The sequence below is a fragment of the Cervus canadensis genome, chromosome 25 (assembly GCF_019320065.1).
Source record: "Cervus canadensis isolate Bull #8, Minnesota chromosome 25, ASM1932006v1, whole genome shotgun sequence".
Taxonomy (NCBI): domain Eukaryota; kingdom Metazoa; phylum Chordata; class Mammalia; order Artiodactyla; family Cervidae; genus Cervus; species Cervus canadensis.
In genome coordinates, this window is record NC_057410.1 from 23,830,856 (window position 1) to 23,975,034 (window position 144,179).

Below are 144,179 nucleotides of genomic sequence, written 5' to 3' on the forward strand. Positions count from 1 at the left end.
TTCCAGATGCTAATTCTGCTCTTCTTGGGCAGCTCTCTGGAAAGAATGGCCCCCACTATTGGTTCCCACTCTGGACCCCAGTCTGTGTCTCAGCCTGGTCCACTCACGGGGTGGTCTCAGGATCACTCACTTCACCTTATACAAAACTGTATTGGTCAGAAAGCGGGGCCAAATTCAGACAGGCTTAACAATTCCTTATATATTTTTCAAAGTGCTTTTGTTCCATGTTTCATTTTCTGCTATACATGGCAATAAATATTTGTTGCTTTGGTCTGTACAAAAAGTCTGTGAGAAGGTAAGACAGATGTTATCTAAATGGACAAACAATAAATACAGAGAACTATCTTGTTCTGAGTTCCCCAGACAATAGCAAACATGCCTGAAAAGCTCAGGTCTTTTGATTCATGGTCCAAAATCTATACCATATTGCCACCTTTCAAGTTGTCACTTCAATACATTAAGTACCAAGAATCAACGTACAGGAGTCCCACAATTAGCCTGCATGCCATAGCTTTCTAAGAGAATGTGAAAAGTCCCAGCAACTCATATGTAGAAAGCTATTTATTACCTACAGAAAACACCAAAAAAAAAAAAAAAGGAAAAAGAGGAAAAAAAAAAAAGAAAATAAACAAAAGGTGGTCTTCCCCCCCAAAGGCAGGCAGTATGAAAAAGGCAGGACATCTAGTTGCTGGAGTGGAAACAGTAACATTCAGTTAACAATGGAATATTTAAAAAAAATAGTTTTCTTTTCAAATTGTAACCTGTGGTAACACATAGAAAAATGTACTAAACAAGCTTGATATAAAACAGAGTAAAATTTTCAAATAAGCCCAGGGAGAAAGCACAATGTTGGAAAGGATGAGGTACAAGGGAAGAGGAGAAAAGATCTCATACAAAACTACCTATTAACAATACAGAAAAAAGTATAAAATGTTCCTATTTTGGAACTTAGGTACAAAATGACACTGGCATTGGATCGTTTCACTATCTAGCCTGAGGAGCGCTCAAAAGGTGGGGGAGATGCTACAAGGAACAAAAAGAATAGCAGTTTTTCAATCTCAAGTTGATCAGTCCAAATTCCACCCGTTTTCCAGTTGAAAATCTTGCCTTCCTCTGTAACCTCTACCCCAAGCCGAAATTCGTCCAGGCCTCAAAATACTCTGTTAGGAAGTCCACAAACACCCTACACATAGGGGCTGGGATCTGTGTGTGCTGGAGCTAAATTTGGAAAATGGTAATAAATCTACAGGCTAAAATGGTGAACACATTCAGCCTTAAAAAAAAAAAAAAAAAAATCCCTGTGAAATATATATATATATATTAAATTCTCTGTGGTTAGAAACATATTTAAACTAGCTAGCCACAGACCAAACTAGACCTGCATTCATCCAAAGCTGGAATTTTATGCTAAAGACTGAGGTCCTTCTTCTTCTTGGTCAGAAGTAGGTAGCAGTAAAAGTGGCGCCTTTGTTGCTCCACTAAACCACTCCCTGGGTGGGTCTTCCCCATATCATGTGTTGTGAGCACATGCAAACCACTGCTTTTAAGGAAGGGACTGCCTGGGACTTTGGGGTCCACCCAGGGCTCACATGTGGTGCCTCAGGAGGGGAAGAAGCTACAGATAATAAAACAGCCTTGTACAGAAGCAGACGGACTTCACAAGGGGCATGTAAAAAGGACAAGTCCTGGAGGACAGCCTTATGCAAGTGCCCCAAAGTCCAGTTTACAGTCACTATCCTGGTGACACGTTTTGAAAATCCTGTGTGTATGTATGTGTGCGTGTATATGCTGGTGGTTTTCATCCCTACGTTTTTACCCACATCCATTCCTACCTCTTAGTAAGGCCTAACAACAAGAGTTTATACGAAACCAAGAGTCCTTCCAAGCTTCTCTCAGGCCCCTAATTAAGAGACTGAGTGAGGCTGGAGCCCTTTGAAAACAAGATGGCAGAACTGAAGAAGTGAAAAGCAGTCTCTCTCTTCAGATTAGGGATGTCCCTCACCCCTTTCACAGCACCAAAGTTTCTTTGCAAAAATAGTATCTGAGATACAAAAGGAAAGGCAGATGTGCTTGTGAGTGCATCTCTCCAGGGCCTGGTCCAGGATCAAGGACTTTACAAGAAGAGAGGGTTGGGAGCAGCTGTCTCCAAGGTCTCTGGCTGTAGACAACAAAGAGCTGGTCCCCCACAAGTCCATGTCTGCTAACTGAGATGGTCTTCACAAGAGCTTTCGGTGGAGGATTTCCCAGACCATCCGCTTCCGGAAGTAGGGCATGTGTTGCTGTAGGGACACAGAGATACCTTTATTTTAATTTCCTGCATGCAGACCTAACACTCCTTTCCTTCTTGAGGTTTTCGCCTAAAACAGTCTCAGCTGCATTTTTGGTCTTTCAAATTGCTCATTCTTCATTATGCGTGATTTTTTTTTTTCCCCGATTACTATCGCTATTGCTACTTTTCATTGTTGTAAACCTAGAAGTTTAATAAGGCATCACCAGGAATCCCCAGGCTATCCTCAAATGTCTCCAAGAATTTTGAGAATGGTGTCTAAATTCAACAAAGTCCTCTGTGTTGAACTTTTAAGAGGATATGAGATCTGAGACTTGAAAATCAAAACTCACTTTGCCCCAAAAGAGTTAAATGAACTTCAAGAGTCAGCTCAACCCAAGGGCTGCGGTGGAGAATCTAGTAAAGTCATTACTTTAAAAAGAAGCAAGGGGTTAAGTGGAGGACACCAAATGAACTATAATCTCCAGTCTTAATTCACTCTGGTCTCTAAAGGACCACGTGGACAGAAATTAACGATCACAAACTTTAAGGAAGACTGATCAGCTGCATAAAGTGAGGGGAAAAGGGCAGCATAACAAACTAGACTAGATCAAGGTGTGGCCTGTTCCAAAACGTCACTGCTACCAAATAAAGGGAGACTGAGGAAACCTGCTCTGTTCCCAGTTCTCTGCTTCTTACAGGATTTGAGGAAGACGGCGTATATGACCAGAGAAGGCCCTCTTATTGACCGGGATTCCTTAACTACAATATATGATGTATGGTGACCCAGGATGTGGCCTATCATTATCCTTCCTTTTCCTACGACGTGGCACAGGTAGCAACCACCCCGGGTTATGAGCCACAGACTGAAGTAGAGCCCCCTAAGTGGAGCAAATGGAGAGAAAAACATCCACCAGGCAGCCTGGAGACAGGGTGGTCACACAGCTCCCTCCCGAAGGCTTGGCTTACCTGTGTGAAGTTGATTGGTCTGTCTTTGGTAATGCAGTCAGCATATTTGCAGGCAAACATGCCACAGTCGCTTCCATTCATCTGCTGTGGAATTTCCTGAAAGGCAAAAAATAACAAAAAGGTGACATCTTTCCAAGCTTCCTTCCTTCTTATTCAATTATAAATAAGAACCAAAGGATATAAATTTTCCAAGTTTCCCTGAATTCTGAAGAGATGGTCCTGGTCCCCCTCTCAGAACAACACAGGCTCAGAGAGCAAAAAATTCAGTGTCTCAGTCCAGCCTGTGTACTTCATTTTTATCACATAGGAGACTGTCTGAGATTTCTATGACACCCAAGGGTGTAAAAGCTGTTCCTCCCACAAGGGCCAAGCAGTCTGCAAACATTTTCTCCCACAGATGAAAGTTTAGCAAAATAGCTGGGCATTTAGAAAACCTAGTTCTTCATAGGAAATACATTACTGATTTTCCCACAGAGAGCTAACTCTACCTTATCTTCCCTGGCTGAGGTCAGGCCAGACACTTAGAAAGACGCCAGGGCCCAAGCAGTATACTCCTTTTCTAACCAATACTCTAATCTCAGGATTTCCATCTCATCAAGATGAAACATACCTGGCTTTTCTTGCTGAAGAGCTGCCAGCCATTGGTGTCAAACTCTTTTCTTTTCTTGTCAATGCTTTCTTGCTTCAGATATTGCCTAAGGTATTGGGAGAGAATGAAATGAACTTGGGGAGCTGCCACTGCAAGAATGGGGCTGACAATCCTCAGGAAGAATTTTCTTCTGCCATGTCTAAGGAAAGCAATATATATTGCTGGATAGGGAATCTTTAGAACTCCCACAATTCATGCCCACTTTGTCAGCTCCAGAGAAGCAAGACCTCTGCCTTCAATACCCAGGGTCCTTCTTTCTACTGTCCCCACTGAGGAACGAGTTTTGATCTTTTCTTTGGTTTCTACGGTCCTTTAAGAATTCAGTCTAATGGAAGGAAGGAAAATGTTTCTCTAGCAATGCTGAGGTATATATTTATTTACAGTCTTGATTCTTCTGTATAAAAATTCAAGCCAAATCGATCAATCCACCTCATGGAACCCACCCTCTCCTGGCCACAGATGTTTTGGAAAGAGAAACAGGTGGAATGTAAAGAGATTTGCATTCTGGTTTCCAGTTGAGCCAGTAACTAGTAGGACCTGAGCAAATCAAAGTCTTGGTTTCTTCAATAGAAAAATTAGGAGGTTGGGGTAGATGACTTCTAAGTAGTTTCTATATCTATATGTCTATATCCACTCTTTATTGTCATGCACTGGGACAGTAATTATGCCCATCAGGATGTATTTTTGGTATTATTATGTTATTATTAAACTTTACTTAGATGGAAAATACCCATCTTAATCAATATAAAGATTTCCTTTATTAACCACTCCATTGAAGGTATCAGAGAATTGAGTTCAACAGCTAGAAAAACAACATACATCCAACACTGAACTCTTAGTCTTCAACTCCCTACTTACAAGAGGATTCTGCAGGCTTCATTGTTTATCCCACCCATAGAGTCATAATAGGTAATATTCTTCTTTCTAAAGTCCACAACCTGGGAATAAAAAAAAAATCTGTGTGTTTACAAACTGAAGAAAATCTCAGCTTTTCCCTTCCCTGGAACTTAGAACCTTCTGCCAGATTTCCTATGAAATCATGACAAGTGTGATGGATACTTAGCATTATACCATGCTTCATCTGCAGAGGAAAGAAGAACAGGGTGACTGTTTACTCAGAACTACGCTGGGGGCTGACTGACTAAGTGGCCCAGTAATTGCCCTGAAACCTTTTTCTAGTTTCCAGGGTCCCCATTTGCAACAGAGGCAACAGTGAAGACACAATGTGCTCTTCAGAGATTGTAAATTAAGTGAGATCATTTCCACCCATTTTCAGAAAGATGGTAAAAGATTCTAGGTTTTGTTTCTTGGAGAATTTCCTTTTAATGCTTTTCAAATATAATTCAAAACAGGCTGTAACTTGTATACTTTTATTAATATATTAAGCTAATATATCCATGTTCTCAGAGTCATGTTTGTGTTACTTGCTCAGTCATGTCTGACTCTTTGCAGCCCCATAGACTGTAGCCTGCCAGGCTCCACTGTCCATGGAATTCTCTAGGCAAGAATACTGGAGTGTGTAGCCATTCCCTTCTCTAGGGGATCTTCCTTACCCAGGGATCGAACCTGGGTCTCCCGCATTGCAGGCAGATTCCTTACTGTCTGAACTACCAGGGAAGCAATAATAAATTATCAAGTAAGAAAGGCAAATCATGATTAGGCAGAAAATAAAATAATAGTCACAGAATCTGAGTTGGCGGCATCATTAAGAAGTCACTTTTTCTCCCCATGTATTCCTTGCCTTTAGGTTGCTTTGACTATCACTCCATTTTTAAGTATTTCCAGAAAAGGAAATTTCATAGCTTTTTTCAAAGTCTAAGTATCTCCCATTCTTGACACAGAGTTTGTTAATCTATCCAATTTTTAGATAATTAAATGCTACTCTTTCAATCATCTATGTAGAACTAGTATTCACTGCTCTCTGTGTATTCTATTATATAGACTTCTTTTTTTTCCCATTTATTTTTATTAGTTGGAAGCTAATTACTTTACAATATTGTAGTGGTTTTTGCCATACATTGACATGAATCAGCCATGGATTTACATGTGTTCCCCATCCCGATCCCCCCTCCCGCACCCACCTCCATCCCATCCCTCTGGGTCTTCCCAGTGCACCAGCCCTGAGCACTTGTTTCATGCATCCAACCTGGGCTGGTGTATATAGACTTCTTTTAAATTTTATCAGTAATAAAAGAGGCACTCACAGCAAGACACCAGTGCACTCCTAGGTGAATAGGCACCAAAAGAATGTCAACAGAAAAGACATCCACTTTCTTTGTCCAACGTTTCACTGCTTGATAACCAGCCGTTTTTAACTTAGTGAAAAAAAAGGTATTAAATGCATGTACACTCGGCAATCCCTTCTCTTTACTTCGCTCCATCAGCATATTCATGTAGAAATTGATGATCTGTGGAAAGAAAGTATATGTATTAAAACAGATACTCCAGCCTTTCAAAACAGTTGTGTTGTAAGAAGGAAACACAGCTGCTATACTGCACAGCATAGGCTAGTTCCCTAATCAATTCAGTTATGACCTCAACACCCAACAGCCTAATATCCCTATATCAAATTCTGACTAGATAAGAGGGGGGCTGAGGTGGTTATAAACAGTGAAAACATAAAAGGCTGATATATACATATATGGTTCAGGATACATATGGGAAGATGTTGGCCAGACCTGTAGAAGGCTGAAGATTAGGTTAAAAAAAAAACTGGAAAATGAGGAGGAAGAAGTACTACAAGAGGAGAGTCAGAGAAAAGGAAAGAAAGGAGCATATGCAGGTACATATTACAAGCAGGAGTTCAGCAAGGTACACATTAGCAGTTCCTTTAGTCTGCTGGGACTGTGCAAGCAATTAAACTCTGAGCTCAGAGTCTAGTGTTAATAAAAATTAAGATTAGTAGTTCAATCCTTCTATATAGGTCTCCTGATTTTGCACAAAGATAGAAAACTCTGCTCCATGACTAAAGACTGTTTTTTCAGCCTAACAAGTTACTTAGCAGAAGCAAACTGTTTTGGTTTCAAGTAGAACTGAGTGACAGAATAAACCATCAACTATATTGAAATATCATCTCTAAACTTGTAGTAGCTTGGAAACAACACCTTTATCCAGGCAGACATGGATATACTATAACCTACGTTATGTAAGACCTGAAAGTAAAACCACAAACATGAAAAGTCAAGTTTTCTCCCAGAATCTATAAGGTTAGCTGCCTCATATTTGTTGATTCCACTTATTTCTTCAATATCAAGTATGAATGAAAGAAATTAAAATGCTTGACATGGGAGATATGTTAATGAAACGATGTGTTCTGTAATAGTGACTACGTTGTCCACAGTTCCTTTAGGTCTAGGACTCCTTGGTACTAAAGCCTCAAAGTTACTGTGCCGGAAGTTACTGCATACTTATTTTATGTGGCCAGCTGAGGTCAGGCCAGTGTCTGTCAACTGCAAGGAATGAATGGGCTAACTGATTCAAAGCTTGGAAATATGACTAAGAAAACAGGCACATTTTTCAGAATGCTTTTTGGGGAATGGGAAAACACCCCCGTCCTTTGACAAATATTTACACACTAAGATGCCAGAGCAGTGAGCTACTGCCCAACAGTAGGCAACTACATACTGGGTAGGCAGAAAGGAACACAGCCAGGAACACACCGGAGCGTGGTCTAGACTAGAGAAAGGGCCTATAGATGAGGATGCCTAGGCAGCTGCAGGGAAACCACATTCACCAAGAAGCAGCACTCTGAGGGTGGTGGTAAGGAAAGTCAGGACTGAAGAAAGACACTGTTCTTCCTGCATCTCTGAAGACAGAGCAATAGGCTCAGGTTGTGGTTGATTCTCTCCCTAGTGTGATGCCCAACAGGTAACTAGAGCTCAGTTATATAAAACAATGATAATGAATTAGGACACAATTAGGATTGTAGCTTTCGCCAATCCAGGTTTTTAATCTCACTCTATCCTTGAGGTTAATGGTGCTAAAGGATGCTTGTAGGCTTGTGAAGGCAGCCAGGAATGCATGAGGACCTACCTGCTCAGCAAGTACAGATTTCTTGGCTATAATCTACATCCTCTGGTAAGAGAAAATTAGCAAAAAGGGATTGATTCCTCTGGTATTCTATCCCATGACATTACCCATGCCATGAGGCTAAACCCTTCAATTCAAGGGGTGAAGCAAATAGGCAGACAACCTGTCAATCACTATAAGCCAAACCCTCCATGGGGGCAGACAAGTTAAATATTGCAACAGGCAATAAGGACTTAAGATGGAGTTGGAAGGAACCAGAGAGATAAAGACAGCCAAGCACATGAAAGCCACAGAGATATATCTCCCCCAGGTGCCCATCAGAGGGGTGTATCTGGGATCATTACCCTGAAGTGAAAAGGGTGACATAAATGAGCATCATGCTACATATGACTATCCTATTTTTCAGGGGGAAAGAGTGCCAGAAACCAATTAAGTTTAGCTGGGCCTACACAGCCTGAGTTGTCTGGTTTCTTATGTTATTTTGACAGAGTGGTCCTATAAAGTTAAAGACCAAGCCAGCTGAACAGGAACAGAGACCTAGAGATCAGGGCACCACACTGAGAACCCCTCTTCTCTGCTTTAGTTCTCCCTCCCACCAAGGTTTCTCCACCGTGAGGGAAATGGCCTCCTCCAAAGTCAGCTCATTACTTAGCTCTAGGAAGTGATCTGGGCTCTTTTTCATTTGCCCTGCATCCTAGGAGGAGGGGGCTTGGTGGCCTCACAGTTCCCTCCCATTAGCTGAGGATGTGTAATCTGACATCTGAAGCAGAATTTAGAACCAAGTTTCTCTCCTCAATTTTTCAGCTATTACTCAGTCCAAATAAGGAAAACTGCCATTGTTCAGCCAAGACACAATCACACCAAAAAAAAAAAGCTAGAAGTTAGAACAACAAAAAGAATCCTACACATTATCTCACAGAGGAGGGCTAAAGATGAATGAAAAAGAAATGAGAGGAGATCAGGGTCTAAGATGAAAGAAAAGCAATGATGGTCAGAGCAGTTGCTTGTATTTTGTGATGGCAAGGGTCCCTGCCCTCCTATAGTAGAGTCTTTCTGTACATGTGACTCTCTTAGCTCCAGAAGATCTTGAATTCCCTTTGGAATTGGGGACGAAGAGTAACATGTCTGTTTGTCTGTGCCTACTGTTTGTCTTGCACTCACCACTCTTTTGGGGGCCCACACTTGCCTCTGCGTGCTGCAGTCCCTGGTGCCTAAAGAACTGCCTTTCCTGCTGCCTTCACAGCCTTGGCCCTGAGCATCTACTCCTCTATGCAATCCTGTTTGGGGGTGGAGCCATTGTTTATGGTGTCTTGTTCCTTTGTGATTTTATGTGAAGAGCTGCCAGGCTAAGTTGAAAAAAGTGTTTCTTTAAAAGAAAAGTCTACAATGTTTTCAAACTGAGGACTCAATCCCTTGCCTGTATGTTACCACAATGACACAAATGACCACTGCTATTTGTATCCTCCTTCTCAAGCAGTAAACCAGCCAAACTATTGTTTTCTCATGCATTTAGAAGTAAAATACATCACTAACAGTAAAGTCTAACTTTTAACCCTTCCCAATTTCACACACTGAACCCTTATAACAGACTTTGGGGAAAAAGTATTCTAAAAGTCCTGAGCATGACAATGTTCTGAAGCAGAGATCAAGATAACTTTTAGAAAAAAAAAAGGCTGTTTTCCTACTTGATCTCTCCAGACTTTCCCCTCTACCTCCTCATTCTTATTTTTAAATTAGACTTAACCTTGTCAACCACAAAACCCAAAAGACTAACTAAGCAACAACCTCTGAATGTTATAAATCAGGTCACTCACTCCTAAGACCTAACCTAATACTACTATAGAAACCAAGATAGCAGACTTCAGGGAAGCTGAGTTACAGCATCCCTCACTGTGCCCAGGACTTTTCTCAGACGCAAATTAGAGTAACAAACGATTAGAATTACTGCAGAAGTTTTAGAAAAAGACAAGCAGCATCTATTTTTATGGAGTCATGACAACTGTAATTACTATTCTCCCTGTGACCTGACATAAATCCCTAGTTTATCAAAAGGACTAGTTCTATTAAGAAACACTTTAAAGAGGTAATCTATAATGATGTGGAATCATCCAATGAGTCATGTTAGAAAGACTACACTGTAACTTCCACTCTGATCATTAGCATATGGGAGACTCCATCATATTAACTTAACTAATTTATTTCATCTTGTCTAATTTTCTTCCCTTCTGACTCAATCAGTTTTTATTTCCTAAGAAAACTCTATTTCCTGTGCTAGGTTTGTCTAGTTGAGTTTAATGTTTTATAAGCTGCTGCTTCTCTTACTGAGCATCACTTAGATTTAACATCTCCTTGGAAGCAATTAATAATTGAGACAGAGGTGCTGAAATCTTCAACATTCATACTTACGTATGAATTTGTCTCTTTCCCCTTCCAGCTTTTTCAGTTTTTAGTTCACGTATTTTGAAGTTCTGCTATTAGGTGCACACATATTTACGTTGTTACTCCTTTTGATGAATTTCCCCCTTTACCATTATGAAATGTCTATCATTAGTAATATTCCTTGCTCTGAAATCTACCAGTGTGGTATTAATATAATTACTTAACCTTTCCTTTCTTTACTGTTTGTATGGTATATTTTTTCCACCCTTTTACTTTTAACCTCTATGTGCCTTCACATTTAAAATGTTTTCTGTAGATGTATTTTTATATCTAATCTGTAATTTCTGCCTTTTAACTGGATGCTTATACTGTCCAGTATAGTAGCCATTAGCCAAATGTAACTCTTGAGCACTTGAAATTTGACTAATTCAAATTGTGTTGTAAGTGTAAATGCGTTCTAAGTGTAAAATGCATATATTTTAGAGAAGGCAAAATATACCATTAATAATATTTTAATATGTATTACATGCCAAAATAAACATATTTTAGATTTACTGGGTTAAATAAAATATATTATAAAAATTAGTTTTACTTCTTTTCCTTTTTTTAAATGTGACTATTAGAAAACTTTAAATTACATATATGGGTTACATTATATTTCTACTGGGTATGCTGAGTTTGGCCCTTCACATTGAATGCACTGAGATTGTTGCTGTTTAGTCACTAAGTCACGTCCAGCTCTTTGTGATCCCAGGGACTACAGTCCACCAGGCTCCTCTATCCATGGGACCTCCTAGGCAAGAATACCAGAGTGGGTTGCTATGCCCTCCTCCACGGGATGTTCCAGACCCAGGGATTGAACTTGAGTCTCCTGCAATGACAGGCAGATTCCTTACCACTAAGCAATCAGAGTATTGACATGGTTGGTTTAAAATCTATCATCATGTTCTTTTTTTTCTATGTGTCTCATCTGTTCTTTGTATCCTTTCTCTGCCTTCCTTTGGATTGAGTATCTTTTAATTGCATCTTATCTCCATTACCAGCTTCTTAAAATACCTCTTTGTTTTTTACTGATTGCTTTAGGATTTATCAGAGAAGGCAATGGCACCCCACTCCAGTACTCTTGCCTGGAAAATCCCACGGACGGAGGAGCCTGGTAGGCTGCACTCCATGGGGTTGCTAAGAGTCGGACACGACTGAGCAACTTCACTTTCACTTTTCACTTTCATGCATTGGAGAAGGAAATGGCAACACACTCCAGTGTTCTTGCCTGGAGAATCCCAAGGACAGAGGAGCCTAGTGGGCTGCCGTCTATGGGGTCGCAGAGTCGGACACGACTGAAGCGACTTAGCAGCTAGGATTTATGTCTGTAACTTATTGTAGTCCATCTTCATAAAACATTATGCAACTTCATACATTGTGCAGGAATCTTAGACAAGTACATACTTTCATTTTCCCCCTCTTTTGTGTTATGATTATCACATATTTTGCTTTAACATGTTATAAACCCTACATTATTGTTTTTTTTATTTGACTAGTCCATTGTCTTCCAGAGATAATAAAGGATGACAGCATTTCCACTGCTCTTCATTCCGTGTAGACTGAAACTTTCAACTCAAATTTTTCCTCTGCCTAAAAAATATCCTTTAATATTTCTTAAAGAAGAAGTCTGCTGGTGATGAATTCTTCAGCATTTGCTTGTTTAAAAAAGTATAGCCTTATTTCTTCAAAGATTTATTTGCTGGTATAGAATTTAGGTTGATGGTTTTCTTTTTTCTTCAGTATTTTAAAGATGTAGCTACACTGTCCTCTGGCCTACATGGTTTCTGACAGATCTTTGTTCCTCTGTATATAATATGTCTTTTCTGCTTTTTTCATTATTTTTCTCTTTATTAATGGTCTTTAGCAATTTGAATACTATACATTTCAGTATGGTATTTCTCTTACTTGGGGTATGCTGAATTTCTTGAATCTGTCAGTATGCTTCCAAATCTGGAAAATCTTCCATCATTATTTATTTAAATATTTTTTTCTGTTTAAACAGAATGTTTAACAATGTTAAACATTGTTTTCTGTACCACTTACACTCCATCTTCCTGTCTGGGACTTCAATTACATGCTTAGACTTGATACTGTCCCTGAGCTCACTAAGCTCCAGTCATCTTTTTTCAGCCTTTTTTCTATTTCACTTGGATGGTTTATACTGCTCTATTTTCAAGGTTACTAATTTTTCCTTCCACAGTATCTAAACTGTTAATCTCATTTCATGTATTTTTAATATCAGATACTGTATTTTTCACCTCTGGAAATTCAATTTGGATCTTTTTTTATATTCTCCATTTTTCTCCTCATAATGTCCACTTTCCTCTACTTACCTGAACATGTGGAATATTATTTACGGTATCTGTTTTAATATCTTTGTTGGCTAATCTTAACATATTTTTCTTTTCTGGGTATTTCTATAGTGATTGTTTTTTTTCCTTTGTTATATTTTTCTTCTATTTCATGCCTGGGAATTTTTAATTAGATGCTAGACTTTGTGAATTTCAATGTTGTTGGGTTCTGTTGTTACCAGAATTTGTTGTATTTCTTTAAATATTGTTGGGTTTTGTTCTGTGATACAGTTAAGTTACTTGGATCAGTTACAAGCTTTTAAGACTTGTATTTAAGTTTGTTACCATGGGTCCAGAGCAGCCTTTACTCTAGGGCCTGCCTTTCTGGCCCCACTCTTGACGCAATGCCCTTTTGAGGACTCGCTATTCAATGCCCCACAACTCTTCTACTCCAGCTGCTTGGGACATAAACTATTCTTGGCACCCCTGTTAGCTCTCATGCTTGTTATGATTCCTTCTTTCTGGTGGTTCTTTCCACAGCCACTGGTGGTTTCTTGCCATATATGTATAGATCAGCACTCAGCCAGATTCCAGGGAGGCCCTCTGCACATCTCTGGAGCTTTCTCTTTGTTCAGCAACTTCCCCACCAGTATTTATCTCACAAACCGTAGCCGCTTTGGCCTCAATGAAAAATGTCTCCTCCCTCAGCAAGACTGCCAGGCACGGCCAGGTTTTTACCAGCTCTCTCCCTCTAACACACCACCCCAGTAAGCTGTGGGAATCACAGGTTCATGCTTTTCATTTCCATCCTCTCAGGAATCACTGTTATTCAGTGTCTGAAAATTGCTGCTTCAGGTGTTTTTTTTTTCTTTTTTTTTTGCTTCAGGTGTTTTATCTACTTTTCTATTTGAGAGAATAAATCTGATCTACTTTATTCTATCATGATCAGAAGATGTCAAATTTATAAAACAACTATTGCTTTATAAAACAACTATTAGGCCCTCTAAGAGCAGAATTAGCAGGCCATAAAGAGAAACACAAAGCCTAAAGTAGCCCTCACTTCAGGATCATTAACCTAAAATCTTAGAGTTGGATTCCATAAGTTATTCAACTCTATCTTCAGGAAATAATACACAATTTCTACTGTTTGTTACTTCAATTGACATTTACTTAAAAATACTTCCTTTTGTTTCTTAATTGTGACTTTCAATCTACTTTTGCAACTAATTCCTCCTCTCTTTAACCCTGTCTTCCTTCCCTTAATTATTTTTATCACTAGTCACCAGACCTGGTATAGAAATCTCCATCTACATGTTCTCACCTTTCCAGCCTCATTTTGTAATTCTTTACAAGGCAGCCAGTTCCCACATTCCAATTTTGAGAAGCTTCATTTTCTTACAGTGAGGTACAATGTTAATCCTTTCATTAGTCCTTTGAATTTGTATAGAATTTAGCTATTCATTTATATATAAATCCATTCTTGCAAATATGTTGGAAAGCTTACTCCAAGAACAGGCACTGTGGCCTACTCTTCTTTTAGAAAAACGACCTGAGAAAGAGTAGCCTAATGGCTATTTGTACATATCTCAAATATAGGACTTCTTGATTTTATTTTCCTTATAAGCTAAATCTGATCCCTTTCATTTCTAGGATCTTATATTCTTTGTCTATAAAATGTCAATCACCTTTCTTGGGAGAAAATTTTAATGAAGTCTATAAAACTGACATGAGAAACAAAAATAAAAGAAAGGCTACTAATGAAAATATCTATTTGAGGGAAGGAGAACAGGATTGAAGAGAGAGCAAATTATTTGCAAAATATTGAGGGTTCACAATTGAGAAATAATTAAGTATTTCAAAATGAGTATGAATACTTAAGGATATCTACTAATTCCCCTTCAGAATGTTATCAGCTTTTTAAGGACAGTGACTCTGAAAGTGCGAGAAGTATGGTACGTTGAAAATGATGCTTTTTTTAAAACAGTTATTAAAGTACTTATTAAAACAGTTTTCATCATCATCATGGACATGTGAAGTGGCACCTGCTTTCAAATTTAACATTATTCTCAAATGAACTGGCACCTGTTTTCAAAGTTAACATTATTCTTAACTCAGAAGACAAGGACTCCTTACAAAAGTTATGGGTAAATGTGGTAGAGATAAAGTAGACAAGGAATCTTTCCTTCCCCTTTTCTCTCCTAAATAATGTAATTTCCATTAACTCTGCTTGCTAAAAATCCTCTGATGATCCCAAGGAATGGAAAATATGTCCTGATGAATGTTGCCTCTGTAAGGGAGCTCACAGAGGTAACTACCACAGTACATACAGCAAGAACTCAGCTCATGTCCTGCTCACTGCTGCCCCCTAGAAGTTTTTGGATAATTTACAACCAAGAAGCTGCAATCCAAATAGAATAACTGGGTCTTCCCCATTTAAAAGCAGCAGGGAAAAATTGGCAAGAGACCTCACATTAATATCTTCAAAGAAAAATACTTAATTGGTGGATACTTCTGACTGTTCTTGATTTTCATTTTGCTCTTTGATTTGGTGAGCTCTTTTTTTTCCTGTTATTGTGACCCAATGTTCTAATATCACTATTCTGGGCCACAAGAAGCAAGAGCTGTTTCCCGTAAAGCAAGATGGTATCTCAAACCATGCCTTCTTTACTATTCTTGGTCAAAGATATTATTCAAGGAGTGATGAACTTCTGAAATTTTATCTTATAAACTCACCAAAGGCAAAGAGAATGTTCAACAAATCCCACAGAAAATCAACCTACTGGACATGACATATGGCTCTAAAATTCTCTATATCTAATCCCGAAACAGGATCCAACTTAAGATTCTAAGGCAGTATGATATAACAGATAAGACCCAATGCTTGAGTCTGAATCCTGGCTTGCTATTACAAAGTCATGTAACTTTGCAAGTTTCTTAATCTTTTTATGTCTTATTTCTTCATCTATTAAATGGAGATGATAAAACTATAGCATCCATCTCCAAGAGCTGTGGTGACTATGGCATGAGCAGAACACATAAAATACTTAGATTACATAAGGTAAATGTCCAACAGACGTTGGCCAAACACTAGTATTTGGAAGGTCATAAACGTACAAGGCCAGGATACTGGTATCTAAGGTATTTGGTTTTTGTTCAGTTGCTAAGTCAGGTCTGACTCTTTTGTGACCCCATGGACTGTGGCCTGCCAGTACATGGGAATTCCAAGGCAAGAATACTGGAGTGGATTGTCATTTTCTTCTCCAGGGGATCTTCCTGACCCAGGGATTGAACCCATATCTCCTGCATTAGCAGAAGGATTCTTTACTGCTGAGTCACTTGGGAAGCCCCCTAGAATATCTAGTGCTTACTATATTGAGTATCTAAAAAGTTTCCATAGCGATGAAACTTGAGTACACCCAAGATTTTAGGCAGGAATGCTCCGAGTAAGGAGGCAGGTACTTAGGGAAAAACCCCAACCCAGTTCTCTTCTTTTGCTGTGAAAATATCCTTGTGAAATAAAACAGGCTCCTATAGGTTTAGGAATAGGAAAGATCAGTTTGAAGATTCCAAAGCAACTAATCTACATAAAATAATTAGAACACTTGGGAGCCAAGACCCATAACACTTTTTAACTCAACACCTCAAATATTTAATAAAACTTCTTCAATGTCAGTTTAAAAAATATTATGTACAAATGTAGGCTATTTTAGAAAGCTTACCACTAATAACCTAAGGGACCTAAATACAGAGAAAGGGTAACAGAAATGGATTTCTATATGGAAATCCCGAAGTATTTCTTCATGTGCTGTAACATCGTCAGCTATTAAATACTTGCTTAACAAAAGATGTGAACTGCATGGCAAGTGGCTTAAAGACAGTAAAAATACCAATGAGTAAATGTCCTCTCTATCAGTATCTAAATTGTCAATACATAAAAAGGTAAATCAGCTTAATGTTAGTTCCCAGACATTAAGGTACATAAAAAAAAAAATCACCTGAGATGTTTGTTTAAAATATGTATCTCTACCACACTGCTTCATACTTAGGCAGGAAAATGGAAAAAGCTATGACAGCTGATTCTGAAGCAGGTCATCAAGGACCACACTTTGAGAAACAGTGAAATAATGTCTTTAGTCTGCACTTGATGTTCACTTTCTATTTGAATATAAAAACAAGTGTGAGATTACCTCATCATTGAGCCAGTTAAGGTGATTTAGAGTTTGAATATCTTTGCGTGTAATGGTCAAGCGGAATGCTTCACTCAGAACTTCATCCTGGTTCCCATTACGAAATACATTCTTTATTTCTTTCTCCATTTCCTAGGGAACCAAGAAGTGTCAGAAATTAGGCATACATGGCCTTGGACATACCAATTTCTCATCAAGCCCCGTGCAATTCCCCACACTTAAATCAACTACTCCTAACATTTTGGTTTCTATTCCTTCCAGTAATCTCCTGATTACTTCCTTCCATCCTAGCTCTTCCTCCCTTCTCTTTTTCAGCACATTTCAGACCCTTATTTCATATTATTTCTTGTGTCTGAAGTAACTTTCTGCTATCAAATTTCCTAAGCCTATGAAAAGACCTAATTATATATCTTCAGTCCAATTTCCTGAGAAACAGAATCTTTCTCGAAGGTAATAAGGAAGTGATGTCTTTTAGACACATTTTCCCAGAAAAATTTGTGGTTTTTTTTAGTGTAAAAATGTAGAATTCAGCACAACTATAGTATTAATAAATGTGTTATACTCACCAGCTATATGACAGGTTTTCAAAGACGAATGAACTAAGAAACAGATTATTTTTAAATGTATGCAGACTTTTATGTATTTTCCAAATTTTTATACTGAATTTTTATTACTTAAAAAAAAAGGTAAGGCTCAACTTACTATTTGATGTAAAAGTACTACACATATGTATTAAGTAAAAAAGCATAGGAACTGAAACAAATTTACTGAATGCTTTTTCACTGAAATCACTACAAGTCACCCATAATTCTTTCCTGAATTTTCAGTAATCTTTTAAAAACAAAGCCAATATTGTTATGCAATACAAATGAAAGCAGGAGTATGGAATACAATTTAAATACCAGGTGATCTATTACTGTTTTGTGGCTGCACCACTCAGCATTTATGATCTTAATTCCCTGACCATGGATTGAACACCCTGCAGGTAGAAGCACTGAGTCTTAACCACTGGACCGCCAGGGGAGTCCCTGGTCTATCATTTTTATGTTTGAAATTTGTCCAAAGAATTCTCTCGAAACACAACACTTGCTAGTGTAGGAAATTATACTATGTAATTTACCTCTGTAATTTCAGGAAATTCGTCTTCACTGTCAGTCAATTTATGACCCTTTTTCCCTGTTTCTTGGGCGATCGTGACCGGGATCTCCTTTTCAAGAGGCACACGAAGATGCAGTTCTACTGAATCATGTACTGAATGTTCCTGTTCCTGCAGTCTCTGAAAGACAGACCTTCAAAATAAGTGGAGTACAGAAATCTACTGCTTGTCTACATACACTGAGTAGGACTCGCTGGACAGACCAAGGACACAGCACAGCAAGGCCGTGCTAACATACTATCTTGCAATTCAACAGCTTTGATTCCAAATTCAGGTAACCTTCCAAAATTAGTTTCAACTTGGATATGCTATTCATTTGTATCTCAAAAAAACTTTTTTACCTGGTTTTGAAGTTGTAATGCCAGTGCTTTCTGCTCTTCAATCTGGCGCAATCTTTCCCGTGCTCGAGAATCATAAACACTAGTTCTACGAACAAAAAATGCAGACCACTCGCTTAGCATCAAGAACACTGCTGATGCACAATAAGCATTAAATATAAAACTCTCAGAGTAAAAGCCTAAAACCCTTATACTAACTTATCACTACACTTGCTTTAAGATGAAGTGAAACTACATGGTGTTACTGAAATTACCTTACTAGTTTTTTGAAATAATGAAAATTATTAGTTTGTTGCTAAACATGAACAAGTGACTTTTGTGGCTATTTGTAAATGTGTAGTCTTTTTTTTTTTTAAACCATGCTTCTAAAATTAAGGAGAAAGTGAAGCTTCATTCTGGAAATCCAAAAATGAGACTGAATCCCAAAGATGAAAATAATACAAAAGATGTGGATTCCATTGCTGGTTGGGGAACTATGATCCCACATGCCCTGGGACAACTAGGTCCACATGTCACAGCTACTAAGCCCACCTGCTCTGGAGCCTCATGTCAAGGGTAGAGAGCCTTCATGCCACAATGAAAGATCCCATATGACATGACAAAGATCTTGCATGCCATAACTTAGACCCAACACAGCCAAATAAATAAATATTAAAAAAAAAAAAATCTCCAGACCAAGTGAGATAACCAAAGTGAGTCCCTGAAACTAGAAACTAAATCTTCAGTGATTCTGCAAATTCCAGAAATAAATATTATCCAATAAATTAGTTTTATCAGTATGAAAATAAAGGTATTTATTTTCCTTTCTGTTTAATAGCTAACTGAAATATTTTTGCAATTCATTTTAGTTTCAACAATGTTACAGATTTAATAAACCTGAGAATAGAAATGTCCCATCTCCAAAAAACTTCTGAAAGTCAGTAACTTAGAAGTTATTTTATAAAGAGGAAATTTTTACTGACTAAAAATAGGTAGTAGCAAGATTGGCTAATTGATTTCTCCTAACTGAAAAGAAAGTGATGAAGAGGCAAAATGATACTAAAAATAATTACTTACAATTCTTTGATCCACAGCTCTGCCTGGAAAAAAGTAGGACTATGGGCAGGAAAAGAAAAATGTGACAAATGAACAGGAGACTTAAAAGAATATCAAATATTTTCATCAAGAAAACCAATCATTTAAATAGTTTATACAAATGCTTTATAAGTATGGGATAAATAAAAGGACCTAAATTACATAAAACAATTCTAACTGGGAAGCAAAGGAAAACAAATGAGTCACTTGCATGCATATAGTTAAAAAGATGACCCAACATTCAGCAGAGAAATTAAGTTTAGCATGCTCCTTACTTGCAAGAGAGACCAACATGATGTGAAAAATACAACATTTATCAAGGTAATATATTAAAACTAGAATGTTCCTCTTTCCAAATGGCTCAGATTGACATTTATTGATTGTTTAATAAAATATTATGGGTTGTTGGACTTCTTGTAGGCCTGTCTGACTCAGAATACATTCAACCACATCACAGTAGATACTGAAAATCCCCACTCACAGCATAGTCCATATCAAATGGCTAATAAACCAATGAACCAACGTGGATAATCAGCGATATGACTCCCTTCCAAAGATGAGAGACCAATTTTATTCCATGCAGCTCTTGCTGACAACCCAAGGAAATAATGCTAGCAGAGTCACAGGTATGCTATCTGTTCTAGAGCCTTTTTGCTCTTCTCAAACTTTCTTATCTCATTGCTCATCTCCCCTCTAACTGAAGGAGTTCTCACAGAACCAAATGAAAGGCAAGTGAGCACTTTTCCAAAGAAAACTTTTGGATATGCAGAACAAGTTAACAAGAGTGTCAAACTGAAAGTTAAGAGACCAGAATCTCTTAGAGCTGCCCCTGATTAGCTTTGTGACTTTGAGCAAGTCACTTCCCTTTACATGGGCCTCAACTTCTGTGTTTGTAAATATGGAGATAAGAGTCCCTTTCAGCTTTTAAACTTCTACAATCTGTCCTGTAAAAGCAAAAATAAGGGCTCAGAGGTAATCCTTTGCTCCTAAGCCTAACTTCTGAGAATCAGTATTCCCAGTAACGCTTAGTTTTGGGGTTTAGTGATAAAAATGCTGTTCTACTACCTATTCACTGTCACTGAGGTCAGTAAGAGGAGAACACAAAGAAGGCAGCCTATCTCCTTAATGCAGTGAACAACTGATGTAACAGCCAAGAAAGAAAGTCACAGAGATCAGTGGAAGCACTGTGAGAGACTAGTTAGTGTGTGATACTAAAAATAAATGAATGTGAGAACACATCTATTGCACAATATGACTACATGACAAGAAATCACCCAGAATTTCATGGTACTGGATCATGCTATTCAAATCTGCTCCCCATGAAAGTGAAAAAAAAAAAAAAAAAAAAGAAAGTCACTCAGTCGTGTCTGATTCTTTGTGACTCCATGGACTACACAATCCGTGGAATTCTCCAGGTCAGAATACTGGAGTAGGTAGCCTTTGCCTTTTCCAGGGCATCTTCTCAACCCAGGGATTGAACCCACATCTCCTGCACTGCAGGCAGATTCTTTACCAGCTGAGCCACCAGGGAAGCCCAAGAATACTAGAGTGGGTAGCCATTCCCTTCTCCAGTGGATCTTGCCAACCCAGGAATAGAATCAGGGTCTCCTGCATTGCAAGCAGATTCTTTACCAACTGAGCTATCAGGGAAGCCCAATGCTCCCCATATTAGAATATAAACTTGATGAGGATAGGAATTTTTGTCTTTTGTATTTACTACTGTATCCTCTGTACCAAGAATAGTGCCTGACAGATAGCAGGCACTCAATATTTGTTGAGTAAATAAATAACATAAAGGACAAGCACTTCTCTTTAATGGATCAAGGTATCTATTGGCATAGGAGAGCAACACACAGAAGGAAAAGCAAAATCCCTTTGCTTTTCAGAGATTACATATTACTTCTTATATAACTGATGCAATAAGCACCTACCTAGTGCTTTACGTACAAAACTCTCTTTGGGTTATGTACAAACTCATACTGGCAAAGCCTTATGATAATCCTCAAATTATTAAGCCTCAATATAATGTGTAGTAGGGAAACATTACTTATACTGTACAGAAAAGGAAACTGAGTTCAAAAGAATAATTTGCCCTGGATGAGTCAGGATTAGAAAGTACTTCAGTCCAATTCCAAAGACTGTGTTCTATTATTGTAAAGTGTCTTCTAATAAAGCAAAGCATTAAGCCACAATGGAGATGATGAGTATTTGGACTACTCAGAGTATTTCAGGCTTTCTAGGAAATTTGTTACTTGACAAAGCCTAAGTACTGTTAGTGTCATGTGCTATTACTGAAAGCAGGTGGTAGTGCAAAGATATTAGTAACACAAGGTACAAAGACAGAAGTACTGGAGGAAAAGACTAATGATATCTGGAGAAGCCCAAGAAATGTCCTGAGGAAAAAAACAATACCTGAGTCAGAGTTTAAAAAGCAAGATAAGAGTGTAACAAGTGGACAAGGAGAGAAAGCAAACTCCAGGCAGAAGGGGAAGGGGTTGGAATGTATAACACCACAAAGGCATAAAATGCATGGCATATTCTGGGAAATAAGGGCAGATCTTCATTGCTGGAACTTAACTGAGAGGCAGTGGTGGATGATTAAGAATAAAGAGCCAATCAACCAAGCCTTGAGAGAGCAGGCTCTAACTTTGATAGACAGCATCATCCAATAAGCCTCACCCAAGACTACTTTTCATCTTTCTCACTGTTCAGTCATCAGCAGAAGAAAGTCTCCATAAAGGAAAGACAGACTCAGTAAAGAAAAACTGAGAGCACTCATTATCTGAAATCAACTTTTTCCCAAGAAGGAACACCTATTTTTGTGCATACATGTAAAACACTTTTATAAGTGTTTTATCTGTAAGTTTACCTTCACAACAATTCAATAGTGAGGTATTAATACTGGCATTTTATTGATAAGGAAACTGAGGTTTAGAAGAGTAACTTGTTCAAAGTTACATGAAGCCTGGAAGAGGCAAGATCAGAACCCAGGTCTTAACTCAAAAAAAACGCCTCAAAACTAAAGAATCTAAACTGTAAAGTCTCCTTGAGAAACTATACTAACTAAGGAATACTTTATTTTTTTGAGAACACTTTAAATATCTAAAAGTTTAGAACATACTGGGAAATTGCAAAGATGTAGGGGAATTGAGAAAGAATATCTTATTATCCCTAATCATCTCAATGAAAAATTGATAGTATTATTATCCTAGCAATTGATTGCTAAGGCCCAATATAGCAGACACAGCAATCTAAGTATTAACAGTAACCTACTGGATTACAGAGGAAGAAATACTTAGTACCTCTAGAGGGGTTAAATTTCATACAGAAGATCACATCTGAATTGAGACTTAAAAGATAAGAAAAAGACTACTGCCTGATAGACAAGTTGAAGGAGGAGAGGGTGAACATACCAGGCAGAAGAAACACTTCACATATTCATGTGAAAGTATGAAAATACCTATCATCTTTTAAGTCAGCATATAATAAACACATGAAAGAATCCAGTATTTTGCACATGGCTCCTCCTCTCACGTCCATCGTGTCTCTCCTCAAATGTCAGCTTAGCAGAAACTCGCCATGACCATTTAGATAAATAGCACTCCCAATCCCCAGTTTATATATTACCCTGTTTTATTTTTCTTCATAGTACTTATCACCACTAGGTATATGTATATTTGATTATTTGTTATTATTTGTCCCCCATCCCTCTCCTTTGTTGTTGTTTAGTCACTAAGTCATGGCCAACTCTTTGCAAGTCCACGGACTGCAGTGTGCCAGGCTTCCCTGTTCTTCACTATCTCCCAGAGTTATAGGTCAAATTCATGTCCATTGATAAGGTGATGCTATCCAACCATTTCATCCTCTGTCACCCCCTTCTCTTCTTGCACTCAACCTTTTCCAGCATCAAGGTCTTTTTGGTACAATTAGGATGTAAATTTCTTCAGAGTAGGAACTTCATTTTGTTAACTGCTATTATTTCCAATGTCTATACCAGTACCTGCACCCCTAGGCTATCAATAAATACTTGTTAAAGAAAAATGTATGGCAGGAAGCAAGGCATGTGAAGGAAGAATGTTGAATACTGCACTAGGAGTTTGGGCTTGATTCCACATCTTATCAGCCACTCTTGAGGGAGTTTAATGAATGATTAGATAAGCACTTTAGAAAGTTCACTCAGTAGAATTGAAGATGGACTAACAAACAAGGCAAAGAATGGGTTAGAGAACATGGTGGAAAATGGCATGAAGAACAAAATGCAGGTTGGAGGAAAAAAGATCAATTAAAAAGTTATTGAAGTAATTCAAACAACACGTAAGAGAGGTCTGAGTTGAGTCTGTTTTATATTACTTAACTCTTAGTGAAGAAATTGTGATTAAAGAGAGGGAAAACAATGTTAAGAATGTCCTTTAAACAAAGTTTACCTGGGAGTTGGAATCTGGGAGTCTTTCACTTTGAGTAAAATCACAGAGTCTGATCCTAAACAAAAAACACAAGAGCCTATCATTAACAAAATTCCTCATGGCTGTACCTTCTAGATGTCTGCAGCTTAAGCTCCCATACTTTGCTATATTCTATTTCCATAAAAATAACACAGCATAAGGATAAAGGCAAGATGGAAGAGAAAGACAGGCAGGTCCATTTTCACTGAGCCACAAATAGGGCTTAGTGAAGAGCCTGTCTCACAAATAAAGTAAAAAAAAAAAGTATATATGCCCTTTAGCATCTTCTCCTGGGCTGTGCTTGTTCCCTGTACTTTTTCCTTCTATTCCTGAGAAATAAGAACATGCCAAGATTTCACAAAAGTCTTTAGTTCATGAACCAGTATGAGACTGAACAAGGTGCAAGAGGGAAGGGGAAGGAGGAAGGGAAGAGGGGGAAGGCAGAAAGAAAGAAAGCAACAGCTATGTGAGAAGCAGCAGAGTCCAAACAGTACAAATTCTAGCATTTATTTTCTATTGATAAAGGTAGGAATCATGTCCTTCTAAAGCACTATGATTAGAATCTCATTTAGAATATTTAATAAATGGGATAAGGAAGTAACTAAACCATTCAGTATTGTATGCTTGTTCCAGTTTAGTTGTATTTAAGCATCTGACATAAAATAAATGCTTCTGAAATTAAAGGCTTTTAATAATAGTTCTCAGTAAATCACTTCACAAAATTTTTTAAGTTTTTGTGAATTTGTGTAGCCATATAATGATGACACCAACAAATTTTATCCCCAAGTGAGACTTTTAAGAAAGTGACGAATAGATTAAAACACTTGTTTTAAGTTATATGCCTAAATATATACCATAAATACACACATAATACATACCTAAGGAGGGGAAAACTAAGCAAACAAACAAAAAACTATCATAGCAAAATCTTTAATTAACTGGAATTCCAAGAGACTAAACATTTTGGTTAGCTGAAAGTTAGACAGAAAATTCTGTTTTCAAAACTTACTGACAACCATTTCAAAATGCATAAACCTACTACACAGGTTTTATAAGTACTGCTTATTTAAGAACTTTTACTTCAATTCTTAATTGATATTTCAAAACTCCTAGAACTTGAGAGTACTTAATTTTCATTGTAAAGTACTAGAAACAGAGAAAGTACTAAAGTAAGTGGGCTTAATATACTCTGACACAAGACTGTTCAGGAAGTTAAACTTTTAAATATTATATGAAATCATTTGCCTCTCCATGTAAGAAAAAAGTAAGCTACTTATATGTTTCATTTACTCATGGCATGGCTAACTGAATTAAATGTATTTAAGGTATCTCGTATCTTATATCTTAATTAAGTTACATGTGTATTACTACCTTGCCTATAATTCATACAATTCTCATAGATCCAATAAACCGTTCATTGGTTATTGAAACTACAGCTATACAATTCCATTTTTACCTTCAGATTCTGTATTTGAAGCTGGTAAGTTATCTGGCTGATGTGAAAGAGAGTGGTCATGTTCGGGTTGATGCACAGGATCAGAATCTTTGGATCCAAATGTACCAGCATCTGGGGTGTAAGACGATAAGGAAAACACACTGTGGGACAATTGTTCCTGGGCAGTTAAAATGCTGGCAGATCCAGATGAAGAAGTATCAGAGCCAATGATCTGAGTTGCACAAGAGTTTCCATTTTTAAACAATGGGTCTTTCAAAGTATTCTTACTGGAACTAAGACATCGAGACCTAGCAAGAAAAGAAAACAATTTCAACATCCAACAACAAAATGCAGAATAAAATTCATTTGAAATATGTTTCTGTGACTCACAGGTGTAAAGGAAAATGTGTGGTGGGTTTGGCTATACAGAACTGCTTCCCTGTGACCATCTGCAGCAGCTGTCTGTAAATCTCTCGTTCTTCCTCTTTAACTGTCTTTAAAAGAAGAAAAAAAACCTTAAATACATTCAATGAGGCAATGTTTCTCTAAGTAATATCTAGACTCCCAGAGCTCTGTTAAAGCTCTGGCAGTGTCCTGACAATAATTAAGAATTATGGTTCATTAATATTATTCTACAAAATCATAAAGCACATATAAGAGAAGTGAGTGAAGCAAATATTCGATAGTATATTTTGGAAAATTATGGGGCATATATGTAAACAGCAGCACACAGAAACTGTAGGATATGAAACTAGAAGGCCATTTTTGCATCACTGATTGTCCCAGAAATAAAACATTAAAAAAAAAATGAGGACCTCTAAGTATGACTCCAACAAAGTCCTTGACTCCTGATACCTGTTAGAAAAATCACAAGGAAGTAATCGGAACAGTCAAGATCAGCACTGTTTCCTATTCTACCCCATTTTTAAGAGTGTAAATATTTTCCAGAGATGGTTTGCATTGGCAACTTTTATTTACTCTTTTTTTTCCATGAAGTTCCAATACTGAATTTAGGGAAAAGCATATATTCCACAGCATAGTTCACTTACCGACCTAAACACCTACTATGCTCCAGTCACTAGAGATGCTGCACTGAATAAAATAGTCTGTGTCTTGGGGAGGTTACATTAAAGTTGAAGGACTGACAAACAAAAACTTAGTCAAGTAGTATGAAGAAAATTGAAGAGAAGAGAAAGTGATGGAGGAAGAACAGCAAGAACAGATAAGACTTCTCTAAAAAGGTGATATTTCTACAGAAACCTAAATCAAAGGAATAAATCAGTCATAGAAATTTATAAAGTGTATTCCAGGTACTGGCAGAACAAATGCAAAGGGCCTCAGACAGGAATATGCTTGTGTTCAAGGAATAGTAAGGTCAGTGTGAATCAGGAGAACAACAGTGAGATATGAGGCCATTTAGCAGAGAACCAGTCTACATGAGAACTTGTAACTGTAATCATGTACCTACTCTGCACAGATCCCCTGAAGCAATGGGCTGCATTCATTAAATAACATGCCCCAGGATTTAAAAAAACTTATATACAGTTTAATACAACCATCAATCTTCACAAAATAATCTTACATTTCGTGCCAGTGCTAGCAACATCCTACACTGTGACATTTCAATACGCACATAAGCATTTCATTCAATTACAAAAGTTTGTTAAAAGCACAATGAATAAAGCAATGATCCAGGCAAAAGTAAAGAGACACTAAATTTTTTCTTCTTCAATCTTTTTTTGGTACATAGTAAATTTCAGTTACATTGTCAGTATGTTACCGATCTAACAAGATACACCTTGCACTGAGCAATTTGACTACCCCTTATGAGAAAGAGTTATCCTTAAATCTGAATAGTTGAGTGATCACAAATGAAAGAAGTAGTTGAGCATTTGGTGGGAAAATAGAACCAAGAGAAGGAACAAATTTGTAATGCTCTCTATGAAGAAAATAAACACTATTATCTTACTCCTTAGACCTTAATATATTCAAGATGATGGTGGTCCTCTTTTTTTTTTTTTAGTGTTTGTGAAGAGACTGTCTATATATTTTTATAATTAAAAATCATAATTAAAATAAATGCCTCTTTATCCGACTCCTTGCAACCCCATGGACTGTAGCCTGCCAGGCTCCTCTGTCCATGGAATTCTCCAAGCCAGAATACTAAAATGGGTAGCTGTTCCCTTCTCCAGGATCTTCCCAACCCAGGGATCAAACCCAGGTCTCCCGCATTGCAGGAGGATTCTTTACCATCTGAGCCACCAGGGAAGCCCTTATTAAAACATAAATTTGCTATTATGAAGATTCTTCAAGTACATAATTGAAAGAAAGAAGCATCATTACAGATTATCAGGGTGTAAGAGAGATCTCTGTCAACTAACTCCACTGTGATCTATATACTAGAAAAATGTGCTATCTGGCACTTTAATGACTAAAATTCTGAATACGCCTCAATATAAATCTTGATGCCACTTTCCCACTATACCAAATAACCTAATCCGCAACACTATGGGGTTAACAGTATGTTGTTTTCAAGGGTGGTAAAATGGAGGGAGGGAAGGGAAATCAGAAGTAGAGAACTACACCTGAATCATGGATATTAACTCAATCATTTTAGTTCACTTCCACTGTCCCAACAAACTACATCTTAAAAAGCTTTGACTGTATTATCTTATTACAGGAAGAAAAGTAAAGCAGATACATTGGTGTAAGCTGCATATGAAGGGAAGGCAAAGAATTATCCCCATCACTTAAAAGACCTCAAGAGAACACCAAGAATAGATGAGATAGAAAGGATCTTTGTGGTACTCTAAACACTACAAACAAAAGGGGAAAAGTAGGGGGAGGAATAAATCAGCTTGAGACTAATATATATGTACTACAATTACAAGACATACAAGCAAGGACCTACTGTACAGCACAGAGAACACTACTCAATATTCTGTGATAACCTCTATGAGAAAAAAATCTGAAAAAAGAATAAATATATGTATAACTGAATCACTTTGCTGTACACCTGAAACTAACACAATATTGTAAATCACAATTACTTCAATACAAATTTTTTAAAAAGAATTAAACCATAGAAAGTTAGAAACATTTCCCTCCTCCCTCCTATCACATAAAAAATGTTTTCTTGGAATAAATTTTTATACTTATAAATATGAAGAACCAATGTGCCATTAAGTGACTCATCTAATGCAAATTATAACAAATCTAGATTAATTCAACACAAAGTTGACTGTTAAGAATAATTTCACACACACAAAAGTCCCCAACCAATCATTTTCTTCAATAAATATATCTTCAAAGAAAAGCTTCTGCCTGAGTCTGAACAACCTCACAGTCATTAGACAACAAAAAAATGAACAGAAATAAATGTCTAATACTCCAAATTATCTGAGGTCTCTTCAAGCCCCATATTTTCAGTTTAAACTGATTATGGTTTAACAGACACTTGCCCCTTAGAAGAAAAGCTATGACAAACCTAAACAACATATTAAAAAAAAAGTTCTCTACTTCAAACAATTATCTGAGATCTCTTCAAGCCCCATACTTTCAGTTTAAACTTATTTATGATTTAACAGATGCTTGCTCCTTGGAAGAAAAGCTATGACAAACCTAAACAGTGCATTAAAAAGCAAAGATATCACTTTGGCAACAATGGTCCATAGAGTCAAAACTATGTTTTTTTCCTGTAGTTATGTCCGGATGTGAGAGCTGGACTATAAAGAAGGCTGAATGCCAAAGAATTGATGCTTTGGAATAGTGGTGCTGGAGAAGACTCTTGAGAGTCCCTTGGACAGCAAGGAGATCAAACCAGTCAATCCTACAGGAAATCTGGCCTGAATATTCACTGGAGCGCCTAATGCTGAAGCACCAATACTTGGCTACCTGATGTGAGGAGCTGACTCATTAGAAAAGACCCTGATGCCGGGAAAAATTTAGGGCAAGAGAAGGAGGCAACAGAGGATGAGATGGTTGGATGGCATCACTGACTCAATGGACATGAGTCTGAGCAAACTCAAGGAGGTAGTGATGGACAGAGAAGCCTGATGTCCTGCAGTTCATGGGGTTGCAAAGAGTTGGACACAACTTAGCGAGTGAACAATATTACTTGCTAAACCATTTTCTATTGAGTGAGCGAATTAAGAAATTCAGAGGAAAGGAAGCTATAATTGGGTAAAATGTTAGAGCAAAGGAAGTTGGCTAATGTTATGTTATAAATCTAATACATGACCAAAGAAAGTTTAATAAGTTTAAGGATAATTAGTAAAGTATGTTTTTCTTAAAAAAAAAAAAAAAACAAAAAGAATAAGCCCACCAGTGTCATCTATAAGGCAGCCCAACATCTTAAAATGCTGCTTAACATGTAGCACAGAAGCATGTCTGGAAGCAACATATAACTGAAAAGAAGCTACCTGTGTTATTGCCATTTAACATTTCTATTTTTTTTTTAGTATTTTTTCTTTCCCAAACAGAAACTCACATCCTCTGTAACAGTACTAAGAGAACATTCTGTGATCATGGAAATGTTCCTAATCTGCATTATCCAATATGGTAGCCACTAGCCATGTATGGCTAATGAGTACCTGAAATGTGGCTAATGTGACTGAGAAACTATTTTTTTTTTTTTAAATTTTTTTATTAGTTGGAGGCTAATTACTTCACAACATTTCAGTGGGTTTTGTCATACATTGATATGAATCAGCCATAGATTTACACTTATTCCCCATCCGGATCCCCCCTCCCACCTCCCTCTCCACCCGATTCCTCTGGGTCTTCCCAGTGTACCAGGCCCGAGCACTTGTCTCATGCATCCCACCTGGGCTGGTGATCTGGAGAAACTACATTTTTATTTTATTTAAATTAACTTAAACAGCACACATGGCTAGAGGTTACTATTAATTAGATAATATTGTTCTTTAATGTTGCCCTTGAATCAGCCATCAGCCAAGTGGTAGTACAGCCACCACATGCATATTTCCAAATTCCTCTTCCTTGTGTATTATCTTCAAATCCCTGTTGTAAGATTGAACAGTACAGTGGTGACATGTTCATTCTATAGATGGCTTCATATTCCTAAAGATGTCAGACAACTCCAGACATAAGAGTATACACAATTCTCCTTCTTTAAACATAAGCAACAGCACCTCCCTTGGAGATCCCAATATTTCCATGGAAAATAACTTTTCCTCCAGTTTATAAGTTTACAGCAAGGAGATCCAACCAGTCCATCTTAAAGGAAATAAGTCCTGAATATTCACTGGAAGGACTGATGCTGAAGCTGATGATCCAATACTTTGGCCACCTGATGCGAAAAACTGACTCATTTGAAAAGACCCTGATGCTGGGAAAGACTGAAGGAAGGAGGAAAAGGGGATGACAGAGGATGAGATGGTTGGATGGCATCACCAACTCAATGAACATGAGTTTGAGTAGGCTCTGGGAGTTGGTGATGGACAGAGAAGCCTGGTGTGCTGCAGTCCATGGGGTCAGAGAGTCGGACATGACTGACTGAACTGAACTGATAAGCTCCCATCAATAATCTTACTTCAGTGGGAAAAAAGTAATATTTTAATCTGTATTATCTGTAACACCTGAGACTAAACATCTAAATAATCTGTTGAGAGTTTCATTTAATTAAGTTTGGTCCAATATTTTATCTTATTCATATAATACAGACTACTTCCTATTTCTATACTACAAGTACCTTGCTTTTCACAGCAGAGAATAGGCCTAAAAACAACTGAGGTAAAATTTTCTGCAACTTTTATTCCATAGGACAGGTTCAAGCCTTGGCATCTTCTTGACACCACAGAAGGAAAGAGAAATCAGCCTCCCATCCTCCATTGACCCAGCCTGTGGCCTGGAGGATAAACTGGAAGGATGGAAGTATTTGGTCAGCCCAAGTCCTCAGGTTGGAAGCGAAGGTGAAAGGACGGGGGGGGGGGGCGCGGGGGGGGGTGGTGCTGAGTTGTCCCAAATACTGGTTCCTAGTGGGTGAATGGTGTGGGCTTACAATGCACACAGTGTGAAGGATACTCCAGCCGCCACGTGGGGCGAGGAGGGGACTGGGAGGCCTGCGTCCCGCTGCCATGCTGTCACTCTTTCCCCACAAGTCTCTCCGTATCTGCAGACTGCCTAGGCTCTAGCAGAAGTGCGTCTACAACTCCAGTAATTAAAAAAAAAGTATATATGCAGTAACTGATGGTACTAAATTCAATGTTACAAATGGTACAGTGAAAAAGAAATAGCTGTTGCTCAGCTATCACCAAAGGCAACTGTTGCTAGTTTTGTCTATCCTCCTCCCTGGTGATGCACTAGTTTTGTCACCCTCTGTGAATACTGTAGATTCAATACAAATTTAAAACCAAAAAACATACAGCATTTTTAACTAACCATGTCACAAATAATCAAGTTTTGCCACCTAAGAGATCTTTACCACCAAATTACATAATTGTTTAGCATCTAACACTGTATTCTGACTTCCGGCTCTGGAAGCTCTTAATGGGCAGGAGCCACATCACCATGTTGTGTAGCAGAAATCACACCACACTGGACTCATGCAGAAGAACTGGGTTGCAGGCTGACTGTTTTTCAGTTGTGTGACTTCCGACCTTTACTTTCCAACCTTCTAAAATGGGGTTATTACCTCATCTCTACCTATTTCACAGATTAAAAGAATTCAAAACAGTAATATATGTGGAAAGCACACTAGAAAATCTAATGCTATCTAAGTGTGAGGCCATTATTATTCATTTGTATCTCCACAGCAACGAGTCCAAAGCTGACTAGATGCATAATATTTAATTGAACAGGTATAAGTACATTTCCTTACTGTATAAATTATATTTACAGAAATGATTTTTTCCTTTAGGTTTACTGAATGAATATAACAACACAGTGTCAACACATCTTTTTTGTGAAGAAAGTTTATGATCTCAAAGATTTTACTCATAATGAAAAGATGTAAATTGTTTAAGTGTCTTCTTGATTTTTGTTTTATATTGAGCAAAGGTTTTCCTGGTAAGAAGGGCAGACAGGTATTTTATCAATCCAGCAAGGTTAACAGTTTTGCTACATGAAGCTAGAGTTTTACACAGGGTCCAAAAGAGAAAAGAGATAGTCTGATGTACGAGAAGCCACTCAGATGATACTGAAGATTAAGTCTGCTATCCAACAGGAACAGAAGATGGTAAGAGAAATACTGCTAAATTATCTCCTTAATCTTTTTAGAAAAGATGACAGCACTCAAAGAGTAATCAAGAAAAAAAAAACAACACAGTAACGGTTAAGTAAATGCAATGGTTAATAAACATCTAAGTCAGAGGGAACAAATAGCTGAAGGTAGGGCAAGTTTAACTTTTAGCAGCTTTTCCTTACCTCTTCTGCTGTGCTAATATGTCGTCTCTGAGTTTTCTTGGGGCTCAAAAGATTTCGACGACATGAACCACTCCAAGATGGACTTGAAACAGGTTTAATAGGAAAAGATTTTTCATATGCAGACACGTGGCAGTGATGGTTTGACTTTCCTGTAAAATTGTTTGATAATCCACTAAAAAAAAAAAGTTTGTAAGAAAAGACATGAAACTCTAAGCAAGTGATTATTTCCACTTTCAAGAAATAATAGAAACAAAAAATTAACAGGTAGAATGACAGATGCACCTTGTGAGGGAAATACACAGGAAATGATACATGAGTTGCTGTCTCAAGTTCTGCCATTTATGAAGTCTTAAGCTGCCAAACTATATAATTATCAAACACGTAAAATTTTATTTCTTAGTTTCGCCATCTATGACAGGAAGCACACTGGATTAGACTTCTTCAGAAAATCTGGGTTCAAGGTACGTTAATATGCACACATTTTCTATTTAATCCCTGCAGGCCCTCTTCCAGCCTTTTGGAGGAAAATATTTTCAGATTATATATGCAAAGATGAATAAAGCTGAAGCTCAAATGAGTTTTTCAATTGAATTTTAAAGTTTCCTAAAAGGCCAACAGAGGGCTCCCATCTATCACTAAAAACAACCAGAAGGCTTATTATGAGGCTGCATCACTGTGACTTCTGGCCTCTCTGTTTACCTCTTTGGAAAAATTGTTTCTTTATACCATATCTGCTTCAAATAATGCAGAAAACTGACAATAAAAATATTTTTGTGGACTCAAAACCCAGTTTTCTCTCTAAGGTTAGGTTAATAATTTATAGTTATTTCCTATGTGTTCATCTACTATCACCCAGCATAGCTACTTGCACTCATATAATTTTCTTCCTGCTGAGGATGAATAATGTACATAGCTAACTAAGCTGAATTTATTGAAATGAACTTTTTAAATCAATACATGTGGTCTGAATCCAAATGAAATCAGATTAGGTCTAGAGAAAATAAAAATGTACATATACTCTAACTCTTTCAAACTCTGATGATTTCTATCCTTGATGGAGTGGGGAAAGGAGAAAGAACTTAGAACCTCAGGAACAAGATTCTTTTCTTAGGATGGGAAGAGGCAGCCAGGAAAAGATGGCAAGGACAATACAGTTTGCTTGGTAAGGATATAATGGATTCCCCACAGTGTCTTTTGTATTTATTCTTCCTAGAGTGTGTGTGTGTGTGTTTTAACGCAAAGATTCTTTTACCTAAAGAAACAGCATTAGGGCATCCTGCAATGCCAGAAAGCAAGGGAGCTACCAACAACCGAGGTTGAATCACACACAGATGGAAGTGTGAAGGAGCTCCCACTGGCCAACGTTGTGAGAATGTAAGCATTAGAAGAATAACGATTGCCATGGATTGAATTCATCTGAATTGATCTGAACCACATGAAGTGGCTAAAACTTTGAAAACTGGTAATGAAAAAGAAAGATATTATCACATACTCTGCCTTCCCAGAGGGTAACCAAACAGCCCTAACTAATGACAAAAAAAGCTCTCCCTTATAGCAGAGTGCCAATTAATTAGTACAAAAGAAATGATAAAATCAGAAAAATACTATTTCATTAACTCTAATAAAATTATTATCAGGTCAAAGGGGGCCAAAAGGTACAAACTTTCAGTGACAAAATAAGTCAGTCACGGGGATGTAATATACAGCATGGTGACTATAGTTAATAATACCATATTTGAAAGTGATTAATAGAGTAGATCTTTCTGTATGATGATGGGTGTTAACTTATTGTGGTGATTATTTCATAATATATACAAATATTGCATCATTATGCTGCACACCTGACACTAATGCAATGTTATATATCAATTATAAATCAATTAAAAAATTATCAGATAAGGATTATCATTTAATATTAATAACCTTTAGGTTGATTTGAAACTGGTCATTCATATAATGCCAAAGTAACATCATTTAGGTGACATTTTAATCAAAGAGGGGAAGAAAACCTAACAACTCAGGACCAGTGTTCTCACTCTAATCCGGAGGTCAACCCAGCATCACTAACAATATGGTTGTAGGTTTTTTAATGTGATGTAACACAGTATCAGCTTTTATTCAAGCAAAAAATCTAGTTTATAAAATACATGCAGGAGAGAGGACAAAATAATGATACTATGAGGAAACAAGCTGTCAAATCCAAAAGGTAAAAATTATGCAGAAAAACATGTCATAGAAAAGGGGTGCTATTCTGTAGTAGAAAAGCTTTGGTATACATATATATATACACACAGCATGTATAATATGCATATTTTAGAAGATTTATGAGTTTTTGCCTAGCTAAAAGAATTTATGACATTTTGATTCCATAATTGTTTGACTTAGAATGAACAGAATGCTAGATTTCTAACTTACAGTCTGAAAACTTTGATATAGTTCCATGTATGTTGGGATCTAATATTACTGCTGAAAGTCTAGAAAATTTCCTATCTTAGTGATTTTTAAAAAAAATTTGAATGAGGCTTGAAACTTCTAATCCAATTCTGATAATATAAAGAAATGCTATGTTGTAAAAAAAAAACACAACAATAAATTAACAAATGATAGAGTATTATTAACTACAGATTTTGTTCAAATTTCACAAAATGTTATGCTAGTGTCCACTATTTGCTTTCATAGTCTTATTCAAGACTCTACGTTGTATTCAACTGCATTGAGCAGCGTCAGCTGCATGCAACAAATTCTGGTAAATTCTCTTTTCATTTTTATGCTATCACAAATATTTTCTAATTTTCCTTGTTATGGCTTCTTAGATACACTCATCATTTAAAAATGGGCATTTAATTTCCAAATACATGGGATTTTGTTTAAAGTATCTTTAATATTAATTCCTCATTTTGATACTAATTTCCCATTTAAGTGTTTTCTTCTCTGCAATCACCCTCTAACTTTATTGAGGCTTTCAACGGCTAAATTGAAGAACTCTCTTGGTAAATGTCACATTGTACCTGAAAATATGTGGGTTATTTTCAAATATCTTTTGATATTGATTTCTAACATAATTCCATAGTGATACGAGAACAGACTCTGTATGATTTCAACACTTTTAGACCATGAAACTTTTGCACCTAATCTTATGTCCCTGGATACATATATATATATATATACAGTGTCTCCTAGTTTATAGTCTATGGGAACTCGAATAGAATTGTATCCTACTACCATGTGAAAATTGTATAAATCTTAATTATGTTGAATTGGTTCATAGCACTTTTCAGGTCTGCTATATCCTTCTACTTCTCAGTATATTCACTCTATTAATTTTTGAGAATTTGATATTGAAACTCCAACAAAAATCTTAATTTATCTACTTAAAAAATAATTATAACACATGGTGGAACTATAAAGAAAAGCGAGTGCTATTCAAGCCTGTAAGAAACTGAAGGGGGATAACTACTGATAGAATTCTAGACTGTACACTGGTTTGGACAAACTAGCTGTAAAGGATAATTTTGGGTCAACTAGGAAAATTTAAATGTAATTTATTCAGTGTACAAGATAAAATTTACTGAATGAAAAAGGAGAAGATGATTGACTGAAAAAGATTACAGAGGAGCATGCACAGTATGAACTCATTTTTGGAAAAAAATGAGTGTAAACCGAGGAAAATATCTGGAAGGATATATATATTAATGTAAGACATTACCAAGGTGATCACTGATTGGTGGGAATATGATGTTTTTATTGCTTATTTTGTGCTTATCTGTATTTTCCAATTTTGTACAAAGCATGTGCCCTGTTTCTATAATAACATTATTTTAAAAAATAGCAGTATGGCATTCTTGGGTAAAAAAAGCAACTTGCCAAAAGATGCATACAGAATATCTTTAATGAAGTCAATACATTATACATTCTATAGTATTACATAGCATATGTATCATCTATATCTAAGTAGGACAGAGTGAAAGAGAAATGAACACAGGAAAAGATTTGGAAGGAAACACATGAAGAGGAAGGAAGGAAGACTGTGAATAGGGGTTAAGGAATTTTTGGCTTTATTGGCAATGTTTTAATTTTTATAATGCAACTGTATTAATGAATTATTTTTATATTAATGAATTATTTTATAATTTTTTTAAATATTAAGAAGTAGGGAAGACAATTCCTAGGGGTACTCACACATGTTTCCAGAGGTCATGTGCTAATAATCATAAAATAAAAACTACCTGGTTGGTTTCAATCAACACCAGAAAGCTTAGCTTTGACTAAGCAAGAAACTAAATGACCCTACATGTCTAAAATCTATCACCAGAGTAATATTTAAGAAATGATAAATACCATATAAAAAAATTTACCAACATAAAGTATTTGAGGTTTCATAAAGTATTGAAAGTTTCTAAGCCAAACTTCATCTGCCTTTAATAATCAGTATAAATTTGGTGAGGGAATAAGCAGGGCTTATAAGTTAGGCTAACTATGATGAAGTTCTTTATGCATCTATTATTTAATAGAAATAGTGGACCAAAGTAAAAGGCTGCTTTGGTTGAAGTCAGGTCTCTGCTCATGTCAGAAGTCTGTAAAATGTGGTTTCTTTGCTATTAAAGTTGCAGAAATTGATCCATTTTCACTTTGGCTGTCATCAAAATTCAGCACCAAATAAATTAAAAGTTGAAAGTACAAAATGAATTTGTCCACATCTTTGTACTAGTAGTAAAGAACCTGCTTGCCATGCAGAAGATGTAAGTGATTCAGGTTCAACCCCTGGGTTGGAAAGATCCTCCGAAGGACGGCATGGCAACCTAGTCCAGAATTCTTGCCTGGAGAATCCCAAGGACAGAGAAGCCTGGTGGGCTACAGTTCATAGGTTCACAAAGAGTCAGACATGACTGAAGTGACCTAGCATGCACACGTATGCACTATGGTTTAAAGTTCAAAAATGGTGTTACTTCTTAAAAGTGCCAAAGTAACAACTATCCTATGGCCATTTTCCCTTATAATGGAGAAAGTGCTTGTGAACTAAGCAGCCAGAATACTTACCTTGAGGTCTTTCGGGTTTCGAGGTAAAGACTTCGGCTGTTTCTTGATTTTTGTAAAGTTGAACCTGATACCGGAGTGGAATTTCTCCACTGGCCATTTGCACTCTGGCCAAAGGTTCTTAGGTCTCCTGAGCCAATAAAACTGTCTGAGGAAGTGTTGTCTAGAAGAATAAAAGTTTGAATAAATTAAACAAATACCTACAGTGGTTCTCCATATGACTGCAACCATGTCCAACATTGTATTCCAAAGTAATGTGGCATATCACCATGTCTCTCATGGAAGAAAGATACCAGTCTCAACTGCCAGCAAAGTCTGCAGCAAGGGAACTTCTACAAACTATAAGTGATTCAGCCATACTAACCTGAAAATTGATGAAGGAGCTGAATCCTGCCACAGCCATGTGCCTTATCTGCATCAATGTGACTCCGTGGTGTCCACCAAAAGTCAACATTTTACCCCAACTATATCTTGCAAGCACTCCCAGGCCTGGGCCTGAAAGAAGGTAGGCCAGACCAGTAAGAAAGCAGGTGGAGGGCCAAGGAGAATTGTAATTCAAATGAACAACAGTTATTGTTTAATAAGCAGCTGGTGTCACTCTGTTTTTAATTACCATGTTCACGACTCAGGGGCTCTAAGAGCAGAGATAACCTAATTGCTGCTTATTCTGGCCGGCTTATGGCAGGAATGACTCATCATATGCATTTGGTTCTGGTATGATAACTTCAATCACTGAATGTTATGATCAAACATATCAAAACTCAGATACTTGTTACTGCAGTCAGACTAAGTGAGGATTACCTATTATTTCAATTTTATGACTTGTGGCTTACAAACTGGGGTGATAAAAAACTTTCAGTCTATCAGCAGGATGGGACAATTTAAAACAGCACCTTCAAAATAAGTTCAGATGTTAGCCTATGTGACTGAGGTGCACCAGTGGAAAGATGAAAATGTAATTCTCTACTTCCAGAATTTTTGTCTAATGCCCACATCACTTGAAGATCCTCTTTCAAAGCATATTACTATAGAATTTTGCACAATATTATGTATCTGCTGTTTAAATTACTTAATGTAGCTTTTAATACTTTTATCTAAAAAGTAAGGCAACTGACAAAAATACTAGTTTTGTATTGTGGATTTTTTTGAAGCTGATCAGGATTATCAGAAATTTAGGGTAAATAAGAGAAATAAAAGAAACAGTCAAGGGTGGTATTAAGTACCACCATTACTGTACCAGTGTATGACCTAATCTAATAATTAAATTTATTTTCATAATGAATTACAACTTTTTCCCTCTGCAGCCAACATATGCTTGACTTGACATCTGTTACTATTACTGTAAAAATAGAGACATGAGGCTAATGAAATGAAATGAAATAATGAAATGAAAATGAGTTTCATTAAAGGACCAGAAAATCATTATCTTTAAGCAAAGTAATAATGATAGAAATCTGTTTCTCATACTTTTTGCTAAAATTTGATTAGGGAATGATCTAACTTGAGATGTCTACTTGAGGAATAAGTCTACCAAAAAATGCAAATTTGAGACCAAGGATAAACCAGAGTAGCCTCTTCGATGGCATCTAACAGATGCCACAGGTTTTTTGGCTTTAAAATTAAAGGAAAAAGCACAGGATCAAGTAATCTATTTCACCAGAATCACTCAGTGAAATTACTGAACAGTGCTCTATTGCTGATGTGATCAAGCAAAGCTACAGAGAGACCACCAACAGGAGGCTGCACTCTTTTAGTATTCTGTCATCATTAAGAAGTCAGATTGCAAATAAGATTACCTATGTGTGTGTGTACACACACAGCACTATAGGGGAATACACCAAAATTTTAATTTGGTGATGGAATTACAGGTATTTTTCTACTTTTCTATACACATTTTCTATAGAGACAGGCAATATTTTTATGGACACAGTGAAACTTCATATTAAAAAAAAAGTGTGTCAGGCAATCATTTACTATGAAAGTAACCATCAGTTGCTCCTGTTAAGTTTCAGGTTTATTTAGTTTTTATGAATACAGGATGCTTCAATTCACCTTACCTACTAAATATCAGTTTGGCAACCTAATTTAACATATTTTACAAAGATAAGACATTGATGATGATTCTAAGCATGAGCGAAATCATTTCTTTTCATCTTAAGCTACTTTTATTTAAGGTTGAGAATGTTTTGTTTTCCAATTGTACTCTTAGTAAAATCAAAATGTCTTTAAGTCTGGTCAACAATAAGTTATTAAAGTGAAAATGATGCATTTTCTCTGCTTTCTAAATTTTTCTTTTAAAATCAGCTTTTTAAAAAAAAAAATCAGCATTTTAAATGGTCTGATCTTGGAAATATTTTAAAAGCTTGATACAGAGAGGCAGATTCAGTAAAGTGTAAATGGGAAGCTGTAGACTCTAGATCCTAGTTTGAGGTTTTCCTGTTTGTTTTCACTTTAGTGGAGAAGTAGATGATAAGGTAAGAGAAGAGAGAAAAACCAATACAGTCATAATGAGGAGACTAAGGCAAGTAAACTGAGGACCCATGTTTAGCCCAATCAAATCAAGGTGAATGACCACAGAAATTAATGTGGAAATTTTCAGAAAAGAAAAGGATATAGCAGAAACAATATTCTGCAGGACTGGCAATAAACAAGAATGGGTGTAGCAAGGCAACAAAGTAAAAAAAAAAAAGTACACGGTAAAAAGATTTGAACTACAGTCTTCAGTATAAGAAAAAAAGTATACAGATCTTTGGCATTCACAGATTTAAATTTCTAATTGTCAGACAGCAACCTTAGCGGTCTATGCAACGCCATAAATTTGTTTGGTCACAGATTAGATTAAATTTGGCAGAGGCATAAATCTGAATCCTCTGCTTCAGGTTTTAATTTGGAGAATGAATCTAATGGCTCAGCATCCCCATTCAATATGGTTTTATTACTCATTGTTAATATTCTCCAGTCATCATCACATTTAAAGTAACTGTTACAAATTTTTTTCTTTTCCTAAAAAAAAAAAATGGCCTTTCAAGTGAGAGACAAAAACTCTGACATAAGATTTTGATACAGGGATCAACTTGTGGTGTAAGGACAAACATAGAAAAATAACCCTCAAGAATCATGTAATTGAGTAGAAAGCCAGCACAGTCAAGAATATAGGGACCTGAGATGATCTCAGAAATATCCTTTGTGAATATCAAGGGTCTACTGAAATTTAAAAGAAAAAAGCTAAAAACAAATGTTTTTAAGTTATGTATTTATAATAGCTAAAAACAATGAAGATGAAGGGGACCTAAACCAGAAAGAAAATGAAGGAAATGAAGACACATGCCCATTATCCTAAATCACAGCCCCTTGGATTCAGTTGTATTTCTACATCTAAAAAAATTTTTGAAATTTTACAAAGATAATCTGGCATATACTACGTAGTGCTTCTAAGTATAACCTGAAGCAGCACCTTGTTATCAAACACATCGATATATCTATAGTGAAATATGTAAATATTCATATTTACAGAGATTTTTTAAAAAGCAAAACATAAATAGTTAAATATCAATTCATGTAGTTTTTTGCTAAGAAAAGAATACAGCTCAGTCTTGATGTCAAACAAATCACGATAAAAATTTTTGGTTTTCAGAGGCTTTTGAATTTTGGGATTGGACGTAAAGGACTGTGAATGTGTATATAAATTCCATGGGTTATTAGAAATCAACAGAAAAAGGTAAATATGAAGAGTAACAGGTAAGCAGAAAATTTTTTAAAAAACTGGGTTAACAAAAGATCGTATGTTTTGAATCATACAACGTGTACCTGGATATATACTGACAAAAAAACAGAAATGACCACAGAATTAAGTAAGAATTGAGTTAGCCAGGAGATATTGAATATAATTTGAGTATAATTTTCTATATAATGTTGTTTATTAAATGTAATTAATATTAAAGGTAATTACTTTAAACTGAAACCAAATATTCTGTCCAATGGTAAACCAGGAAACAAAATTGCAAGCATATATAGCTTGAGTTCAAATGAAAATATTAATGATCTGATTTCATTATCCACTCAACTGTCCTATTTATAATATTAATATTAATGACCTATGAAGCCAGATTTCAGCTCTCTGCTCATCAGAAAGAACTCTTCAACAACAACGATGGCAGAGTTACTTTCTGAAAAAATTAACTGATTTTTCTAGACAATTAAGCACATACTATGTGGAGACCACTTCCCACCCTGGGAGAGGAAATCCAGTGCCCAAGGTAAAGTACCACCCACTAAATGATATTTAAATATAATATAAATCTCAAAGAGCATCATACTAACGTCTTTTTAGGGGAGGAGATCTCATCTTGCTGACAAAGAATCCTGAGGAAGCCAAATAACAATAATTATTATTTGCATTTCATATTTATTATCTCAATTTATCCTTATAAAAATCCCACTGAAACAAGTTCAATGGTATGGCTAATATTCCCATACTTGTGGTCAGGTGAGGAGATGAAAGCATGAGGAGTGAAAAACTTTGGAAGACCACTACAATCTTCCTGGGTCATGCTGTCAGGAGGCTAACCAATAAAAAAACTCTTAAGTTTCCTAAGACAGAGCCAGATCATTGGAAATCCAAACCTTAAGAAGGGGGCAGATGAAAAGGCAGGCAGGCCAGGGGCCAGGAATAGCCTAGAGAATGCTGATTTCTGTTATGGATCACAAGTTGAAAAGGCAAGCCCTTGAAAATGCAAGCATGGCTGTGGCAGGTGCTAGACAGAAACATGTAGTGAACATTTCCTGCCCTAAAGGAGGGACAAGCTTGGGTAGAAATAAGTTTTCAGAATTTATGGTTTTAAGCCAAATACAAATAGGCTAGCTCTGTGCTTTAAATCAGTACAAAACAAGTATCCTTCACATTACATACACATATCTTAAAAAAAAAAATCCAAAATCAGAGTTGTACTGCTTTTCACAATAGCATAATAGGCAAGTAGGAGAACTGATTCCAAAAAAACAATTTCCCCTTAAAAAATGTTTGGTTGAGACTAGATTAGTGAAGTATTATAGCAACCACAAATAGAGAGCTTACTAAAATGATGTTTTAATGGAGAAAACACCATTTTGCTTTTGACAATGTTTTCACTTTTAGAGACAGTAAACACAAACAATTTACTAAGAAGACTGAAAGGTAGGAATGCCTTGACTCCAAGTAATGTGTCATACCTGAATAATAGTTTGGACTATAAGCTGCACTTCTTGTAGAACAAGTATAAGACCGGTCCAAATTTCCTTGCCTGGAAGGTAAAATCTAAACAAAACAAAAAGATTTTTTAGCCATATTTTTTAACAATAAAATGCAATAAAGATTGACACTAGGAAACATATACAAATAGACAAGATTATGACACATTTCAGAACAATATAATTAAATATACATATATATATATAATAAACTGCATACTAGTAAGAAAGGAAGACACATAGACAATCTGATGAAGTGACTAAGGCTTCAAGGGGAAAAAATGTGAAAATATTTGTTAACAACTTAGTTCAAAGAGTGCTCATTACAAGGTACTATGTATCTAGTATATCCTCTCCTTAAAGCCAGTGTATCACACAACAAAGCACCTGACAAAATCAACCTGGTTTTGATCCTTTTGATAACAGGACAGTTCTTAATCAGGGGTGCTCCTGTTCCCCAGCACAAGTCTGTAAATGTGGAGATATATATTCAGTTATCAAAATGATTACTGGGGTCAGATGCTACAGGTATTAAGTGCCCAGAGGTTTGGGATGCTAAACATTCTGAACACAGCAAAGAACAGTCTTATCCAAACTAGTAATGGCTTCCTACTGAGAAAGACTGCTTTATTAACAGTGATCCTCAAATCTTAATGTGTATATAGATCACCTGGAGACTTTTTAAACTATAGATTCTGATTCAGTAGGTATGGGGTAAAGCTTGAGATTCTGTATTTCTCATAAGCTCTCAGACGATGCTGATGCTCCTGATCCCTGAGAAACTAAGCTTTATACAACAGAGAAATCTCAGAGCTGTTGTATATTTTCAATTTCCTCCCATTTATCGCTCAGTGATTTTAAGACATCAGTTTAAAAGATCACTGATCTGTGTAATGGTAAATAAAATATTGAGGAATAAGAGTTTTCTAAAAGGTACCATTCTCCAAGAATTCATACATAGCTTGGTTCTTACCTTAACTTTAACGTATCGAACAAAATTCCAAATACTAGTATGAGAAAGTTGCTCAGTCATGTCCAACTTTTTGTGACCTCATGGAACACACAGTCTATGGAATTCTCCAGACCAGAATACTGGAGTGGGTAGCCTTTCCCTTCTCCAGGGGATCTTCCCAACCCAGGGATCCAACCCAGGTCTCCCACATTGCAGGTGGATTCTTTACCAGCTGAGCCACCAGGGAAGCCCAAGAATACTGGAGTGGGTAGCCATTCCCTTCTCCAGCAGATCTTCCCAACCCAGGAATCAAACCAGGATCTGCATTGCAGGCAGACTTTTTACCAGCTGAGCTAGAAGCACTAGTATAACCGACTCTAAAAAGTTTACATATTTGCCTGTGTTTTCAAGTGTGGCATTTAAACTCTATCAGATGAAAACTTAAGCCTAAATAATTCATTAATTAAGGAAAGAAAATTATTACTAACCTGATGGTCAGAAAGTGAAAGGTGGTCCTCTGAAAAACCTGTTTGTGACAGGAGATGGGTTTTGAATATGGAGTTGTGGTTCACTAAAGTTACTTCTCCAGCATCCATCCTCATCCTATCAGCAATATCATCTGGGGAGAGTCCAGATTAGTTCAAGTCACGTAATGCTTCAGTATTTATTTTTCCATGAACCAATCTTTTCACCTAATAAAAATGAATTCTCCCAAACACCTCTACAGTCAAATAAAACCTCTCCTTCACAACTATTGGCAAGAAATCTCAAAATGTCCCTGTCAAAAAAAAAAAAAAAGAGGCCCATGTTGAGAAATTGGTTAATTTGGAATTGAGAACATCTACTAAACAGTTCAAGACTTGTACAAGAATAAAAAGAGCTTAATTCAAAGTTTTAAAAATAATGAAATCTTCCCCAAAGAAAATTTTAATTATCTTAACTGTAGAAAAAATTTTAAATATTAAAAAAATAGGGAAAAATTTTACCATTCAAAACAAATACTCTTAACCCAGTTTATTTCGTATTTCAACTCAAAAAGGTGCTGTGAAATTTAATCCATGTGAAATTTTTTTCTGCCAAAAGCATAATTTATTCGTATAGCTCTTAATAGACATCAACTCAATTACTGCAATACTATGGCAGAACCTTACTTTTATAACCATTTTTGAGGGCTTTATTACTATAAAAGGGCTAGAACAGAAACAAATGAGAGGAATGGAATTCATTGATTCACACTGCTATCAGCAATGAGAGAAAAGGGAAACAAATGACCAGGAGAAAGAAGAGAGACTGAGCAAAAGGAGAAGACAGTAGAGAGAAGACTAAAGTGGACTTCAAAGAAACATATGCGATGTTGTAAGATCTAACTGTATAGGTTTTTCACCCTATTCCTAAACTGACTACTAGTCTTGACCTTATTTATATTGCTCCCATTGCAGACATAAACTACTATGAACAAAGGAAAATGTTCCAATCACAATTAATTCTCAATGTTACTAGCTAAACGAAATTAAAATTTTACCTTCATCAAATTATTTATCATATAATAAGCAGTATGAAGTGAAGTGAAAGTCACTCAGTTGTGTCCAACTCTTTGCGACCCCATGGACTATATATAGTCCATGGAATTCTTTAGGCCAGAGTACTAGAGTGGGTAGCCTTTCCCTTCTCCAGGGGGTCTTCCCAACCCAAGGATCAAACCCAGGTCTCCTGCAATGCAGGCAGATTCTTTACCAGTTGAGCCACAAAGGAAGCCCAAGAATACTAGAGTGGGTAGCCTAACCCTTCTCCAGCAGATCTTCCCAACCCAGGAATTGAACCAGGGTCTCTCGCACTGCAGGTGGATTCTTTACAACTGAGCTATCAGGGAAGCCCATAATACTCAGTATAACACAGTACTAAAGAACCAGTCTGCCTGAGCTTAAATCCTGGCTTCGCCAATTATAGTTGTGTGATCCTAGGCAAGTTTCTTAATCTCTGTGTCTCAGATAACAACAGTACCTACTAGATGCTACTGCTCTTTAGTGGCTAAGTCGTTTCTGACTCTGTGACCCTAAGGACTGTAGCCCACCAGGCTCCTTTATCCATGGGATTTCCCAGGCAGGAATACTAGAGTGGATTGCCATTTCCTTCTCCAGGGGATCTTCCTGATCCAGGGATCTAACCCTTGTCTCCTGCATTGGCAGGTGGATTTCTTTACCACAGAATCACCAGTGAAGCCCACCTACTAGATACTATTAAGTATTTTAAGTACTTAAAAGGCCTTGCACATAGTAATACTTGGTACTATGTATTTGGCTTTTTAATACAATGAATGAGAAAATGCTTTAAAATGTTGCTATAAAGAATAGCCCAATCCAAAGAAAATTGATATAGTTATTATATAATTAGGATGAGATCTCCTTTAAAATTATTAACACAAAAATCCAAATATTGAAAATATCATTAAGCACAGATGCAAATATTCTTTCATTCCAACTTAACTGATTAGAGTAAAAGAACTGAACACTACTTCATAATCAGTCTTACCCATGTCAGGTGTTTTCACATCACTGACTTCAGCAAAGATACAAAGTCCTATAAAAGAAGACAGAAAACAGAAATATTACATTCTGAAACATCTCTTTCATATAATTATAGGACATGAAGCCACTCAGAAGTGGTGCTTCTATTTCTGGTGAAGAAAAAAATAAGATGGTAAGGCAAGTTGATGGGAAGAGAATGGAAACTAAAATTAGCCTAAGGTAGTTCCAAACATTTCTGCAACCTGTGCTATACTAAAGAGTGATTATGAACTATCCACAGAATACTACAGCACAAAGCAGGTCAGGAGAGCCAACACTCTGGAGGTTAATTTGCATAGGATCATACAGTAAGTGACAGCACTGAAATTACAACCTAAAAGTTCTTCCCAATCCACTGCTCTATCACCTCATGCTAAACCATGTTATAAACAAGTAACAGATCTTATAGTAGTCCTATTAAGATTTCTCTTCCCCATGGCTTACAGGCCAAACAAAAAGCAATAGAAAATTCTGAGGACAATCAAGGAACTCATCACAGTTGTACTAAATACTCCCCCACCCCCATCATTAATGGTTACAAATCAAAGCCCCTTTGCCTATATGAAATTTTCTCCTCGATATGTCTAATTTGCCCAGAGACAGAAGTTAAAAGCCTAGCTGGTGGAACTAGGTTAATAAACACATCCCTGTACCAAGGCTTCTTGGCAGATTTACAAGGAGTTGACTAGGGGTGGTACACTTATTTATTCATAATCTTATCACATATTTTTTTAAAAGACTGAGCACTTCACCAACCACATAGCACTAACAGAGCTTCAATCTAAGGAGACTGAATGATGATAACAGGAACCCTTTATGATCCCAACACTGAAGTGCACACATTAAGGAAGGCTGCTTGAGCTTTTCTTGGCATAGGTACAGACTAAGCAGAGTAATCATCTGATTACTTGCCAGGGGAGTTTCCCAAAGAATTTAAGCCTTAGATTAAGGCTTCAAATATATTTCCAAATGCTCAACTTACTATAACGTTTCTATCTGGTAATTCTCCAGATTATTCTTTTCCCTTTTTTCTTTTTCAATAAAGCCAAATTCTCTGGGTCCCCTATTAAGGGAAAAAATTCCTATCAACCAATAAACTAGCAGTGACTTTTTCACATTTCACTCTTTCAAGCCATTCCATAACTGTCACCACTAGTCTTTTTCGGAAAAAAAAAAAAAAAAACACCAAAAAACAGAAAGCTGTATTTTCACTATTTATCGTATTTATAAAGTTTCAAAACACACCTGCTTGGCTTGGGTGGGGAGAGGTGAGGGGACATTTATTTCAGGGCTAGTTTTAAAATATTTGCTCGTTTTCTACTGTCCAATCATTTCAGCACTTCCAAAGGTCTCTAGGACACTCTGCCTCTCTTTTCTTCCTGTCCCCCAGTTGCCCCCAGTTCTGAGGGCCCACAGGCCAGGAGTTACCACTAGTCCTTTTTGTTATATTAAGAGGAATGCCAATTTAAAAGTCTGGTGCCCATTAGAACAATCCTGTGTTAACGTCCTTTGCACTGTTGAGACAGAGGTGAAAGGGAAGCAAGCAAGAAGTCAAAGAACATTGGGGATTATGTCCAGGGAGGTTTGGTGACTTGCCTGAAATCACAAAGATGGGACAAAGGAAAGACAAAAATCCAGGCATCCTCACTGTAAGCAGATGCTCTTTCAACAAACATCACAATATTTCACATCCTTCAACATATCCTTATTCAAGGATTCATACACTTTGGCAAGATAAAAGTAATCCCTAGCTAAATCTGGGGAATCCACACTTTTTTATGCTGCTGCAGCTGCTATTTGGTCACCAAGTCCTGACTCTCTCGACCCTACAGATTGTAGTTCACCAGTCTCCTCTGTCCATGGGATTTCCCAGGCACATTCAGCTTCTTTGGTATGCTTATGCTACTTTCTTTTTGCCACTGTGCAAATATAATGGGAGAAAGGATATTTTACCCCAAGATTCAACATGAAATGTTGGACCTGGAACTTCTGATGCCAACAAATTCTTTCAAGCATGAGAAAAATTTCCCCCTAAAAGTATTCTAGTATTTCATTTTCTACTTCACATCAGTCATTTAATTTACAAAAAAAAAAAACATAATTACAGGTATTCAGCTGAAGTCAGATAAACGGCTGAGCACAAGATAACAAAAAATCTGAAAAAAAAAAAAATAACAGAACGTAATGAGTATAGTAAGACATATATGCAAAAAGGTGATTATAAATCTGAACATTCAGAGCTACCATGAAGCTATTTGAAAGTATATACTGAGGAGAGGCACTGTACAATTAGCTTTTGCAGGACCAAGATGTAGTAAGAAAAATTTCTGATATGACAAGGGTGTGGAAGTGATCATGTGAATGAATCATCCTGTTACAAACTCTGGAAAATTATGTATATGAAACAGTCTGCACTATATCATTATGCAATTTTTGGTTGTCTTTCATATTTCTAAAAGTCATCACTCAAATTAGACTCTAACACCTTAAAATCCTTAAAAAAAGGATTAGCTTTCTTTCACACACACACACATTTACTGTGCATCAGTAACTCAGAGTGGACTGGGGATACAAGGATGAGTAAGAACTGGTCCTGCTGCTGAGAATCTCACTGTCAGAGGGAGGAAACCAGATTCATCAACAGATACTTAAAACAAGATAATAAAGCTGGTGCAACTGGTAGAAGGTGTAGGAGTCAGGTACAGAAAAGGAGAAGACTTCCAAAGCAGTACTCAAGAATTACATCACCTTAGCTTGAGGTAGAAGAACCTGTTTTTTAATTCATTTGCTGTCTCTAGATCTGTCATTAGACGGGTGATAGGAAGACCATCTTTGCAGCTGGGATAATTAATTCAAATTAAGTAAGAGTGAGTGAGGCTTCTCCACAACAAATGAGACTTCCAATATGGGACTAAAGGAGAAAAGACAATCTCTAAACTAGCAGGTTGAGGGATCATTCTTAAAGATATGCTTAAAGTTTCACTGTAACTGTAATTCCAAATTCAGTGTAATCTAGCTCTCAACAGGAGTCCTTAACACAAATTATCTTTATAAAGATTTAGGAGATGATGCGATCGAAAATCATCCAAAATCATCCACTTGGAGAAAGGACCCTAAGTCAGTTAGTTGGGGGCCTCTAAAAGGCATTATATAAATTTCACAAGAATCACCACCACCCCAAATATAAAAAGCAAACAAACGTGAGGTGAAATGACTTTAACAAAACTGACGAGAAAGTGATAAAGCAGCGAGTTATTGCCAACAAGATAGTGGAAATACTGCAGACGCACCGATAAACAGAAATCACCAAGCTCAAGAGAAACTGGGCATATATCCAGAGAGATCACGTTATAGGGGACGCCAAGAAAGAGACGGTTCAAGGGAATTACCAGGTAAGCAAACGGCGGCAGTTAAGGGGATTTTCATAACCTGGGCAGGAGGGTCCAGACGTTTCTTTCTGGTGGTGGCACTAGCGGTATCACATCTCTGGGAGATACCACAGAGTAAAAGAGTTGGAGAAATGTTTACATGAGACGCAGAAGTAGTCGAGAAATATCTTTCAAGCCTAAAGGAAGGCGGGAGGTGAAGCACGTATAACAGAAAAGCTGAGCTTCCCGATGAAAACAGCTTTCCCCTGAGAGAAGACCTGCTCTGGCGGGAAAGCCCCGAAATCCCAACCGGCCTTTTCCTCACGAGTAGGGCTGGGCGCTGAGATGGGGCCGGCCGTGACCGTAGGGAGACGGCCTCTCCTCGACCCCGGAGAAAGAGGCCTCAAGGAACGGCCTCGGGAAAGCTAACTAACGGCCACCCGCCAGATCGCGGCCTCGGACAGCAGGGGGGAGGGGAGGTGGTCCCAGGGGGCGGGGCAGAGGAAAAAGCGCACTCCCCAGAGCTGTCCCCGCTTCCGTCCAGCCCAGCCCAGGCTGCCGGGCCCGGGCCCGCTCTGCCTCCCGGTCAAGGTTCCCTCCATCCTCACCCCTCCCCCAGCTTCCCGCCGCCACTCACCGAACCGGAACCGGCTGCTATGCGAAGGGGTTTCCGGCCGGGCGCGGAACGCAAAACCCGGGAACCGCCGCGAACCGGAACCGCCTCCACAACACCGGAAGAGCTCTTCCGAGGCTGCGGAGGAGGTGGGGGTTGGGCGAGAGGTCAAAGAGCAGAGTTGAGGACTGAGCGGAACGCCTGCGCAGTGTGGCGAGGCCTGAGACGCCAGGGGAATCATCTAAGGCTGTAGTCATAATTTCCTCTTTCAGTTTGGGCTTTTTCTCTTTCTCCTTGTTAGAATACTGTTAGTGTGCCCATCGTCCTTCGCTTTTCTCTGTTCCCTCGGCCCCCTTACCCGCCGCCTTCTGGTTCCGCTCGGCGATTTCTGCTCACACTTTGGTTTCCATGGCAGCTTCTCTCTGTGGCCCTTGAACAGCAGGAACTGGTGGCCACCTTGACAGATGTAGACCAGAGCTAAATCTAGCTCGGGCAAGATTCGTGTTTTAGCGAGAATCACAAAACGTTAGCGCTTGTAGAGGTTATTGGCCATCATTTAGTCTACGAGTTTCAGAGAAGTGGAATCATTTCCCAAAGTTATAAAGTACATGGCAGATCTTGGACTAGGAAACAAGTTTTTTTAACTTGCCGTCCTGTACTCTTTGCAGCTTATCATGCATGAATGGCTATTGGGGAAAGGGTGGGGCGGGGGGGCGGGGAACAGCTTGGTATTGGCTTAGGCTAGACTCTGGAAAAGTGAAGAAACTTCCAGAACGATGGACGAGTTTGAAACGCTCCTCCAAGAGGTGTGAGGAAAGTGATCCAGAGATCCATCCCAGGATTCTGCTCTCTGAAGAGCTAGATGACCATGTTGTTGTTAGTGGGACTGAATTGGTTAACCTTTATTTTCTATTTTTAAAAGAAAATAATGAGAAGGCATACGTTTGTTCATTTAGACTTGTCATCAAGTCCCTCAGCTTGGCAGGCCTCAGGATCCAGGCCCGTCTAGAAGTCTTGGAGAAGTGCTTCTGAGTAAGCACTCTAGACCCAGATGACAGCCACAGTCTGAGGTCAGACTTGGCTGAGCTGGAGGCCTCCAGCCTTTTAGCTCCTCTCAGCTGCTGGAGAAAATGCTTGCTGAGTTCAGGATATCTTGCCCTGTCAAATGTATAAAAGTAGATAATATGTATCACTTCATATGCTGACATTTTGTACTATCAGGATCTAAGGCCTGTTAGTATTGAATACACGTGGTTCATGTCATTTTTGTCCATCTTATTCATTCCACAGATCTGTTGATTTGCATTATATTCTATTTCTAGGAGGCAACCATGCGTAAAGTGGAGTTGCATCTGAAACTTTTCATAAGTGTAATTCAGTCTCGCCAGTTAGTCAGGACTCCTCAAAGAACAGGTACCATTGTCTCCTGATCATATTCCAGTAACAGAATGGATTCTCTTGCCAGGAATCTCAGTATAGGATATGAGACTTAATAGTGCAAAGGCAATCTTTAGCAGTCAACTGATCTGGTTTATTCCACTCTCACTATGATAAAATGTTTATGACTGAATCCTGTCTTTTCCCTTCACAAGTGTCAGGTGAGATTTTGGCCTGTTACGCGAGGATAGTCCCCAGGCAGATAACAAGGACTTGGGAGCTGAGAGAGAACAAGATTTATAGCACATGTGCTGGTAGTAGGTATATTAAATATATGAACACTCCAAAACCTATAAGATAAATATAATCCTGAAGGAAAATGGCGTTCTCTTCCACCCCAGTCTTAAAGTTCCTAGGTATGTGTTCTGCTTGCACCTCTTTTATGTCAAGAGTATAACCTTTTGGAGGTAAGATAGTTATTGATAAGAGCCATCACTTCTTTAATTTTTTCACTGGATTTATACGTGAAGTGCCCTGGATAGCTAGCTGAGAGCCATAGAGAAAGTGAAAGAGAATAAAGAGCATTCTCCTCCCTGAATCCCACCTTGAGGATAACCTAGAAATGTTTTTTCTCAGCTGAGGAAGCTTCAACTTCCAGCATGCTCATACAAAAGCCACCATCTGGGACCGATGCCTTGGAGACTCTAGATACCGTGGATGATCCAGACACTGTGGAAGGCATATCCATTTTTGCAAATGGTGAGGCATGTGGTTAAGCATGGGGGAGGAATGTGGAAAGGGAACATTGGAAAGTGAAAAAATTGTGAATATCATTATAAATATGGGTAGACATACTAAATTTGAAAAATGAGTTAAGACACAAGAGAGAAAATTGTGTAGGGTGGGTGGGGAGTGGAATCTGTGAAACTGTAGAAAGAGGGACAGTTCCCTCTATGAAGAATAGCTTGATTTAATCAATAGTAAGTCATTTGGCTCCCCCATAACTGTAAATTGCTAATCTGGTTTATCCTATTATTAGGAACTTTGATATATAAAAATGTGAAAGACACTCTTAAGTGTCTTAAAAAGATTAAATTAAGTTACTATATCACAAAGTTATTCCAAATATTGTAAAAAAAATTCACCTTCAGACTGCATTTAATAACACATTTCTTTTGAATATTTTAAGTAGTGTACAACTCTTAAGAAATTTATGTGAAACTTCAGAAACACATTTCTGTTTCTTCTCAGCTTAATTATATCTGTAGTGGAGTCAGTACACTGCAAACATTTATTGAGTTCCCACTATGTGCCCAATAATATACTAGAAATGATAGAGATGTTGTAAATATATATTTTTACATAAATGACAATGACATAACCTTGTCATTGTCTCAGTAGTTTACAATTTGGAAATGTTTTAGAGATTAATTAGTCCAATTCCTTATATTTTTCAAAAAGAATTCAGGTCTAAAAAGGTTTTCCTCAAGAAGTTAAAAAATTCTTTGGTGTAATCACTCCCAGCATCTATGAAATATATAGAAATATTTATTCAGTAATTTTTGAGCACTTACTGTTTGAAATAACGTATTAATACTAGTCTCAATAGAAGATGAGAAAATGAACTAGATGCTTTCCCTCTCGCCCAGAAACTGATGATCAAGAAGGGAGATAATGTGAGACAGTGTGTAACTCAAAGAACTTGATAACTTTGGTTCAAAATGTTGAATTTCAAAAGGCTGCCTTGGAGATGTAGAAAAGAGAGGGGCCAGCTAACTGCTTTGGCAGAGCTTCACCAAGCTCCAGTATGTTGGCAGGGCACCGTGGGGCAGGATCCAGTCCTAGGCTTTGCAGTGGCATACACTCTGTCTTAATTCAGTCTCCTCAGGGTTCCGAGAGCTAACCAGACTGACAGGCAAATGGTTTGTATACAGTAGTCCCAATTTATTAGGCCACTGGAACAATATGTATCCATATATGGCAACTATGTGAGGTCTGTGTCCCTTTAATCAGACTTGCTTTGCGCATGCATACAAAGCTGCTAAGTCAAGACATAAGCCCAGCTGGTGGGCTTGTCCTACAGTTTCCTGAATTTGTATAGATTATTTCTTATTTGCCTTCTTCTTCCCTGCTTTTCCTATTCTCATTTTGCTCTATACCTAATACTCACATCAGACCCCCTTTGCTCTGATGACCCATTTGGACCTGCCTCTGTGGTTTGAACTCAGCCTTATCCTATGGACAATATTTTGCTGTTCAACTTCTGCCTTTGAGCACTGAGGCCTCAGGTAAGAGCTACATTTAACCCTTCCAGCTCTCCCATTAGAGACTGAGAATCAAATATCTTCCCAGTTTGCCCCATTGGGACCTCCACTCCTCCTTTTCTGCCTTTCTCCCTGCCTTATTCCCTGCTTCTTTCCTTCCTTATTCACTCCCTGCTTTCTTCTTTCCTCTCTACCTCCCTCATTCTGACCCTCCTCCTTTTTGTTCCTTCCAAGAAAACTTGTTTAGGATATACTATGTCAGGCACTGTCCTTGGCACTGGGCATAAAGTAAACAAAATTAGTACATTGCCCACTCTCATGAAGTTTTTGGTCTTGTGGGTGTAAGGCAGTAATCACATAATCACACACATGCTTAGATAGAATGATGCTAGTACAGTGAAGGAAAATAGTACTCTATAATCAGAGTGTAAAACATGGGATCTAACCTGGCCTGAGAAGTCAGAAAGACCCTTTCTTAGGAAGACTCGAGAGATGAGTATGCATAAGCCAGGGAAAGGGGGAAGAAGAGTTTTGAGAAAAAGGGACTGTAAGCTCTGAAATGAGAAGGAGTTTGGCTCATTGGAGGAGTAGAGAGGCCAGCACAACTTGAGGGAGGGGAGGAGTAGCTGTAGCACCAACTCTGAAAATAGTAGAAGAGCCAAATCATGCTCTCCTTCTAGGTCTTACCACTCCCAAGCTAGTGGAAGTCACTGAAGAGTGGCAGGGTCGTATTCCTGTTTTAAAACAAGAATTATTTTGAGGATGCATTGGAGGGGACAAGAGTGGCTACCTGATTTGGTGGGATGGGTAATGTCCCTGTCTTGCTCAATTCCTAACATCTATGCAATGCAGCCTTGTAGGGCATGAGTGAGGAAGTCAGCCGTCAAATAGCACTGAGGTGAGCCCAGAGCTATAGATGCCAAAAAATCCCCAGACCCTGGTTTGATGTCCCTCTGCTGCTGCTGCTGCCAGCCTGAAAAATTCACAGGGACTCCATTCAGGATGTCTTGCTCCTTGCTTAAGTGAAGCTATATATGGAGGTGCTGTGCTCTGATCCTCAAGAAAAATGGAATACATTTTGCTTCCCATCTCACACCAGGCAGGCAGGCAGCTGCAGCTCTTATTTTCTTCACCTTCCTGCCCATCAGTATAGACAAATCAGCCTATACTATAATGAGGCAGGCTGAATGTGTATGTGTGTGCTTCTGGCCTAGAGGACTAATTCTAAACAAGGAAGTCATTTGATCCTGCACTGGGGCACAGCAAGGTAGTGAGTTTCTAAGTCCCCTGACCCTTGTAAAGAAAGGTGGTTAGTATTCCCAGACAGCTGAGGTTGTGGGATGACTACTTCCATGACAAGTACGCAGAGGCAGTAGGCAGCTTGGTGGGCCAGACTATAGTTCAGCAGATCCAACTGCCCACTAGACCTCAAGCTTAACTTTGAAATAGTGGAGCTATTTCAAATCATAGAAGATTATGCTGTTAAAGTGCTGCACTCAGTAAACCAGCAAATTTGGAAAACTCAGCAGTGGCCACAGGACTAGAAAAGGTCAATTTTCATTCCAATCCCAAAGAAGGGCAATGCCAAAGAATGTTCAACATACCGCTCAATTGCACTCATCTCACACACTAGGAAAGTAATGCTCAAAACTCTCCAAGCCAGGCTTCAACAGTACATGAAGTGTGAACTTCCAGACATTCAAGCTGTATTTAGAAAAGGCAGAGGAACCAGAGATTAAATTGCCAACATCCGTTGGATCATAGCAAAAGCAAGAGAATTCCTGAAAAACATCTGCTTCTGCTTTATTGATTTCACCAAAGCCTTTGACTGTGTAGATCACAACAGACTGTGGAAAATTCTTTAAGAGATGGGAATACTAGACCACCTTACGCCTCCTGAGAAACTGTATGCAGGTCAAGAAGCAACAGTTAGAACTGGACATGGACCAACAGACTGGTTCCAAATCGGGAAAGGAGTATGTCAAGGCTGTATATTGTCACCCTTCTTGTTTAACTTCTATGCAGAGTACATCATGAGAAACGCTGGACTGGATGAAGCACAAGCTGGAATCAAGATTGCTGGGAGAAGTATCAATAATCTCATAGATGCAGATGAGACCACCCTTATGGCAGAAAGGGAAGAAGGACTGAAGAGCCTCTTGATGAAAGTGATAGAGGAGAGTAAAAAAGTTGGCTTAAAACTCAACATTCAAAAAACTAAGATCATGGCATCCAGTCCCATCACTTCATGGAAAATAGATGGGGAAACAATGGAAACAGTGATAGACTTTACTTTCTTGGGCTCCAAAATCACTGCAGATGGTGACTGCAGCCATGAAATTAAAAGACGCTTGCTCCTTGGGAGAAAAGCTCTGACCAACCTAGATAGCATATTAAAAAGCAGAGACATTACTTTGCTGACAAAGGTCCATCTAGTCAAAGCTATGGGTTTTCCAGTAGTCGTGTATGGATGTGAGAGTTGGACTATGAAGAAAGCTGAACGCCATAGAATTGATGCTTTTGAACTGTGGTGTCGGAGAAGACTCTTGAGAGTCCCTTGGACTGCAAGGAGATCCAAGCAGTCAATCCTGAAGGAAATCAGTCCTGAATATTCATTGGAAGGACTGATGCTGAAGCTGAAGCTCCAGTACTTCGGCACCTGATGCGAAGAACAGACTCATTAGAAAAGACCCTGATTTTGGGAAAGGTTGAAGGCAGGAGGAGAAGGGGACGACAGAGGATGAGGTGGTTGGATGGCATCACCGACTGGATGGACGTGAGTTTGAATAAGCTCCGGGAGTTGGTGATGGACAGGGAGGCCTGGCCTGCTATAGTCCATGGGGTCACAAAGAGTCGGACACGACTGAACAACTGAACTGAAGTGAACTGTGCATAAGCCTCTTCTGTTCACTGTTGGGCAAAAAACTTGGTAACCTGTGACTGCTGAGCCCACTTCTTCCTGGGCTGCAAATGGTGGGGGGGGATGCCAGGGGAGCAGTGTTTCCCCATCTATCTCTCCTGTCACAGCTCCTTCCACCCCCTGCCCAGAAGCAGAAGACTTACCTGTCGTATTCTTTGCTTTGTCTAAGCTGTCTGTCACCAACATTGCCCATGCCCCCACCTTCAGTTCCTTTGATGATACACTTAAACCTTGGCAGTTTATGCAGGCCAGGACGTGAAGTTACCCCCACACTGTAAGCACAGCTGTTTACACTGTGAGCACACTGTTTACAAGTGTTTGCTGCCCACAACCTAAGTTCCTTCCAAACAGGCATACTTGCTTCCTGTCTCAGAGATAGGATTCTCCACATATAGATGCTATGCTATCATGATCCCAGAACCTGTATTCTTGCTAAAGGAAAATCAGTAGGAGCTCTGCCTCTAGCAAGATTACCTTCATCTCAACCTAGTCACCATTCAACATTGACCTCCCAATCCCAACCTCCCAGGAACAACTCCAAAGAACTGGTGTTTTTTGCAAAGCTAAAATTCTCAGAGCTTTTATAGTGTCAACTAAATTGGAAAGATCTTTGAGTAGGAAAATAGCCTTACAGATGCTTTTCTTTCAGTCAAATATTCAAGGATACCAGTAGACTTGAGGAACACTTTTGGTCATCTTCCACTGATTAATAGAAATAATTTTATTTATTCTCTTGGAGCACCCTACTCTGAATGGTTCCTTATTAAACTACCTCTCAGTTAACCCTCTCATTTCCCTCAGGGAAATGTATTTAAGAGTCTAAAGATATATCCCTTGGACTTGCTAAACTGCTCGGCCTTTCACGTTATGCTCCATGAGGTGTCAGTAGATCTGAGGTAGAAGACTCACACCCAGTGTTGTCTTATATAATGATTATTTGTCATCTCTTCCTTGATAACCCTCAAAATTTGCTTCTTTAAGAAAAGAAAAAGTGTGTCTGGTTCAAGCTTGAGTCTTCATACCTCAGCTAAAGACTTCACTTACCTCTGCCCTTATCAAGACTTGAAGGTGGTGCTTCAACTGTGGTGGGGGTCATCTTGTTACCTGTGACTGCTGCCTGAGCTAACTTTCTCAAGAAGTTGATCCTCATTGGCAGAAATGACTCCATAGGAACCACCCAGGCCTTTGAGACATGCAGCTTTATTCTTCAAGTGTTGGTGTTCCTAGACCTCCACAACTTACAACAATGGTTCTCATACTTTATTGCACATCTGAATCACTTGGAGGGCTTGTTAAAGTGCAATGCTGTGCCTCAGCCCCAGAGTTTCTGACTCAGTAGATTCCAAGTAGGGCCCAAGAATTTTCATCTCTGACAAGGATCCAGGTGATGCTGAATCTGCTAGACTGGAACCGAGAACCTTTAATCAGTGCACTGGGTCAGAAACTTTAACACTCATTGCTAGTAGAGGCTGCAGTGTGTCCAGGGGTCATCCTATTACAACTCAAGCTCCAGTGTAGACAGTGGTTTCTTGTTTATACCCAGGGGCTGTCCTCAGGGAGCTTCCATTCTAGTGGAGGAAAACAGACAAATAGCATGTTAGTCAGGTAATGACCAGATGAGACCCAGGGCTTGTGTAGAAGTGAGAGGATCAGGTGGATACTTGTTTTAACCCAGAGAGAGATGTTTCACAGTATGAATCCACCAAATCATAGTAACTCATTTTCAATTCTGGTTCTAATCCAAAGAACATCTTGGTGATCCTCTGGTATGATACTCCTAACTTCTTCCAGCCTCAGAACCTTTGCATTTGCTATTCTCCCCTATCCAAATGGCAGCATGGTTTTCTCTTTTGTTTATTGGGACTTCTTCCTAGAATGTCATTTCAGCAAGATTTTCCCAGAATACTCTACTTAAGATGGCACCCTTGTTGCTACCCTTCTTTGCCCTGCTTTATTTTTCTTCAAAGCATTTGTCACCACTACTTGAATAATTTGTTCATTATCTGCTTTCCTCACTGTTATATAGGCTCCATAAGGACAAATGGGATTTGTTTTTCCAATCCTGGATCCCTTTGAGTCTAGAATGGAGTCTAACGTGTAATAGGTTCTCAGTATTTGTTGACTGAGCACATGAAACCTATAGTGTGCTATTTCCAGTTCTCCAGGGCTAGAATCACACCCGGATAACTGACATACCTACTTCTCATTCCTAGATGTCCCGGTATACTGCCACTAGCTATCTTCTCATCACAGTGGTCTAAATATAGATATGTATCCTTTCCATAGTCATGACACCATCCTAGTGGAAGTGAATGGACTCAGGAGTATGCCATACAACATCCTCTTTATTGTCTTTAATCTATACCAGCCTTTAGTAATCAGTGTCCAAGCAATCTGTCTTTAAGAACTGCTCAACTTCCTCTCAGTACTGTCTAATTTTATCCTAGTTTGAAGGGTCCTCTCCAAAGCCATCTATGTCTTCATTTTCTACCATTATTTAACAGGGTTAATGCGTAGAGCATATGAACCAAGGTACTTTAGAATACCTCAGCTGGTTTACTCAAGTGCTCTTCCTATCTAGGTACTATAGAATTCTCTTCAAACATCTTATACTTCTCTCCCCTAGAATGCCTTCTTTTATAATAATTATGACTTTTTGCCCCTACTGTTTGCCTGGACTTCATGCCAACACCCCAATAGCTGTCTGATACCCAGAGAGCTCTGAGAAGTCTAAGAGGACCTTCTGGATGCCTCCCTGTACTTTGAGGATCTGTGTAAAGAATATGTCTTTCATTGCTTAATACCAGGATATGACATATAAGGTGAGCTCTCGTATAAAGTAGTTCTCCTGTGTGCACATTAGCTTTACCTGATGTGCTGAAAACAAAAAGACCACCACTAGATAGGACACAGTACAAGAAATAGTAGATTTTTAACCACATGACCTTATACATCCAAATGACTTTCTTCTTATGGGTTCATCTCTTATTTTCCCCTTACTCTGTGCCAAGTTTTCTAAAGCCTGAATTCTAGCTACCAATCCGAACAACTGAATAAAGCTGATTATACTTTGGAAAAAATTCTAGACTTCCAGCAGATCCCTAACTAATTCCTATCCTTAAGTCATTAGAATGGACATAATCCCCCACCCCTCACCCCTTGAGAAGTTTGTTTGAGAACCCCAGGTTTTTTTTGAGTGCAAACTCAGGAAATTTCAGTGTTCTCTGGAGGAGGGATCATCAGTGTCCTTTCCAGTTCCCTTAAACTATACCAGCAATGACAATAATCTTATGATGAAAGCAAATTCAGCTACTGGCTTAGTTTGGTTGCTTTGAGATGTGTTTTGGCACCAGCTCTTGTCTGACTGCCTGATATGCTGCTGTGTTTTATGACTCCTGGTCCTTACCTCTGCCAAGCTGTGCACTTTACTCCTTACTCTTTCCTTAGGCACCCTAAGGTATGACAATGTTTAGACCCCTTTCTCAGTCTTCTTCCTCAGTCACCAGACTGTGTTTACCCGTAAGCTCCACACACCAGCACCCTGCCCTGAAGGATGCTTCTCAGCCTCCCCATTAGAGGCCTGAGGATTAGGTATAAGATATATAAGTGTTTTCAAGAATTTCCCAGATCTCAAAATTCTCTTCTGTCATCAGTCTACCATCAAATTATATGTCCAAATTTTGAATCATTAGTCAACCAGAGCTCACTAACATGCCCCTTCCAAGTCATTAAGGTTCCTGGGAAACTATATTTGAAATTTAAAAGTTGTTTGATAAACAGAAAATTATGAAAAAATAAAATGTGTGGTCTTTGAATTTAAGATTAAGGGAAATCCATTTATAAGGAGCTATCATGGTTTTATCATGTCATCCATCTCTCTAATGCTGGAATACATTTCCTCTGGTGTTCGTTTCTCAAACAGTACTAAATAAATACTGCTAGAGTCTTACTATCCAGGCCCCATTTTTTTTTTTACTCCACATGCCCTCAATTAATATATTTTTGTCATAAAAATTTGATATATTACAATTTGTGATTGAATTATTGATTTCTCAATTATCTCCCAGGTCCAGTGAAATGTAAACTTCCTTTGAACCTTTGATAGTCCCTTTAGATGATAACCTCATGAGAGCTTATTATACTTCAGTATCTGGCACAGTGACTGGCACATAATGAGTCCTCAATAAATATTTGTTGACTATATGAATAAATTAATTACAAATTAGGGTTTCTCAAAATTCTTATCAGGAAGACATTTATAGCCATTTCTTAATATGATGTATTTCTTCCATTAGCTACTCTCTATTTTGTGTTGGCTTTTTACTAATTTATCTCTCAGAAAGTAGCATCTTCAGTTTTGGAGATTGCACTAGGATGACAATAGGCAAGGCCTAGTACTTCTGAGAAAATTCTTTTCTATGACTCCCACCTCCAGCTGATCTGAAGTTTCCCTAGGTGCCTTTTGAGACGATATTTCTTTGAATGGTCCTCCTGGGGGTGATTGCTCCCTAGACAGAAAAAGTGATCTAAAGGATCAAGTATCTGAGGATAAGGCTATGAGTAAATGACATTTCCTTGTCTTCACCTAAGTAAGGAAGACTCAGTAATGCAGTCATTCATTAAGAACGCCTACATTAAGATGTAGGAGTTAGTAGTGGGTAGAAAGGGGAAGGGGTGGATTGACTTAAATTTCAGCCTTTAGATTCCCTTTTGGAATTAAAAAGCCCAGAATGTATGGGCAGCTCTTCTAGCTTCTCCTTTTTCAAATTTTAAGTGCAGATTTCTCAAGATATAAGTCACATATCATAAAATTTATCCATTTAAAATGTGTAATTTGGATTTCTATCCACCAGTTCCCCATTCCAGTCCCCCAGCTCCAGTTCAAGGAGCTTGAAAGTCACACTCCATGCTAACAACAAGTAATAGTAAAAAAAAAAGACTGAAAAGCCAATAACTCTTCTTGAATCCATAAGAGGGGGAGGACACAGGGCAAACTGCTAACTCTGAAATTGGAGAGGCAAGCAAGTGAATACAGTTCATCACAGCTTACTGGAGCAGAGACCCAGGAGTGGAAACCTTGGGAAACAGTGAAGGGGTAAGAAAACCTGAACTGTAATTGACAAATTGCTGGAGACTCAGTGCAGACAACTCTGGGAGTTAAAAACTATAGGAGGATCCAGTCAAAGGGGTGGCCTCCGAATGCTGTGAGATTTACTCCCAGGAGTTTGACCAGATTCGCACAGTAAGTATCAGAGAAAAACCTGGTTGGGCTTCCAGCAGGGGGAGGAGGAGAGGAACCATTCTGATCTAAACCAGAGTGTTACCGAGTTTTAGCTTGTATTTCTCACCTCAAGACAAGCCAATAAATTGAGAGGTGAGTTGATGTGGCAAGGAGTAACAGCTTTATTTGGAAAACTAGAAGACTGAGAAGATGGTGAATTAGTGTCCCAAAGAAAACATCTTCCCTTAGTTAGAATTCTGGTTTCTTTTTATAGTAAATGGGGGGTAAATTCCAATTTCTTACATATATTAATTTCTTCCTTGCTGTAACCATTCACAGGTGAGCCTGGTCAGGGGGTTTCATGTGAGCTAAACAAAGGTATATTGGCATAACATTTGTTACATGGGAGGCAGAGTTTTCAGAGATGGGCCATTATGTATAATTTAAGCCTATAGACAACATCCCTTTAGTGAGTAACTTGTAGCAGAAGCAATAGAGTACAAAAGTTAAAAGAAACATCCAATATGGAGTCAGATTTGTTCCTCCCTGTTACAAGAACGCTTTGTTCTTCTTAACAAGGCCTGCCTTCAGGAGAAACTAGTTAACCAAAGCCTAACCTGGAGTAAGTTATCAGAGTCTAACTGATCCGAGGAAGGGTAATACCAAACTCCAACCCACTCTAGCTGTCCTATTCCATCTAAGGGAGGCAGGGAGGAAAAAAAAAAAATCCGAGAAACACTTGTGAAATTCGTAGTCCAGAGGCATAGGCACAGTAAAAGGCTGAAATCTAATCATAGGACTGTAGAATGCTTTCCCTCCCCAACACCTCACCACTACAGTATTAAGGCCTATTTACAGCACTTTCTTTTACCCAGTATGTCATGTCTGGCTACCAAGAAAAAAAGTATAAGGCATATAAAAAGGAAAAAAACTGTGTGAAGAGACAGAGCAAGCATCAGCACCAAACATGGCAGGGATGTTAGAATTATCAGACCAGGAATTTTAAACACCCATGATTAATGTGCTAAGGGTCCTAGTGGATAAAATATCAATAGATGGCATGTAAGAGCAGACAAGCAATATAAGCAGAGAGATGGAAATCTTAAGAAAGAGATGAAAAGAAATGCTAGAAATGAAAACCCTTGTAACAGAAATGGAAAATGCCTTTGATGGACTTCTTAGTAGACTGGGCATGGCTAAAGGAAGATCTCTGGGCCAGAGGATATATCAATATAATCCTCAAAAATTGAAAAACAAAGTAAGACTGGAAAAAACTGAACAGAATATTGAAGGACTGTGGTACAACTACAACAGATGTAACATATACATAATGGGAATACCAAAAGGAGAGGGATGAAGAGAAGAATTATTTGAAACATTAAAAACTGAGGATTTTCCCAAACTAATGTCAGACATCAAATCACAGATCTGGGAAGCTCATAGAACACCAAACAAGCTAAAGGCCAAACAAAAACACCCCTATACCTAGGCATATCATTTTCAATTATAGAAAACTGAAGATAAAATTCCTGAAAGGGGGAAAAAACACCTTGCTTATAGAGGAACAAAGATAAGAATTATATCTGACTTCTCCTCAGAGACCATACAAATAAGAGAGTGGCATGCATGCTCAGTCACTTCAGTCATGTCCAACTCCTTGTGACCCCATGGACTGTAGCCTGCCAGGCTCCTCTGTCCATGGGATTCTCCAGGCAAGAATACTGGAAAGGGTTGCCATGCCCTCCTTCAGGGAATCTTCCTAACCCAGGGATTGAATCTGTGTCTTTTATGTCTCCTGCATTGGCAGGCGGGTTCTTTACTACTAGTGCCACCTAGTGGAGTAAATATTTTATATGTTAAGAGAAAAAACCCCCCACCAATCTACAATTCTGTACCCTGTGAAATTATCCTTTAAAAGTGAAGGAGATATATGCGAGACAGCGAAAGAGACACAGATGTAAAGAACAGACTTTTGGACTCTGTGGGAGAAGGCAAGGGTGGGATGATTTGAGAGAATAGCATTGAAACATGTATATTACCATATGTGAAATAGATCGCCAGTCCAGGTTTGATGCATGAGACAGGGTGCTCAGGGCTGGTGCACTAGGATGACCCTGAGGGATGGGGTGGGGAGGGAGGTGGGAGGGGGGTTCAGGATGGGGAACATATGTACACCCATGGCTGATTCATGTCAGTGTATGGCAGAAACCACTATAATATTGTAAAGTAATTAGCCTCCAATTAAATTAATTTTTAAAAAGTAAAGGAGAAATAAAGATTTTAAGGGGATGAGATGATTGGATAGCATCACCAACTCAATGGACATGAGTTTGAGCAAGCTCTGGGAGATGGTGAAGGACAGAGAAGCCTGGTGTGCTGCAGTGCATGAGGTTGCAAAGAGTCAGACACGACTGACTCAGCAACAGCAACAGTAAAACCAAACTGAGGGACTTTTTTTGCCAGTATACCTGCCTTGCAAGAAATGTTAAAAGCAGTTCTTCAGAGAGAAGGAAAATAATATAGGTCAGAAACTCAGATCTGTTTAAAGAAAGAAGAGCATCAAAGAAGGAGTAAGTGAAGATAGAACAAAACCTTTCATTTTTCTTAATGGATCTAACAGCAATTTGTTCAAAACAATAGCAACTGTGTATTCACTTATGTATACTTATGTGTTTATCATGGGCTTCCCAGGTGGCACTAGTGGTAAAGAACCTGCCTGCCAATGCAGGAGACATAAGGGACAAGAGTTCAGTCCCTGGGTTGGGAAGATCCCCTGGAGAAGGGCATGGCAACCCACTCCAGTACTCTTGCCTGGGGAACCCCATGGACAGAGGAGCCTGGCAGGCTACAGTCCATGGGGTTGCAAAAAGTTGGACCCAACTGAAGTGATTTAGCATGCATGTACGCGTGTGTTTATCATACATATGCTTATTTATGTTTATATATAAGTGAAATAAATGACAGAAATGACACAAGGGATGGGAGGAAGAAATTAGGCTTATTTTGTTGCTATAGGTATTCATATGACCTGTGAAATGACATAGTGTTATTTGAAAGTGGACTAGAATTAGTTGCAAATGTATGTTGCAAACTCTAGGGCAACCACTAAAAAAAAGTAAAAAGGTATTACTGCTATGCTAAGAAAGGAGGGAAAAATAGAGTCATATAAAATACTCAGTTAAAACCACAAAAGGCAGAAAAAAAGTGGAAGACAAAATAGAAACAAAAAACAAGGGCAACAAATAGAAAATTGTAATGAATATGGTATATACTAATCCAATACTCATTTTGAATGTTAGTGGTCTAAATGTACCAAGTGAAAGACATACTGTTAAAAGTCAATCTGAATGAAACTAGAACACTTTCTAACACCATACACAAAAATAAACTCAAAATGGATTAAAGATCTAAATGTAAGACCAGAAACTATAAAACTCCTAGAGGAGAACATAGGCAAAACACTCTTCGACATAAATCACAGCAAGATCCTCTATGACCCACCTCCCAGAATATTGGAAATAAAAGCAAAACTAAACAAATGGGACTAATGAAACTTAAAAGCTTTTGCACTACAAAGGAAACTATAAGTAAGGTGAAAAGACAGCCTCAGATTAGGAGAAAATAATAGCAAATGAAGAACAGACAAAGGATTAATCTCAAAAATATACAAGCAACTCCTGCAGCTCAATTCCAGAAAAATAAATGACCCAATCAAAAAATGGGCCAAAGAACTAAACAGACATTGCTCCAAAGAAGACATACAGATGGCTAACAAACACATGAAAAGATGCTCAACATCACTCATTATCAGAGAAATGCAAATCAAAACCACAATGAGGTACCATTACACGCCAGTCAGGATGGCTGCTATCCAAAAGTCTACAAGCAATAAATGCTGGAGAGGGTGTGGAGAAAAGGGAACCCTCTTACACTGTTGGTGGGAATGCAAACTAGTACAGCCGCTATGGAAAACAGTGTGGAGATTTCTTAAAAAACTGGAAATAGAACTGCCATATGACCCAGCAATCCCACTTCTGGGCATACACACTGAGGAAACCAGATCTGAAAGAGACACGTGCACCCCAATGTTCATCGCAGCACTGTTTATAATAGCCAGGACATGGAAGCAACCTAGATGCCCATCAGCAGACGAATGGATAAGGAAGCTGTGGTACATATACACCATGGAATATTACTCAGCCATTAAAAAGAATTCATTTGAATCAATTCTAATGAGATGGATGAAACTGGAGCCCATCATACAGAGTGAAGTAAGCCAGAAAGATAAAGAACATTACAGCATACTAACACATATATATGGAATTTAGAAAGGTGATAACGATAACCCTATAAGCAAAACAGAAAAAGAGACACAGAAATACAGAACAGACTTTTGAACTCTGTGGGAGAAGGTGAGGGTGGGATGTTTCAAAAGAACAGCATGTATACTATCTATGGTGAAACAGATCACCAGCCCAGGTGGGATGCATGAGACAAGTGCTCGGGCCTAGTGCACTGGGAAGACCCAGAGGAATCGGGTGGAGAGGGAGGTGGGAGGGGGGATCGGGATGGGGAATACGTGTAACTCTATGGCTGATGCATATTAATGTATGACAAAACCCACTGAAATGTTGTGAAGTAATTAGCCTCCAACTAATAAAAAATTAAAAAAAAAGAAAAGTCAATCTGAAAACGTGACCCAACTATGTGTTGTCCACAAAAAATGTACTTTAAATATAAAGATATTTATAGATAAAAAGTAAATGGATGAGAAGAATATCCCATACTAGCACTAATCAAAAGAAAGCAGGGGTGGTGGTTTTAATTTTAGACTGGCAGAGTTCAAAGAAATGTCAACAGGGATGAAGACGGGCATTACCTAATGATAAAGGGGTCAATTCTCCAAGAAGATACAATTTTTAATGTGTATGTGTCTAACAACACAACATCCAAAAAAAAAAAACACAACATCAAACTATGTGAGGCAAAGACTGATAGAACTAAAAGGAGGAATAGATGAATTAACTATCACAATTGGAGACTTCAACATCTTTCTCTCAGAAGTGGACAGATACAGAATACAGAAAATACGGACATCAGTGATCTCAAAGCCATCAGTGAACTGAATAATACTGACTTCAGCAATTTGTCCAACAATAGTTGAATATAAATTTTTCTCAAGGTGACTTGATTCACCCATGCATACATACATGATAACATATTCATCATGACAGACCACATTCTGGGCTATAAAAAACATCTTAACTAAAGGAACAGAAATTATATAATTGCTGCTCTCAGATCCCAGTGGAATTAAACTAGAAATCAGTAACAGAAAGATAACTGGAAAATGCCCCAATACTTGGAGGTTAAACAACACAAATGTAAGTAACACTTTAGTCAAAGAAGAAATCCCAAGATACGTTTAAATATATTTTAACCTAAATAAAATGAAAAGCACAATTTATTAAAATTTCTCAGAGGCAGAGAAAGCAGTGCTTAGAAGGAAATGTATAACATTGATTGGATATATCAGAAAAGCAGGTGATCTAAATCTCTTATAGTTTCCTAAGTTTCCATCTTAGGAAACTAGGAGAAGAACAAATTAAATCCAAAGTACTCAGACAAAAAAGAAAAAAGAAGAACAGAAATCAATAAAATTGAAGACAAAAAGATCAATAGAGAAAATTAATGTAACTAAAAGCTAGTTTTTAAAAAAGGTCAATAAAGTTAATAAATCTCTGGATAGATTAACTAAGGGGAAAAAAAGAGAGGGAATGCAAATTACTAATGCCCAAAATGAAAGGGGACATTGCTTCATCCCGTGAAAATTAAAAGGATGAAAAAGGAATACTATGAACAACTCTGTGCCCACATATTTGATAACCTAGGTCAAATGGACCAATCCCTTGAAAGATACAATCTGCCAACATTCACACAAGGAGAAATAGATGATTTGAATAGGTCTATATTAAATGGAATTAATAATTAATAACCTAAAAAAGAAAGGATCTTTTCATGCACCTATCAGTTGTTTGTATATTTTCTTAAACATATGTCTTTTCAAATGCTTGCCTATTTTTCTTTGTTACTATCACAACTTTATTTGATATTTCATTGAACAGAATATATTTTTTGAAATTAATTGACTTTGTTAGAGAAGTTTTAGACTTATAGAAAATTGAGCAGATTGCACAGTTTGCGTATATCCTGGCTGTTTTCTGCTCAGTTTCCCCTATTATTAACATCCTGCGTTGGTGTGGTACATTTGTTAACAATCGATGAACCAGTATTGATACATGATTATTGACTAAATTCCATACTTGACATTAGGGTTTACACTTTGTGTTTTATAACTCTATAACTTTTGACAAATGCATAATGTCATGTATCCTCCATTACAGAATCATACAGAATGGTTTTGCTCCCATAAAAATCCCGTGTGTTCCACCTATCTATTGCTCCATCTCTACTCTGAACCCTTGGCTACCACTCATCTTTTCACTGTCTTTATAATTTCACGTTTTCCAGAATGTCATATAGTTGGAATCACATAGTATGTAGTATTTTCAGACTGGTTTCTTTCACTAAGCAGTATGTTTTAAGGTTCCTCAGTGTCTTTTTCTTGGCTTGGTAGGTCATTTTGTTTTTTTGCACTATCCCATCAGATGGATGTACCACAGTTTATCCGATAATTCACCTTTGGAGGGACATTTTGGTTGCTTCCAGTTTCTGGCAATTTTGAACAAAGTTGCTATTAAACATTTATGTGCGGGATTTTGTATAGGTATAGTTTTCAACTCACTTAGATAAATATCTCAGAATATGATTGCTGGATCATATGGTAATGCTATATTTAGCTTTGTAAGAAACTGCCAAAGTATCTTTTAAAGTGACTATACCATTTTACATTTGTATCAACAGAGTTCTTGTTGCTTCACATTCTTGTCAGTGTCTGGTACTGTCAGGTTTCATTCTAATAGATGGTAGCGGCCTCTCTTTTAATTTGCAGTGCCCAATGACATGATTTGAGCATCATTTTATATGCTTATTTGCCATCCATCTATAGTCTTTGGTGAGGCATCTGTTAAGATCTTTTGCCCATTTTTAAATTGGTTTATTATCTTTTTATGGTTGGGTTGCAAGAGTTATATATTCTCAATACCTGGTCCTTTATCAGATATATGATTTGCAAATATTTTCTCCCATTCTGTGGGTTGTCTTTTCACTTTTTTGATGGCAACATTTGCAGTACAAAAGTTAATTTTGTGTAGTCATTTCTTTTGATCTCCTAGTTACTTATTGTTTGCAGCATGTGCAGGTGCAGAAACAAAAGTAAGCAGGAGGAGGGGCAGTAAAAACAGCAAGGAGATGAGAGGGGTTGAAACAAGGCATGGGTGGAGCAGTGGAAAGAGTAAAGAGGAGCTGGGTAAAAGGGTGCACATCTTGCTCAAGTAGTACTTGATCCATGTTCCCAGGATCCATGTTGTTCTTGCTTTGTAGCCCAACTGATATGATTGCCTCACTCTCAGAATTCTGCATCCCCTTCTACTGCAGGTTTGAGAATGAGGCTGTCAAGGCAGGGTTCTTGCCTCTTAGTTTAGCGACTAAACAACGAAAACAACTCTCATTCCTCGCTAGCTTCCCTGTATTTTCTCTGAGAAAGGTATGTAAATGCAAAAGGAGTTTTTGACATCCCTCAGGAGTTTGAGGAAACTCCGGGAGATGGTGAAGAACAGGGAAGCCTAGCGAGCTGCGGTCCATGGTGTCGCAAGGAGTCAGACACGACTGAGCGACTGAACAACTACATAGAAAATGTCAATACCAGTGATCAATGTTCTTCAAGGGCAGGGATTCAGTTTCACTTATCTTTTCATCTCTCAAAACCTAATACAAAACCTGGCGCACAGACTTCCAATAAATGTTTGTTTAAAGTGACAGAAGGCTTCCCTGGCGGCTCAGACGGTAATGAATCTGACTGAAATGCAGGAGACTCGGGTTCAATCCCTGGGTCGGGAAGATCCTCTGGAGGAAATGGCAACCCACTCCAGTATTCGTGCCTGGAGAAGTTCATGGACAGAGGCTACAGTCCATGGGGTCGCAAAGAGTCGGACACGACTGGGCGACTAACACTTAACAAAGTGACAGAGGTGGGAGACAGTCGACAGGGCCAGAGGGAGGCTTATTTGTAGTTGTGGAGGATGTTTGAATGCAGAAAAGCCCCGGCTAGGAAAACAGTGTCTCCGAGGACAACAAGAGGAGCAACTAAATAAATTCTGGTTCCTACTGTGTACCGGAGCTGAGGCCTCCCGAGCTGGATGCGGGAACCCTCTAGGGAGCTGAGAAACTAAGCCCCTGTCACATTTGTGCTGTGTTCTTAGGGGGAGGGGGAAGGGGAGGAGAAAGGCGAGCAGAAGCGGGAGGAGCCTCGCGGCCGGCATCAGCTCAGTGGAGGTTGAAAAGCCTCTCCTCTTTCCCCTCCCCGGCTGCTTCCACCTGGCTCCTCCCCGTGTTCGCCAAGCTCCCCTCCCCCTTTCCCCAAGGACAATCTGCAAAGAAGCCCGGGCGGAGGAGAGCTAAGACTATAAGGCAAGGGGGGCCCTTGGGTAAAGAGCGAGGGGGATAGCGGAGCGAGGCGGGAATGAACGTGCTGGGAGCTGGCGGTGGGAGAACAGAAGGGAGCAGACGGGGAAAGAAGAGGTGGTGCGGCATCAGAAGGAGGAGCTGAGGGGGGATGGGTGACGAGTCCTAGCCCCTCGTGTGCACACCCTGTCTCTTTGCCTGGGAATCAGGGGTGGGTGGGTGGCGCTCCGACCCAGTGGCCCTCGGCAGCCCGACTCTCACCTGGCACTCATCCAATTCAAGTCAGTGCACCTATGATGCTGCCTTGCCTGTATTTCTACCTCCCTCGTGCCTCTCTGCGCACCTGTGATTTTATGTATAGGTTTAAACATGTCTGTTTCTACATATGTGTCACTGTTGATCCATTTATTTATGACTCTGCTTGTATGTCTGTGACTTGTGCCTCTATAACAATTTTAGAGATGCAGCAGAAGAATTTGAGCTGTTTTTTTTGCAGGTCAGCACTCCCAACCTTCCTCCCCCCCCCGTTTATGATGCATTCTCTCCGTCACTGAAGCCTCTGTGGGTGGACGATCCCTGTATGGATTTCTATCAGGGATGAGCTCCCAGAGTGAATAAGCAGAGGAAAACTCAGGGAAAAAGGGATTGGCACAGTTCTCAAACGTTTTGTTCTTTTCTTTCCAAAATTTTGCCTTCCTATTTGCAGCAACCACTTAGGCTTTCTTTTCTTGAGAACTGCAGAAATTTGCACGTGAACACTCATTAAATAGGAGAGTGTCTCTTCTTGTGTGTTTGTATTCCTCTCACTATTTGTTGCTATCTGCTTTCTTAAGTCCTGTTTGTATCTGTATGTGTTAGAAGTAGAAGGAATATGTATCCAAGCATATTTAAATTTTTTTCTATATTTGTGCGCCTTTCCTGTGGTCAGTTCACTGATGCTTTACTGAATGTCTCTTGTTATGTGCATAGGTTTTTTTAGGCTTTGGTAGGCTGTGGGAAGCTTTAAAAAATGTAAATGATCCTCCCACCCCCCAGGAGTTTTCAGTCTAGTTAGGGAAAATGACGTTAGCAATGTTTAGCCCAGGTATCTGCAAACTTTTTCTTTTGAAGGCCAGATGGTAAATGTTTTAGGGTCTCTGTCGAAATAATCTACTCTGCTCTTGTAGCACAAAAGCAGCCATAGATAATTATCAAAAGAATGTGAGTGGTATGAGCACTGAAATCTGAATTTCATATAATTTTCATATGTCATGAAATTGCTTTTTCAACCACTCAAAATGTAAAACTTTTCTTAGTTTGCTGCCATACAAAGACATTGCAAGGGTTCAACTTGGCTCCTGGGCTGTAGTTAGCTGACTCCTTATTTAGCTCAACCTTTTCAACTCATAAGAAGCAACTAAAATATCACATAAAGCAATAATTAACTGCTAAGCGAGTGATCTGGTTTCAGAAACACTATGTGATTTGAGGAGGTTCAGGAAGCAGCACTCCTTGACCTGTGGTAATCAGTGAAGGCTTATAGGTTTAACAGGGATGTGACTGGGACAGGCCTCAAATAATGGAGTAGGATATTGATCTGTGGAAAGAGCCAGGGTAGCCTTCCACACAAGTGATGCAGTGTGCACAGGCCCAGAAGTGGGGAGGAACAAAGTGATGCTGAGATGTTAATGGAGCAGAAGATTCGCAAGAGCCAGGGTTGGAGCTCCAGGCAAGAGTTAGGTCATGGAAGCTTTGAATGCAACCCAGGAAGTTTTGGTTTATCTGTCAGTACTGATTATATGCAGCATATCTGTGAACCTGTGTTTGTTAACAACACTATGTATGTTTGTGTATGTTTTCTTCATGATTGTCTCATTGCATGTATTTTCTTGGCATGTGTATGGATTTGTATGAGGATGTGACCTATGTGTTTATCAGCAGCTACCCTGATTGCTCCGGGGTTCACATCTGAAACATGAGCTGTACTTAAAGGTCATCAGCTCCTGATCGTGTGAATGAATCCTCTCTCCACTGAGGCCTCAGAGGCCTGTGACCTTCCCTTGGAGGTTTATTTGGTGTCTGAAATAGAGTGGAGACGGGAAGCACAAGCAGAGGGAGACCAGCTATTGAAGAAAACAATTCAGATGGAAAGAGGCCATGAGGACAGAAAAGAAGGATAAAGGAAGATAATAATAAGGAGAATAATAGGGTTTGGTAACTGTTTTGATTCTGAGAGTAAAGAGGAGATAAATTTAAAAAATAAGAGTGGTTAGCCTGGATAACTGGGAGAGTGATGATTCAGTCGGCATTTTTATGGATGCAAAAGTATGTCTTGTATTTTCCTTTGAGAGAGATAAGTCCTAAAGACAAAAATATGAAGGTGTTCACATGTTATGTGTACATATTTATGTCTATGTGGCAGTGATTTTGTGTTACTCTTCCCATTTGGTAGTGTTTAGTGTAAGGGGCAAGGCCTGAAGATAAAGGATCAAGAGATGCATAGGAGGCAGAGACCCGGAGAGGGATGGGGAAAAGCCAGAGAAAGTCCCTCACCATTCCTAAGCCTGAACCATTATTTTGCCCAAGCTCCAATGTGCCTGTATGACCTGGAACTCCTGTTCCAATTTAGCCCATTTCCATAACACCCAACCCAAATCTTAGCCAAAACCCAAACTACCCTTGTTTTTCTGCTTCTGCTTTTTTGGTTTGCTGTGCCCTAAGCCTCATCTGATTCCTGTTGTCTGCAATAGCCCTTCCTTTCATTAAAAGGGTGGACTCTGTGAGGCTAGCTTAACTTTTCTCCTTTTCTCATTTCTGTTCAGTCACCCACCCTTCTCCTTGACCTTAGCTTCTTCTCCAAATAGGCTCCAGTTGGAGTGGGAGGGATTAACCAGGACTTTTGCGGTCTTAGGCTTGATTTCTGTGACATTTCAGCCTGTCATTCTGCAAGGGTGTGGCTCTCTTCTGGAAGAAGTCCAAAGGTCCCAGGCTGCAAACCTCAGACTCAATATAGTGGGAGAGCCTGACTGAGGTGGCTCTAGCCAGTCTAATAGAGCCATCTTCCAAGCTCGTAGCACCTTGATCCTGTTGTGTCCTAACTGGCCATTCTTTTGAATTCTAGAGTGGATCATGACCCATGAAGAGCACCATGCAGCCAAAACTCTGGGAATCGGCAGAGCCATCGCCGTGTTAACCTCTGGTGGCGATGCCCAAGGTAAGGAAGAGGGCCCAGCTTGGGGAGAGGGCCTGGCTGGGAGGCCCTCCAAAACCCACAAAAAGCATAGTTGGGAGGCCCCCTTGAATTTCCTGACTCCTTTAGCCTGAGCCTGTAGAACAGAACCATCCTCCTTAAGGTCCTCCTGCTTTACGTTTACACCGGGACCTGGGGCTTCCCCCCAGAATCTCTGTTAGGTCTAAGTCCACAAGTACTTTTGTATTTCACTTGCTCTACTTTTTTTTTTTAACTTTTTATTTTATATTGGGTTATAGCCAGTTCACAATGTTGTGATAGTTTTGGGCTATAGTTTTGGGGAACAGAGGGACTCAGCCATACATATATATGTATCCATTCTCCCCTAAACTTACTTAGGTCTTCATAAAGCTTCTTTCCAAGTTTCTCTGAAGATCTGGGACCATTTGGGTCCTTGGGTACTCAGAAAACTGGTGTTTTCTCAAGCAGGATTGGAAAGGAGACTAAAATGAGATAAAACTGTTGAGAAAGCAGTAGGTGGATTCACTTCAAGTACATTGGGAATGTTGCAAAAAGGAGGAGATTTAGAACTGGTATTTGGTGGGCTCTAGCAAATCTTCAGGAGCCAACTCCGGTGTCAGCAGGGCTCCCGCGTGGACCAGGGTCAGGTGCCTCTTACAACACGTTTCCTTCTGCTAGGTGCACGTCTGCGTCCTTCTGCCGTTCTCTGTTTTCTCTGACCCCCCTGCTCTTCCATTCCTTTAACCCTTAAACAAACAGGAACAGCAGCAGTTAATCAGTACATACCAAGGGGTGTGGAGGGTGGGTGGGGGGCGGCAGGCAGAAGAAAGCAAAGCCCTCTGGTTTGAGTCCAGGAGACCTGGGAGTCAGAACTGTCAGGTATATGGAAAGATGAAGAGAGAAAGAAGGGGATCTCAGCTGGCCTTCCCTTTCCTCTGAACCGCTCTTCCCTCGGGTTTTTAAACACCCACTTTGTATAGAGCCCTGTCTTGTGTGTTGTGGAGAAGCTGATTTCCTTTGGGAACTGTAATTTAATGAGGAAAGATGTCATACATTACTAAAATTCTTAATAAATAACATAATAACATAAATAGCAATAATCAAGTGTGTCTTAGCCCAAATAGAATCCACTTGTGTATTGAAATGGTAGGCCTTGGTTAGACTAACCAGGGAAGGCTTCGTGGATAAGATAGATTTCGAGAAACTGAACTCTTCATTCAAGTAAAGTGCGTAAATCAGTGCATGATGCAGTAAATGCAACACTAATTCAATAAAAAGTGAATTGTTGAGCATCTGCTGTGTGCCAAACAGGATGGAAGACGCTACAGCTTCATCAGTGGAAGACTCACCCATCGTCTTTGTTCTTATGACTCTTCTAACTAGTGTATTAGTAAAGCTAGACTTTAAGTATATTTTAAACTAATGTTTAATTATAATTGTGATGTCTATTATGAACAGGAAAACAGGAAGGAGGGCACAGGGGCCTGAGTTTAGGAATAGTAGCCAGATTAGGAGCGCAGACCTGGTTTCTGTTGCTTCTCTCTTTCTCCTGGAAAGAATCTCATGCCAGTACTGAGTTCCTCAACATAAACGCTGAGTGTTGATCCTAAAACCTTGGTAGGATGGCCTGTGGGATTGGATCGTCAGATTAGGGGAAGAAAGAGCCAGCTAAAAATCCAGATGAGGTCCACAGAGTTATGAATTTATGAAGAAGCAGAGCTTTCTGGAAAGGGAAAGAGGTTTAAAAAAAGAAGTCTAGGATTTAACATGGGTCCAAGAGCAGCAGAGCCCTTACAGCTTCTGATCCTGAGCAGAGAGACCTTCATTCTAGAGACAGGCACAGTGTACCCAGGGACACATCCCACTGCAAAGCCGTATAACGTCACAGGTGCATGTCAGTAGGTACTGAGAGTGGTAGGATAGAATTCTTGGGAGGAAGGAAGCGAAACAGCAAACTCAAAGTAGATTTGAGAGTCCCAACTGAAAGGTTTTTGAACAAATGTTTAATTATAACAGCTCAGATGCAGAAGTGGCCTGCCTGGAGATAGGTTTGTGGGGCCCTCGTTCTCCCAGGGAGAGGCCTGGGAAGGCTTTTCCCTAGAGGCTGTAGGCCACATGGCAAAGAGAGTCAGCTCTGTAAGATCTAGAGGAGCCTCAGCTCTGTTGTTCCCTGACCTCAGCAAGGTTGCTGCTGCTGAGTTGCTTCAGTTGCGTCCGACTCTTTGTGACTCTGTGGACTGTAGCCCACCTGTGGGGCTCCTCTGTCCTTGGGGATTCTCCAGGCAAGAATACTGGAGTGGGTTGCCTTGCCCTTCTCCAGGGGATCTTCCCAACCCAAGGATCAAACCCACATCTCTTAGGTCTCCTGCATTGGCAACCAGGTTCTTTACCACTAGCACCACCTATTAGCAAGGCTAATAGCATCTTAAAATAGAAGAGTGGCCAAGAGTCAGACATTCTGAACTCAGAAACTGGGCTGATTAGATGCTAGATCCTAACCCCGTTTCCAGCCCAGAAGTGGTCCCAATCCTCCTGAAACCACACTACATTTGGCCTAATGAAATGGGCATATTCTGCTGGAAAGGACCTCAGTCACCTGCTCTATCCCTCTGTCCTCAGACAGGCAGTCTATTCCCAAAGCATGTTTATCCTATTTTTAAAGGTTCATTGGAATAGGATTCTATTCCCTCTCCATGGCTGTTGTAGGATTTACAACTTTTAAATTACGTAGCTGTCAGAAAGTACACTTCACATCTAACAAACATTTGCTCCTCATGTCCTTTTTTTTCCTTATTCAAAGTTCAGTTAAGGTAGAAAGAAAAATTTTAGCAAAAAGATAGTGACCAAGTCATTTATTTGTTTTCTATCTCATGTCATAGACCCATCACCTGTAGTCCTCCCTACAGCCTCTTCCCAACAGGCTGTAATTGGAGACTCCAAAGTACGTGCTTCTGATGCTCTCCAGCGTCCCTCGTGGCTGTGCCCAGAGTACCCCTGCGTGGTGCCTGTAATCTTATCCTTCGTCTTGCTTCTAATAAGGCAGACAGCTGCTCATGGAGGGTTATTTAGGGCAACGTGGAACAGCCAAGGACTGGCCTGGGACCAGAGCAGGCCAGTGACGTTAAGTAGGAGAGCCCAAAGCATTACTGGGACTTTCTAGTATAATCTATACAGCCCAGTCTGTGACTTCTAGGGAAGTAAGGGTACAGAGGCACAAAAGGGGTCGTGGAACTTGATTTCTAGGAAACACTCAGATATCCAGTTCTGAGGCAGCGAGGATGACCTCTGAAAGTTGGTATGATAAAAAGGCAGAGGGAGGGGAAAGGAGAATCTTCTTTTCTTGTGGGATTTTTCTTCTGCCCAAGAGACTTAGCTGTTTCTTGCCCACCATATATTGTTTGCTTTACACTTGAAACCTTTGAAGTGATTTGTTTTCCTTTAATTTTTTTTCTCCCCTACCCTTCCTCAGCTCAGGAACAGGAAAGAGTACTCCAACCTATACATTTCAGAAAAATATTTTTTCCTTCTTTGATAAGATTACAGATGTATACTCCAGGACTCCAGGTATCCAAAAGAGAATCCCGTAGGCCTTGGGAAAGTCTAGAAAATAAACAGTAGTTTCATATTTGTCCTGATTTTTTAAAATTTAATTTATTCATTTTTCCTAACACACTGATGGCTTTCTCTTGACTCTGACTTTATGTTTTTTTAATACGCACAGGCTTTTCCTAAAGCTTCTGAGAAGGCCTCTCCCTTCACAGATGTTTTCACTTTTGATTCCTTCAGGTCCATCAGTTAGATGTCTAGACTTTGCCTTGGTGATGTAATAAGTATGTTTTGACATCAGTGCTATCCAGTGACCTCTTATTGGCAAGCCCAACATTCCAGTCCTCATCTTGGATCAATTATCAAATGCATATGGCAAAGTTCCCACTTCTTGAAACTGTCCCCTTTGGTTTCTAAGGTGTTGTTGAGCCCTGGTTCTCCTGTCTTTCTTGCTGCTCTGTTATTCCTTCAACATTGGTGTCCCTCAGGGTTCCATTCCTTGCCCCTTTCCCTTCTAATTTTACCTATTTTCTTGGCATGGTCTTCCGGGTCCACATGGATGACCCACAAGAACTTCAAACTCAGTAGATCCAGATAGGACTATATCATCCCCACCCCGATCTTCCCAAAGCCAAACCCGCCTCCACTCAGCTAAGCGCACCACAGTTTTCCCTGGGGCCCAAGGCAGTCATGGGGCATGTCCTCCTTGCTTTCCAACACCGTGAAATCTAATCACATACTGATTAGATGGAAGTCCCGTTGCTTCTGTTTCCTAGGTTCTCCTGTCCAGTCTCTGTTTCATCCCAAATGCCCAGTCTAGGCCCTGATTGTTTTGTCACTGCTGCCAGGTGGCCATCTAAGCCTAGTGTCACCTCTTTCTAGTCTGTCTCCCACATTGCTGCTCGCGTGATCTTTCTCTCCCACAGATCTCATTATGTCCCTCCACTCTTCAGAGATTCTCCATTGACTATAACTTTTATAATTTTTAAGTTACAGACCTCTTTAAGAATCAATGAATGCTGTGGACCTTCTCCCAGAAGAAATGCCCTTGCCCACAAAGCTTTTCATACAGTTTCTTGGGGTTCATGGATTCCCTGAAACCATTACCCGTGGATCCCCAGTCAAACCCTGGCTTCCAGAATAAAAACTAGCCTTCCCTTAATGGGCACACAGGTGCTGCCCCACTGCACAGCTTCATCTCTTCATAGTTTTCCAGTTTATTCTTTATAATACAGAGTTATAGAAAGCTACTGCTTGACCCTCAACTTTATTTGTGCTATTCATCCTGCCTATAACACTTTCCCCAGATTCATCCATCTGACCAAAAGATATGAAAGGAAATTATCCTTTAGGTCTCAGGACAAATGCAGTCTTCTCTGTGTCACCTTCCCTGACTTCCTCCTGGCATTATAGATGCTTCTTCTCCTTGTCCCCATTGCACTTTGTACAGATCCCCTCCATATGGATCCAAATTAGAACCACACTATAATTCCTCCCGTCTTTTTTTAAAAATTTTTAATTTTTTGGCCTTGCTAAGCAGCATGTGAAATCCTAGTTTCACAACTAGAATTCATGCCCCCTGTAGTGAAAGTACAGAATCTTAACCCCTGGACCACCAGGAAAGTCCCTCTTCCCTTGTCTTGAGGACCATTCCCAAGTCCTTTATCTTTGTATCCCTAGACACTCTGTCATCCCCTGATGCATCTTTCCCATTGTCTACATAGAGTTAGGAACATGAGAGGTATTTAATAAATATTTGCTAAGTAAGTGAATAGTAAGGCTTTCGGTTTGATTTGGAGCTTAAAGCCATGTAAAACCAATTTTTGTCGACCTGCAAACAAACAAACCCAAAAAATAGATATTCTGGCCTTTTTGATTCTATTCAGTTCCAGACACCTTTGGATTATGCAATAGTTCATGATGGATTTTAGTCTGCTGCTGCAGATTTTTCCAGTTACTGGCTTCTCTAGTGCTCACTGATATTTCTCCGGGCAGGTTAAGGACCATATGAACAGATTTTAGGTTGAAACAAAAATGTATAATGTATACAGGGCTACCTGAGGGAGGGTGATGAAAGTGGTTCACAAGAAGTTGATCTGTCACGGCATCACTCTGAGCCCTTCCTCACATTACAAGGTAGGACAGGGTGACCAAGGTTAAGACCCAGGACTGTCTCACCAGTGAGACGCTGAGCGCCGGCTGTGGCATCGTTTCTGCTGTGGTTGTTTGCACAGCCCTAACTGTGTGTTGTGACAGGTCAGCTCCTCCCTGTATTCTCGGAAGACAGGCTTCTTGTCATTGAGCAGCTGCTAGGAGAAGGACGGTACTCACAGACACGGATGTGGGAAAGGCTCTCCCCTCTGTTTCAGGCCTAGTTGTTTCTCCCAGTGGAAACAATAGTTTACAGCATGATGTTTAGGTTCGTCATACACATGCCACACACAGGGCCACAGGAGAAGATCAGCACGGGAGAAGGCGAGCGTGGAGTCTCCACTCACTGTGCCTGCACACTTGGTCGCAGCCTCTTCTGGTAGTTTGGGAGCCAGGGGATCGCTCTGCGTGGCGCACGCTGGGACACACACCAACGCAACAACACTAGAAAGCTCTGTATGTGTGGGGACTGGGAGGATCCACCAGCCAGTAATGGACATGCTCGTGAATAGCTTGCAAAGGGCTGACCTGAGTCACTGAGCCCAGAGAGTCATGTCTTTGTCCTGAGAAGCCTAAACAAGCCGGATGCCAGATTCACTGCAGAAGACAAGGAGAAGCCTAGTATGGCCATTGGGATTAGCATGGAGGTCAGCAGTGTTGGTTTAGACATTTCGGATTTGGATTAAAAGCTGACCTCATCCTTGCTCTGTAACCTCGACCTATTTGAGCTTCAGTTTCCAAGTCTAAAATGGAGGCAACTCCCGGTTGTGGGAAGGATTAAATGAGTTGATGATTGACAAGAATCTAGCAGCATCTAACCCCACAAAAAGCATGTGAGATGCTTATTCCCCAGGTTGCCCTGGCATGGAAATGTTTTAAGAAAGATGGAATTTGGGGAGGTTGGGGAGGTGAATGGAGGTAAGTTGTGTAATGTTAACACTGAATGAAGTAATTGAGGGTTAATGGGGAGCACAGAAGACTTGGATGAGGAGATTCTAGATTCAGAGAAAAGCCTTGGAAAAGGACTGACTCAGATCTTAGAGCCCAGGGCTACTTTTCCTAGGAATAACCTCTCTCTGACTCTTTCCTCCTCACAGGTATGAATGCTGCTGTCAGGGCTGTGGTTCGTGTTGGCATCTATACTGGTGCCCGTGTCTTCTTTGTCCATGAGGTTGGTTCTCTGCTGTGCTCCCATAACTCTTTGTTTTCTACTCCCTCTCCCCACCCTCTCTCCTTATCTCCTGGTTATATGTCTAATTGCTCTTGATTCTGTGTCCCCAAGAATGACTCCTTCCCACTCTGGGCTCCAGTAATGATAGTGGGGCCCAGAGATCTGCAGACCAGGTCCTCATGTTGCCTGTTCAATTTAAAGTAAGAAGTAATTCTGCCTTCCCTTCACCTCCCTCCAAACAGAGAGGGAAGCTGAAGCAACTTAGTATTTCACATCCAGAGTCAGAGCCTCAGGAGGACAAGTCCCACTCTGTTTCTGCAAGGTTCTAACTCCTCCTTGCTTCCCTCCTCTCCTTTTCCTCTCATCCCTTGTCTACTCTTCTTTCCATAAGGTCTGTCTCCCTTTCTTCTCTGAAGTGTTATTGTCTCTTTTCAAGTCACATTTCTCTCCTTTTCTCCTTCTAACATCCCCTTCTTTTTTGCTCCTTTGCTGGTTATCAAAACCATCTGTCATCTAGTTCCCCTGGGAGGAAATGGGATGAGCCATAAATAAGAGAAATCAAGATTAAATGTTAGGAAGGGCATCCTGATGTTCAAGAATGAGAGAAACTAGAAGAGGGTATTGGAACAACTGATGCCTCCTTCCTTGGACTGTGTTTTTCTCAGAAGCACCCAGGCATCAGTAATGGGAGGTGACATGATTCTCAGAGAACCTCTTCCCAGGGACCCTGTCTTAATCCTGGGGGTTTGGGGAGGCCTTTCAGAGGCTGAATGGATGTAATGTACCCCACAGGGTTATCAAGGCCTGGTGGATGGTGGAGATAACATCCGGGAAGCCACGTGGGAGAGTGTCTCGATGATGCTGCAGCTGGTATGTTCCAGAGGGCTCCATCCCCTGTTTGTGCTGTCCTTGTCCCACCCCATTTGGGTGGGGCTCATGGTTTTCCTTCCATGTGGCTTAGTAGGAGGGGATTCTATGACCACAGAGGGGCTACATTTACCCTTTACTCTTTGCACTTGAAAACATCACCCTGGTTTCCTGGGGCAGGATGTAGGATTGCGATGTGATCACAGAACGCTTTGTTCTTTATAGAAAGGTCATAGGTAAGACTTGAGGAGCTGGCATGTAATGGGTCCTGCTCTGGGGTCACGGGGAAGGTCAGGCCCTGAAAATAACCTCATCAGGGGCCTGGAGCCAGAGCCAGAAGTAGTGCTGAAGTTTGCCAGTCCTCATGTGATGACGATGAGGTGACCTGAAACCAGACCTTTTAAGGAAGGAAGGAACCGAGATAGCCTTTTAGAGTTTAAAAAAAACCCTGAGAAGATCTTGATTGTATCCACAGCTCCTTTTGCTACTTTCTCTAAGTCATTCTATACCCATTTTCTGATTTACTGAGAAATCTACACATTACATTTGTATCCTCATTCTTTATCTCAATCCCCTAAAAAAATCCATGAGGAGAAATTTAATGAACAGCACTTAGTGAAGATTTTAAACAGGCAATGGCATCTCCATAAAGCAGTCTGAGAATGAGCCAAAATTCTGCATCAATACCCATGAAGGCATGGATGCCTGGAGTTCATATCATTTGTGAAAACCCTCGGTGTGCTGTCCTCTGTTGTGGTGTCTGCAGGCTCCTGGGAGTTTAGGGCTTTCCCTACTCAGAGCTGTTTTTTCTGTGAACGCCTGGGTCTTGTGGGTCCTCCCACTGGCACACAGCTCTGCAGGCGCAAAGGGGAAAGGACTGGCAGTGCTTGGCCCCTGCTGAAGTCACTGCTGCTGCTTCATACATGTCTAAGATGAGAAAGATGGAGGTCATTTAGAAGCCTACAGATATGTGTGTATTCCCTAGGTCTCTTTGGGACAGTCACCATGACATAGCCTTCAGTGGCATGGGTCCATCTTAACCATCTTCCAAGAGATGTAGCAGAACGTGGGAATGACCCAGCAATGCCTCAGCCAGCACCATCCCACCTTCCTTTAGAAGGGACCAGTGGGGAAAAAAAATCTCAGTGAACTACAAGCAGGTGAAAAACAAGGAAAGTTCCACGTAGGCTCATGCAAATCAAGCTGAAAATCAAGATAAAGTGAATAACCTTGAATGCAGTCAAAGAAGCTAGCTAGACAAATGAAATAGAAACGTGTTAAAGGCAATTGATACTCACATGTCTTCCACTAATGGCTAAGCTTGTACAATTACATGCCATTAGACAACAGACTTCAACATCAGTATTCATGACTCTGGAGTTTGAAACTCATGTGAATTTCATTAACCCTTTTCATGAAGAATAAAACTTGTAAACCACACACACACACACACACACACACACACATATGAAGGGGCCAATGACTCTTCAGGATGTCAGGGAACTTCCTGAAGTTCCAGAGAGCCATTGGTGATGTTGGGATGGGGGAATCCCAGCCTGTTGAGCCCAAATTTGGCCTGTCACCTGGGGAGCTGACTCCCACCTCTTCCCCAAAGGGAGGCACGGTGATTGGAAGTGCCAGGTGCAAGGACTTTCGGGAACGGGAAGGCCGGCTCCGAGCTGCCCACAACCTGGTGAAGCGTGGGATCACCAACCTGTGTGTCATTGGGGGAGATGGCAGCCTCACTGGGGCCGACACCTTCCGCTCTGAGTGGAGTGACTTGTTGAGTGACCTCCAGAAATCAGGTAAGATGCTGCTTCATCAGTGTGGTTTCTGTATGTGTGCACACCACCCTCCTCCTCTCACGGGAGAAAGTTGTTGCCCAGACACAGAGGGCAGTCTTTGCCCTCCTCTTTCTGCCGTTGTTGGCGATTGCCATGGACTGCAGCCCCTGCCCTCTCCAGCCACCTGCTCCCTGGCATTGGGGACCTCACCCAGGGCCCCCTGCTTTGGTTCCCCTCATCAGGCAAGATCACAGCAGAGGAGGCTACCAAGTCCAGCTACCTGAACATCGTGGGCCTGGTTGGCTCAATTGACAACGACTTCTGTGGCACTGATATGACCATCGGCACCGACTCTGCCCTGCACCGGATCATAGAGATTGTAGATGCCATCACTACTACCGCTCAGAGGTGAGGGCCCAAGAGGAAGCGGCATGGGAGGATGGAGCTGGAACAGATCAGTTGGCCGAGAACTAGAAAAGATGAAAGTGCTTGAGCTGTGGTACTATTGTGATCAGTTTTCTGGGGACTAGAACACTGTTTTTAACTAAGAATTATCCCTGGAGCACTTAATTTTACTGCTCCGTAAATACTGTAAGACTCACCTCTGGCCACTCTCTACCCACACGTGCTGCTCTGTGGGCTTTAACACAAGTGGGGTCTCCTAAATGACTAAGACAATTCCAGGGCCCCTCAAACCTTTCCAGCCATATCACAGAGATCGTAGAGGCCATCGTGCCACAGGTCAGATGGGAGGGACTCGGGAGGCAGTGCAGGAGAATGGGGGTACAGAGGGATGGCAGTCTCCCGAGGGTGATCCTGGAGGATTCCAGGTCATCGAGTCCTCTCTCCACTTCTTTTCCCCTTGCTCCTTCCCTTCCTGGGTCCCTCCTTCCCAGACACAGTGCCTCAGTACTGACACTGTTTCTTCAGTGCTTTCTCAGGCCTGGGTAGGACACCCTGTGGCTGAAGCGATTCTCCTGGGTCTTCCGGGCCTCTCAGAAGGCCCACAGCATAAACATACACCATAGATAGGTTCCTGGGCCTTGATGTGGGTGGGGTCCTGCAGGTCTGGCCATAGGAACATTTGGACTGTGTAAGCCCTGTGTCTCTCTTGCAGCCACCAGAGGACCTTTGTGTTGGAGGTGATGGGCCGGCACTGTGGGTAAGACTGCCCCAACCATCTTAACTCACTTATTCCATGTACAAGCAATAGCCCTTTCCTCTTCTCCGGAGACCTGCGGGGCAGATCAGGAGGCCTACACATTTCTCTTGGTGTGGCCACCTTTCCTCATCCCCACCCACCTCCCTTACACACCCACATGTGCACATGCGCATGCAGTGTGAAAGAGCAGACAGTGCTGTGAGACTGGGAGCCACTGAGGCAGGTGAGTGTGAATAGAAGGGCCTCTTGAGGGACAGAACCTTGCTGAGCAGCTGTCTCGGGGCTCCTGCCATCACCCCAAGAGTGAAACAGGAGCTCCGCAGACCTTTCACCCCCAATGGGACTAGGTGGCCTTGTCGGGAACGGGGGAGGCTGGCTGTGATCTGTGGCTCCGGCCGTGACACTACTGGCTCTCATCTCAGATACCTGGCCCTTGTCACTTCCCTCTCCTGTGGGGCCGACTGGGTCTTTATTCCTGAGTGTCCACCAGATGACGACTGGGAGGAACACCTTTGTCGCCGGCTCAGCGAGGTACTGGCACTTCGTCTTGCCCTTCAAAAGTCCCCTTGCCCTGGTCCGCTGCCGATGGCTTTCCTGTCCATCAGTTTCATGATGCTGACCATTTTGCCCTTTGTTCTCAACCAGACAAGGAACCGTGGTTCTCGTCTTAACATCATCATCGTAGCTGAGGGTGCGATTGACAAGAATGGGAAATCAATCTCCTCTGAAGACATCAAAAATGTTAGTATGGATGGAGCCAGAGGGGCCATGACACCTTACCAGCCCCGGGCCCATTCCCCAGTACTTTCTGAGTCTCCCCTTAGTTCTTGTGCACATCTCTCCCTCGGTGTCCGGCCCTCTGGTTTCCTCCCACACAGGAATCATTACAAGATAAGAGGCTGAGTCATCCTTGTTTTATCTGGGTCCCTGCTTGATTCCTCTCCTCGACTCTGTCTCTCTCTCTGTCCCTTCAGCTGGTGGTTAAGCGTCTGGGATATGACACCCGGGTCACCGTCTTGGGGCACGTGCAGCGGGGTGGGACGCCGTCGGCCTTTGACAGAATCCTGGTGAGTCATGGGGCTCTGTGGAACCCTCAATTTGCCGTCCGTCCCCAGCACAGGGGCTTCAACCATTGCTCACGCTGCTCTGTCACCAGCCTCTGGACTGCAGTGGGCCTTGACTCATTGCCATATGCTCAAGAGTTCTCTTTTGTTGCAAAAAATGATGGGAGACCTATGCTTCACTAGGGTCGAATATCTTACAGCATGAGTGAAAGATTAAGATCTAACCTTAGACACTCAGTTTGTACCCCCTATCCTACTTTGATCAAGAAGGGAATCTTACTCAGCCCCAGTAATCCTCTTGATAACTGTAGTGGATATGGTTCCCTGGAGCCAGGAAGAATCCTTGGGGGCTCTTCTGGCAAAAGGAGGAAGCATCATCAGGCTTTAGATGAAATGTGGGTCAGAAGGTAAAGCCCAGTGAGTTCTTGGCTGTAGTCCTTAAATGTGGAACTCAGCTCATGATTTGGAAAGGGCCTTGAATGCCCAGGTCCTCCAGGCTGAGACTAGATGGAAGGCTTGGACCAGAGTGGCTTTGCTTCCTGCAGGGCAGCAGGATGGGTGTGGAAGCAGTCATGGCGCTTTTGGAGGGGACCCCGGATACCCCAGCCTGTGTGGTGAGCCTCTCTGGTAACCAGGCCGTGCGCCTGCCCCTCATGGAGTGTGTCCAGGTGGTGAGTACTGACCCCGATGCACCTTCCTACTAGCCCCCAGCCCCTGTCCGTGTGAGATCTGATTGGGAGAGAGAGCAGCTTCCGGGGCTGCCAAGGTGGGTGCAGGTGGGGGGGCTGTGTGCCACAGGAAGGAACACGAGGGGAAGGCACTCGGGGTGCTCTGTGCAGGAGCTGTCCCCTCTCCAAGCCTCAGTTTCCCCATCTTGACAGATGTTTCTAAAGAAGATGCAGACCACTACATCCTACCTAATGAGACCCAATATCTCCTAATATCCAACCTCAGGAGACATGCAATCTCTCTCCAAACCTTATTAAAAGCAGTGGAATATTATCAAGGTCTGGCTGGATAGCTCATCTCTCACTCTGATTTCTCCCTTGAACCATCACGAGGTTACTGATAAGTATTCACCTTGAGCGTGAGTGTAAGGATTGGAGAGAAGATGTGTGAGTGGTCTGGAAGATGCTGAGCGCTCAGGAAATATGGCTCTAATTATAGAGGAATCGCTCCTTTGATACCACAGAGCAGATGCAGTGGCTGGGAGCTGAGGTGTCAGGTTGCCTCTCAGGCCTGGCTCCCCAGCTCCTGGATGCTTCTCTCTGAGACTCAGGAGTCCTAATGACCTACAGGCCAGACAAGCTCCAGCCTTGCCTGGAACCGTATCTCTGAAAGCCCCCCAGCTAAAGCACTGGTTCACAGAGGAGAAAGCGGTGGTTGGGAAGCATGGGGCAGGATCAGACTTTCTTGCTACATGGTCACCTGCAGATGACCAGTCTTAATTTTCTTATTAGCTCAGAGGCCACCGTGAGGCTGGAGCCCTGGGTGTAGAATGGAGAGAGATGCTGTGTTATTTGTGTGTGCTCTGCCATCCTGCACATCTTCTAGTAAATAGAGCATAGCTTTAGCCCTTTTCTTCTGCTGCTCGTTACTCAGAAAATTAAGGAAAAACACAGACAATTCTCCTTCTGTAAAAGTCTGTCCGGGGGGTGGGTACTGGATGGGCAGGGTCCAGTCACAAGCCCAGAGCCGGGCAGAGTCTCAGTGTGGGATGGGAACCCAGCTGTGTGCGGAACCCTGCCCCGATTCTGACTGTTGCCCTTCTCCTCCCTCAGACCAAGGACGTGACCAGGGCCATGCATGAGAGGAAATTTGATGAAGCAATGAAGCTGAGGGGCCGGTGAGGAAATGACCAGGAGTTCGCTAGCCACAAAAATCAGATGTCAGAATGAAGCCAAAAATCGATGTAGCACAGACCCAAAAAGGGAGCTTCTGTTTTCTTCTCTTACTGCTGTGCAATCGTTTCTTCCCTAGAGAACTAATTGTGAGATGGCCGGGAGGCTTGGTTCACCCCCGGATTCTTTCCCTGGCCTTAGCTTTTCACAGCTTGTTACTGCTGTATGTGGGCCCAGCTAGATCATGAGGGTCTCTAGGCAAGGTGGGGGGGTGCGTGGTGCTCAGGGGTATTTGGTGAGTTTATGGCCTCTTTATACCCACCTGCTTCCCACCCCACCAATCCCTGCTCAGGCTCCACTCATGTCCTTGGAGGCTTGCCCCGTGGAACTTCAAGCGGGTTTATACCCACCCACACCCGGCCCCCAATCCCTGCTCAGGCTCCACGTCTGTCCTTGGAGGCTTGCCCTGTGGACCTTCACCCTGGGAACAGAACTTTAGACCAGATCCCCTTGGCTGCTGGCCTTGGGGAATGGCCTGAAAACACCGCGCTCTCTCTCCTTTTTTAGGAGCTTCATGAACAACTGGGAGGTATACAAGCTTCTGGCTCACGTCAGACCCCCAGTGTCTAAGGTACTGGCATGCTGCTGTCTCCCCTTGGCCGTCTCTCTCCCTCATCCTTCCATTGGGAAGCGCTCCCCTCAGTCCACGCAGCCTTCAGCCTTGCTGACTTCTTTGCCCGCCTTTGTCTTCAGTGGGGAGACCTGGACACCAAGAAGTTAATTTCTCTCACCCCAGATACAAGCCTATGTTCTTAGTGTGCCCTGGATGTCTTGAACTCAAGACTCACATCCACTTCAGGGCTGACAAGATAGCATGCAAGGAAGGGGAAAGAAGCTCATGTGTTATTTCTCTGGGCAAATCTGTAATAATCACATCTAAGTATATTTGAGCCATCTCTTCCATTGGTGTAGTGGTTCTTAATATTTTATCTACACTAGCGTGATCTGGGTTGCTTATTAAACATGCATATTCCCTCCCTCCGAGGGAGATCAGGTCAGGGGTGGGGCCAGGAATATGCAGGTTGAATAAGCTTCCTGGGTGAATCTGATAGAGCAGGTGGTCCAAGGATCCTACTTGGAGCAACACTACTCTGGAGGGTCTCATGTTCATTGTGCAGTGATGTCTGGGGTCAGGGACTGCAGCTTTAGTGATCTGTGGTGAAGACTTCTGCTTCCCTGCAGTGGGGGTGAGGGCAGACTGTGCTGGCATTCCCTGGGCAAGGGATGTGCCATCAGAACCGTGACGGACTCAGAGGCCAGCTCCCCTCACTGACCTGCCCTCTGTCCCTCTCCACTTCCTTCCGTAGAGTGGCTTCTACACGGTGGCTGTGATGAACGTGGGAGCGCCGGCCGCAGGCATGAATGCCGCCGTCCGCTCCACTGTGAGGATCGGCCTCATCCAGGGCAACCGGGTGCTGGTGGTGCACGACGGCTTCGAGGGCCTGGCCAAGGGGCAGGTAGGAGGGCACTGCCGCCGGACAAGGAGCGCTTGTGCAGAGGAGGCGTGCAGTCGCCGACCTGGCTGTTCTCTCATGTTCCCCTGTCCCTCACAACCTTCTTCTTGGGGTTCAAGCAGAAGCAGATACAGCAGTCCCCCCTTTTCTGCAGGGGACACATCCCCAGTGGATACCGAAACTGCGATAGCGCCAAACCCAATGTGTAGTTGATCCTTGAACAACTTGGATTTCAACTGTGTGGGCCCACGTATATGCAGAATTTTTTTAAATTTGGCTGTGATCTTCCTTGATCTTCCTTGATCTTAGTTCCCCATCCAGGGATTGAATCTGGGCCCATGACAGTGAAGGCGCTAAGTCCTAACTGGACCTCTAGGCAACTCCTCAGAACTTTTCAATAGCAAGCCCTGTGGTACTTTATGATCTGGGATTGGTTGAACCCATGGATTCAGAGCGGTGGACATGAGAGCCGGCTGTAAATTTACATGTGCGTTTTTGACTCTGCAGAGGGTGGGCACCCCTAGCCACATGTGTTCAGGGGTCAGCTGTGTACTACGTGTTTCTCCTATACTGACAGGCAGGTAGTGTATACAGCGTGGGCGCACTGGACAAAGGGATGAGTCACGTCTCGGGTGGGATGAAGCAAAATGGTGCAAAATTTCATCACGCTACTCAGAACACACAATTTAAAATTTAGGAACTGTTTATTTCCAGAATTTTCCACTCAGTATTTTTGGGCCAAGGTTGACGATGGGTAACTGAGAGCTTGGAAAGTGGGATCGCAGATAAAAGGGGGAACTGCTGTATTTAATTTTAGGGCAGTGGGAAGAGGCAGGAGGCACTGAAATGAGCCCTTTGCAAACAACGTGTCTGATATAATTCTCTATCCCAGAGTTCAGCACGGGGCCCGGTGTAAGATTTGTGAGTGAGCCATAAGGGTGGAGGATGTTCAGTGAAGGGGGAGAAGCCGGTGGTGCCTGGCACAGCTCTGCCAAGGGGTTGGGCCCAGGGCTGAGTAGTGGTGTCAGACCATGATGCAGACCTGTGTGATCTCTCCCCGCAGATCGAGGAAGCTGGATGGAGCTACGTTGGGGGCTGGACTGGCCAAGGTGGTTCTAAACTTGGGACTAAAAGGTGAGCGGCATTCCAGGATTACCTCCACCTAGTCACCCTAAAGGCAGCCCTTGCACGTGGGTGTCAGTTCATTTGGTTTAGGTTCGCTGAGACCAGTGCTGTTGTCTGGGTCCTCAGAGGGCAGACGTGTCCATCTAGACATCCGTTAGCAGCTCTGGCATCTCAGAGCCCCAGCATGTGCCCTTGGACCAGGCAAGAAGTGGGGTAGGAAGGGGGCACAAGTTAAGAAATTATAAACACAGTGCCTTCTAACTCTCGCTTTTCTCTCCCTTGATTTTGCTGTCTCTTCCCCCAATTCTATTCCCCTCCCCTCACCCCAATCAACTAGGACTCTACCCAAGAAGAGCTTCGAGCAGATCTGTGCCAACATCACTAAGTTTAATATTCAGGGCCTTGTCATTATCGGGGGCTTTGAGGTGAGTGTTCCTGCCATTTCTTCCTCTCCTCCTGCCCCCTCCCCCGCCTTCTCCCCCTCATTCCTGCCCCTGCGGCTTTGTCTTCTCAGGCTTACACGGGGGGCCTGGAGCTGATGGAGGGCAGGAAGCAGTATGATGAGCTCTGCATCCCCTTCGTGGTCATCCCTGCCACGGTCTCCAACAACGTGCCCGGCTCGGACTTCAGCGTGGGGGCTGACACCGCCCTCAACACCATCTGCATGGTGAGGGTCCCTCCGGCTTCCCAGCCCCTGGCTGGGGCCCCAATCCCTGGACCGAGTCTGGGCTAGGAAGTGAGCCACTTGATTTGTACCAGCCAAGTGGCAGTGTGAGGAGAACACTTCTCAAGCTCTGCATTTGCCCACACTGAGCTTAGCATGTTGTGTCCATCCTCCTCGCTGTGAGTCCTCTAGCCTAGAGATGCATCTGTACTATGCACACCAAGTGGTTTCTCCTTTCTGAGGCCCTACGTCCTAGCTCCCCTAGCCCAAGCACAGAAGGGTAGGAACGCCTCTGGGGGAGGCGGTCCGCACTGCACTTGCCAGACATGCCCACCATCCTTGTTGGCGAGAACTGGAGGGGGCGCTGGGGCCCTGCTGGCCTGGGGGGACATCGCTCCAGAGTTGGGTGATGGTGGGGCCAGAGAAGTGACAAGTGTCACATCCCTGACCCTGTCTTTCTTTGACGTGTTGTCTTTGCAGACGTGTGACCGCATCAAGCAGTCAGCGGCAGGCACCAAGCGCCGTGTGTTTATCATTGAAACGATGGGCGGCTACTGTGGCTACCTGGCCACCATGGCAGGCCTGGCAGCCGGGGCTGATGCTGCGTATATTTTTGAGGAGCCCTTCACCATTCGAGACCTGCAGGTAGACGGCTACCCAGAGCTTGTTAGGAGGCTCTCCCCTGCCCCATTGGTTCCCCCGTCCCCATGGCGACCTAAGCTGTGAGAGCTCAAGGCAAGGACAGAGCTGATGGTCTGTGGAGTCCTAGGAAGAGCACCGGGCACGTGCTGTGGCGTGACATTCTGTATGTGGTGCCGCTCCTCTTGGAGCATTCGTTTGAAGGGTGGCTGCAGCTAAGCCCTTTATGTGCCTTTTTGCATTTTATTTTCACAACCGCCATGCATGGGAGGGATTATCTCCATATTACAGATGAGCAAGGTTCAGTGAGGTTATAAAACTTCTAAACTTTGAGCAGGTGGTTTAACTGATTGAAAAAGTCATGTCCCCCCTACTTCAGATTTTCCTTGCTACCAAACGGACCCCTGACTCCATTTTTGAGGGGATTCCCTTATGATCCTCATTTCTAAGGTCTTCGTTCACTGGAGCCACAGAGAGGAGGGTGGCAGGCTGCGGGAACTCACTACTCCAAGGGCCCAGCCGTCAGTGGAGGGTGACCCTCTCCCTCCTTCACACCTGGCTCAAAGCCTAGATGGGGTGTTTTCTCCGCAGCGAGGCACTGCTGTACACGAACGCCACCCGTTTAGAGACCAACAGCACGAGCAGGGGTGGCTCTCTGAGGGCCGAAGAGCCGAAACCCCTAGAAAGGGAGATCGGGAGCGGGTGGGAAGGGGCTTCAGACTGACAGTTCCCACACTCTCTCCAGCGTTCCCTCTGCCTGCTCTGCCCATCTCAGCCGGGTCTTCACTTATCTGTCTGCACTGACCTTCTTAAAGGGATTAGGTACCGGTCAGCCCTGAGCTGTCAGCAGCCCGCCCTCCTCATGTCCCTCTCCCTCCGCTAGAGGCCTGCTCAGCCGTGTCCATGCTCAGCTGGGTTTAGGATTTTCCGTTTCATTTTCAGGTGAACGTGGAACATCTGGTACAAAAGATGAAAACAACTGTGAAGAGGGGCCTGGTGTTAAGGTACCTCATCCCCGGTTTGCTCCTGAGTGAAGAGGAGCAGTAGTCAGGCTTCAGTCCTGGTCAGGCTGCACCCCTGGCTGGCACACCCTGCGGAGTCTGTGGATACGGAGCAGCAGAGCCCGAGCCACGGGAGGAGATGGAACTGGGAGGGGCAGAGCCCACAGAGCTTGGAGAAGGCCGGGGGGAGGGAGGGGGCCAGCGCCCGGCTCAGGCTTCCATCTCTCCTGCAGGAACGAGAAGTGCAATGAGAACTACACCACTGACTTCATCTTCAACCTGTACTCCGAGGAGGGGAAGGGCATCTTCGACAGCAGGAAGAACGTGCTGGGCCACATGCAGCAGGTGGGCCAAACACACCGTGCGGCCATAGAAAACCCCCACCCAGCAGCCAGTCTCCCTCTGGCCTCCCACCTGCTGGAGGCTGTCGGGGCCGCCCCAGCACGGGCCTGCAGGCTCTGCAGTCACAGAATCACAAGTCTACCTTGGAATGGCCTGAGAGATTCTGTGGTTCATCCTCTTTATTTAGGGCAGAGTTTCTCCACCTTGGCACTCTTGCCATTTTGAAATGGAAAATTTTTTGTGGTTGTTTTGCGTGTTGTAGGATGGCTTAGCAACACCCCCGGACTCTACTCACTAGATGCCCTCACTAGTAGTGTGCCCTCCCTGCTTGTGTGATTGAAAAAAAGTCTCTAGACATTACCAAATGTCCCCTGGGGGGCCAGGTCATCTCCAGTTGAGAACCACTGCTTCAGATGAAGAAAATGAGGCTCAGAGAGGAGAAGTAATTTTCCCAGGGCCACTAATCAGACTTGAGTGAGGCCAAAATGAGCTGGCCCGGTCTTTCCCCACACACCACGCTGCCTTCGTGGGCACCCTGTGAGATGAGTGTGGGCGCCTCGCCAGGGTTGGGCTCTGTCTCCACTCACTAGGGTTTCCGGGGGAAAGGAATCTGCGTCCAAGGCAGGCCTGCCTCACAGATGCTGCTAGTGGTCTGAGACCTGCCCCATCCCAAACCTTCCCCACTGATGCCGCTTAAGTGTTGACCTTTGACCTTTCTGTACCCACAGCTGAATTCACATTATCTCAGTTTGAATGGGCTTATCAGCTCCTGAAGGAATGGGGTACTATTGGATAAAGTATGAAGACCTCTTTTCTGTTTTTCATTCCTTCCCATTTTCCCACTTACTTTTGCTTTGTTCAGAGAAACTGCATCATGTTTTACATTATTCTGAGGTGCTACCAGGGCACCCAAATTAGGTAACAAGGAATACTTGTTCATCGATAGTGACTGACAAAAGCTGCTAGGCTAGTGAAGGGCAGGGAGCTGACCGAGAGGCCAGTAAGATTAGGAGTAAATGAACAGGGTCATGCAGCCACGGAGCTAGAAGAGGCAACTGGGAGACCAGGCATTCCCTCGTACTAATTACTCCTAGAGCTGATAAACTGCCAGACGTGCCAGCCCAGCACACCCTGGTTCCCTGCCCGGTTTCAGGATTTCCTTTCATAGTTAGATTTCTGGATTCCTGTTTCTGGTTATAAACCTGAGACCCATCCTTTCCTTTTTCTCTGTGTATTAGCGTGTCTTTGCCACTTCATTAAGAGTCCTGCCCCTTGTAATTTTATCACTCTTTTCCCAGGGTGGGAGCCCAACTCCATTCGACAGAAATTTTGCCACTAAGATGGGTGCAAAGGCTATGAACTGGATGTCAGGGAAAATCAAAGAGAGTTACCGTAACGGTAGGTGGGGTAAGAGGGTGAGCCGCTTTCCTAGAGGCCGGTTCCCAGCATAGAAGCTGACTGACTATCCCTGTTGCAGGGAGGATCTTTGCCAATACCCCAGACTCGGGCTGTGTTCTGGGGATGCGTAAGAGGGCCCTGGTCTTCCAACCAGTGACTGAGTTGAAGGAACAGACGGATTTTGAGTGAGTACATCTGCTTCCTGAGGTGGGTCCCTCCCCAGTAGTTGCTGAGATCTACTCTTCCCAGGCTGTTCACGTCTTCAGTCCTTTTTTCTTAGGATTAACACCTGTAGTCATACCTACTTCAGATCTGATGCTCAGGTCCCAAATTCAGCCTCTGCTGCTCCCCTTTTTCCCATAGCCTCGGATAGAAGTTGATTGGGGTGCTGAAGATTAAACCATCTACCACCTCATTCCTCTGTAGGCACCGCATCCCCAAGGAACAGTGGTGGCTGAAGCTGAGGCCTATCCTTAAGATCCTCGCCAAGTACGAGATTGACTTGGATACCTCAGAGCATGCCCACCTGGAGCACATCACTCGGAAGCGGTCCGGAGAAGCTAACGTCTAAGCCTCTCTGCAGAGAGAGGAACGGATTGTCTGATCATGGTCAGCTCACCCCAGCAGATCCAAGTCCGTGTATTCTCACGTGTTTCAGCTCATTTTCCATTAGGTTTCCTTTTATTCTGTAACTGCAGCCATCGCAGCTCTAGCCAGGGAGCTGGGGCAGGGGCCATAAGTGGACGCTCCCTGTATGTAGAATTTCTCCTGACTTCGACCCCAGCTTCCCATGTCACACAAGGCTGGACTCCTCTAGTACTACTGCTCGATTTCAGTTACTCGGTTAGAATTTTCCTAAAAATAAGCTTTATTTATTTCTTTGTGATAACAAAGTCATGGTTCCTCTACGACTATTATGACAACGACACACCACAACTACACTAATAAATGCCAACTGGTCACTGTGCTTTGGATTCTCCTCTTATCATCTTCACAAGTGCATTCCTGTCAGCCCCAAGCAACGGACTCTGCCCAGATGGACACCCGGGAAAAGGCAGCCCATGTGCTAACCCCGTGTACTTCTATTCTTGGGCTCTCTTGACTCTGTACGCAGGGTCCCAGAACACAGGACACCATCCTCGCCCTCATCCCACAAGCGGTCCCTCCTGCATCCTCTGTAGCCAAGGGCACTCCCATCTTCCCTAAGCATAAAGTTATGTTTTACCTCTTCATCATACACCCATTACCCAACTTTGCTTTTTTTCCAGCCATTCCCTAATCTCTACTCTGACAATCCAGGGTTCTTCCTTCTCAACTTTCCCCTCTGTGCTCCTTCCTGGATGAAAGCCAGACTCCATCCCGGTGGGGTGACATGTACATTTTGAATGCCTGGAAAACAGAGACACTCAATTCTGGACCTAGTTTGGTGGGTTGGTTGAAATACTGCTTTGGAAAACCATGAGTTCTCGTTCAGCTCAGTTTGTTTTCTGTTCCACGCTTCCTCATTAGCAAGTGCCCATGTAATACAGTTGGTCCTCAGGACTGGGTCTACATACTGTGCCCTGAGCTGCTGCCCTGTCAATGAGAGGTTTGAGATTAGTCTCCAAGAATCAGATCCTGGCTCTTGGCACAAGCATACATATCTCTCCCACTAACACAGCTTCCTCACTTGCTTGTTGAAGCAGGAAGGAGGTTTGGGGTTTTTCGAGGAACAGAGGAAAGGACTATCTAGTACTTCACTTTTGCTGGCTGTCCAAAGTATAACTGCTACCCTCTAGAAACAGTTCTAAAAAATGACCGAGAAGTCTTGTCAGAGTCCAACATTAATTAAAGCAGCCAAATGTTCTCTGTACAGTTCTTTAAGGGGAACAGAAATTAATAAATATCAAGCACCGTTATCAGTGATTCTTCAAAACAGCTCATACAGGTGGTGTGACAGCCTCAGAGATGAGGACACTGGGGCTCAGGGCGATAATGTAGAGAAAAGTAGGAAGAGCAGAAATTTCCAAACTTGCTTTTACACCTTTTTATTTCCTTTTTTTTCCTTAGTGAGCAAAAAACACCAATAACAAAAGGACAAAAGCAGACATACTTTTTCAAATTAGCTGTGTCAGCAGATTCTGTTCATTTTTTATTTATAGTTCCCAATCAGTTAAAAAAAAAAAGTCTTTCACATTGCATAAGGTCATCTAGAATCAACAACTTGATCTAGCTTAGGAACATGAAGAGGAAGAGTACTTAGACTAAGTATTGTTCACTAAAACAGATCTCTTTTGGGTAGGTGGGTCATCTCAGAGAAAGCTCTTATAAGTGCTCTTCCCCCACTCCCCAACTCCACCCACACCACCAATGTCTTTTCGTGTAGATCAGTAAAAAGCAAAGTTTCCAAAACAACTGAAAACAAACTCCAAACTCTTAGCAGAGTGAATGAAAGACCCATGAGAAAAGGCAGCCCAGCTCATGTCCTCCCCTGCTACAGCAGACACCTCCCTCAATGGTGGGTGCAGGAAGAGCCTGCCAAGCCCACTAGCACAAACTGGCTGTTAGGAAGAGAAAACTGCATTCGAAGAAAAGTTCTTAGGACTGCTTAGAACCTCCTATCTCTTCTACTGCATGGAGAGCAGCAAGATAATCTTTCTAAAATAACATTGCTGAACTACTGTAAGCCTTGGGCACACTCATGGAAAAGCAGCAAAAACTCCCCTTCAGTGGTGAGAAAGAAGGGGCCAGTCCCTTTTGAATGCCCAGGGATGATTCTAGGGACTTCGGGCCCAGTTCTGAACCTGTGCACCATCTGAGGTGGTAGTATCTTCATCTTTGGGCTGCAGCTGTTAGCTGGAGTTTTCTTAAACTTCTTCGCAGATCAATTAAAATGTTTCTAGAGGGATTCTTCCAAAAGTTAATCATGTTCCCAAAGGCAAACTAAATGCACATACTATAAATACTCTTCATCTCCCCAGAGAAATACAGTCTCACTGTTGATTTCTTTCCCTAATGAGGGTTGGGGAGACCTCTTTCTTTGCAGGGTGCAATATAAAAGGCCCAGTAAGCAAGAAACAGAAACAAAAGTGAGGGACATTTTTTTGTTTGCTTGGTTTGGGGAGGGGAGGTGATGTGAAGGTTACTGTTGTGACATGTTGCCTTGAAATATAAACCACACAACAGGAACAACTGCTTTCCCTGTTTTCCAAGACAGACGGTGCTGCAGGGCAAAACCTTACGCAGAGTTGCTGGCCTGACGTCTCCTCCAGGCTATTCTACAAGCAACAGGTATTCCTTTAGAGAAGCTGGCAGAGGAAGGCCCTTGACGGCATCCGGCAGATACTGGAGTCCCAGGCTCCGGCGCACAGCATAGCGAGAGAGTGTTTTGAGGGTCCCGGGGGCTGAGCACAGAACAGTCAGCTTTTCACACAGCTGCTGGTCTTTGGCCACTTCTCGTGGCATGGTGCCATTTTTCCTCAATTCAAAGTGTCCAACAGCTCTGTGGAGGAGCTCAAAGCAAGAGTCCTCTTTCTCTGTCCCAAGTCCCCTGACCAGCAGAGCCACCAGGCGGGAGATGGGCGTCTGGCCTTTTAGGTTGATGACTCTGACCTCTGCACCATAATCAAGAAGGATGCTGACGCTCTCAAGATTTCCCTTCATGGCAGCCCAGCTGAGCGGGGTGTCATTGTTGTAATCCAGGGCGTTGACAGAGGCCCCGCTCTCTAGGAGGGCCCGCACACACTCAGCATTGTTCTTAAAGGCTGCCCAGTGAAGTGGGGTGTCTCGGTTACCGTCCAGTGCATTGGGGTTTGCACCATACTCCAACAGGACCTCCACACAAGCCTCATCTTTCTCGGCTGCATAGTGGAGGGCTGTTCGGTTGTAACCATCCAGGGCATTCACCTGTGAAGAGGGAGTGACTATATTACAGTGTATGGACGATGGGCGGGCAAAGAGGCTTGCATGTGCCTATCCACTGTCTTTGCTATGTAATTTTCTGAACATGCAGGTCAACAAGCAATTCCCAGGGAGCTGTGATCAGGATGGAGCTAAGAAGCAAGTAGGAAAACAATAGTCCCCAAACAACCAACACTCTATTATGTCCATTGGTTAGCTGGCCTGCATCATCTAGGGTTTTGCTGCCACATTCTTATTTAATGTTCCCTAGGACCTCTACCACACAGTAAGGGGGAAGAAACAGAAGTCTAAGTCCTTGTAACTACTCTGAAAGACATTTATTGGAAGGCAGCTTGAACATATTGGTCAGAGTAAAGGTTCTGGATTATTCTACTTATCCTGACTCACTCTGTATCCTGTGGCTAATGGCAACCAGACTGAAAAATAATGAAGTCAAGGTTCTGCCCATGTAGCTCTGCTGTTTTTTAACCACACAGAGCAGCTCAGAACTATTCACCCAAGTCAGCCCCCTGCAAACATATGTTGTGAGGTCATGAGAGAACCTGGAGGAAAACATGCCGAGGAAAGAGCACAAATCCTCCGATGCTGAAAAGCCGCTGGCTTGCTAAACTCAGCATCTCCTATAATATTTGGAGGCTACAAAGATTTAATTTACATCCTAGGTTTAAATAGCGAATTTTCTCCCCCATAAAATGCACTTAAAAAAAAACCACCCTTGAAATATTTAACTGAGTTCAATCTTCTATTAGCTAAAAACTGCCCCCTCACCCCGGGGATAGTCTCACTGCTATTAATCACTGGCTTTCACTTCAGGGTCACTCACAAAAGTTACAGGATAGTTCATGACAGGCAGAGAACAGCATGGATGTGTGGAGGTGGGGATGCTGGGGGCTAGAACAGGCTTACCCACCAGCATGTCTGGGGCCTGCATACCTGCTTCATGGCATCTTTGATTCAAATGACTGCCTCAACCTGTGCACCCTGAAGATGCCACGAAAAGTTGTCAAAACTGCTACTTTATTTATTTAACAGGCACTTACTTAGTATAATAATTACTACATGCCAGTGTTCTAAACAGTTTCACCCTTATGAAGAACACACCATTTACCATCCTCATTTTACAGATGGGGAAGCTGATGCAAAGAAAGGTTAAGTAACCTGTTGAAGATCACAAAGCTGGAAGTGACAGAGCTGGAATTCAAATCCATGAAGTCTGGGTCCAGACTCTCTATTCTTTTATTCATTATACTATGCTGCTTCTTGCTAATGCCAATAAAAGTTAATCTATTTTTTTTTATGTTAAGATACATTAGAAAGAAGATAACAAGATATGGTAAAACAGAAAAAAATGAATGGGCAGAAAGAGCATAAGTAACTCAATCCCGAGGAAGGGACTGACCCACTGACTTATTTTCCAGTGACAGACATGTGAGAAGTGCACACTGGTGGCAGGTCTCAAGTGGTTTAGATTGAATCAGGGTTGAGGGGACTGAACAGTCAAAAGAGGATTAAATAGAAATATAAACAACCCCAGAAGGAAGGCAGGGAGATTAAGGGGAGATAAAAATTCCCTCTTCCCGGAGCAATGGTCAGTGTATGAAAGAAAGGCAACGGAATGAAGTACTTTGGATGATTTACCATTACATTTTGTTTGAATATTGGCCACGCTAAAGTTACCTAGAAGGTGGGAGCAAGAAGGTGGGAAGAGAGAGGAGAAGAGACAAAACATTTTAAGGAAGTGTGAAGCCCAAGTTTTAGTGAATCACTGATGTGACAGCATTAAAAAACATTACCTCAGCTCCCTTTTCCAGCAGTAACTCCACACAGTCCGCATCGGACACCATGCAGGCACAGTGCAAGGGCTTCAGCGTGCCGTGGGTACAGTTCACATCTGCTCCCTATGGACAAAGGCAGCTTCAGTTGGTGTGCTCAGCTCCAGCTCACCATACAGGACAAGACTCATATCAATGTCGGGGGTGGGGGTGGCGGTGGGGACAGGGTCTAACTCTGACTGTATTGTAAATATACTACCAGCCCCAGTGCCTATTCCTATTAATTAAATGAAATTACAATGCCAATATCCAAACCAAGAGAATACACTGAAGATGAATAAAAGGAACTGTCGATGCCTTAGATCAAGTCATTAAGTTTCTCCACAAGCTAGCCTGAAAGATGGCCATGGGGATGGACATCACTAAGGACATAACCTTGTATGTAAAAGTAGTGGAACCTTATTACCAGGCAGGAAAGCTGGAAAAGTCAGGAATGTGTCTTTCTGACAGAAGCCAGAACTGGCATGCTCTTCTTGCCATCTGACAGATGACCGTCACTAACAGTAACGTCTTCTTAATGTTATGTCTTTGTTTATAAACATATATAGCATATACCTATAAACTAAGTGGCCCCTTGGTATCAGCATTCTCTGCCACCTAGCCCCCACTGGTACTTCTGTTTCACATCTGATGAAGGAGCTGGAGACACCATGGTCCGACCAAAGTCACAGAATGACTCAGCAGCAGAGCTGGAATTAGAATGTGACAAAGTTTCTACTGCTGAGTCTTCTGACACCACTTTTGCTGAGAACAAGCTAATGCTGTCTGACTTTTCTTCTCACAGCTGTGCCACACAACTCTGAAGCAGCTACAGAGCTCTAGGCTGTAAAGGGGATTCTAGAGTTGTTCAAAAGAATGTACAGCAGTAGCCATCTGGATGCATTCTCTAGAGATAAAAAAAAAAATTACCCTGTAACTTCTCTTCAACAGGAATAATATACAGAAAAGCATCAATGCCCTTCCAGGATACTAGCCATTTAACAGAAGTACAGAATGGTACTGGTTAGACAGCAGACAGTTAAAGTGTTTCCGTAAGTCAAAAATTACCATGCATTTTAGGGACTGATAATCTCTATAAAACTGTAAGTGGTAGCTGTAGTTAGGATAGAAGGCCAGTGATATCTCTCCATGTAATTATTATTATAAACTACAAGGGTTTGAAAACCACTAATGCTTTTGCTTGCCACCTTCCTCCCTTAGTACAACATGTGTAGAAGAGTTTGAGCTTGCTGGATCCCACATGCACCATACCCAGACAGAGATTTTACACACAGCACAAAACTAGGGTTATCTAGAACATAATTCCCAAAGAAAAATATCATTTGCACAAAGTGAAAGGCAGAAGGGAAGAGAAGCAAAACATACGTTAATGGTCAAGTGAATACATTTTAGAATATTGTAAAAACTGTAAAAACTCCCTGTCATCTTGTGGTGAGTCAGAGGTGAAAACCTGTAATTCATCAGGATTCCCCAGGAACCTTCCCACCTCACCTCCCAAGGACTCCTGCGTCAGCCCAGCACACTCACCCCTCTGATGAGGTCCTCTACATTGTCGTGTGGGAAGGAGCGAATGGCAGCGATTGTTCGGATTAAGCGCTCTGAGAGAGAGTATTTGCTCTGAATGCTCTGCATAATATACCACATACTGGAACTCATCAAGGCTCCGAGTACGTTCACATGCTCCAAACTGCCTGAAACAAAGATGTTTTAGGCATACACAATACCACTGAGCACACCTGTCCTTAGGGTTAGAGGTTCTCCAAGGCCTTCCCACTACTAAAACCAGATTTCAAAGAGTCAATGACTCATTAATACCATTTTTCCTAATCACAAGAAGGAGAATATGATAGTTGCTGAGGGAGCTGGGTAAACTGGACGGAAGGGTTCTGACCCTGGGAACCCTGGCTCTACTCTCTGACCTCGTCTAGCACAGGACTTCCCCAAAGGCTCCAAGCTGCCCATGGAGCTCTTTCTGGTTTAAAAAAGACCAAGCCAGAAAAGGGATCCCTGGAAAGGCGAAGGATTTCACAAAACGTCTGTTTTCCTGCTCTGAATTAGGTGCTCTTTATTATCAGCACCCCTTTAGGTTACTTGTTACATTTGACCTTGCAGTACAGTTATGGTCATACTGTTTGTCCATCTAAACTGTAATCAATTGGGAGGCAAGGTTCTTGTCTTCTACTTTTTTAGACCATCTCAGGCCAGCCACAGAGTCTCACAGAAAGTAGGTATTTAATAAATACTGGTTGATTGACTAAAGGGTATAGGAGTGATTATTACCTGTGAGAAGAAACAGAACAGATGCATTTATGTTAATGATGACAAGCCATCTGTGAAACAGTTTAAAATGTCTTCAGCAAAGAAAAAAAATGAGAAGTTTTTGAGGTGAAATTCTAAAATAAGAAAGGAACGCCAAAGTATAATTACTCTGGAGTCCTCTATATAAAAATTAGGAAAAAAGTTGAAAAGTTCTGACTAATGATATATGTTTGCAGTTTCAGGAAAACAAGCAGATTTAAGAGTGAAAAATTAATTTAAAAATTAATAGGCCATTTGTGACAACTGAGAAGTAGCCCTGAGTTCTGTGTTGGAAGAAGAAAATAATGCAATATTGGCTCAGACAATAAAGAATCTGTGGGTCTGGAAGATCCCCTGGAGAAGGGAGCGGCAACCCACTCCAGTATTCTTGCCTAGAGAATTCCATGGACCTGGTGGGCTACAGTCCATGGAGTCGTAAAGAGACACAATTGAGTGACTAACACAACACAATCAAAACAATACTTAAATTCAACTATGATAAAAAGTTTTGGCTATCTAAGAGCCATATACCAGTTGGGGAACATTTAAGATTACAGCAAAGAAGGCGGATCATTTCTATGAAAAAGCATATATCAAAAACTGTAAAGAAAACATGGTGTGCTCACTAGGTGTAACCATTTAGGAATCCATGATCCTGTCAAACCATAAGCTCCTTGCTAGTAAATACAGCATTATTTTTAATAGTGCCTGGCACACCACAGGTTCTCAATAAATATTTGTTGTGTCAATGTAAAGCTTATTACTTAGGACCCTAGAAAAATTTAAGACTTGCAGTAATTAGACATCTTATGCATATGATGATTACTAAGGGAAAAACACTAAAATTATTTTGGTCATTTCATACTATGTAACTTTTGTGACGGACTTCTCCCTTATACATTATGTAATAATACTATAAGCTCTTCCATCTTGCTACCGGGTAGCCATTTATCTGTCTAAAATATATATAGCATTAATTAATGGAAGTTAAAAATCAATTCATAGGTATCAGTGATTCAAATTAGGGTATTCTCCCTACTTTATTAAGAACAAAGCTTATTTATTCTTAATAAATAAGCTTACACACTTGTTTATATGCCTCTCTGAAATTTTCCAAATAGCTTAGACTTGGAATACGTTTTAATCTTTGCAACAGCCATGAAACTCCTCAGAGACAAGGGTCTGTATCTTACACTTCTCTGTTGCAAGGAAAAAGGGGAAAAGGTACAGATACATTTTAAGTCAGCAATTCCAAGAACAAACAGAGCATCCAAAGTGGAAGGCTTAGCCCGAAGTGGTTCTGTTAACCATTTCTGGGTCATGATAATCTGAAAAAAAAAGAAGAAAGAAAGAAAAAAAACTAGACCCTTGCAATCGTTTTCGGAGCTCTCTTCGACTCCAGGCTAAGAAATCCTAACTCAGAATAGGATCACTAGTCCTCTGCGGCTGCCTCAAAGCTCCTGCTGAAGAGTGAAACTTCGGGGCACATTGACAACATTCACTGTCCGGAAGAATCACGAAATCTAGACTCGACATATAGCCAGGCAGCAGCCTGTGCACGGTTTGACCCTATGTGCCCCCTTTCCTCTGCTGGAGCAGAAAGCTCCCTCTCTCCCATTTTCTTCCACTTCGGATCCGAAGAAAACACCAAAGGGTTTTTCTTAATGCGAAGCTAGCAGCAAAAGAGGGGAGAGGCGACATTTAGCAGCTCTGGTGCTAGGGCGGCCGGGCTTTCGCCCACGGGCTGGGAGGCCCGCGACCCGGCCAGGCGCGCCCCCGCCCCACCGCACCAGCAGAGAGGGCTCGCGGCAGCTAGGTCTAGCCGAGTCTAAGGGGCGGAGGGCGAAGACGTGTGGTGTCACTTTCTGCACGGGCTCCGCAAAGACCACAGCAATCCCAGCAGGTCTCGCGGGGCCGGTACTTAAATGGGGTCAAGAAATCTGCCGGGGAGCCCCAAAGGCGAACCAATCCCCGCCCCGATCTCCTTAAGGCCCGGGACGAAATCCCAGCCTCGAGGGCTGGCAGAGCGCGAGCGGGGAGTGGAAGTGTTACTGGGCGTGGTGCCCGAGGTTAGGAAACCTGACTGCAGACATTCCTGCAGCGGGGCGACACTCACCAAACCGTGGGGCTGACCTGGGTGGTGAAAGCGGCTGTCAAGGCGTGACCCGGAAGCAGAAGTTGTCTCCCGCGGGCTGCTGTTTACAGGTTGGGCGACTGGGGTGCGCGCCTGCGCACCGACCACCGTCCGAAGGCGGAACGCGCCTGCGCAGACTTGCGAAGCCGCTTCCGCCTAACCGTGGCTTAATCAGTTTACTTTCTAGCACCGGCAGAGGCTTTTGCGCAGGCGCAATGTGGAGCTTTGGGCTGCACCTGCTGGGCTCGGTCCGTGGCGATGGTGGGCAAAGAGCTCATCAGCTGCCGGCTGTTGGCCCGACTCTGGCGGGTGTTGTGCCTACGTGGACCAGGCTTGCAATGAATTTATCCGAATCCTCCGCTGCCTCCCACTGTCCCCATCTGATAATCGGACCTGAACACCCCTTTTCCAGATTATTCCCAAACTCGGAGACACTGATTCTGTTGGTTTGGAGACTAAGCTGTTAGTGAGAAGTGTCTTTGGCAAATAAGAGACTAACAGCATTTTTCATAAAATGTTGGAACGTATTTATGCTTCTCCGAGCATTGTCCACTCTCTCTCAAAGAAACTATATTAAAGATAAACAAGCACTCAAGAGGAGACCTAGTCCAAATGTTGAGGGCTGAAAAAACATGTACATGCTTAACATTAACCTTCCCCAACCAGAGATGCTGACACCTCCGAGTGAAGAATTTTCCGTGCAAAACAAACATTTTGAAGCAAGCGGCACGTAGTGGTCCATGCATAGAGTGAAGCAGCCCACACTGGCTGACTAAGTGCTATATCTAGCCTTCGGCCACTCCCCAAGGCTTGCTCAGAGAAACAATACTTTACCAGTTGAGAGTGAAGCAGGGCCCAGAAAATTCTGTTTATCGGTGAAGAAATGGCGAACTGGAAAGGTTCAGCGAGGTTTCTGAGTTTCAAACTCAAAAAGAATTTTTCTGGGCTGAAATGTGTCCCCCACCTCCTACCACTCTGCTATGGTGAGATAGTTCAGTTTTTCAAAAGGAGATGAAACCTAGATTTTAAAAATGTGAATTGCAAATGTTGGCAATATTTGTTTTAAAGAAAAATTCTAGAAACAACAGGCAGTGTTCAATTTTCAAGCCACCAATTCCAGACTCTGGGACTAAAGGCTGCTTTGGTCATTGGCATGCCTCATAAGTTGCTTCAGTCCTGTCTGCTCCAGGCAAGAATATTAGAGTGGGTTGCCATGCCCTCCTCCAGGGGATCTTCTCTACCTGGGGATCAAACTGGTGTCTAGGTGTGTCTCCTGCATTGCAGGCGGATTCTTTACCAGTTGAGCCACCAGGGAATACTTGGTTATTGGCAGCTCTGTGGAAGAAGGGTTTAGGGGTAGCCCTCTGATTGGGGGTGGTGGTGGTTTTGTTGCTATATGGTCTCCAACTCTTGCAACCCCATGGACTGTAACCTGCCAAGCTCCTCTGTTCATAGGATTTCCCAGGCAAGAATACTGGAGTGGGTTGCCATTTCCTTCTCCACTGATTGGGAGTGAGTCTGGGGAATTGACTTGAAACTGTAGCCAGGTATTAACTACATTGTTTTTAATTCATATGTTTACTTGAGAAAGTTTCAAGGAAATTGAATGAGATTATGTGAAGACCAGAGGAAAACAATACAATGGAAAAGACTAGAATTCTCTTCAAGAAAATTGAAGATACCAAGGAAACATTTCATGCAAAGATGGGTTCGATAAAGGACAGAAATGGGATGGACCTAACAGAAGCAGAAGATATTAAGAAGAGGTGGCAAGAATACACAGAAGAACTATACAAAAAAGATCTTCATGACCCTGATAACCACAATGGTGTGATCACTCACCTAGAGCCAAACACCAGACGAAGTCAGGTGGGCCTTAGGAAGCATCACTACAAACAAAGCTAGTGGAGGTGATGGAATTCCAGTTGAGCTATTGCAAATCCTAAAAGACGATGCTGTTAAAGTGCTTCACTCAATATGCCAGCAAATTTGGAAAATTCAGCAGTGGCCACAGGACTGAAAAAGGTCAGTTTTCATTCTAATCTCAAAGAAAGGCATTGCCAAAGAATGTTCAAACTACTGCACAATTGCACTCTAGGAAAGTAATGCTCAAAATTCTTCAAGCCAGGCTTTAACAGTATGTGAACCGCGAACTTCCAGATGTTCAAGCTGGATTTAGAAAAGGCAGAGGAAGCAGAGATCAAATTGCCAACATCCGTTGGATCATCGAAAAAGCAAGAGAGTGCCAGAAAAACATCGACTTCTGTTTTATTGACTACGCCAAATCATTTGACTGTGTGGATCACAACAAACTGTGGAAAATTCTTCTAGAGATGGGAATACAAGACCACATTACCTGCCTCCTGAGAAATCTGTATGCAGGTCAAGAAGCAACAGTTAGAACTGGACATGGAACAACAGACTGGTTCCAAATTGGAAAAGGAGTACGCCAAGGCTGTATATTGTCACCCTGCTTATTTAACTTCTATGCAGAGTACATCATGAGAAATGCTGGACTGGATGAAACACAAGCTGGAGTTAAGATTGCTGGGAGAAATATCAATAATCTCAGATATGCAGATGACACCACCCTATGGCAAGAAAGCAAAGAAGAACTAAAGAGCCTCTTGATGAAAGTGAAAGAGGAGAGTGAAAAAGCTGGCTTAAAACTCAACATTCAAAAAACTAAGATCATGGCATCCAGTCCAATCACTTCATGGCAAATAGATGGGAAAACAATGGAAACAGTGACAGACTTTATTTTCTTGGACTCCAAAATCACTGCAGATGGTGACTGCAGCCATGGAATTAAAAGACGCTTGCTCCTTGGAAGGAAAGTTATGACCAACCTAAACAGCATATTAAAAAGCAGAGACATTACTTTGCTGACAAAGGTCCGTCTAGTCAAAGCTATGGTTTTTCCAGTTGTCATGTATGGATGTGAGAGTTGGACTATAAAGAAAGCTGAGCACCGAAGAATCAATGCTTTTGAACTGTGGTGTTGGAGAGGACTCTTGAGAGTCCCTTGGACTGCAACGAGATCAAACCAGGCCCTAGGAAGGTTTAGCCTCCAAACACAGGGGCAAGAGATACCCATGTTTGGGTGCTGACCCAAAATGGGGGAGTTCATTCTGTGAACCTATCCTTCCACCAGCAGGCAATGTCTCAGGAAAAGTCCATCCACCTACAGATACATGTCTTGTTTAAGCTCTTAAACTCCCTTCCCTGTATCCAGAACTGTGTTGACTGACATGACTAACCCAATGGCATATTCTACCTTGAACTCCTTTCAGTCCTATTTGGCTGAGGAATTACTGAGGTAAGAAGCAGAGGTGTAATACACTCCATTCCATGATGCTGTGAGCCCAGGCTTGTTAGGCTTCTCTCTCGGGATCCAGTAAGGTGATACTCTCCACAGCACCACCCATACCTTTCTCAAGTAGAGCACAAGCCGCGTAACTATCCTACCGTTCAGGCCTTCATATCTTATTGAATCTAGCTCTAGGAGAGCCACCATTCTTTTTCAGAGAAGCCAGTGCACAAAAGGAGAAGGTCCCTACCTGTTCACAGCAAAAATGGACCCAACAAATGAAAGTACTGCTTCTGAAAGGTGGGATCCGTCCCTTTTCAAAGGTTCTATGCTTTGGCAGCTCTTGTTCAAAGTTATGTGCCAACCAGGGTGGTAGGAAGAGAAGCTGGAGTACAGAAGACCTAGGTCTGTGTCCTGGTTCTAAGACTCATAGTTATTTCATTCCATTTGTTTGGGTATCAGTTTTCTAATTTGAAAAGTAAGAGCATTGGCAGAAATAACCTCTAAATATCCTTTTATTTCTATAAGTTCTGAAGCTGCCTAATTCCTAAGCAAAAAAAAAAAAAAAAATCCTGCTTCCAAATTTTTACCCCTTAGCCCATATAAGAACAGCCTTATGGCTATCATGTGTGCTAAGTTGCTCAGTCATGTCCGACTCTTTGCGACCATATGGACTGTAGCCCTGGAGAAGGAAATGGCAACTCATTCCAATGTTTTTGCCTGGAGAGTCCCATGGACAGAGGAGCCTGGAGCACTGAAGTCCATGGGGTCGCAAAGAGTTGGACACGACTGAAGTGACTCAGCATGGACTGTAGCTCACCAGGCTCCTCTGTCCATGGAGATTCTCCAGGTGAGAATACTGGAGTATGTTGCCATGCCCTCCTCCAGGGGATCTTCCCAACCGAGAGATCAAACCTGAGTCTCTTATGTCTTCTGCATTGGCAGGTGGGTATTAATAGGACCCATGAAAGATTAATTATAAGATGGTAAAATCTATATAGTTTCTGTTCCATTTTTGTCTTTTTAAAAAAAATAATTTTACCTACTTTCCAAAACAGGGTAAAGCCTGCTGTTTCCAAGCTTTCATTTTTAAATGTTATTTGTATTAGGAAGATGTTCAAGCATACACAAAAGCTAAGTCGAATAGAATGATGAACTCTTTATATCATTACCTATGTTTAAGAACCTCTAAAAGCACCTTACAAGAAAGACAGTGCCCATCTGCCAGTACACATTAACATTTTTGCTAGATATTTTAAATCTATTTTTTGTGTTTCTTTGTTGTTTTGTCCAGATCTAGGGTTTTGATGATGGACAGGGAGGCCTGGCATGCTGCGATTCATGGGGTTGCAAAGAGTCGGACACGACTAAGCGACTGAACGGAACTGAATTGAGGGTTTTGAAATAAACCACTCAAACAATATCCATAGTACCCACAGCTTTAGGAGAAATCTTTTCTGAGGTTTGACTTGACATCCCATAAGTTTTCTAAAAACCTGAACTATCTCATTTATGTATCCATTTCTTCCTTGAAAAAAAGATGAAGATTTTACCTGATCATTATCTCATTCATTAAAATTTCTTGGTTGCTAAATGCTAAAGTATACAGATTCTGGGAAACACCCAGCATCATATGAATTAGGGATTCTTAGTCTGCCAGGGAGTGAAAAATAGCCCATCCATATGTATTATTTTATAGATGTATAAAATACATGTATAAAAGACTCTATCTTATAGAGTCTCTGAGAATCCACTGAAAAATCAAAGGTGGTTTCAGACCCTTTCATTCATATATTCAGCAAACATTTATTGGGCACCTACTTTGTTCCAGGCTCTGAGCTCAGCAATGCGGGTGGGACAGAGATGGAGAAACATATTTCCTTATTATCAAGGATTGAGAACAGTCAGTGGCAATTAAAGATCACTATATTTCAACTAAAATTTTATGTACAAAGTTGATGTTGAAGAACAGTTCTCCTTTGTGGTCAGATCAAGACAGCAGAGAGAGGGTCCGTGGAGAGGCTTCTTGTGTTTGTTTTGTTCAGATCCTGCTCTCATTGCACCCAGAATGAGGTAGTGCTGGTGCTACATCTTCTCAAGCCTAAAGAGGGGCTCTGTGGAACCCAAGAGTCTGGGAATTGTTTTTCATAGTTGTAAAACACAGAGAATTGCACTGACTCTTGCATATAAATTAAAGAAGGCAGTGGCCATAAACTAGCGGTGACTGCCCTGGGATTCACCAGCACTCAGATTAGGTAGGGATGACAAATTGTTTTCTTGGACTTGATATGGGCCACACAGAGGACAGTCAGCATTAGCCCTGTTGGCCCATTCAAAAGACTTGACTAGAGGTGTAGAGGTACCCAGTGACCAGAAGCTAGAGATGAACACAGGATTCCTAGAATCTACAGAGGTTGTTGTAGGCAAACACTTAATGTCTGTCTAGACCAAAGGCACTCAAGGAAGAGGTCTCTAATGATGGGAATCTCCAAAGAACCTCTAAAAGCACAAAAACACCCATCTGTCAGACCCAGTTGTATAGACTAATCCTATCAAAACAGAACTGCCCTATCCCCTTAGCTGTCCTGCCTCCTCCCACTTTCACACAGCAGATCAAATAGCAGTTAGCTAGTGGAGATCGAGGCAAGTTGAGGAGAAAGCTGAAGGCAGGACTTGCATGGGAGGTGGGGACGAGGGCTTACACAGCATCTTAGAATGAAGACTGAAAGATTTCATTGCCATCTTGGACTAGCAACATTCTAATTACTAAATCGACTCTCTCTCTCTTTTTTAACTTAAAGTGGCTGTTACTTAAAATACTGTACATTATTAAAGAGTAAGCCAAAAAGTCAGAGAATCTGCTCAATTTTTCATTTAGGAGCATGAGAAAATTATCCCCTCCAAAAAATCTCTTTAAAAGATAGCAAAAGTGAAAAAATTAGACTGGTATATGTATAGCTGATTCACTTCGGTGTATAGCAGAAACTAATGCAACATTATAAATCAACTAATGTCAATAAAAAATTAATTGTTAAAATTAAAAACAATTAAACTGGCATTTTGATAATATCCCATGAATCTTGCAATCAATACCCCAACTCCATCTCTATAAATTTCAGTTTGTTATTTCTGATCTTCATGCTTTGATGACAAGTGATTCCCTGAGTTTTTTTTTTTTAATATTTTGTATCTCTCATAAGACTTTTATTTTTTTCTTCTCGCCTTTGCTAGTTCTAGTTCTGTTTTGAAGAAGTGTTCATTAGATGATGTTGACTGACAGTACAACTAGTGTTCCTATTTTCAGACCTTGGCATATACTTGAACTTGAAATTTGATAATGATGTTTTGCTTGTAGTGATTGCTGCTATCACCGTTCAACATGCATCAGTATCCAGTGTCCATGGATAGATGCCATCAAGCTTGCAGATCTGGGTGTCTTGCTCCTTGAGCACTGCAGCAACTTACCAGCCATGAACTTTTTGTACTGTTTCTTTTTGGAGTTAAAAACTCCTTTTTTTCACCAGCTGGCTTCAAACCCTTTCCTTCTGAGTGCAGTCCTCTAGAGTGACAATTCCTGGAGGAGAGAAATTCTGCCCTGCAACTTCTCTAAGTGGTAACATGAAGCCTTTCACAACAGTTTTTTGGCTTCTGGCCAGAACTCATCAATAGCTCTTTTGTCTAAAAAGGCCTCATCCTTTTTCAGGGGCCCTTTGGCAAATGTTGAGACAAAGTTTTCCTGACACCCTTCCTAGAGAAAGGTGAGTTAAGTAAGAAGAGATTCTGTCCAAAGAAGCTTTTTCCTATCACCAAAGGAAAAGAACCAAAAGGGAGTTTGAGAGACCCTAAGAGTGAAGGAAAGAGAGGGGATCTGTCAAAATTAACAGTGTAGAGTGAAAAAGTAAGATCCAAAGGTCAGACTAGTTGGGGAAAATAGCTGTCTTTCATTAGTATAATAGTGCATTTTCTCTATTTTGAATTTCTTTAATTTTGGGGGTTATCACTTACAGTGTATTCCTTAATTTAGAAACAAGAAATATCCATGCAAATACCATAGGGACCAGGGTTCCAGTTCTAATAGTAGCTCTATTTACCTTACTTGTCTAAGCAAGTTACACACCTAAGCCTCAATTTATTGATGACTTAACAATAGAATGAGGGTAACAGCACCTACCCCAACTTTAATTTTAGAAAACTTAGATCATATTTGTGAAAAGTGGTTTTGTAAACTACATAAACATTGGTCCTTATCTATGTCATCTTTGTATTTGTTCAAGGTTACCAAATGCCTAGTTCCCACAGTGACACTGTAAGCACCCCCACCGCAGGCAGTTAGATTTCCTGCATTCACCTCTCCCCACAGCACAACCCCAAACATGTAGTAGGTAGCGGATAAATGCAAACAGAATTGAACTAAGATGAACCAATTTATCAATTCCTGGGGTAGCAGAATGCCTCTATGTACTGGTCCCTGATCTTGAGAAAGAAGTCAGTGGTGCGTTTACAAGGAAAGTTGAAAGAGGATTTTCAAAATAGAAAAAAAAGTTTGGGGAGGTATAATGTAAACCTCGTGAAACTTTTTATAAACCTTGTCCTAGAGAAAGTAGTTCAGGGAGGAGAAGAACAGCATTAATGTGCAGCAGGGGTAGTTTCCCAAGACATGTCATCAGGATTAAACAAGGACTTCTTTCAGAATTGCTCAAAGGCAGACGTGCTCTCAGTATTCAAACTCTGTTTCTCCTTTTTCCTTTTAAATTTCTCCAAGGCTTAGGGAAATTTATGAATCATTGTTTTTTAAATTAACTTTTCATCAATATTTTATTATTTTTTTGAACCTACAGATTACCAATATTTTCCAGTATCAGAATGACTTTGCTAATTTTGAACTTTATAAAGAAAGACTGCCTGAGGGATTTTGAAAAACAATGCTACAGTAAAAGTACAAGTAACAATTTTAATGATAATATTGAAATTACAAACGTGCTGTGTTTAGTCACTCATTCGTGTCCTACTCTTAGTGACTCCAGGAACTGTAACCCGCCAGGCTCCTCTGTCCATAGGATTTCCCAGGCAAGAATACTGGAGTGGGTTATCATTTCCTCCTCTAGGGAGAAGATTTTCCAAGATTGTGCGCAGGTAGATTTCCTAGCAAACCAAGACCGGAGTAGACAAACTAGCAGAATTTTTAAGATCCTTCAGGGAAAGGAAATTAACAGAGGAAGTGCCCACTTGCTTGGTTTCGGTGGGTGGTTCAGACTGATCTGGAGAGTCCGTTTAGCAAGGAAATGATTGGATTCTCTGAATCCGTTTTAGGGGGTTGAGAAACAAGTTATGGTTGATCTCATACTTTTGTGCTGTCTTCAGGCCTGTGCTACTTCTAGTAGGAGTATGTCTCCCCCTGGAGGGCAAATAGAGCATTTGTTCCTTCAGGCTTCTTACTGAGTTCAGTAATTAATAGGTTTTTTCCCCTCTTCCTTCCTTCCTTCATCCGTTCATTCAACAAATACTTATTTAATCCTATTACTCTGCTGTTTGTTATAATAGATGCTGAAGATACAGCTGAAAATAAGGTCAACACGTTCATTGTCTCCATGGGAATTATAGTTTAGTGTGGGAAATGAATGTTAAAAAATCACCTGAATGCCTAAATAATGACAATAGTGATAAGTTACATAGAGGAAAAGTGTGGAGGATAATATGACTTTCAATAGAAGCCCTCAGCCAAACAGGGAGAGTAAGGAAAACTCCCCTGTGACCTGGAAGATAGATGGATATAGCCAGATGAAAAGTGTGGAGGAGGTGTAGGGAGTGGGCCTTCCAGCAAATGGAAAAGAATATTCAAAGACTTCGAAGAGGGAAAGAGCTTAGGAAGTTGGAAGAAAAGAGAGAGGTCAGAATAAGTAGGCTGGGGCACAAGTTGAGGCTAGAAAGGTGCAAATGCTCCAGATCAGGCAGGGTTTGTGGGATATGTGAAGGATTCTAAATTTTATCCCCCCAAAATAGGAAGCTATGGATAGATTTTGTGCAAGTGACATGATCATAGCTGTATTTCTAAAGAATTACTTTGATTTTATGATGAAGAATGGATTACAGAAGGGACAGAGTAGGGAGTAAGATAGAGAAAAGAATAATTAAGAGATGCAGGCAAGAAATGATGGGAAGTTGAACTAGAGTACTGGCCACAGGAAGGGAGAGAAGTGGGTTCATTTGAAATATTTTAAGGTCAGAATTGATAGAACTTGGTGGGTGATTGACTACAAGCTAGATTGGAGGGGTTACAGCTTGCCAAGAATGAATCTTAGAGTTTTGCTATGAGCTCATGAATGAATTGAGGAGCTGTTTACAAAGATAAGAACTGAAGAATAAGCAGGTTATGTGTGGTGTGTGTGTATGGGGGTGTTGGGGGACTCTGCTTAAAGATCAGTTTATCAAATACTTACTGAGACTCCGACTGTATGTCAGCCACTGTGTTTAACACTAGACCCTAGAAGTGAAAAAGTTGGAGCCCATACAGGATCCTCATCTGCAAGAAAATTTCGGCTCACAGAAAATAATGATACCATTAATAGATTACTTCAATATAATGTAGCTTTGCAAGAAGGAACAAAGTCCAGAAGAAGCCCAGAAAAGAGGCAGCTTAGCATAACCCTGGGGTTGGGGGTGTTCAGAGACTTCTTAAAGGAGATAATAACTGAACACTCGTGAAAGATTAGAAGTAGTAAAATACAGTAAAGGCAGGTGGGAGTTTTTCCTCAGGAAAAAGAAGTAATAGCTTATTTAGACCAGTCATTTCTCTGAAAACAATTAAAATACTAGATAGAATATTTTTTTAAAAACTTCCTAAAAGTATCCAAGATGGGTTAAAATGGGATCCTTTAAGGACCTATATTTTATTTTTAATTGAAGAATAGTTAATTTACAATATTATATGAGATTCAAGTGCACAACATTGTGATTCAGTATTTTCATAGATTATATTCCATTTAAAGTGATTATATTTGCTATATTCCCTGTGCTGTACAGTATTTCCTTGTAGCTTATTTATTTTATACATAGTAGCTCTTGATCTCCTACCCCTATCTTGTCTCTACCAGCTTCCCTCTCCTCACTGGTTTGTTCTCTATATTTTTGAGTAAAAGACTTATAACCTCAGTTATATTCCAAACCACAGAAGGAAAAACTTCAAAAATTCTTTAAATAAATAAATATAACATTGGAACCAGAATCTGATGAATATTGTACAAAAGGGAGAACTACACACTGATTTCATTTATGGATAGCAATGCAAATAGCCTAAGTAAAACATTACCAAATGGAATCAAACAGCATGGAATGTCATGACCAAGGGTAAACTTTAGGAATATAAATGTGGTTCAAGTTAGGAAATATATTAGTATGTTTTAAAATGTTATTATATATATGAAGAAAAGATCTTGCAATTATCACCAAAGTGCTGGAAACATATTTGAGAAAATTCAAGATGTATTCCTAGTAAAAATAACTTTCAAATGAGAAATAAAAGACTGTTTTCTTAACATCACAAAGTCTCTTGTTTACCAACTCCTGCTTATCTTGGTCATCTCTTTCTTATCTTACTATTTTCATGGGAAAACACCAGCAGCATTCATACTAATGTCTAAAACCAAACGAGGCTATCCACAACTACTATAACATCAAACATGGTATTGAAGGTATTTGCCACAGCCTTGTTACAAAGAAAGCAATTAAATGTATGAGAATTGTAGATAATCTGATGATGTGTCTAGAAAATGAAATGGAAAAGCTACTACAAACAAAAAGATGATTCAGTAAGGTAGCAGGATATAAAAGCAATTCACAGAATCAGTAAGCTTCATAGAAACAGGGAAGAACCAGTTAGCCAGTTAGAAGGTACCATAGCAGAGAATATTCACATCCTATTTAATAGCAACCATAGTTAGAAAACTTGTAGGAATGAAGTTAAGAAGAAATATGTAAAAATATGTGAGAAAAATTTTATAACACTCCCCAAAGACACAAAAGTGGACTCAAGCCAATGAAAGACACACCTTACGGGAATTTGTAGATTTAATGTAATTTCAATAAAAATTTCAACAAAATTTTGTTTTTTAGTTAGCAAAATTGATGCTTATGCTTATGTGAAAAAATAAATAAGAACTGCCAGGGAAACCCTGAAAAGAAGAGCAATGAGGAGGGGCCAGTCTTACTAGACGTGTAGAACACTATAAAGCCTTCATACTTGAAAGGATGTAGAACTGGTGGTGCACAAACAGACACTAGTGGAACATGATATAAAGTCTAGGCATCAATCCAGTAATAAAATTATTATATGCTTCAAAATAATGAAAAATGGATTCAAATAAGTGTTGCTGAAACAATTATGTATCATTTGGAAAAAGATAAACTTGTATATATAGCTTATACTGCACACCAAGATAAACTCCACATGGATCACTTAATTAAACATAACAAAAATGGAAATTGTACAAGTTATAGAAGAAAATGTGTAGATTTCTGTATAATATACCCATGCGGGTAGTGGGGAAAGCATTCATATGACTCAAAATCTAGAATCAAAAAAAGACATGATAAGTTCCCTTACACACAGTTTTTAAAAATTTCATGGCCCAAATACCGTAAGACCAAAAACAAAGAATTTACTGGACAAAATATTCACAACTCTACTACAGAAAAATTTAATCTCCCTAATATAGAAAGGTGTTCTAGAAATAAAAAGACATAGCGTAGTTTTAGTCGCTTAGCTGTGTCTGACTCTCTGCAATCCCACAGACTGTAGCCCACCAGGCTCCTCTGTCCATGAGATTCTCCAGGCAAGAGTATTGGAGTGGATTGCCTTTCCCTTCTCCAGAGGATCTTCCCGACCCCGGGATCAAACCTGGGTCTCCTGCATTGCAGGCAGATTCTTTACCATCTGAGCTGCAGGGAAGACCTAAAAATAGAGACATAAGTCCAGTAGAAAAATGTGCACAAGACATAAACCGATAGTTTAAAAAGATTTATGCAAATGGCCCTTGAAATAGTAAAACACACTCAACTCATTCAAAAAAGAAAAGCAAATTACATTACATTGGGATAGAATTTCTTGCTGTGCTGGCAAAAATCCTAAAATTTGAGAGAACAATTTGTTGCCAAAGCTTTAGGGAAAAAGACACTCACATGCTACTGGTGAAAAATGTAGAGTGTACAGCCCTTAAGGAGGGAAATTTCCTATTTTTCATAACTTTTTTATTGCAGTATAGCTGATTTACAGTGTTATGTTAGTTTCTGCTGTATGGCAATCAGTTATATATATATTCTTTTTTAAAAAAAATTCTTTTCTCATATAGGTCATTTTCAGAGTATTGAGAAGAGGTCCCTGTGCTGTAGAGCAAGTTGTTATTAGTTATCTATTTTATAGGGACTTTTGTATTATCTACCAAAATTGCAAATAGATGCATTCACCCTTTAACCTAGCAATCACATTTTTAAGAAGTCCATCCTGAAAGTGGCACAGTGGTAAGCACCTGCCTGCCAATGCAGGAGACACGAGACACAGGAGTTTGATCCCTGGGTCAGGAAGATCCCCTGGAGGAGGAAGTGGCAACCCACTCCAGTGTTCTTGCCTGGAAAATTCCATGGACAGAGGAGCCTGGCAGGCTACAGTCCATAGGGTCACAAAGAACTGGACACAACTGAGTACACTCGCACACACGGTGCTCATACTAAAAGTACATCTGCACAAACTTGAAATAATACGTGCACAAGGTTAGTCATTGTGGCATTATTTTTAATGGTAAAAATCCTAGAAATGTCCCAAATACTATCAATAGTGGGGGGCTGAATAAGCTATGGTACACAATGCAATACATGAAGCTGTAAACATTATACACATATATTTATGTATACATTATATATAATGTATACATACATTACATTATAGAATTATAATTACATTATACATATATAGTACATATATGTATAATGTACATTATATAATATATGTTATATATATAACAAATATTTGTATATGTTGCTATAGAATATCATCACATGTTTTATGTGAAGTGAAGGGCAGAACAATGTATAAATGTTGAATAAAATGAATAAATGAATAAAATGAAACATTGGAAAGATTAACCAGAAACTAATGAAAATATTTATTCATAGAAGGTGATGGGGAAACTAGGATAAGGGGATAGGGGTGGAAAGGGGACTCATCTGAGTGTATTTTTAATGTAGTTTTGACTTTAGAATCATGTAGTTATTTTACATATTCAAAAAGTAAATTAAACCAAACAGAAAAAAGGTCAAGCCCTAAAACTGAAAACAAACAAAAGAGACCTAAATGTGTATAATATTGGTAACATAACCAAAAACAAAGATTTTATTTCAATTGACCTTCGAACATAGGAATTTGTCCTTCTTTAGTGGGTCATAATCTATGAACTAAACAACTCTTAAACTTCATTTTGCAGTTTTTTTGTTAGTACTAATATTGGCATTGTGAGACTGTTTTGTGTATGCTATAGGACAGAGCAAATAAGTTCAATATAAGAAGTAATACAAATGTTAAATTAAATGTTAAAAAATTTAGTGTTTGAATTAAAGTTAAATTAAATCCACAAGATACAGGTATTCTGAAGAAGCCAATAAGCTCACTGAAGCTATGAACAAGCTGAGTAACACAGAGTTTGGGGTGAATCTGTAAGAGAGGAAACACAGAAAACTGTTCTTCAGTGGATCAAGTATGATGATTCCTCAGGCAGCCTCTGTGAAGCTGATGACATATCAACTGAATATGATAGGTTGGCTCTGAATATGTAGATTGTTCTTAATCCTAAACATTACACAGTGAGAAGGGACCAGATGCTGGGAAGATAGGGAATATCATTGTTTATGAAGAAAATAAAGTCACAGTCAATAAAAGATACTTAAATATTTTGGCTTCTAGTCAAGGAAAACATGAAGAGAACATTCTTCACAGATGGCTAGAAGGTCTTTGTGTAAAACAGTGGTGTACTTCAGACATATCTGGACATGCAAGCAATACTGTGTGTTTGAGTGTGACAGAGCTTTTACAAGATAGCTGTTTGGAAAGTGGGGACACACATTGCAGAATTTCACCAGTGGGTTTGATGGAATTTTGACTGAAGGACAAGAAGTCCTAAGAACATGTATTTTCCTTACTTAAAAGAATTAAGGCCATTATCTAAAATGTTTCTATCCTCTGGGCACCCAGATTTCCAACTATTCACTGAAAATGAAGTTTAAGTCTCAGACAACAAGATTCAAAAATTAGTCTTGGAAATAATTATGTAAAAAATTTTTTACATTTTTATGGAATTCATTTTTTTGGCTTGGAATTAAAAAAAGCAGCAAGCTAATTATAGGCACATTTTAGGACACAGTTTAGAAATGTTTCCAAAATTATGGATTGTGTTGGCTGGTTTAAATGTTGACTGTGGAAAATATTCAGACTCAGGGTTTGGGCACTGCCTTAAATGTCTTGTTTTGAAAGACATTGATAGCAAATACACCAGAAAGTGGACCCATGTATGAAATTCATCCAAATTGACAGAAAATAGTATCATTGTCTAATGCATTTGGAAGAATTTCTACCAGTATGGAAGAACTGGAAAACTTCAGAAAGTTGTTGCAAAATATCCATTAAAGAAATGAGTTGAAATGTGCCTGTTTCTGGACAATGGAGGCCAAAGAGTGAAACAGCGATGAAGGTTTGAAGTTGAGCCTTTTATTTAAAGTTATTTTTATTAGAGGAAAATCCTATTGTTTAAGTAAACAGTTTTATTTTGTAATTGTGCTGAGTTTAAATATGTATAATATTATTGTGAGTCAAAATAATATTTTGATAATTTAGCACACATTTTAAAGTTTAATGTTGAATAAAATGAAGATTATAAAATTTTTTAAATGAATAAAATTTTAAAATTTCATGAGGGAAATACAACAAATTATGGGCTACCGAAGAAAAGATTAGAGAACTTAAAGACATAGAGATAGAAACTATTCAAAATGGAGCAGAGGAAAAAAATGTTGAAAAAGAAAGTATCAGAGCAAAAGTGATCTGTGAGACATATCAAGCAGTTTAACATACATGTAACTGAAGTTTCAGAAGAGCTGTGCATGCATGTTGTCACTTCAGTCATGTTTGACTCTTTGCAACACTATGGACTGTAGCCCGCCAGGCTCCTCTGTCCCTGGGATTCTCCAGGCAGGAATACATGGAGTTGGCATGCCCTCCTCCAGGGGATCTTCCCAACCCAGGGACTGAACTCGCATCTCTTATGTCTCCTGCATTGGCAGCTGAGTTCTTTATAACTAGCACCACCTGGGAAGCCCCAGAAGAGCTAGGAACTATAAAAATATTTAAAGAAATAATGGCTAAAAAATTCAAAATTTGAAAGGTCAATGAAAGCCAGGCATAATAAGCTTAAAGAAAACAAGGCCAAGGTACATCATAATCAAACTGCGAAAAACCAAAGATAAAGATCTTCCAGAGACAAATTACATACTGAGCAAGGACTGGCAAACCATAGCCATGGGTCAAATCTGATTCACCTCTTGTTTCTGTAAACAAAGTTTAGTTGGAATACAGCCCCAATGCACTCATTTATATATTCACTATGGTTGCTTCTGTTCTACAATGACAGAGTTGAGTAGTTTCAAGAGAGACTATATGGCTTGCAAAAACCTAAAAGACTACCTGAAACTTTACATGAAAGTTTGCCATCCCCCAACTACAGAAGAACAAAGGAAATAGCAACCACAGAGTTCTTTAAAAAGCTATGCAAGGTGAAGACAAGGGTCAACCCAGAATTTTTACCCAGAGAAAATATCTTTCACACATAAAGATGAAATAAAGACCATTTTAAACAAACAGATGGAATGCTAAATGAAGTTCATCATGCAGAAAAAAAATAACATGAAAATTTGGATCAACACAAAGGAATAGACCATGCAAAAATTGATAAATACTAGGTAAAATCCAAATTTTATCTCTTAAGGAGGTAAATTATTAAAGTAAAAATAAAGTGCATTCAGGTTTTTAACTTATATAGAAGTGATATACATATATTTTGTTGTGTGACAACAAAACTGAAGAGGAGAAAATAAAAGTTTGTCATTGTAAGGTTCTTACATTGTGACAAGTTAAGGACGTATATTGTAAACTCTTGAATGACACAGTCTAATACAACAGCTGCTTGCCACACGTGGCTGTTAAAATTAATAAAAATTTAAAACTTAGTTTTTTAGTCATACTAACTATACTTTAAGTCTTGAATAGTCATATCTGGCTAGTGGTTACCATACTGGACAACGCAGATATAGAATTCCATCTTCACAGAAAATTCTATTGGAATAGAACTGCTCTAAAGCATTAACAACAAAACAAAACAAAGAGAAAAGGAAGAACTAAAAAGCCAAAATCCAAGGTAAAAAAATAATTTTAAGGTTCGCTTAGTCTAAACATTGGAATGGAAATAAGAAAAAAGAAACAAAGAAAAGATAAGCCAAATAGAAAACAAAACAGCAAATGATAGATTGAAACCCAACCTATTAACAGTTATAATAAGTATAAATGAGCTAAACATTCCAATTAAAGGGTAGAGATGGTCAGGTTGGATAAAAAGTAAAACTCAAGTACATTCTGTCTATAAGAAAGCTACATAAAATGTAAAGGCACAGACATGACAAAAGAAAAAAATGAAAAAAAAAAAAAAAGAAAAAAATGGAAAGTATATAGCATGCAAACACTAAAAAGAAAAGCTGAAGTGGCTCCTTGAATATTGAACTAAGTAAAGAGAGATGAATTTTACTAGAAATAAAGAAAGGCCATTTCGTAATGATTTTAGTGGTCAATTCAGCAAAAGGACATAACAATCCTAAACTGTTAAACATCTAATAAAATAACTTCAAAATATAGGAAGCAAAACCCAGCAGAAATGAGAAATTGATAAATCCACAAATTTGGTTTAAATCCAAATTATTAATACTAAATATAACTGCACTAAATGAGCTAGATAAAAGAAAAAGCTGACAAAATGGACAAAAAGCAAAACAAAACAAAATATGCTAGCTGTTAGAAATATACTTAAAACTTTGGAAGCTGAAAGTAAAGAAATGAAAAAGGAGAAATCATGAACCCCATTCAAAAGAAAGCTGGTATAACTATATTCATATCAGTCACTTTAAGGCAAAAGCATTACTTGTGAATAAGAAAACTGCCCAATAATGAAAACTGTTCAAGTCACCAGGAAAATATGATAATTTAAAATTTTAAATTACACTTACAGCACAGCACTAGAATATATAAAGCAAAAATTATCAGAACTACAAAAAATTTATCAGAAGGATAAATTCACAAACATAATGGAAGATTATAAAAACTTCTTTTTAGTAATTTGTAGTATGTATAGAAAAATCACTTAGGGTATAAAAATTTTAATAAACATTTTATAAATTTATTTTAAATTTTGTAATAATGGATGTCTCTAAACTTTGCATCCAACAAATGCAAAACATATATTCTTCCTTGATGCATATATATAACAATTACAAACAACTTGTCTATTAGACAAATTCCAACAAATTTCCAAAGATTGATATTGAACAGGAAAGGTTCTTTAACTACAATGGAGTTAAGCTATTAATAAAAAGATAACCACAAAATTCCTATATTTGGAAATTAAGAAATATTAGTTTATTCAACAAATATTTAATGCATGCATACTATGAGCCAGGCACTGTTTAGACACTTGGGATTACTATATCAGAGAGAAATTTATAATTAAAAGTCTGACAATACCAAATGTTGGAGAGAATGTGGAGTAATGGGATCTTTCATCCTGCTAGTGGAGTGTAAATTATTGTAACTGCTTTTGAAAACAATTTGATATTTTCTAATAGAGTGAAGCTCATATCTTATGATTCAGCAAGTCCATCTGTATGCATACACTTTATAAAAAATTTTTTATATGCACCATAAGATATGTACTAAAATATTCACTCAGTAATAGCCTAAATTTTAAAACAACTGAAATGCCCACCAATAGTAGAACATAGCAGTAGAATATAGATAAATAACCTGCAGTATATTCATGCAGTGGAATACAGTAGAACAACAAATATAAGCAAAGCACAGGTATCCCCAAAATGCTGATGACTTTGACAAATATAATGTTGTGAAAAAGAAGCAAGACACAAAACAATAAAATGTATGGTTCCATTCATATAAAGTTCAAGTGAATGAATAAATTCATTGTGATTCCATATAATGTTCAAAAACAGGCAAAATTACACTATATTGTTTAGCAATGTATAAATATGTGATAAACTACAGAGAAAAGCAAGACAATTATTATCATGGCAATCAAGATAGTGGTTTCCCACAGGAGGGAGAGTTTTGACTCCAGCATAGCAGTGAGGTACACTGGGGCGGGGAGGAAAGATGACTGCAATACTCTTATTTCCTGACCTGGGGAGAGTGATTATGCATTTATTGCCTTTATTCACTAAATTTTATGTGTTATGTTTATTTACTTTTATATATTTGCATTATATTTTCACAATTAATAAAGGCCCAAAGGAAAAGGAAAGAGAGAAAAAGATCAGAAAACTTAGAGAACAGCATGAATGAGGTAGGGAGGAATAAAAGCGTGCTAGGTGTATGTGCATCTAGAAGGCAAACTGTGAGGCAGAAAGGAGTGGGAAATAATGAGGCTGGAAGCTATGGGGAGTCTTGGGAATATTTAAGCTGTGAAAAAGGCTCCAACTTGAATTTAAAGTAGATTTCTCTAAATGCTGTGATGCGCAAGAAGGGAGGGCCAGAGGAAAGGCTGAAAATGGAACTTTCACATTCCTCCAGGAGTGAGATAACCAGGGCCTGAATGATGCCACTGCCTATTGAAAAGGGGAGGAGGAAATGGACTACAGAAGGGTCTATGGGATCAGAGATTACTAAACATCTTCTTATTTTGAAATATACACAGTCACTTCAGAACTCTAAGCTTTGGGTTTGTGGTTCAAATGTGGGCAGTGAGGTGCCAAAATATCACAGGGCTGGTCTCAAGGGTAAATAAACCTATTTCTTTCCAAGCTAAACTCAGACAAGTAAGACTCTCCCAGTTTTCAAGTCTTCCTAGAAAGGAAATTCAAGCTCCTTTCTTTCACTTTTCTGGCACTCTCAAGAAGTACTCCAAAAAATTTGCTTAAATGCTTCATTCTGCTTCTTGTTCTCATAGTAAAATCAGGGGGTGATGCTGCCCTCTATCCTCTGTGCTGGTTTCAGAGTTTTAAATTTATTGAGGATCTCTTTCTAGCTTTTCCTTCTCTCTCATCTCTGTTGATTATTTCCTTTATTCCCTTAGACCTTAGACTCAAATTATAGCCCTGGTATCATTCCATGCTCCACCTCCATCTCCTTAGAACCTGTCTCCTTAATTACCTTTTTTATGAAAAGAATGTCCCTGAAACACTAATAAAAATCCACAAGCATGAAGCAGAGAGACCTTACGTCCCAGAGATCTCATTACAATTGAAATACCAGTGATTTCAATGATCTAATAATGCAAAATTGTGGGCAGTTTATTGTCTTTCATACCTGCAAGTGTCTCAGATGGTACTCATTGTTCTGTTGAGAAGCAAAAGCCACTAATGTCCCTGGTAAGAGGGAATTGATTTTTAATAAAATATGAGGCACCTGGAAGTGTGTGTGATATGGTGATAGATGAGATGGGATGAACGGGAGATTAGATATGTGATTCAGGATCACCCTCTGAGGGGAAATGAGTTCCAGATTAATGCATTTGATCTGGGCAATTACCAGTGAAATTGCCCTCTGCTTCTTAGAGACCTAGATAACACTGTTGAGAATAGCGAGTTCTTATTGAAATTGTCCTACTAATATTGATTGAAGACTAACCTCAATTCCTGGAATATTGCTTTTCTGATCTATGTTTGATGTTTGGTTTTTAATTTGATTTTACTATCCTGGAAAAACTGATCTTCATATCTCTTCTCTTATATATTTGATCAATGTGGAGAGTTTTTGTTTGTTTTGTTTTGTTTTTATATGTAAGGAAGGGATAAGCAGAGGACAAAAAGACCTCATTTTTAAAATAGTATCAAGTACCCTGGGCTAACATTACACTAAATTACTAGTCTATCAGCTCAGAAACTCAAAGGGAAGAGAGACCCTAACTTTACAGCATAGTAATCTTTCTATTCATAATATCCTGTGTCAGTTAGCTACCAATCTTATAACCAGTGACAAGGTACTTTTTTGAAGCCTGTCTCTAGTAGAATAAGAGTATAAATCAGGACTTCTCTGTGACATACAGGATGCAGGCTTGGCAGCATTCTGTTCTCAAACATTTGAGGGGAGGGGAGAGCATGCACTCCTCTGACCTTGACTTTGGACTAAAACTGGGCCCCAACCTTTGAGACTCTGATGGGGATGGTGGTGGAATATGCCACTGGGGATTCCAGTGGGTGGCTGGCTATATGGTAATTCTTATTTCAAAGTTACAAATACTTTTCTGTTTTGCAAGAGGTGGGGACTTCCATGTGTCTTGTAGTAAGTATTCCTTTATTCAAGGAAAGCCACTAAAAGGGCCATTGAATTGTGTGAACATAAGCCATAGATCATAGAAGTAGATGGCTGAAACCGAAGATAACCTGCTCTCTAAGATAAGGCAGAGTTGGAGCTCTGCAGGCTAGATGTCCTTAAGGGAGATGTTTATTTTTCTTGGTATGGATTCATTCATTCATCTGTTCAACAAATATTTATTGGACACCTCCCAGGTACCAGGCAGTGAGCAAAACCAAACCTCTGCCCTAATGGATTTTTAGGGATCTTTCACTTCACACCTAGTGGGAGGTGAAAGACAATAAATAAATATATAAACAAACAAGTAAAAATACAGTATCACAGATGTTAATGGCTGTGGAGATGTATAAAGCAGAGGGACTAGAGAGTTCTAGCGTGAAGGGGATCCTTATGCCTTGAAACAAACAAAACAGGCATTGTGTCTATAAACTGTGAGTGTGTAGTTGACCACAGAAGATAGAGCTGATTTCCTGTAAGACTTCTTAAACCAGGGGCTTCAGGGCCTCAGTGAAAAAGTTGGAGAAAGGGCCCTCCTCCTCACTTCTGCCTAAGGTGCAGCACCACTGTGGTCCTCTGAAGATGTGGATTACATTTGGGGGACCCTGTTCATGACACAATCACAAGTACTAGTGTAGTTGTGTGTGTTGAATAGAACCATAGTGCACCCTCTCAGTGGGCGTTCTACCAGTGCAGCTGGCGTGCCATGTTGGCCCTGGGAAAACCACCTCAAAGCAAAAGGGAAGTGGTAGGAACCACTTTCAATTGTACTTTTAGGGCTTCTGAGAAGTCTGGAGAGAGCATAAGTAGAGGCATTAGTAAGAGTGAGACCTGATCATTTTTGGATACATTGTCTACAGACTTTCTCAAGATATGACAGGTTGAGAAGGGACCTGGAAGTTTGCATAGGTCAAATTCTAAGAATTCTTTAAATGGAAGAGAAGTCAGAGGTAGAAAGATATGACAGGTAAGAAGGGACCTGGAAATTTGCATAGGTCAATTTCTAAGAATTCTTTAAATGGAAGAGAAGTCAGAGGTAGACATACCACAGTCCGTACCCTGTCCAGACACTTGGACATAACTTCCTCCAAATTTGACTGATATTCTGGGAGAGGCAATTTGCCAAGAAAAATTGCACCATGGCACCAGAAACTGTGGGTGTTCTCAGGTGATGCAATTTTATTCATGCCTGATAAGGATACTGACTCGGGGACAAACCAGGCCCTAAGCTATGGGCAACTTTCTGGGGGTAGAAGATACACGGAGAGGATGCATGAGGAGGGTACATGAGACCCTGCATCAGAGGTCATCTTGGAATGTCTGTATCTATGGCCAATTGCCCGGTGACATCTGGACTAGAACTAGTCATGTCTAGCATGGTACAGTATAAATAACTAAACATGCACCAAAAGGGGAAAAAGCTTTTGCAAGTGTTGATACAAGAGAAGCTGTTGCAGTGGACAATGAAGAAAACCAGCCAAGCAGGGTTTAATTGAAATGACAGGTTATTTTCAGTGGTGCTGCAAACTGTGTGAGAATTTAGAAAGTTCCCCTGGAATTTTTGCTCTGAGTAAAGTTAATACAGGTGAGAAGGAAATGGGGAAGGGTGACTTTTGGGATTCCTAAAATTAGTTTGAAGCCTCAAAGCAAGCAACTGAAAGTCTAGCTCAGGCCTTTAGTGTGACTGTGTGTATCTGTGTATGTCACCTCATGACCATGTCTGTGACAGTAGAGACATCAGAGAGTGGGAACAGTTGGACCCCACTCCTTTCAGTCAGAGGTTCATATAGTTTAGGATTCTTGCAAATGATCGTGCCCATTTCTCTGTACAAGTGTGGAGGAGATGAGCAAAGCATGTTGGCTGTAACACCAGGCAAACCACTCTCTCATGCTGGGAAAATTTAGTCTATGTGACAGACAAAATCCACAACAGTGTGAGTATTCTCAGTCTCTTGATCTTTCTTATCCTCTTGGAAGGAGACCCCTGTCATTGACAGCTGGGGCTCCTGCTACCTGTGCAGATCGGGGGATTGAGAGACAAAATCAAAAGAGCTGAAAAGGACAAGGAACTTCTTCTTGCAGGAGAGAAAAGGAATACTCTCAAGAAGTAAAGGGGGCAGGGGAGTGAAAAAGCAAGAGCCGGGCTTGAGTGGAAGTTTGGAGGTGTTTGGGGAGAAAGGAGAGAGAAGGGTAGCAGCCGCTATGGTCATGTGACCAAGATGAATAGAGTAGGAGGGAAGAGAAGATGTTTTGCTCTGTGCTAAGAATGTAAACCCCTTTAGAGTTTCTCCAGACACCATAATAAAAATCTCAATTGCTTTTTAATTCTTTTTGGTTATTAGGTGTGTTTCTTTTGAATGTGGCATCATGCTGAGATGGGCTGCAGGGCAACTCAGCTCCATAAAATTTACATTTGGGGAGCACTGCCTGGGATTGCAGACCTGTGGTGTAGCAGTCAGCTGTTCCTTGACTTTGACCATCATTCTAGACCTGAGTCAAGCCAGCAGCTTCGTTACAATAGCTGGATTTATAGTGCAAAAAGTACACAAGTTATATAAAATAAAGACTGGAGATATACAAGACAGCAGACAGAGGAAAATGGCATAGACTACTAAGAATCACAGGTTTAGTGAGAATTCAAGGCTTGGAACTAGGTGTACCTGCTGGAGACCTTTACCGATGCAGCATGGAGTCTCTTCCCCGCCCCCCATAGTCTGATGAGATTGGGATGAAGAAATAGAACAGCTAAGCTGATTCCCAGAGGACAAGAAAAAGGCAGGAAGCAGAGACGAGTGCACAAGGGTTATTGTTTTCTTGCTGCGTGTGAATACTCTAGTGATGTGGCCAGAGTACCCATTCAGCTTGGGGATGGACTCACTCAACAAACCCCAGGACACTGACTTCCAGAGAGCTCAGTTCCGTAACCCAGCCAGCTGACTGAGGCTCTGCTCCACTCTCTGCATCTGTCCCCTTGCTCTTCTGAGACTAGACCCTTCTCCTATGTCCCCTTAGGTCAACTCCCCACAGAATTCCTAAAATTATCTGGTTCTGAATCTGAGGCACCAACTGTCTCCTTGTATTTTCAAGTCCTGTGACTAGTCCACACCCCCAGATCCCCCCCACCCTTGGCTCTCAAATATCTGACCTGGAACTTGACTGGATCAGCCACACCCCTTGATCTCTGCACTGTTTCCCATGTTCTTTAGTGCTTCTCCAATAATTTCCCCTCCCTCTAGGCTCAGACCCCCCGAACTCTCAGCAGACCTCATGCCAGCGTCTCTGGGCAGCATGATGTAATCTTATGCTGAAAGCCTTGACATACATGGTATCCTCAACAATAGTGGCAAAGGGCCTTGTATGATGGCATAACCCAGGTCCTACTGTATGGGGACTGTGTTTAGTGTAAGGTTAAGGCTAATGTACAAGGCCCTGTATTAGGGACAGGCTTAGTCTTTGTAGGTAGAAGGCAAGGACCTCTCTGAAGAGTGAGGGAGCTAGCAAGGTGAAATCATCCATGTGAAGTGCTGGTCAAGAGATGTGAAGCAACAGATCTAGGCAAAAATTTGAAAATCATGCCAGTTTTTTTTTCTTCTGACTATAGCAAAGGCCTCCACAGAAAGATGAACAGCAGGGTTGAACCCTGGAGAAGGAAATGGCAACCCACTCCAGTATTTTTGCCTGGAGAATTCCATAAACAGAGGAACCTTGCAGGCTATAGTCCATGGGGTCGCAAAGAGTTGGACATGACTGAGCGACTAATCGGAGAAGGCAATGGCACCCCGCTCCAGTACTCTTGCCTGGAAAATCCCATGGACAGAGGAGCCTGGTAGGCTGCAGTCCAAGAGGTCACTAAGAGTCAGAGACGATTGAGCGACTTCACTTGCACTTTTCACTTTCATGCATTGGAGAAGGAAATAGCAACCCACTCCAGTGTTCTTGCCTGGAGAACCACAGGGATGGGGGAGCCTGGTGGGCTTCCGTCTATGGGGTCGCACAGAGTTGGACACGACTGAAGCGACTTAGCAGCAGCAGCAGAGTGACTAACACACACACACAGGGTTGAACCCATAAGCCCTAAGAATATGCTTGCTATAGTATGATCAGAAACTCATGCTGTGTAAGCTCAGTTGTTGTTGTTTTTGTATGTCTTGTATATTTCTAGCTTTCCTACAATTCCTTTTTGGTAAAGTCTGCTTTTGCAGATACCAGTGCACTTTGGCTGTGCTTAGGGAAACCAAGGAAAAGCGTTTCTGTCTTCTCCTCAGCTTTAAGAATAACCTGTGGGGTACATGGTAGAGGTGGGGATGATAACCAAGGTGAGAGTCATAAGTTTGTGGGATGAGGGAAAGACAGAATGAGCAAGCAAATAAGACTGAATCATAGAAAATACAATATATAGAACAGAAATAGGTTTTTAAAATTTGTTCATACATTTGTTTTGGAATATCAAATTTTTAAGGATTGTATAATACTTTATTATACTAACAATGCCTTAGATTAAACGTTCTACTCTTTAGGATACTTGCCCACTTATTCCTTTTTTTATTTTTTTACTTATTTCTATTTTAATAGCAGTAAGACAAGACTGACAATAGCAGTAAGACAAGGAATAAGTCAAAAAGTTCTTTAGTGCCAGCAAAGTTTCTCTGGGCCAGCCCCACCCCTCATCACTGGAGTATGCAACAAGGGAAACCTCAAAGTAACCCATCCGCTATCACTGAATCACTAGTATACAAAACACTCACCCAAACCCAGCTCTTCCCTATCTTGAAGTGTTACATCATTTATCTTCCCCAGATTTATTTCTTCTCGTGAACTTCATTTTTGGTTTCTGATCACTTGGCTTCTCCAATTTATTAAGGTCATTATTAGTATGCTGCTGCCCAGGTATTGTTTGCTTTTCAATCTGAAGTCATCTGTAAATATATTAAATTCAACTTTTCTTCCTCCTCCTCCTTTCCCCCTCCACTCCTCAAAAAGAGAAAGGAGTTGTCACAAAGGTTGAGACACTCAGCGCATGTCTGTACCTGAACGCCGGGCCTGAGGACAGGGAATTACCCTTACATAATCCCCCACACCGCCGGGCCTTCCCGCCATCCGTTCCACACATTGTCGACAGTTTACCCTTTCAACTGTGAGCGGACGCAGTGTTACTCAAAGTTAGAAATGATATTACCAAAAATTATCTAGTCCGATTCACTAACAGATGAGAAAAAGGATTTATTCAAGGTCTCTGAACTAATAAGTGGCCGAAACAAAATTGAATTCATGTCTCCTAAAATCCACTACCTGTGAGAGGGAGAGCTCTGGACAAGGGAATGGGACACAGTGGTTCTTGTTAAAACATTCATTCAACAAATGTACTGAGCATTTACTGAACTATGCGCCAGGTTCTATTTTAAGTGCTGGGGATTCCGTGCTGAAGGACACGGAGACAAAAATCTCTATTCTTACGGAGCTTTCTTTCTCAAAACTGAAGCACTTTGCCTCACCGTCCTGAAAGCACCCCCAGGGCCCTGGGTAGAAGCGATTGGGTCTCAAGTGGGAGGGAATTCCATCTTTTCTCGGCTTCGATACTACAGCGAGGGCTGATTTACTGCAGAAGCAGAAGGGAGTGACGGAAACCTCCGTAGTGCCCTCCTGCGCCTCTGCACCGCTAAGGCCGGGCGGGGCCGGCTCCAGGGCGCCGGCGCACCCAGCTCAAGTCTGGGTAATAGCATCGGCCTCTCTACCCTCTCTGCTTTCCTGCAGGAGGACAGAGAAGCAGGACTCGGCTGTAAAGCCATTCTCAGGGAAAGGACTGCGGGCAGGTGAAAATCCTTCCAAGGTAGTCTCGCTCGGTGTCTACCACTCAGACTAGGGGAGGGACGATGTCTCCCCGACCTGGGGATTTATGCAGCAAACTGCTCTCTCATGCTTCCCTATTAAACACTGCGGCCACACGCTCTTTCAGTCTCAGCTGAGGCCACTGCAGCGTCCCCTCCCCTCCCGCTCCACCCGCAAGCTCAGAATCCACAGCCTCACTGCAGCTTCCCAGCCGTCCTCCCTTTTCTGCTCCACTTCCTGGTTGCCATGGAGACACACGTCATTTACGTGCAGTGCGTCGCCTTGGAAACAGAGGAGCATCCGCGGCGCCGCTGGGAGACCCGCCCCTGTCACTTCCAACCACACTCGCGGGTGCTGCCCGTTAACGGCCAAGGGGAGTCCCGGGGTCGACCCGCTCCTGGCCTCGGCCTCAACCTCGGCCCGTGTGCGAGCGCTCCTGTGACCCAGGGAACCGGCGGGCACTTGACGCTCTTGGCGCCCAGAGGGCGGCGCTGACACGGGTGCAATTCAGGAGTCGAGGCAGGGCAGGGCGCTTTCGCCCCGGGGCGAGCCCGAGAGACGCCGGCCCTGGGACTGTAACCCGGTCTTGTTCCGCCGGCTCTTCTCGGCCTCCCTATATTCTGCCCGCATCCCCCGCCCGGGACTCACCTCTCCACCCCTGTCTGGAGCCTCCTCTTCCCTCGACTCCTCCCACCCCCTCCGGGCACCTCTCTCCCTCCCCGTACCTTCCCCCACCCCGAGGCCGGGCGGGACCGGACCCCGAGCCGCCACCGCCCGCTTCTGCCATTCAATGGAGGAAGGTCTGCTGGAGATCATGACCAAGGACGGCGGCGATATGCCGGCCCCTCTGGAGGTGTCCACCGTGCCCGCCGTGGGGGACGTGATCTCCGGCGAGTACAACGGCGGCATGAAGGAACTGATGGAGCACCTGAAGGCCCAGCTGCAGGCCCTGTTTGAGGACGTGAGGGCCATGCGGGGGGCCCTGGACGAGCAGGCCTCGCACATCCAGGTGCTCTCGGACGACGTATGCGCCAACCAGCGAGCCATCGTCTCCATGTGCCAGATTATGACCACCGCGCCCCGCCAGGGTGGCCTGGGCGTGGTCGGCAGCAAGGGGAGCTTCCCGGGCGCCCGCCGAGATCCGGAGACCCCTTCGCCTGGGATCGGGGACAGCGGTTTGCTGGGTCGCGATCCAGAGGACGAGGAGGACGACGATGAAGAAGAAAAGGAGATGCCCAGCTCCGCCACACCCACTAGTCACTGTGAGCGCCCGGAGAGCCCCTGTGCTGGCCTCCTGGGGGGGGACGGGCCACTTGTGGAGCCCCTCGATCTGCCCGACATTACCCTGCTGCAGCTGGAGGGCGAGGCCTCTCTGTGAGGGGACTCCGAGGGGGGCACTACTTTCCCCGGCTGACTTTGGGTTTCCGAGTGCATGAGGAGACTGAACGGCGCGATGCAGCGTGCTTCACTCCGACCGCTGCTCTTGTGGGTCAGGCAGAAGAGACTTCCTTGAGGAAGCATTTATAGGGTGAAGGACTTTGGGAGCATCAAGAATTCTTTCTGCCTCACCAAGCGAGAAGTAGCAAACTGCGGAAAGGTGAGGTTCCGGGAGAGGAAGCGCCCACCTCTGGACTCCCATCCAATCCCCTACCCTGCCCTTTCCCCCGCCCCAGCCAACAGGAGAACCCCTGACTTGTGTAAATAAAATTCTGCTTTTTCTATTCTGAAAAAGGACTTATCTAGGACTATGGCAAATCTCTAACGATTTACCTAGAAATTAAGGAATTGGGGGTATTCTGTTCTGGCAACAGAAAATTTACCCTTCTGATGAAATCCAAGCTATTCAGCGTTCTGCAGAAGCCTCTCCCCCTCACAGACCTCTGCGGCTGCTGATTGGTAAAAGAAGCTTGAGGAGGGAACTGCAGCCCTAGGAATCTGGGTGAATGGGGTTCCGAGGGCCCCTGGGCTGGGAGGAGCTGGCTCTGAATGTGCATGAAGACATTATAGCTCAACCTCTAGGATTTTGCATGCAGAGCGGATCCTGCCTTGTCACTGACTTCATCTGGGATTGCTTTATCCACTCACTGGGGCTTAGAGAACAAAGAGCCCAGTTCACAGGCAGAGACTTGGGGGGGGGGGTGCTCAGCAACAGCCCAGATTTAGGGGACATTTGAGGGACTCCTGGGGGCCGCAGCCAAAAACTGTCTCTCTCCTGGCTATACCTGCTTAACTTCAGTTCCTTTTCCTGTCAATACTTCCCTGCCCGCTGACTCTCGGTGTTGCCTCCATAATGTCTTGTGTGCGTTATGTGTGTTGACCTGTGTAGTAGTGTGTGAGCCCTGAGGGGCAGGGCTTGTGGCTCTGGTGTTAGGTTCAGGGGGCTTCAGAGCTTCTGTGAGCCCCAGGCTCTCATGACGCTTTCCCCTCTCCTCTTTCCCCCCACAACCAGGGCATGAAGCATGCGGCTGTCCTGAGGTTCCTAACTGATATGCCTCCCTCCCACCTCCTCAAGTGGTGACTTTGTGTGCCCTTCCTCTTCCTCCATGTATTCCTTCTCAATGCTTTCCTTGGTGTTAACCTTAATAAAGAGGCGTCATCTCCCCTCCTTGCTGACTGGTACTAGGGCAATGGCAGGGTGGGGCTTCTGGACCCACTGCATGGACACAGGCTTAGTGAGAACTACAGGGACCATGCCTCCCCTCTCTTCTTGCCTCTGGTTCCAAGGAGTTGACTGTCCCTGCCCTGACTGGGATATGCATTGCCATCTTTACCTGCTGTCACTTCCGTCCTGGACCTTGACCTCAAGCTGTACTGAGGAAGGAGAGGGTACATGTTGAGATTTCCCAAACAAGGGTTTTTTAGTAGCCAGCACTCCAGATGTGCAGGAGACTTCTTTTCAGTGGAGCACCTGGTTGCCAGGAGATGATTTCCAAACTGGAGTCCTGGCATGGTAGGCATGACTCCTGTTCCATGGGAGGGGTAGGGAGGGGGCATTGTTCAGGAGGGAATGCCTGGGATCTCTGGCAGTAGAGTGACACCTCACAAGGGAAACCACAAAAACTGCCTCAGGCCTCTAGTGGAGAATGCCGGTAAGGTGTTCCCCCCCACCGGAGCTTAGTCTGACATCAGCTCTAGTCTGCTCCCTTGGGCACTGGAGCCTTCCTAAGGCTGCTCCAAACAAAATTTGGGAGAATAATGAGCTGGGGTGCTGTGTGTGTGTGTGTATGCTTGCACCTACATATGTATGTATGTATGCCTGTAGGTATGTGTATATATGTATGTGTGTATGTGTGTTTCTGTGGCTGGTTGCTACAAAGATGTGGAAAGAGCACTGGCAATGAATCTCAGATCCAACAGTAAATGACTGCTTGAGACTCAGTTCTGTCTGTGTAAAATGGGGACAAAAATTGAGAAAAATAAGACACCTGAGAAATCTTGTGCAAATGTTTTCTTATAGCTCTCTTGGGATAGGGGGTGATGGTGTGTTGACTGGCTCCTCTGGGAAAACACAGTTATTTAGGGAAGGTTCTAGAAGTTCTTGTTTAATATAATCCTTCCCTACCTAAAGAACTCTTATCATTCAGGGCAGTCAAGGAGATGATGAGATTCCCAAGCTGACATGGACTTTCTTCATAAATGTCATGTAATTATGGGTCAAAAAGGTCTAAAGCCAACTTTTGTACACATAAGATGACCAGAGGATGGCTTGAGTTGTGCAGTGGTTAGGGAATATGTGCTGGGGCCTTAGAGAGGGCAGCTAAAGTATATTAGTGAGGAAGTGTCCCTCAGGACTGGAAGATAGTTTTCTGTTACAGTTCCAGCATTCAGCACCAAAAACAATGATAGCCATCATATATTGAACACTTACTCTGTGCCATTGTGCCCAATTTTATATCCCAATGACCATATGAAGTAGGCACTATTATTATTTTTACTTAACAGTTCCAGAAATAGACTCCAAGACTTAGTCAAGGTCATACAGCTAGTACTTTGCATAACCAGGACTTAAACCAGGTCTTCTGAGTTAACCCTAGATGGGAACCCACTCCACTAATTGCTCTATTATTTCATCTTCAGAGAAGGGAATCCTTTATGTCCTCAGTCAAGAGTCTTAAGAGTCCTGAAAAGGAAGTAATGTTAGTTTTACTCGGTTTTTATCTTCTCAGTTGGAACAAGTAATTCCCGATCTGGTTTTGGTTAGTGACCTTTCAGAGGCTAGTGGGTGATAATACAATAATGGCACAGAGAAGATGGCCTTCTGCACATGCTTCTTTAGAGGAAGAAGCTGATGTTCCCAGATATTCCCTGACACAGCCCCATTCTTATGCCTCTCCCCTGTTGCCTGTAGCTCAGATTCTGCAGAGTATGATGTGAATCTCAAGGCAGCTTAGCCCTTCAGCACCTGTAGAATGGTCTGGTTGAGCCCTTTAACCCTTGATGCCAATTCAATTCTTCCTATGCCTACTATCCAAAATGTGTCATCAGTCCCTTAGCTCAGGGCCCCCAGAATGTCTCTAGTGATTCCTCTCAAGTCCAAATAGGTAAAAATCTCCCCAGAAAAAGCAATTCTTCAACTGTCTCCAGTGACCTGCACCAGCATCGCAGAGGGACACAGCACAGGTTTCTCTCCCACCTCCTTCCTCCCTTCTTCAGACTCCCCACTCTCCTCTGGAATTTCTTCTTTATAATGCATCTGATGAATCAGTTTCACATGAGATTTCTAACCTGGAACTCGTGCATGGGATCACTGTTGAATTTCAGGGGGCCACAACCCCTTGAAATTGGATGCAAAACCATGTCTGTATAGTCTCTAGAGAGATCTATTATTTCAATTTAATTCTAAATGGTAAGAATTAAGTAAAAAGTTAAGAACCACTTAACTATTAATAAATGGTAATGAGGCTTTTTAATTTGAAAAATACCAAAGAAGAAATGACCCTGCCTGAACTGATACACCTTTGCCTCCTGGGGCCTCTAGAGTATTTCCTATACTGAATTGAAGTCTGCATAAATCTGATTACTCACCACTTATTCAACAAATTCAAATTATATTGACACCCATTAGAATGTGCTAAGAATCTTGTCTACCATTACATCCAAGTCTTTGAGTACTTGGGAGTTTGTCAGAGCACTGCTGATGTGTGGCAGTGAGGTGACGGTCCCCCCATCCCTATAGCTTTGTGCTGCACTTCAGGTCTGAGCTCAACGCAAAGCTGCCTGTAAGTAATCACAATTCTTTCTCTTTCTGGCACTCCTATCTCACGTTAGGAAATCTCTCAGGGTTAGCTCTGAATCTCAAAATGAAAACATACAACTTCATAGAAATAAACTATAAGTTTAGCATGGTGCAACTAAAATCTGTTCTAGAGAAATCATTATTTTTCTAAGAAGCAAACTGGCTTGCAACATAAATATACAGTTTTAGGTGGCCTCAATTTCACCAGAGTATGGTCTCAGCTTGATATGTATAACAAAATGGCTCATCTAGAAGTATTCCCAGAACTAGGGGACAGTTCTTTCCCAGATATATTTGAGTCTAATACTTCTTACAAGACAGAAAACTGCTTGCATCTTTGAAAAGGCAGGTTTTTCTAAGCATCTTTCGCCATCTATATGCCTAGGAATAGAAATTCAGCCAAGATACTCTGTTGGAATAAGAAATGATATGTAAAAGTACAAGAGGAATATTTTTAAAAGTTGAGGTTTAGTTGATTTACAGTATAGAAAGAGAATTCTTGAATTTTTCATTCCAGCTACCATCCACTCCACAGTCACCCCGCTGCCCCTCACCTCTAGATTGTCCCAAGGTGAATTCCCTCAAAGAAATATAGTTTCTGCTTGGAAGCACTGTGCTTTAGACTGAAACCTGCTCTATAAGTAATGCTGTAATGGTGCCATCTAGTGAGTAATAGGGACATTACAAGGGGACCCTCAAAGTAAATTTATGATTTTCAATTCAGCAAGCACCAGCAAACGCTTACTGAAGTCCTGGCTCTGCCAAATAGTGGGTGGCGAGGACAGAAAGGGAACTGAATAAATAGGATGTATTTAAAGGATATAAAAGCCAACTGCAATGAACTCCTAAATGGCCTTGGCCTCCCACACACCCATAACCCTTAATATTGATTTTTCTAAATCAAAGCTCTGAATATTCATTTTCCTAAACCACAGCTGTGAATGTTCATTCTCCTCAGAAATCTGCATCATGTCCCATTATTTCCTGAATTAAGCATAAAATACAGGGCGGGGGGGGGTAGTCAAACTCCCCAATCAGGTCCTGGCATACTTTTAAACCCAAACATTTCATTTCCCAGGTACCTTTTCTAGACCCCATAACATCAGCCGCAAACCTGTATCATCCAGTCAGCTAGAAATGATTCCCTAAGGTATCACAGATCTTTTAATCTCTGGATGAATAACCTAGACGTGTCCCTGTGTCCCCCTGAATCTTGATTCCATTTCTTTTATCATTCTTCCCAAATGCAGCCAGGTCCAAATTTCTCCTTCAGAAAAGGAAATTCTGCAGACTTGATCACCTGCACCAGCTCTCATGGGATGTACTGCAAGGCTGCTTTACTCTCCTCTCCCTTATGCTACCTGTAATGGGTATCTCCAGAAAGAGTATGCAAAAAACTTTTTGATTATGAAATTTGTGCTTTTATTTCTAGGAATTGGGTTCATAGCTTTCATAAAATTCCTAAAGCCAGAAAGGGTTAATAAACCCTTGAATCAGAATGTGCTATTCATCATTCTCTAGAAATGCCCATATTCCTGAAGCTAATTTTTTGCTATTATTCCTACTCCATCTCATCTCCGTCAGTTGGAATCCTATCAGTTTTTTGAGGCCCTTCTCAAAGGCTACTTCTTCCATGCATCCTTTCCTAATGTGATCTCTTTCTTTCTTAAACATACAAATCTTTTTGTTTATACCTCTTTGAGGGACACTTACTCTATTTTCCCTAACTTCTACTATTCTTTATGCTTGTTATTCCCCCTTCCAAATTATGAATATCTTTAGAGCTGGAACTGCCTTCTAATTTTTATAGTCGCTGAATCTTATTATATTGACTTTAAGGCAGTACTGATTGTGTGGGATGTCATTATTTTAGGTACCATAAAGAAAGAGAAAATACTGCCAATTCAACTATCACCATGCTTTCTTATAACATACTTTACAGTTTCTTATTTAAAGAGCTTATTTAGAAAATGAACTTTTTAATATCACTAAAGTGTCTAAATGTGTCTTAAATAGACAGATGGAAAATTACAGGATTTTAGAGCTGAGAAAAAGGTCACTATTTCTTAGAGTCTTCAAAATGTTATTGCTGAAAGAAACCTTAGTGATGATCATATTGCCACTTTATGTATAACTCCTTATGTCTGAAGAGACTACTCATACCTCTTAGTAATCTGATTAAATCTGGCCCAAATTCCAATTCCAAAATCTGGGAATTCCACAGCATGCAATACAGTTTCTGCATGTTTTATGGTCTATTGTGCTTCTCCTTCCCTCTGCATCCACACCCCCAAAGTCATGCAAGCTGCCTCCTTATCAATTACAGGCCACATAAAACAGCATTTTCACTAGAAATTTCAACAAGAAATATGATCTTACTAGGCATATAAAAATTTTGCTGTAAACTTGAATACACACACACACACACACACACACATTCACACACATGCAAGAATAGGGGAGAGATCACAAGGAAAGTTCCCACTGAAGAGCTTATGCCTTTCACAGGCTCCTCCACCCTATCCTTCTCTTGCTGTCTTCCCACTCCTGCCTGTTATTCTTACAGAAAAACAAGCAAATTCTTTTGCTTATAAAATAGTTTCTCTCACACCTAGACCTTTTGGTCAGGGGAATTTACCTTATTTCTATCTCAACTACTTCATAAAAATGTATCTTATCCTTTTAAGAGGGTTTGTAGTGAATAAACATTATATCATCGGTTATAACTAAAGTATTAGATGGAATGACATGTGCAAACTTGCACAATCAATGACAGCATTACAACCAGAATCATGTTTGTCTGAAATCAGGGTTTTTCCCCTTATTAAATGGTTCTGCATCTTACTCTGCTCTAAGTAGTTACAATATGCTAAGCGAAGCTTATGGTGGCTTGGAGTTTACTTTGAGAATAAAAAGGGAAATTCAAAATTCATTTTTGAGTAGGTAAATAATTCTTATCAGGATGATGGAAAAATACATCCAAGAAGGGGACCATGACTGAGTCAATCTACCAGCAAGTATTTACCAATTGCCTACCTTGTCTCATGGAAAGTGATAGGCACAGGGGCAGACTCCAAGAAGTCAAGTCCATGTCCTTACCTTGCTCACAGCCTAAAGATGAGGGAATGATATGTTCTTGAATTGGAATAGTGTTTTTCAGAAAATTTTTTCTATGAGCAATGTTAACTGAATTAAGAGCACTTCAGTTTCAAAATGGGAATGAAGTGTGTGTGTGTGTTTGTGTGTGTGTGTGTGTGTGTGTTGGGAGTCGATGGGTGGGAGGGGATGACAAGATAAAATGGAGAAAACAGTGAAAAAAATGTTCACAAAATTTTATACTACAGAGGACATCAAATATAACACTGGAAGAAAAGCAGTAGCTGAGGTGGCATCCCATAATTCTCTTGAAAAAGTAAGTAGAAAAGGGTTGGACAAAAAAGTACATATGGCCTCTATACCAGTGCTCAAAGTACAAGTGATATAAAATATAACTTGAGTTTTTACACAGTGAGGAAAATAAAATGTCATGTACATAAAGAAACTTGGTAGGATGAGGCCTACCAAGCTTTCTATGCCTGAAGAAAGGTGCAGTTCATTGTTCCGAAGAAACAGAACTGGGTTCTGATGTACAACTGGAAAGGAAAGGCCAGTCAAGTGACACATACCACATATTTGTGGGGAACTTGCTTCTGAGACAGAAGTAGCTTCTTTGCTATGATCTACAGAAAGTCAGCCCTGGCCCTCAGTATTTGTAAAATTCAGAATGGAAAGGAGGGGAGGGAAGGAAGGAAAGAAAAAAGAGATTTAAAGGAGTAGGAGGAATAAAAACAAAAGAAATGATAGAAAGTCAAAGTAGTACTTTACATCAAGAAAATAGAGTCTTTTATGGGATTTTATGTCTTTGAGAGTGGAAAGAAGAAAGGAATTATTTAGGTGAAGATAAAGGAGAAGAAAATAAGTAATATCATTGGAAGAATGTGCTGGAGCCTGTCAAAACAGATAAACTGGATTATAGGTTCCAGGAACAAATCCTGAAACTGGCATAAAGCCAAAATCCAGGACTGAGGGGTATGTTGATTTAGTGTAATAGCATCTTTCATAAGGAAGAGGATGGCAGAGAAGAGTCTGCAACTCAAGGTCTAATTTTGACCCCAAAAGATGAATTTCATCAAGTGGAATGAGAGTGAAGGAAATCTTGAAAGACAGTACTAGGCCATTTTAGTTCTCCCTGGTAGCCAAGGACGTAAGGTGAGATGTGTGTCCAGGATTACAGGAAGCTTAACTTCAAATAGTTAAATGATACAATTTTCATAACCTGAGATTAAATGGGAGACAAGGCTAAAGGAACATGTGATTCTCGTAAGAATAAAACTCAGTCAATGCAAATATTCTGGAGTCCAATGAAGAGGAGTTGATGCAAGCATTACAGAGATGCCTCCAGTGAACTCAGATTTAGAGATGCCAGGCACAGAGGAGGCATAACTAAGAGAGTAGTCCACATGTGTCAATGCTTTCAAAAGCACAAATCATAAGGCAAAAACTGAGGAATTTGATTACAAAACAATTAAAGATTTATGTTCTATAAAGGGCACTATGGACAAAGACAGTAGGCAGAAGGTAAAATGAAGAAAATATGTGCTTTGTCTAAAACCAACAAAGATGTAATATCATCCTAGAATATATATGGAACTCCTGCAAAGGAACAGGAAAAAGACAGTAACCCGATAGGAAAAAAAAGGTTCAAATAATATCAACAGGCAATTTACAGAACAGAAAACACTAACATGGATATGGAAATTTGATCAAAATCATTAGTAATCAAATACAAATTAAAGCAACAATGAGATATCAATTCACATCTATCAAAAGAGCAAAAATCAGGAATCCATATAATTACTAATGTCAGAATGTAGAAATGTAGAAACTTGCACTGCTGCAAGACTGATCTCATCACTTCTGGAAAGCAAATTAGTATAACTTGGATACATTAAATAGACTGATATGGCCCAGCAATTCCTCTCCTAAGAAATATAAAACAGATTCCTTACAAGTCTAGTAGGGGACTAATAGGAAAATGCTCTTAGGATATTTGTAGTGGAGGGGAGTTGGGGGCAACGTGGGTGTTCATCGGTGGAGACATGGATAGACACAACATTGTGAGTGAATACTGCACATCATGGAATAGCAGGCATCAAACTGAAGCAACAGATTAAATGCTAGCCCTTGGTAGCGTGGAGGGAGATGAAAAACGGTGCTCAGTGAAAAAGTAAGGCACAGAATGAGACATACAACAGTAGCTTTGGAGTACATTTAAGAATACATGCCTACAAAATATTTTCCGAGGGCATATTTAAACACAATTCTAAACACTAGACACGTCTTCCTCAGTGGTTCAGCTGGTAAAGAACCTGTCTGCCAATGCAGGAGATACATGAGACTCCAGTTCCATCCGTGAGTAGGGAAGATCCCCTGAAGAACGGAATGGCTATCATTGGCTGAATCCAATAGAAAGTCAGAGGTAAGGGAATCTGTTGATGTGGTCCATACAGCTTAGCCTCAAAGCCCAGAGCTGGGTGAAGAGGGTAAGAAATTAAACTGAAGAGAGAAATAGCTATCTAGGTCTTTAGACTGGAAAATAAAAATAAACACGTGTAATAAGATTTGAAATCCCAAAATGAGATTTTTAAGGGTGTTCTGGGAGGCTCTAGGTATGTTTAATTTCCATGTCCTGGGTCAGCCATATATATTAAACTGATTACTTTAAGTCACTAATTATGGTGCCTTTGGATTTTCCTTGAAGATCCAGGGCTTTGGACACTGACACTCTACTCCTATCAGAACAGCTTTGCTTTTATTTGGTTACTATATCAGGAGTCTGCTTAAGATTTCACTGAGGAATCAGAGCTATAGCACCACCTATCTATAGTCAGGCAATGTGCTATGAACTCAAAAATGAATCTCAGACTAGTGGGGAAGACAGAAAAGTAAATTACAGTACAGGGTCAGGAAAAAAAACATGAAAGGACCGTAAAGAAAGTCCAGTGAACCCAGAAGGGTCAAGGGAGCAAGGAAGGTTTCCTGGAACCTGTAACTGAAAAGTGAGGTAAAGAAGCTCAGAGAACACTGCCGTTGTCCAAAGGAGGGAAGAAGAACGCAACAGTTACGCAACTCTCTGAAACGGGCGATGTCTCCTGGAAAGAACGAGGTTACAGATTCGCGGAGAAGGATGGGAGCTAAGGTAACTGCACGTGATACGCAAAGATCTACTCAAGCCAGCCTCTAGCCTTGCTCCGCCCCCATCCCATCTCATCCTTCGTCAAAGGGGCGTGGCATTTCAACAAAGGCACTCAGCTGGGAGGGTATCCCAACCCTGAGGCCCGCGTCACCAGCGCGGGCGGGCGGCTGCGGAGTCTCCCGGAAAAGCTGGTATCTCCCAGAGTGGTGTGGTTCGGGCTCTCCAGCCCCGGAGGGGAGGCTAAGGCGAAGGCGCTCATTGGTTGCTATAGCGGCGATCTAAGACGCTGGGGGAAGTTGATTGGCCGCAGGTTCGCAGCGCGGGCCACGCCCACCCCTTCCGGCGGCTGCAATCGGGTCAGGGCCCCAAGGCCTGCTGGGTAGTTTAGTGGTGCGGCGCCGAAGGGGGCTAGGAAACATGGCGCTGACTTTAGATGAAAAGAACCTGGGGCCGGGCTACAGCTGAGGGCAGGCTGAGCCAGGACTCTGGGTAGAATTCCTGGCTTTCCCTCCCACGGTCCCTGGGCCGGGGTGTGGTAACCTTAGAGCGTGGTCGTGCGGTCCGGCGACTAGTGGCTTCGCATTGGAAGAGGAGTAGGGATGCGCATTTCGGGATGGCTTTTAGTTAATGCATTTACAGGAGTTTTCGCGGACCCTGTGGGCTCTTCTTGTGCCACCCGGGACCAGGGCAGAGACTGTGGCGGGGGAAACGCTGCCAGGGCGGCGGCTTCTCTTCCGCTAAGGCCAGCTCCCCACCATGCCTAGGTTCCCGTTTGAGGCCGGGGCTCTTTGGACCTCGGGACCTTGAACCAGAAAGTGCGTTGCTTAGAGAAGACAGTTCCAGGTCACGCAGCCTGATTTTTCAACATTCCTGGCCACACTGGCCTGTTGTCATACACGTTGAACGAACCATTTTAATGACGAATCAGGCAGTTCCTTTTTCCTGGAATTCTAAGTCCGTGGCAATGCCACACCCATTTTCTGTCTGTCAATTCACTTTGTTGTTCAGTCGCCAAATTGTGAGGACTCTGCTACCCCATGGACTGTAGAACGCCAAGCTCCCCTCTCCTCCAGTATCTCCTGGAGTTTTTTCAAATTCATGTCCATTGAGTCCGTGATGCTATAACCATCTCCTCCTCTGCTGCACTCTTCTTTTGCCCTTAGTGTTTCCCAGCACCAGGGTCTTTTCCAGGGCGTCTGCTCTCCGCAACAGGTGGCCCACAGTTTCAGCAACAGCCCTTTCAATGAATATTCAGGGTTGATTTTAATTCACTACTTATTCTTTGAGGCATAATTCTAGTATCACTTCCTCAGTATAAAGATTGCCCCATTCTTGGGGATAGTTATTTGACTACCTCTTAAGGAGTGCGTGCTCGGGAAGTGCTGACCAGTTGGAAAAAACTAAGCCTTTTGAAATGCGCAGTGAATTTGAGCAAATTAACTTCTATGGTCCTCAGTTTTGCTTCCCAAAATGGAGGTAGTACTATTAAAGGGTTTTGTGAAGTTTAAATCTGTTAAAACCTTAAGTGCTTAATTGTTGTGAGTGCTGTCTGTCATTCCAA

At 41.2% G+C, this 144,179-nt stretch overlaps 4 protein-coding genes and 1 pseudogene across 17 annotated transcripts; 3 read left to right on the top strand and 2 right to left on the bottom strand.

Annotated features, from left to right (window-relative positions):
- Nucleotides 1–545: 545 nt before the first annotated feature.
- SENP1 (SUMO specific peptidase 1) lies at nt 546–51,002 on the bottom strand. 4 transcript variants are annotated; one of them, XM_043447528.1, is made up of 18 exons: nt 50,759–51,002; nt 46,385–46,432; nt 44,344–44,474; nt 42,886–42,970; nt 37,681–37,840; nt 32,644–32,815; nt 25,648–25,751; nt 25,279–25,565; nt 23,805–23,859; nt 19,363–19,401; nt 18,310–18,394; nt 17,933–18,088; nt 16,813–16,944; nt 6,089–6,292; nt 4,743–4,822; nt 3,846–3,930; nt 3,236–3,331; nt 546–2,279 (listed from the first exon to the last, which is right to left on the bottom strand). In XM_043447528.1, the coding sequence occupies exons 2-18, from the start codon at nt 46,386–46,388 to the stop codon at nt 2,217–2,219; spliced, it is 1,938 nt and encodes a 645-aa protein (XP_043303463.1). In that variant the 5' UTR covers nt 46,389–46,432; nt 50,759–51,002; the 3' UTR covers nt 546–2,216. The 4 variants fall into 4 exon arrangements, with proteins under 4 accessions (XP_043303463.1, XP_043303460.1, XP_043303462.1 ...); XM_043447525.1 differs by lacking the exon at nt 50,759–51,002 and adding an exon at nt 50,425–50,699; XM_043447527.1 differs by lacking the exon at nt 50,759–51,002 and adding an exon at nt 49,849–50,410.
- Nucleotides 51,003–51,716: 714 nt separating this feature from the next.
- On the top strand, nt 51,717–95,191 carry PFKM (phosphofructokinase, muscle). Of its 9 annotated transcripts, XM_043447516.1 has the most exons (24): nt 51,717–51,813; nt 52,414–52,536; nt 73,866–73,958; nt 80,750–80,823; nt 81,616–81,693; nt 83,306–83,495; nt 83,717–83,882; nt 84,592–84,636; nt 85,059–85,167; nt 85,282–85,377; nt 85,611–85,703; nt 86,246–86,371; nt 87,482–87,546; nt 88,109–88,172; nt 88,909–89,058; nt 90,119–90,189; nt 90,518–90,605; nt 90,695–90,847; nt 91,325–91,489; nt 92,426–92,487; nt 92,718–92,829; nt 94,125–94,224; nt 94,304–94,409; nt 94,651–95,191. In XM_043447516.1, the coding sequence occupies exons 1-24, from the start codon at nt 51,732–51,734 to the stop codon at nt 94,793–94,795; spliced, it is 2,556 nt and encodes an 851-aa protein (XP_043303451.1). In that variant the 5' UTR covers nt 51,717–51,731; the 3' UTR covers nt 94,796–95,191. The 9 variants fall into 9 exon arrangements, with proteins under 9 accessions (XP_043303451.1, XP_043303452.1, XP_043303459.1 ...); XM_043447517.1 differs by lacking the exons at nt 51,717–51,813; nt 52,414–52,536 and adding an exon at nt 70,628–70,771; XM_043447524.1 differs by lacking the exons at nt 51,717–51,813; nt 52,414–52,536 and adding an exon at nt 71,029–71,046.
- A 1,044-nt stretch (nt 95,192–96,235) lies between these two features.
- ASB8 (ankyrin repeat and SOCS box containing 8) lies at nt 96,236–104,510 on the bottom strand. Of its 3 annotated transcripts, none has more exons than XM_043447530.1 (4): nt 104,371–104,510; nt 101,484–101,647; nt 99,918–100,022; nt 96,236–98,109 (listed from the first exon to the last, which is right to left on the bottom strand). In XM_043447530.1, exons 2-4 carry the CDS (start codon nt 101,610–101,612, stop codon nt 97,477–97,479), a joined length of 867 nt encoding a protein of 288 aa, XP_043303465.1. In that variant the 5' UTR covers nt 101,613–101,647; nt 104,371–104,510; the 3' UTR covers nt 96,236–97,476. The 3 variants fall into 3 exon arrangements, with proteins under 3 accessions (XP_043303465.1, XP_043303464.1, XP_043303466.1); XM_043447529.1 differs by having other exon boundaries at nt 101,484–101,643; nt 104,371–104,505; XM_043447531.1 differs by lacking the exon at nt 101,484–101,647 and having other exon boundaries at nt 104,371–104,477.
- Nucleotides 104,511–118,310: 13,800 nt separating this feature from the next.
- On the top strand, nt 118,311–119,366 carry LOC122427147 (annotated as a pseudogene).
- A 12,005-nt stretch (nt 119,367–131,371) lies between these two features.
- On the top strand, nt 131,372–133,752 carry CCDC184 (coiled-coil domain containing 184). Its single transcript, XM_043447424.1, has one exon. The coding sequence runs from the start codon at nt 131,938–131,940 to the stop codon at nt 132,523–132,525; it is 588 nt and encodes a 195-aa protein (XP_043303359.1). The 5' UTR covers nt 131,372–131,937; the 3' UTR covers nt 132,526–133,752.
- The last annotated feature ends 10,427 nt before the right edge of the window (nt 133,753–144,179 follow it).

What these genes read in the sequence shown, in the direction of transcription:
- SENP1 (XM_043447525.1), bottom strand. Translation starts at nt 50,641, where the DNA reads ATGATTCCCCTGGCGTCTCAGGCCTCGCCACACTGCGCAGGCGTTCCG. An exon ending in CATTACAACTTCAAAACCAG is followed by an intron (nt 18,089 to 18,309) that starts GTAAAAAAGTTT and finishes TCTGTCTTTCAG; the next exon opens with AGACTGCAGGAACAGGAACA. An exon ending in GACCAATCAACTTCACACAG is followed by an intron (nt 2,280 to 3,235) that starts GTAAGCCAAGCC and finishes GTGTCCCTACAG; the next exon opens with CAACACATGCCCTACTTCCG.
- PFKM (XM_043447516.1), top strand. Translation starts at nt 51,732, where the DNA reads ATGCGTAAAGTGGAGTTGCATCTGAAACTTTTCATAAGTGTAATTCAG. An exon ending in AGGGCCTGGCCAAGGGGCAG is followed by an intron (nt 89,059 to 90,118) that starts GTAGGAGGGCAC and finishes CTCTCCCCGCAG; the next exon opens with ATCGAGGAAGCTGGATGGAG. An exon ending in TCATTATCGGGGGCTTTGAG is followed by an intron (nt 90,606 to 90,694) that starts GTGAGTGTTCCT and finishes TTGTCTTCTCAG; the next exon opens with GCTTACACGGGGGGCCTGGA.
- ASB8 (XM_043447530.1), bottom strand. Translation starts at nt 101,612, where the DNA reads ATGAGTTCCAGTATGTGGTATATTATGCAGAGCATTCAGAGCAAATAC. An exon ending in TAGAGGACCTCATCAGAGGG is followed by an intron (nt 100,023 to 101,483) that starts GTGAGTGTGCTG and finishes CTTTGTCCATAG; the next exon opens with GGAGCAGATGTGAACTGTAC. An exon ending in TGCTGGAAAAGGGAGCTGAG is followed by an intron (nt 98,110 to 99,917) that starts GTAATGTTTTTT and finishes CCCTCTTCACAG; the next exon opens with GTGAATGCCCTGGATGGTTA.
- CCDC184 (XM_043447424.1), top strand. Translation starts at nt 131,938, where the DNA reads ATGGAGGAAGGTCTGCTGGAGATCATGACCAAGGACGGCGGCGATATG.